This window comes from Rhincodon typus, chromosome 17, assembly GCF_021869965.1.
Source record: "Rhincodon typus isolate 14 chromosome 17, sRhiTyp1.1, whole genome shotgun sequence".
Taxonomy (NCBI): domain Eukaryota; kingdom Metazoa; phylum Chordata; class Chondrichthyes; order Orectolobiformes; family Rhincodontidae; genus Rhincodon; species Rhincodon typus.
Window position 1 is genome coordinate 43,103,879 of NC_063348.1, and position 125,000 is coordinate 43,228,878.

The 125,000-nt window shown below is 40.4% G+C and overlaps 1 protein-coding gene and 1 long non-coding RNA gene across 4 annotated transcripts; one reads left to right on the forward strand and one right to left on the reverse strand.

Moving 5' to 3' along the window:
• The first annotated feature begins 2,699 nt into the window (after positions 1 to 2,699).
• On the forward strand, positions 2,700 to 48,456 carry LOC109936200. 3 transcript variants are annotated; one of them, XR_007263953.1, is made up of 4 exons: positions 2,700 to 3,010; positions 28,817 to 29,238; positions 32,102 to 33,562; positions 34,964 to 36,384. It is a non-coding gene; the product is annotated as an uncharacterized LOC109936200 (long non-coding RNA). The 3 variants fall into 3 exon arrangements; XR_007263955.1 differs by lacking the exons at positions 2,700 to 3,010; positions 34,964 to 36,384 and adding exons at positions 8,151 to 9,188; positions 47,866 to 48,456; XR_007263954.1 differs by lacking the exon at positions 2,700 to 3,010 and adding an exon at positions 8,151 to 9,188.
• On the reverse strand, positions 10,185 to 113,055 carry caprin1b (cell cycle associated protein 1b). The gene is made up of 18 exons (XM_048606923.1): positions 112,637 to 113,055; positions 101,367 to 101,429; positions 95,325 to 95,411; positions 93,338 to 93,576; positions 87,892 to 87,974; positions 74,426 to 74,560; positions 71,038 to 71,090; positions 70,338 to 70,424; positions 68,318 to 68,482; positions 64,803 to 64,911; positions 63,623 to 63,684; positions 55,104 to 55,214; positions 54,336 to 54,485; positions 47,235 to 47,388; positions 38,201 to 38,404; positions 27,245 to 27,351; positions 22,263 to 22,326; positions 10,185 to 10,538 (listed from the first exon to the last, which is right to left on the reverse strand). Exons 1-18 carry the CDS (start codon positions 112,829 to 112,831, stop codon positions 10,456 to 10,458), a joined length of 2,151 nt encoding a protein of 716 aa, XP_048462880.1. The 5' UTR covers positions 112,832 to 113,055; the 3' UTR covers positions 10,185 to 10,455.
• Between the last annotated feature and the right edge of the window lie 11,945 nt (positions 113,056 to 125,000).

A 125,000-nucleotide genomic window follows, 5' to 3' on the forward strand; every position in this document is an offset into this window, starting at 1 on the left:
GCTTTATCCCCTTCCATCCCCACCTTAACAAATTGCGGGCACGGCATGATGCTGAACTCTTCTTCCGCCGTCTTCGCCTCCGTGCTCATTTCTTTGGACAAGAGTCCACTCCCTGTCCCACAGACCCCTTCGCCCAACTCCAACACTCTCCCTCCACCTGGACCACTCCCTCCAGCCTTTTACCTGCACTCGATCTTTTCATTGAGAACTGTCGATGTGACATTAGTCGCCTCAATTTCTCTGCTCCTCTCAACAAATCCAACCTATCTCGTTCCGAACTGACTGCACTCCATGCACTCAGATCTAACCCTGATTTTGTCATCAAGCCTGCTGATAAGGGTGGTGCTGTTGTAGTCTGGCATACTGACCTCTACCTTGCAGAGGCTGAGTGCCAGCTCTTGCATATCTCCTCCTACCTTCCCCAGACGAGGACCCCACCGTGGCACATCAGGCCATTGTATCCACTACGGTTACGGATCTCATTTCATCCGGTGATCTCCCCCACCTCCGCTTCCAAGCTAATAGTTCCCCAACCCCGCACAGCTCGTTTCTACCTCCTGCCAAAAATCCACAAACAGGACTGTCCAGGCAGACCCATTGTTTCAGCCTGCTCCTGCCCCACAGAACTCATCTCTTCCTACCTTGACTCAGTCTTCTCCCCCTGGTCCAATCCCTACCCAGATACATCCATGATTCATCTGACGACTTACACCAGTTTCAAAACTTCCAGTTTACCGGCTCCAGCCACCTCCTCTTTACCATGGATGTGCAATCCCTTTACACATCCATTCCCCACCAGGAGGGTCTTAGGGCTCTCCGCTTCTTCCTAGAGCAAAGACCTGAACCATCCCCATCCACCACCACCCTCCTCCGCTTGGCCGAGCTTGTCCTCACCCTCAACAACTACCTTTTCAACTCCTTTCATTTTCTTCAGGTAAGAGGGGTTGCCATGGGTACCTGCATGGGCCCTAGTTATGCCTGTCTCTTCGTGGGGTATGTGGAACATTCCTTGTTCCAGTCCTACTCCGGCCCCCACCCACAACTCTTTCTCCGATACATCGATGATATCGTCGGTGTTGCTTTCCTCTCTCATCTGGAATTGGAAAACTTCATCAATTTTGTCTCCAATTTCCACCCTGTCGTCACTTTCACCTGGTCTATCTCTGACTCCTCCCTTCCCTTCCTCGACATTTCTGTTTCCATTTCTGGGGATAGACTGACCACTAATATCCATTACAAACCCACTGACTCCCACAGCTATCTGGGCTATACATCCTCACACCCCACTTCCTGTAAAGACTCCGTCCCATTCTCTCAGTTCCTCCGTCTCCGTCGCATACGTTCAGATGAGGCCAACTTCGAAAGGGAGCCTCCGAAATATCCACCTTCTTCCTCAACCAAGGTTTCCCCAGCTCCGCTGTCGACAGGGCCCTCAACCAGGTCCAACCAATCTCCCGCACTTCCGCCCTCACCCCTTCTCTTCCCTCCTGCAACAGCGATAGGGTTCCCCTTATCCTTACCTACCATCCCACCAGCATCCACATGCAGAAGATCATCAGACGCCATTTCCGCCACCTCCAGCAAGATGCCACCACCAGACACAAACTCCCCTCCCCTCCCTTGTCTGCCTTCCACAGGGGCCATTCCCTCCAGGACACCCTGGTCCACAATTCCTTCACCCCCAACACCTCCCCACAGCCCTACGGCACCTTCCCCCGTAACCGGCGAAGGTGCAACACCTGCCCATTTACCTCCTCCCTCCCCAGTATCCAAGGGCCCAAACATACCTTCCAGGTGAAGCAACACTTCACCTGCACTTCCCAGAATCGAGTCTACTGCATTCGCTGCTCACAATGTGGTCTCCTCTACATTGGGGAAACGAAGCGTAGACTTGGCGACCCTTTGCAGAACATCTACGTTCTACTTGCAAAAAAGACCCTGAACGACCCGTTGCCTGCCACTTCAATGCACCACCCTGCTCCCTGGCCAACATCTCTGTCTCTGGCTTGCTACAGTGTTCCAGTGAAGCCCAACGCTAGCTGGAGGAACAACACTTCAATTTCCGCTTGGGGACCCTTCAGCCCTCCAGACTCAATATTGAGTTCAATAATTTTAGGGCCTAAACTCTCCCATGTCCCACACCCCCAGCCCACACACCAGGCCTTGTTACAGGCTGTTGTTAGTCACTAACAGTCCCCATTAACAACTATTCACCCTCCCAGCCTGATCGTTATTAACTTTTTGTTTGTCCTACTGTCTTTCTCTCTCTTTGGGCTCTGTCCTATCATTTACTCCCTACCCCACCTCCCTATTTTCTGCATATAAACTGACGTTTTCCCAGCCACTATCAGTTCTGAGGAAGGGTCACCGGACCCGAAACGTTAACTCTGTTTTCTCCTTCACAGATGCTGCCAGACCTGCTGAGCTTTTCCAGCAACTTTGTTTTTGTTCCTGATTTACAGCATCCGCAGTTCTTTTGCTTTTTACTCTCTATAATGGAGATGGTTTAAACACACTCTGCAGAGTTTGTGTTAACTGAGGACTTTCTCTCGGTTTACTCGCACCACGTGGGTATTTCACTGGGACAGCCGCCCGCCCGGCAATGTACGGCTCTGTCTGATTTTATTTTGTTGACTTTATGCTCTCACCTTTGGCCGGAATTATTTTTTTTTTCCCCCCTTTTCCCTTTCTCTGTGCGCGCTCCCACGCCGGGAAAACGAGGGCTGGCTGGAGCCGGAACCGGAAATCCTGCACCAGCTCACCTCCGGCCACTGCTGATGACGTTGGGAGGTTAAGCCTGGATGTCGCTGAGAAGCTGTTTCCCTTTCGTGGAAGGTGTGGATAAAAACGTGATTTCTGAAGCCAAGGGGAAACAAAAGGCAAGGGTCTAGGTCCTAAACGTCAGCCTTTTTACTCCAATGATGCTGCTTGGCCTGCTGTGTTCATCCAGCTGTGCACCTTGTTGTCTCAGGCAGACAATTATGTCTGGCTCCATGACTGTTGTTTAAAGGTAGGTTGACAGCCAAAAATGTAGGGTTAATTCTAAGTCTTCTGTTGAAAGTTTCTGCACGCCTGTTGTTTGTACTTTTCCACCAATAAACAGAACTGAAGACCACTTCGATATAAATTTCATTTACTTTATTAATCAAAACACTTAAGACAAAGCCACTGTGTCGCTGAGCCTCTAGGTGTTGATGCTGCACTACCTGAGCTCACCAGGCTCAGGAAAATTACTCTTCAGCAGCTGCACCAATGTCTGTCTCTGCTGGACCAAGGGGACACTTTCCAACAGTATGGATCCTGCTAAAATTGAGTGTAGGATAAAGAAAAATGTAGCGACCATAGAGGTATTTCTCGAAGCAAAGTATGAAAAGCTTTTGAGCCTCATCAGACTGCAGATTCTAAACACATCCACTCTGAATCCTGTATCACAAGATTATAGTATACAAATTGACAGGAGGGTCCCGACCCCAAACGCCAACTTTACTGTCCCTCTGATGCTGCCTGGCCTTCTGTACTCCCCCAGCTCCACAGTGTTATCACTCTGAATCCTGCGTGCTTACAGAACTGGGCCAATTACATTCAAAATCACCTCAACCCAGCAGCTGCAAAAAAAAAAAGTGACGTACAAAGAAGACCACCATAGAGTGTCTTTTATCACTTTTCCCCTCAGCATTTGATCACGTGAGCAGCGGCAGTCTATTGAAGCTTCTAAATAGACTGTGAATCTACCTTATAAGATCTCCTTCCAGTGACATAATGGGTAAGGTCAGCAACATCAGAAAGCTTTCAGATGAAAAAAGTTAAAAAACATGATTGTATTCTGGCATTGAAACGCTTTAGCACAGTTTTTCCTTTCTATTGTCATGTCCTTTCAGATCATCCATAGAAGATGGTGAGTTGCAATCCAGAACTGACGGCTGTTCAGCCTTCTCCACCCGAGATTTAAAAACAAAAATCCCCAAATTGACTTCATGTTTATCAAAGCTCTTTTAATACCATATTCAGCTGTTGCTGCCTTGATATTCAAGAAGCCACGATCTCCCTGTAGCTAGAATTCAACTTGAATAAATGTTTGAACCAAAACTGTTAAGAGGAAGGGTCACCGGATCTAAAACGTTAACTCTAATTTCTTTTTCTTCACAGATGCTGCCAGACCTGCTGAGCTTTTCCAGCGACTTCTGTTTTTGTTACTGATAATACAGCATACACAGTTCTTTTGGTTTTTATTATAAGGTCAGGAACCTCAGTCTGGGGGGCAAAATCTAAACTGAACATACATCAGTAATTTATTGCAAAGTAACACTTGAAATCACTGTTAATGACACCTTCCATCTTTTTAGTAATGATTGATAATAGACTAACAGTGATAATTGGATGTTTTGCTTTGGACAAAAGTTTATATCTGGGTCTGTCTTGAAACTTGAAACGTTGTTGGAACTTGGCAGATGCTACTGCTAGTTCAGGAACACATCAGCACTGCAGCCAGGATATTGCTGGTCCCTGTGGCCTCTGATGTATCCAGTACACTTACCAACGTCTTCCTGCCCTACAGCATTAAGTGAATTGACTGGAAAACAGCTTATGATGGTAGGGAACTCAGGAGGAACCCAAGATCAATTGCCAACCTAGCATTTTTGCATGACGATTGCAAACATTTGAACCTTGACTTATACATAGAATCATACAGCATGGAAACAGACCCTTTGCTTCAACTTGTCCTTGCCAAGTTTCCGAAACTAAACTAGTTCTGCTTGCCTGTATTTGACCCATACCTGTCTAAATCTTTCAGAAACATGTCTAAATGTTTTTATTAAATGTAACTGTACCTGCATCTACCACTTCCTTTGACAGTTCATCCCACATACAAACCACCCTCTGAAAAAGATCCTCGGGTCCCTTTTAAATCTTTCCCCTCTCTCCTTAAAAATGTGCAGCCTAGTTTTGAACTCGCACACACTCTAGGGGAAAAAAACTTTGCTATTCCCCTCATGATTTTATAAGTGCCTATAAGGTCACCCCTCAACCTCCAACACTCCAGTGAAACAAATCCCAGCCTATCCAGCCTCTCCCTGTAACTCAAACCCTCCATTCCAGGCAACATACTGATAAATCTTTCTGAACCAATTTAATAATATCCTTCCTATAGCAAGCCAACCAGAAGACAATACTGTTGCAAGCAGAGGAGATTTTAGGAACACAAGTACAAAGTTAAGTGAGGGCTGACTATATGGCTGGTGCTGCTCCTTCACGCTGCTGATTGAACCAGAGCTACTTCCTTAACTTGATAGTAATAACATGGAGGAATATGACAGGCCTTGGCAGTGGCAATAAACTGATTATGATGGGCCACGATGCCTCATATTCCAATTCATAGTAGTTATACCACACAACACAACCGATTGAGTCTTCCTTTGGACATAATCTCCAAAGCCTGTAAGGTGATCACTCCCATTACACTGATTTGGTTTATTATTGTCACAGGTACTGAGATGTAATGTAAGGTATTGTTTTGCATGTTAACCAGGCAAATCAGACCTTACATGAATACATCAGGGACATAAGTACTTTAATATATAGTACACTGCTGTGGATATGCAATGACAGTTGGATTGGTGAGGATCATGTAGGTTTTTCCCTCATGTTGGTTCTCACCATCTTCCTCAAGCTCAGCCCATCAACAATGTCCTTTCCAACTCAGCGTCAGTACTGATGCGACAAAAGCCCTCTGATGATGGGTAATGATGTGTGCCACCCAGAGTAGATTCTGGCCTCATACCTTAGTGAACCCCATCCACCAAGTAAAATTCAACACGGTGGTTTACCAACTGAGGAGTAAAAGATGGAAAATAGCAGGAAATATCCTTGCTCATGTCTGTTCTGATGCCATGGAACCAATACTGAGGATTCAGAGGGTACTCTATGCTGACACAATTGGACCTGCCTGATAACAGCTGAGGTTATGGAAGGTTCTGGAATATGGGTTGATTCTTTCCTAACGATTACTGCTTACTGTTCTGTGGAACAGCCATCTCAGATGTTTTATCGGGATCAAGTGGGATGGGTGTGACAGTGAATTTTTTGAATCTAATGCTTAAGTCAATGAGAATGTTTTGGTTTCTTATTTTAGAAAAATGTTCCTTAACTTGACATGGGTGTTTTGGCCAAATCAGCATTTGTTGCCCATCACTAATTGCTCGGGAATGTGATGCTGTTCAATTTTATAGCTTTTAATAGAAACTGAAACAGCTGAGTGAATTCTAACTGATCTTAAAAATAGGTAAGTGCCAGGCCATCACCATCGCCAACAAGAGAAGAATCTAACCATCTGCCCTAAACACTAAGTGGTATTATCATGGCCAGAATCCCTCAGTGTCAACATGTGAGGGAGCTTAATCATCGATCAGAAATTGAAGTGGACTAGCCATATAAGTATTGTGGCTCCAACAGCAAGTCAGAGGCTAGGAGTTTAGAGTTGAGTAACTGACTTCATGACTGTGCAAAGCCTGTCCAAACATAGAAGACACAGATCCTGATAATAACAGAAAACTCTCCATTTAGTTGGATTAGTGGAGTTCCACAAACATGCAAAAAGCTTGGCACTATTTAGGACAAAACAGACCACCTAATTTGATGGTGGATGGGGTATTTATGTGCACAGTGGCAGAGTGTACCATCTACAAGGTACACAGAAGCAACTCAGCAACTCTTTGACTGCACCTTCCAGATCTTACCATGTGCAAGACAAGTACATAGGGGAGCACCATCAGCTACAAGCTATTCTCTTCAACCCTCTTATCATTGTCACTGCTTCAAAATCCTGGAACGCATCCTAACAGTCTGGGTGTACCCATCTCACATGGACTGCAGCATTTGACCGAGACACCTACCACATCCTTCTCCAGGGCAATTAGAGATGGGCAATAAATGCAATGAAGGGCAAAAAGTAAAGAGAAAGTTGTCAACCATACAGTCATATGTCTAAACTCTCACAAAAGGAGGATGATTGATTTCCTTTTCTAAAGGACTTTGGGTACTTAATTGTTCATTACATCAGTTTCAATTCTCTTCCAATGTCTCTTTAGATTTCTCTTGTACATGGCAGATCTACTGAACAGCAGTCTGTACATACTTAAATTTCCAGCACTATCTCCATCATCCCTTTGTTATTCAACTTCAGGAATCTATCAACTTCATCTTAAACAATGACTGAGCTTCGCCAACCTTCTGGGGTGCAGAATTTGTAAGATTCATAACGCTGATTCAAGAAATTCCTTATCTCAGTCTTAAATGGCTCGCCCCTTATCGTGAGATCATGCCCACCAGGCAGAGGGAATATCTTATCTGTATCACCCTCTCATACTACAAACTTTACATGATTCAATTAAGTCATCCCTCATTCTACGAAACTCAGAACATCGACCCAGTCTCAAGGCAATTCTGAAGGAGTCGTCATATTGGACTTGGGACGTTGTTTCTCTATGCACAGACGCTGCTAGACTGAGCAAATTTCCCCAATACTTTTTTTTAATCTTTCTCGAGTCTGCAGTTTTTGCTTTCAATTCCTCAAAAGACAATAGTGCCATCTCGAGGACTAACCTGTTGTATGCCTCTCATAGCAAGTATGTCATTTCTTAGATAAAGGGGATTAAAACCGTACACAATACTCTGAGATTTCAGCAAGGCCCTAACCAACTATAGAAAGACCTTAACAATGATGGTCAACATTCAGTTTGCTTTTCCATCAGTAGTACTGAAGAAAGCCCATGTTATCTCATTTTGAGTTATGTACCATGATACAATATCCCGATTATAAGTTTTAATTCACTACAATAAAGTAAATTAACAGAAAGGGAAGATTACTTTGCAGAGAGTGTATTAACACACATTATCTCAAATTTACAACTTCTTGATGCCTTTTAAACAACAATGCTCTATTTGACAGTATAGTGAAATCATTTACAATATATAAAAATGGGAGTAACACGCTGTAAGAAATCAAATATGTTTATTGTGTTTTAATAGCACTACCTTTCAAGATTGTATTTGAAATCAAGACTACCCATTTGTAATAAATGATTTCTACATTTTCCCGAATAACTGAAGATCATGATCAAAAGCTGTTTCATGAAAGAAGACAGCTGACAGAAGTATTAATTTTGCTGCAATAGTTAGTCAAAATACCTTCTTTGGTATCAATGAGAAATATGAAGCTTGATTCCCAGTCAGGACTAGCCCTGTTAATTACATTACTTGATAATGACTAACCGCCAGGCTGGAATCTTAAAAGCTAAGGTCTCTGTTCTCATACATCTGTTGTATGGATGTGTAGGTGCTAAATGAAGGATCAGGTTTGATTATGGATATAGTCAAGTAGTGTACATTAGTAAAACTTATTGAATTAAAAAGTAACTGATGTTTTTGTGCAGCTCATGGTAGGTTGAGGGGATTGGTGGTTGCAGAGGAAGACTTAATAGAACAGTTGTATTTGGTACTCTCCTAACAATAAACTTGTTGCTGCAGAGTTGACCCTCGATAAATCAGAATGACACTCCCTTCGGTCCTTGATTGATTGACACATTGGTTGCTTGCTGTTCGACTACTTTAACAGAATTAAGAGAAGGAAATAGATTATGGTTCTTACCGATAATCATGAGCTTATTAGAGGTCTGCACCTGTGGAAATCAAGTCTAAAGAATCTTAGCTGTCCACAGTCCTGGACTGTCAACACTAAGAATATTAAGGACAATCCATTTGGTCTGTGCTTGCAGAATTTTACCATAACAAGCATCAATGCCTTCAAGAGGCAACAAAAAAATGTGGAAATTAAAAAAAGATCAGAATTAGAAGAAAATTACACTTTATCTTCCTCCCTAATTTTTTCAATAGGCCAGATGAGTTTGCAGTACCTATATCCATCACCAGAGGGTAAAAATTTGTTTACATTTTTGGTATTGGTAGAAACCTGTTGCCTCACGCTGCAAGACAGGGTCAGCATAGCGAGTAACCACAATCTATTTCAAGTAGAGAAATCCACTAAGCAAGCTCAGAGACACCAAAGGGAATATCTTCCAGCTTACGGAGAAATTGCTGAAGAAACTCAGCAGATCTGGCTGTGTCTGTGAAGAGAAAGCAGAGTCAAGATTTCAGAACCAGTAACCCTTGGAGAAGGGTAGGCAGAGGGAAAGGTAGGACATTTTTTCCCTTGTTTATCTGATGAACTTGGATCAAGATTTCTATACACTTAGTATAACTAGCAAATATTTCAACTGCTTGGATGTTGTTCAAATGGCAAATATGAAGTCAAACACCAACTTGAAAACATGTAAACGTAATCACACCTTAAATCCTACACAAATGAAATTACTCAAAGAGCCTCCTTATAGTTTTGGTTCCAGCAGAAGGCTCTACGTCACTAATTTAAGATATAACAGAGGGTTTACGAACAAAAACAAATTTAGAACCCATTGTTAGAAAACAACACAAATATATTGTTCTCAAACTTGACAGCTCAGATACTTAGTTCATGATATGGATATGAACTGTGATATTAATCTTTGCCAACTAAGAATGCAATGTCCTGTATTCAAACTATGATCTGTTCAAAGCTAACCAGTCTTTACCTGGAATTAACTGACAAAGATACAGATCCTGTTTTTGATGTCTGAATTTCTGTGGAACATATACATTAGGTTCAGTTAGGAAGACCAATTTCACACAAGACAAATAAACAATGGTGTCAACATTTATGGAACTGAATGAAAAGGGAAGTAGGACCCCTTCCTGACAAACTCGCCCTCAACTCCAAAGGAAGCTCAAGTTAAAAATGTCAAAATTGGAATTCAAACTGCAGCCACAGATGTAAAATTAACACCCTTGCTGTGAAGTAATGAATACTCTTTTTTGTAGAAGAAGTGTCCTGTAAATTATGATGTTTTCTGAAGATAACAAATATTTCCCATCATACAAAGTGATGTTTAGTTTTAGTTCAACTTGAATTTTTTTTAAATTAGGACTCAATCACAAATTAGTATTCTGGAGGAATGTTACAGACTTTGCTTGATTTATGTGAATCTGTGTGCCATTTCAAAACTTTTTTTGGAAGAGCAGGGAGGAGAAATTAAATGACTTGAGTAAAGGCCAAACACAAACCAAGGAAAAAAAAAACACTGAAAATCATGATACAATTTTTGTAAAAAGTTTTATTTTGCTTTTCTTGTTACAGTGTGTGCTTATTTTAGGGTATTTTTAGTCTTTTTTTAAAAAATCACAAGGTGCAATCATTGCCACAAAGGAGGCATTCGATTCCACTGTCCAGGACGAGTTGGATGTTACAAGTCAGGTTGTAGAGGGTACAATAATCCATGAATTCTTGTGGTATTTATGATTGCTGTTTGAAATATTTCACAGTTGCACAAAAACCCCGTCATCAGGCATGGGGAGGGAGGGTCCAGTTTAAATCACTTCCTGAGCTGTCATCTGAGTCGCAGTTACAATCTTTTTATTCATACCTCTGGGCCTTATCAATCCTCCCCGGCCTGCAAAATAAGACCAAAAATAAGTATAAATTACCTCATGGCTACCTCCCATTAAGTACTGAATAAGAAAGCGTAAAAGCTTCTGAGTGGGGTATAACTCACCCAATAAAAGTAGTAAAACAAAATTTGGAAAATATGTAATCTACCAGAGGTTGGTGCAAGGACTGCTCTGTTATTACCCTACAACCCACCTAGGGTTTACGAAGTTTAGACTTCATTTAAGATTTTTTCTTAAAAATAACTATCAGCTTGCACACTCCACATTCCAGACTCTGAACCACATTATGCTTCACTTATCCAAAAATCAATTTCTTCGATGGTGCCATTGACTACTGGCTCCAACTTCTAGACTGTGCGCATTTCCTGTAAGTTTGTGAAGCACCTGGTGTCATTTTACCACATTTCACGAACAAGTATTTAAGATTATTCTACAAAATAAACCACAAAATCAAGTGTAACAATAAAATGTTCTTGACAGTGATGAGAGAATCCCAAAGACAGTGGTTCCTGCCAAGCTGTGACTTAAATCCTGCTCACTAAAAACCTGCTGTTAAGTCTTGAGATCACCCATGAGCCATCCTGACTAACAGAAACAACAATTAAGTCAAAACCTGCAGATTATAACTCATCTTTGAACCAACATTCATGTACTATATTTTATGAATGAAAAGCTAAATCAAATCCAATTGAAAGTACCTCAAGTGCGGGGTTAAGCAGAATTTTCAGTTGGCAGTATAACCAACAATGCAACAAGATGGAAATATACTGCATCATTCCCTCAATTAAGTCACCAAATAAAATATTTTACTTTATTAGATGCTCAAAACAAGATCAAAACTGAATGCAACGTCTTCATGCTGCAACTGTATTTTCCGAATACTTTTGACAATTAATGGTTGAGGTGCTTCTGTTTAAGTTCTGTTAAAACAAATCTTCAACTTGCAGCAAACGAGTAGCTACAGTAAGAGAGACCAATTCAATCCAGGTATATGTTCAAATCAGTAAAATCCATGATTGTATAAATATTCCAATCCATGTTCTCAGTTTTCAATTAGGTGATCCATTGATCTTATTCAAAGTCAGGGAGAAAACAGGTTAAAACAATGCTTTCAATGTCCCTCTCTGCATTTCAATAAACTGTGCAAGCAAACTCACTCATTAATAGCATCAATATTAATTGCTTTTTCTAAAGAATAGCCGTTGTCTTGAAGGGGCTTAAACATTGATATTCTTGCCTTTTAAAGATGGAATAATGGAAGTTCTAAAGTTAACAGTCCTAGAACAATAAACTCTACCCTGTATCCAGAGAACTGTCTAAAAGAAAACCAGCTTGGCATGAACCAGCTACAAAAAAAAGGGTACAGATGCACAATCCTATATGCTTAATCAAACCGAGTGGATTACTAGCCCATTTCAGAGGGCATTTGAGTCAATCATCGAGTCAGGAATTAGATGCAAGTTATATTAGATCAGATTAGATGTAGACCAGGTAAGGACAGTAGATATCCTTCCCTAAAGGATCAGTGAACTAAATGGGTTTTTATGACAATCGATTGTGGTTACGTGATCACCATTATATTAGCTTTTTTATTCTAGATTTTTACTGAATTTCATGTATTTCACCATTTACCTTGGTGTGATTTGAACTCATATCCACAGAACATTACCCTGGGTTCTGGACTACTGAACCAGTCCCAGTAATATGCCAGAATCTTCTCATGAGATACAAGTTGATGCATGGATTGCATAATATTAAGCCAACGGGACCCAACAAAGTCTGCTGCTTTGCAGCGAAGGCACATTCTTCACAGGAGCTAAAGGCATATCAAATAGGGTTACTACCCTTTGGGACAAACATGCCGTGTCTTCAGTAATATTTTCAACTCCAAACAAAAGCAGCTCATTTACGTCATACAACATGTGGAAAGAAAGGATGCCCAAATTACATTAAAAGCCAAGGAGATATATGGCATCAATGTGATTTAAGGAAAACAAAGGTTGAAAACAATCATGCAGACATTGTATACAAGGATGTGATTACTAAGGCTCTTGTGGTGCAATGGTAGTGTCCTGACCTCAGGGCCAGGAGTTCTGGGTTCAAGCCCCTCCTGCTCCAGGGGTGTGTAACATCTCTTAAAGGTTGATTAGAAAACATCTGTAAGAATGTGATTATTACAGATGGAAAATATGTGTGTTGGTTCTCTGTGGAAATGTATGCACAAGGACATTTACAAAATTAACTGTTCCAGTCCTTTAAGTACAGGGGCACATACAAGTGCATTCACATCTTGCTTCTAATAGCAAAGCACAATGGTGGAACTGGAGATCGAGAACAAATGTAGATGTCTCAGATTTAAATAATTCCTTTAGATTATTTACTGCCATAGGCAGTAAGTGATTCTGAATGGCAAACTGGTGCAGGCAACAAAATCTTCAGATACATCCATTGATATTTACTTCCAGAAGAGGCACACACTTCATATTGAAACATTACAAAATATTTAAAGTTGAATTTCCAACTTGGATATATAGAAATTGGAAATTTGAAGCTTGAATCAACCAGTCACGTGTTAAGGCAACAATGTAATTTTCGACCATCATTTGTTTTTGTTCCTGATTCACAGCATCCTCAGTTCTTTTGGTTTTTATAATTATGTTAACTAGTGCTCACAAAAGTAATCTGGGTTTGAATAAGCACTGTGTTAATGCATCTCAGTGTTACATATCACAATTGTTAGAATCCAATTGTTCTACTCACATTTAAAATAGCATAATTTCTCCCTTATTGGCGTAACATGCATCTCGAGGCTTTCCCAATCATTGAATGTTCCCAAATTCAATTCAGTTTGAAAGATTTTCCTCAATCACAATAGCAATTAATTTTAATTAAGACAGCTTTTATGATTATGAGCTTGAACTTCTTTTAAAAACTATTTCTATACAAAAACATGAACTTATGTATACAAAACACAAACTAGACCTTACATATGGTATAGTAAGGCAAGGGAACTGTGCAGTCCAGGGTCACAGGAATATGTAAAGTACAGGACAACTTAATCAGGCAACATAAATGCCTGTGATAGCTGACAATCCAACAGTTTTTCTTTCAAGAACAAATGACTAAAGTAGTTACACCATTATTACATTATTGAGGAACAACTCTCAATTCTCTGCTCCAAGTTATTTCAGCAAAGCAGTTATTCACATCAAGTCAGTTTAAATAACCAAAGACTTGTGCATTTCATAAAACATCAATTGTGGCAGGCAAGTCATTCAATACCCATGGTGATCAACTTGTTGCAAGACCTGGAGGGCAGTTTTGGAAAGGGGAGAAGATCAAAAAAAAGTCTTTGTTCTCTCATAACAAAACAAAAAGTACTGCATTATAAGTTTTAATACAGGTGTGGACCCGGATTTATTCTTCTCTGCTGAGACTGACTTCATGCTGTAGTAAAAGAAAAAACTTGGAACTACATGCATTAAAAGCTGACGTGAACGATAACCTAACCTTTTGCTTTACTGTTCGCTATTCAATATGTCTATTCAGACACAAGTGACTTCCATGCAGAAAAATAAGAATCATGCTTTTGTATTAGGTTTACATTGATGTAACAATTAAACTGCGCAATGACAGATGTATTTCACCCTATCCCCTCATTGCTGCCCTCCTAAAATTCTGAATGACACCGAGGGATGGTTTCACATGCTAGAAACATTCCAACAACTTGTCCAAATACTGAACTTTGACCTGAGATGTTTTGAGCCAAGCGGCACTTTTAAAGTTGATATAGGGGCTGTATTCCATACCATCCTGAATGTGACTATGCATTATACCACCAAAGACATTTAGCATTTTCTCTTTCTTGAGCCAAATTGGTGTGTGGGATTTTAATTTAGAAAATATTCTAACATTTTAGTTACCTAAACGACAAGTCACAGTATTGCAAATCACATCACCATCAAATAAGATATGTTAAAACAGAAAACTCAAACCCTGGACAGTTAGCATCGACAAAGTTAATGATGGCACACACACGAGCATCTCACCACAATAAACGCTGAAATCAAGATCAATAAATCTGGATATCATGAGGTGAAAAAAGGCAATGGAAGTTTTTCAGAAATCCAAAATGCAAATGGTGCACAAACGTGCAGGATACATAAACCCGCCATGCTTACAAACAACTCATACGTGACACACTATAGTAGACACTGTGTCACTTGAGAGACATCTCTTCAGTGCAACTGTATGCTATGATTCTGTCACCAGCAGAGCATAATGATCTTTAGACAGATGATCAAAATATGAAATTTAACTGCTGGGAAGTGCAGTACACACTAAACAGGTCAACAAATAATTTCACCTGCCTTTCAAAAATACAGTACACCCAAATAGCCATGTTCATTTACACAACTTTTGATCAGGTAATGATATTACTGCTTTGAAAATCAGAAGTTTAGGTAACAGATTTTTGAGAAAATGGAGATAATTAGCAGTGTTTCAGAGATAGTAGGAACTGCAGATGCTGGAGAATCTGAGATAACAAGGTGTAGAGCTGGATGAACACAGCAGGCCAAGCAGCATCCTGCTCCTCGGATGCTGCTTGGCCTGTTTGTTCATCCAGCTCTACACCTTGTCATCTCAGATAATTAGCAGTCTTGTGTCGAGATCCACTAAAGCTCTGATCCTTGAAACATTTGCTATGAGCTTTCCAATTAAAAACTGCTGAATGAAATTGATAGGTCAGGGAAGAGAAACTTTCCTTTGTATTCTTGGCAGATGATGCAAGATCACATTACTGCATTTTAGACAATCGTCGTTAACTGTCAAAACAACTTTACCCATTTGCACATTAAAGGTTTTCAATATAAACTCCTAATACACGTTCAGAAAATATTTCCTAATTGCAAACTTTCTAATGCTCCATACTTTTCAAGAATAAGTGGAACTGATCAGTCCCTTTCCTTTCGTTTGGTTCATGAGATTAATCATTAATCAAGTCTTGCAAAGCATGTTTGAAACAGCAGGTCATTGCAGAGCATTATACATCAACATCCTAAAGACACTTAAAGCTGAAGGACATTTCCATAGAAGATGGCTGTGTATGTAAGAACCTTCTGTATCGCAAAGAAGCTGCAGCCAGATGAACAATGGTGTTGCATAATGCTCCGATTCAAAGATATGACACGAAGTCCCTAAACTTTGATGCTCACACCAGAGTCGCTAGCTGGCAAAAGATGGAAATGATACACCTTTTTTAAGGGTTGCTGTGCACTACCATTATGATCAATAGCTACAGCAGCTTTGCAACAGGCATCAATGGAGAAAACCGCAACTGGTAATGTTACTTGTCAGTTTCAAGTGTAAAGCTTTCAAGGATTAGCCTTTGCATGCATCAGCAAAGGAGCACCAAGTGAAAGCACCCCACTAAAATGGACTCTCTGCTCACTGTCCATCATCTCTCTAAGATGGAAGGATATCAATACACATACATTTCATACCCAATGACCTGCATGAATAAATCTGACACAATCACGTGTCACCATTTGAAAAAGATTACCAGATTTTTTTTTACTCCTTTTGGCACTTGCACAGAAGATATAATTTATATTCAGAAAAAAAAAAGAAAATTCAAACTGAGGATATGTCTCCAAGACATTATCTGACTGAAATGTTAGGTCCTTGAGCCAGTTAGCTTGCAAGTTATTTTTCATTGGATAATGCATGGTTTCATTTGTTGCCTACTCCTAATGGTCCATTTCTAGGCCATATCAGAGCACAGCTAATAGTTAATAACATTGCTCTGGATCTGGAGTACAAGTAGGCCATACAAAGTAAAGATGTCTCTCCTCCAACTACTGTGTTTAGTTTATATACAACTGTCAGGTATAATTAATCTTCACTTTTCATATCTTTCCGAGCAACCTCTAAGATCTTAAGACACTGGACAACTTCTGCTCCTTTCAGCTCAAGTCTGCTCCACCATTCAATGAGATCATAGCTGATATGATGATCCTCAACTTCACTTTTCTGCATGTCCCCATAACCCTTGATTCCCTCTGATTAAAAATCTCGATGTTTCAGTTTTGAATATACTTAATGACACAGCCTTAACAGCCCTCTCTGGGAAAGAATTTCACAGGTTCACTACACTCCAGAGAACAAATTCCTTCTTATCTCTGTCTTAAATGTACAACCCTTTATTCTGAGATTATACCTTCTGGTCCAAAACTCTCCTACAGGATAAAACAACTTTTCCCATTATCGACCCAGTCAAATGCCCTAAGAAATCTTTTATTTCAATAAGGTTGCCTTTCATTTTCTGTATTCCAATGAGAACAGGTCCAATCTATTCAACATCACCTCATATGGCAGTCTCTCCATACCTGGTTATCAACCTGAAGAACCTTCTCTGGAATGCTTCCAATATCAGTATGTCTTTCAATAGATAAAGAGCCCAAAATGGTCGACAGTATTCCAGCTGTGGTCTGATTTGTGCCTTTTCCAGTTTTTGAAAAACCTCCCCATTTTTATACTCCATTTCCTTTTAAATAAAGGACAACTTTCCATTTGCCTTCTTGATTACCTGCTGCACTTGGATTCTAGCTTTTTGAGGTTCATGGGCATGGGCTCCCAAATCCCTGTTCTACAGCTTTCTGCAGACTTTCTTCATTTAATATTCAGCTCTTCTATTCTTCCTGCCAAAGTGCCAAGCCTCACATTTCCCCACATTATATTCCATATGCTAAGTTTTTTGCCCACTTGCTTAATCCGTTTATATCTCTCTGCAGACTCTTTGTACAACCTTGGATACCAATTAAGATTATTTAGGCATCAAGTACCCAACAATTCAATCTAAACAAAATAAACATCACTTGAGAGTCCCATGACCTTGTAATTCTAACAGCACAAAAATTCACATGTATTTTAGCTGCACCAGTTGGTCTGACTGAAAAATATTCAGAAGCTGCCGAGATTCTATGCAGAACAGACTAGTCTTTTCACCCACTGTTCGTACCAAGGCGATAACTAAAAACACTAAATATTACAGGTTTGATGGTGTCAAAAAACTCCTGTTCGCGAATTTACTTTTGCATACTTATGAACAAAGATTCATGCCTAGTAGTGATAGACTAAAAATATACATGTTCGGTGGATAAAATAACAAAATTCTATAATTGCTAATACAATTTGCTCAACACTAACAGATCAAAATGGTATTTAAAATATGTTTGTGTCTCCATTAAGAACAGTTGATTGAGAAAAAAATGAATTCACACCTTTAACTCATCAGGCAGTGAAATCATTATTACCCAGAAGAAAAAAAAATTCTCTGATCTCACAGTCTTTATTTGGTGAATGATCAAGGGATAAATATTGTAGGTAAACCACCTTGTCATTTTAGATGCCTACATACCTCCCACTATGATGATCTTAAGTTACGTGGAAGATACGAGAACAGAATACAATGCCCAAACCTCAAAGATTGAAGAAGCAGGTTTGTACTTCCATCAGAACCCTGGCTAAAATTCATCTCAAGCGTATGATGCTAACAAAACATAAATAGTTTTTTTAAAAATGACGACAATCCTCTCAATTATCAGTAAGAATTTAACACGTTGACTGTGTTTGGACTGACAGAGAAGAGCTTTCTTTAATCAATGTTTAACTTAGCAAAATTATCTTGGAAATTTAAACCAAATCAAATGGCACAGTAAGAACATGAGATTATAATGACAGAAAAACTCTCTTATGCAGAATCCCATCTCTGCTAGTATGAAGACTGTAGTTCATGTGGTTAACTGTTCCAAAGAACATTCAAATGAAGACATATTTGGGAACATTTAGATGGAGCACTAAAATACATCATATCCAGATAGGAGTTACATTATTCTTTGTATCAACTCAGGTCAGTCATTCAAACCACAAAAGTGCAGTTAATAGCTATTCCCACAACAACACTTGTACTATTTTCTCATTATTCATTAGAAACCTCACATAAATCTAGTTCCTGTATACAGCTAACCGACCTCAAGGCTTTGAATAACACAATCAATATACCAGGACAAAAAGAAAATGACACACCTTGTTCCTAACAACACAACATAAACACTGAAGCAGCTCTCTTTAGTGCAAATATGCCAGCATGTAGGGAAATTGAATTATCACATTTTTTTTGTCACAGCAGCATTAGGAGGTCCACTGTCCCCTCAAGTTCAAGACGGCTGTTTCTTTCAACGAATGTTAGTTTAATACTGGCTGCTAATCCACACAAAAGCTGAAAGATAAGTAATATTGGATATTTACTACATTGCACAAAATAGTTTGACAATACGTCGCACAACACACTTTCTTGAATAGTTAACCCAAACTCCATGCATAATTATCGATAAATCTTTATCACAGCAGCTCCAAACAGCTTGCACGAGAATCTTAGTTTCTTTGTGTTCCATTTCAGGATGACTTACCTAAGAAATTGCAGGGTAAACGGTTTCAAATGTCTGAGATATTTGAAGTGTTTCATCACCATTTCATGTACATTGAAAACAAGCATAAAAATCCCACAAGTATTACTGGGGCATTATTCTCAGCGCAAGTGTGAACAGTTACAACTTAGTGAATCAGGGAGGATGAGTATTTTTGAATTCATTTCAAAACGTCATTCAGATATGCATATTATTAAATATTGCCATCATGTCTAAATGGAGTATTAATTACTCCTGTAGAAAAGAAAGCAACCTTGTACACAAGATGTACAGTTGCCATGTTCATTTAAGTGCCCTCAAGACAAAGGACATTCATAAAAGAGTTCTAAATCATTGCCATTGGCTTACTCCCTAAGTTGATGTGCGTTGCAAGAATGCAAGCTTGGTTTGATTGATGCAGTTTCCTTCAAAACTCCCAGTCCAAGTTAGCTAGTAAGTGCTTGCACCCTTTAAACCAAGTGACAGCTGGGGCAAGATTGGCAATTCACAAGACACAGATCTATCATGAACTGGTCTAATATTCAGCATTTGCAAAATGCAACTTCTGTTTTATAGTGTTGTCCAAAATCAGCAATATCAAATTATTTCATAAATGTGTGGTTCAAAAATTACATTTGCATGAATTCATAGCACATTAAGCACTCAAATCTTAAGTATTCAGAAGCATTATCTCAAGTTCATTGAAACAGTTCAACATTTAGCGAGGAAGGCTCGAGAAAGAGGAACAGACTTAACTGCGCAATTCTGATCTGGCTGTAAACCATTTTCAATTGGAGTTGAAAAAGTACAACACTGAAAACAAACTTCATTGAAATTGCTTACATTTGTTAAGTAAGACAAAAGCAAAGTTCAGAGGAGGCAATCAGCTCAGCTTCAAGTAGACTTAATGATCCCACTAGTGTTATTAACCATTAGCAATTTAGAAACCTCAGAAGTAACCAACTCATTTAGGTGGATTTCAGTTAATACAACTTCTCAATTTTGTGATATTGACAGATCAATTATTTGATTTGTGGCAATTCTACAAACTCTTATGAGCATAATTAGATATTGCATGTTTTATTTCGCTATTCCTCAACATGAATTCTGGTGATCAAATTCATTTATGCTGGGTTCCATTGGCAAGGTGTAAACTGAAACAATTTAGAAGAGGAACAACATAACCCAAACAAAAAGTTACCAATTTTAAGTTAAATAGAATTCCGCTGCAAGTGAGCATTAGTAAATAAGACAAGTTTGGCAATGCTGTACAAAGAAAATAGGACAGGTCAAGCATATACAACTGTGTTGTGAATTCCTTGTCACTGTAATTTTCAGTTAGTCATCAGGACAGAATAAGCAGCAGTAAGTTCCAAATGCTGGGACGTAAATGCAAAATGTAATCCTGTCAGATCTCAACAAAATTAGCTGCATTTCCTGCAACAGTCATCACTAAAATTTCATGTGTCATTCAAGAAAAATAAATTCCTGAATTTTCAGAATTTTATCCTAAATCTAAAACTTAAGAAATTCTACTGGTTTCCATACTCAAGTGTAAAGAACCAAATCAACAGGTCCGTGCAAAAAATGCAATACACTGTATGCTGTTGTAACTTCATAAAGCAAGGTGCAGACTACAAAAAGTCACTAACTAACTGACCTCAAACAGTGGAGACGTTTTTAGAACAATACCAAATTGGACAGTATACATTTGTATTGGCTGACTGCACGAAGGCAAGTCCTGGTAAAACATGGAATTCAGTTTAAGATTGAACTTCCACGTACTTGCCAACTGACGCTGGCTTAGAATAATTTTAAGAATTGGTCATTCGTGAATATAACTGCACAATAACAACTGAAACATTAAAACATCATGTGATATTTTCTTATCAGGCAGGCTTCAAAAAACATGCAATCTGTTAATTAATAATCCAAATCAATTTCTTATATGATAGGGTTTTGCCCTTGGATTGTTCCAATAATCAAGAAAATATTGTTGTGTATCCCATCTGAAACATATACAATTTAAGTCATTATCTGCAGTTAAGCAAGATGTACATCACACACTTCAGATGACACAAGGCTGGTTTTCAAATACTCTCTCAAAATGAGTTAACTACTTATCAGTTATAGTTGATTCCTAACCGATATCCTATGAAAGCACTATGAAAACAACCATCAGATCAAAGCCACTTGCAAGTTCACCAGATTTGTTACAAAAGTTGCCCTTGTCTCCAGAAACAACCATTGAGGAATGCACTTCAGATAAACAAATATCCTGCTATTTAAATGCTTAATTTGACTGAGATGTATCCTGATTTTTGACCACTCAAATCTTTTGAGTATCATGCTTGCAGCTGAAAAAAGCTGCGTAAAAATTTCGAATCATTTCAGAAATCAAGAATTCCACAGAGGTTCCTATCCATAAATCAGTAAGTAAATTAGTAAAAAGTTGACATGTTACTCAGCTGGACAGTGATTTCTCCCAATTATACTCCTTGATATTTTAAAACTTGCAAAAACAAACTGTTCCTTATTGCTCGAAATGCAGCTAATTTCCCCAGAAAGCTAGAGTGAGAACATGGAAACAGACAGAGGAAAAGGCAGACTCCACAAGACAAAAAGAAATCAGCAACAAGCTGCAAGTGTGCAACACATCTTTATTGAAACTTTCTCTGATGCAGCAACATCAATTTACAAACTCAGACTTCTCGGGAGCTCTGAAAGGCAGAGAAGAAAAAGAAATACAGCCTCAAGTTTAAAAACCAGTGAATCAAACATCCGCAAATGAACTTTATCAAAATATTCCCACATAGGGACGAGTGGCGGTAGCATAAAGATGGTAGTAAGAAACTTTTTTTTACAAAAAAATAAATTAAGGAATTTTCAAGTTTTCAGGAACAAAACTGACATACCATTTGCTCTCTTAACACAGGCGTCTCTCTCTCTTTCGCGCTCTATGTAGGTGCAAACTACCAGAAACAGTTTCTGCTCAAGAATTGAAGGTGGTTATTTATAAAGCTGGGTTATTTTTGTTCGAAGCTGACAGAGTGAAAACAAAGATTAAAGCTTCAACAAATATGTTCTGGATGGGACACTTGAATAAGAGTTTGTGTGGCCTACTCATACAAATAAATTTTTACTTCGTCAACTCCCACTAGAATGGAGCAGCATTGTAGCTGTCAAAGACAAATTAAACAGTGCCCAATATTTCACTTTCTCCAGTCCTTCATTAGGAGCGCATCACTTGAGCATTACCTCGAGGAGTGCCCCGAGGTCCACCAGGTCCAGAGCCACGCTTGAAGTTTTGTTGGTATCCATCCTATAAAACAACATACGCTCTTAAGTTCCATTTTTCAAATTAGGCAAACAAACACTTAAGTACTAGAGGAAGTCAGCAGGTCTGGCATGATCTGTGGAGACAGAAACAAAGTTAAGCTTTAAAGTCCAATAAAAGGTCTTGTTTGGACCTCTGTTAATAACTTCACAGATACTGCCAGAAGAACTTAATAAAAATTAGAACACAAACCATCGAGAAATGCAAACATGGTCAGCTTGATCAGCACTCAGTTGATTGGGTTGTTAAAAGACCTTGGAACCTTGAACATGTATAGTCATAGCAATTCATTTTGAACAAACATGCACTTTCTTTCAAGCTGGAATGGTTACAAATTCCAACATTCCTGTCACTCTTCTTCAGGCAAACATTAGCTAATGTGGGAATGTTTTAAATTTAAAACATCTTCAAATTCTTGAAGTTTACCAAAAAAAATTGAACAGCTCCCATTCTGCCAGGAAACATCATCATAGAAGCTCATTCACAATTGGAACAATAAAAATGGACATTCCAACCAATGTGAAACCTACAAGCCTATCAAAAAATGCTGGTTAGAACTTCAGCAAAAACATAGGTCTGACTTAGAATTTATGTTGACATAGTGCACTGTAAAGCAATCACCCACTGGCAAAAATAACTAGGTCTAAACATGCAGTATTAAAATTTATTTAAAGTGAATTGACTACTGGATCTTGGAGAAAATTTATACCTAGTTAAATGGATCTTTATTTGGTTGCACATCTTGCATTTTTCTACCTTCATCAAACCTACCCTAGAAGCAATTGACAGTTGTTAATTACAACTGGGGGAGGGTTTTTGAAAGAAAGGGATCGAGCATCTTCAAAAGTGATACATGTTATAACATAAGCTATTAAAATATTAGATTGAGAGAGTGAGTATCAGGTTTAATAAATTACAAGCCAACTAAAAACTAAGCAGGTGCCTAGACAGCTTCAATCATCCAAAAAAAAAAAATCAGGCCGTGAGATTTTCAATTTAACATACCAATTACTCATTTTGCAGCTCTGCAAATGTTATTAACTTTTGTCTCAGGTGTTGATGAATTTTGTAAATTCCTCCTGTAAAATATTACATTTCTAGTCTTAATCCTAGCTTTTTTTTTTACTTCATAGCAAATATTTCAAAAACCAATGACCATAATGGATGTCAATATCTTGTTCAAATTCTAATAGTGTGTTGTTTCTGTGAAAGCATATGGTATGATAAAACATCTAGATGTGCTTCAGGCCTACATATTTTGTTTCAAGTCTACTGCCCTTAATTCAGTCCTTCTACCACTAGGCTGGGTCTTGGTCCGGTTTTTTCCCATAATACCAATGCTAAAACAGACAGGTGCTATTGAGTTATATGCTTCAACAAATGCCATTAAACTGATAAGCATGGGGTCAAACAGACCAAAACGATCTGCCTCCTCACAGACTAGGAAAGTCAAGTATCTGTTATGATAATTTATTCTATATGGATTAATACTGACTGCCATAAACATATGCACTAATGGTGATTACATTTTAAAATATTCATGGATAGGGATAACAGCAGTCCTCGGGTGAAGGTGTTAAAATGTGGAAAGGTGAACTACAACAATATTAGGCAGGAACTGGAGAATTTTTATTGGAGGTGGCTGTTTAAGGGTAAATCTGTATCAGACCTGTGGGAGTATTTCAAAAGGCAGTTGAAACAGTTCAGGAGCAGCACATTCCTGCAAAAAAATGAACAATATGTATGGCAAGTGACGTGAAGCATACGTAAGGTCTAGAAGGATTGGAACTGATGAAGCCCTTGAAGTATACAAGGAAAGTAGGAAAGACTTAAACAAGGAATTAGAGGGGCTAAAAAGGTCACGAAAAGTCATTAACAAAACAGGGTTAAGGAGAATCCCAAGGCTTTTTATACGTATATAAAAAGCAAAAGGGAAACCAGGGAAAGGGTTGGCCCATTCAAGGACAAAGCAGGGAATGTGTGTGGAGCCAGAAGAGGTAGGTGAGGTCCTAAATGAATATTTTGTCTTGGTACTCACCAAAGAGAAGGAATTGGTGGAGGATGATCTCAGGGAAGGGAGTGTCGAGTTTCTAAGCCAACTTGCTATGAAAAAGGAAGAGGTGTTGTGCATCTTAAAAAGCATTAAGATAGATCAGTCCCCAGGTCCGGATGAGATCTATACCAGAATACTGAGGAAGGCAAGAGAACAAATTGCTGGAGCATTGACACACATCTTTGTATCCTCTTCGGCCACAGATGAAGCCCCAGAGGACTGGAGAACAGCCAATGCTGTCCCACTGTTTAAGAAGAGTATCAGGAATAATCCTGGTAAATTACAGGCCTGTGAGTCTCACATTGGTGGCAAGGAAATTATTGGAAAAGATTCTTAGGGACAAGATGTGTAGCTTTTAGAAACAAATGGACTTATTTCCGATAGACAGCACGGTTCTGTGTGGGGGAGGTCGTGCCTCACTAACTTGATTGAGATTTTTGACTTGGTGATGAAGATGATTGATGTTGTCTACATGGTCTTCAGTAAAGCCTCTGACAAGGTCCCTCATGGCAGTCTGGTACAAAAGGTGAAGGCACATGGTATCAGAGCGAGCTGGCAAGTTGGATACAGAAACTGACTTACTCACAGGAGACAGACTGTATCTGTCGAGGCCCGAAACGTCAGCCTTCCTGCTCCTATGATGCTGCTTGGCTGCTGTGTTCATCCAGCTCTACATCTTGTTATCTCTGTATCTGTGGAAGGATGCTTTTCAGAATGGAAGGCTGTGACTAGTGGTGCTCCACCGGGATCAGTGCTGGGACCTTTGCTGTTTGTGATCGACGTGAATGATTTGAATGAAAACGTAGCTGATCTAATTAGCAAGTTTACGGACAATACAAAGATTGGAGGAGTTGCGGACAGTGAGGAGGATTGTCATAGGATGCAGCAGGATATAGACCAGTTGGAGGCATGGGCAGATAAAATGGCAGATGAAGTTTAATCCAGACAAATGTGAGGTGATGAATTTTGGAAGGCCAAGTACAGGTAGAAAATATACAGTGAATGGCAGAACCCTTCAAAGTATTAATGTGCAGAGGGATCTGGGTGTGCAGGTCCAGAGATCACTGAAGGTGGCAGCACAGGTACATAAAGTAGTAAAAAAGGCTTATGGCATACTTGCCTTCATTGGAAGAGGCATTAAGTATATGGATCGACAAGTTATGATGCAGCTTTATAGAACTTTCGTTTGGCCATACTTGGAATATTGCGTACAGTTCTAGTCACCACACTACAAGAAGGATGTGGGTGCTTTGGATAGGGTACAGGAAAGGTTTACCAGGATGTTGCCTGGTATGGGGAATTTTAGTTATGAAGAAAGATTGGATAGATTGGGGTTGTTTTCACTGGAACGCAGGAGCTTGATTGGCGACCTAATAGAAGTTTATAAGGTTTTGAATGGCAAGGATAGAGTGGAAAGTGTGAGGCTTTTTCCCCAGGGTCAAAGGGTCAATTACTATTGGACACAGGTTCAAGGTGCAGGGGAGGAAGTTTAAAAGAAATATGTGAGACAAGTTTTTCACACAAAGGGTGATGAGTGCCTGGAACGCGTTACCAGAGGTGATGATGGAAGCAGACACAATAGGAGCATTCAAGAAGCACCAATAGCAAGGGAACAGAGGGATATGGATCCTGCAGGTCAAGACAGTTTTACTATGGAAGGGCAAAACATGTTGGTGCAGGCTTGGAAGATCAAAGGGCCTGTTCCTGTGCTGATTTTTCTTTGTTCTATATGGAATTGTGGGCAGAAGAGCTTAACATTTCAAAGGACTGAGACCTAATATCTCGCTCTCCTCAATCTATAGGAATAGATTATGTGAATATAGGAGGTATGGCTAGTAAGTTTGCAGACAATACTAAAACGAATGGTGCAGTGGACAGTGAAGAAGGTTACCTCAGAGTAAAACGGGACCTTGATCAGATGCGCTAACAGTGGCAGATGGAGTTTAATTTAGATAAATGTAAGGTGTTGCATTTTGGAAAGGCAAATCAGGGCAGGACTTATACAGCTAATGGTAGGTGCCCTGGGGAGTGTTGCCTAACAAAGGGGCCTAGGGGTACAGGTGTAGAGTTCCTACAAAGTGGAGTCGCTGGGTGGCAAAAGTGGTGTTTGGCACCCTTGCCTTTATTGGTCAGTGCATTGAGTATAGGAGTTGGAAGGTCATGTTGCAGCTGTACAGGACATTGGTTAGGCCACTTTTGGAATACTGCATTCAATTCAGGTCTTCCTGCGATAGGAAACAGGTTGTGCAACTTGAAAGGGTTAAGAAAAGATTTACAAGGGCGTTGCCAGAATTGGAGGGTTTCAGTTGTAGGAAGAGGCTGAATAGGTTGGGGTTATTTTCCCTAGAGCATCAGAGGCTGAGTGGTTTGCAAAATGATGAGGGCATCGATAGGGTGAATATCCTGGTAAAAAGACATTGGCTAAAGGAGTCCAAAACTAGAGGGCATAGGTTTAAGGTGAAAGGGTAAAGATTTAAAAGGGACCTGAGGGGCAGCTCTTTCCACACAGAGGTGGTGTGTATGGAACGAGCTGCCAAACAAAGTGGAGGAGACAGGTACAATTACAACTGCACGAATAGGAAGGGTTTAGAGGGATATGGGCCAAATGTTGGAAAATGGGATTAGATTAATTCACCTTATGAAGGAGCAGCACCTGGAACACTTGTGATTTCAAATAAAGTTGTTGGACTATAACCTGGTGTCGAGTGACTTATGACTTTGAACAATTAGAGACGCAACAACCTTTTCATGAGTAATATCTCATACAGCAGACTAACTTCGGGTATTCTCTAACACAAAAGACTACATTTTGCTTGCACATGGTGAAGACTAACTAAAAAAAACACTTACACGTTGGTAGCCAGAGTTGGAGTAGTCACGGGGGGCAGAAAATGGAGATTGTCCGTAACCACTGTTTGGAGTGTTCGAAAATGCAGGGCGGTAGCCTTCGTACGCACCTGAAAGAGAATTAAGAATGCAATGTCAAGCACTATGATTATGACATAAATGAGACACTTCCAGCAAGACTATTTGATGCAAACTTGTGTTAATTATGAACTTTTTAAAGATGAACTTTAACTTAAAGGCACTTCACAGCTACAAAAAAGGATTATGTAAGAATTAACTTTTGAACTGTATTCAAATTTTATTTATTCACACACAGTGTGAGCATTAATAGCAAGGCCTGCCTTTGTTTCCTGGTACGAAAGAAGGTGGCTAAAACCTTGGTGAAAGAGGTCGGTTTTCAGGATTGTTTTGAGGAAAGACAAAGGTGAAATTGGAGATTAGTTAGCTAATTCCAGGGTTTAGGGCCTAAGTAGCTGAAGACAGGCCCACAAATGGCCATTAAAATTGGGATGGCCAGAAGCTAGAATTAGGTAAGAGTTATTGTAGTAAAATTGACAGCTACACTCCAATATGTATTGTCAGGAATGAAGAACACGGAATCATACTGTGATTGTGATAAACAAATGGAGGACTTAAGAAAGAGGTTGGAAATGGTACGGTGAGCAAGAAATGATTTTGAAAGTATCTTACAAATTGAAGGAAGCTGGTAGAGGCCATTTATTAAAAGATCATTCAATAAAATTAATAGTCATATTTATTGCACGCAAGTTATTAATTAAATAACTTAAGTCCAAGTAGCTTTCGCCAATTTACGACAGATTAATTTTGCCTCAACCTTCATGCAACTTGTTATGTGTGACTTTTTATTTTACACAAAACTAAAATTACATTTGTCTTGCCCTTTTGTCCCAAACACTTCAGGTAGAACAGCTTCTGTTGCCAAAATGGCTGATTAATCAAAGAATGCTTATAACACAGAAGGGGGCCCTTAGTTCTCGCAAGGAGTAATTCCTCAGGTGTCAGACCCAAGCCTTCCTCAACTACCAGCCTCCAACTCACTTAAGCAGTGCTTGGGGAGCTGGTGGCCTTGTGGTATTCTTGCTAGTTAACTAATCCAGAGACCCAGGTAATGTTATGGGGATCCGGATTCAAATCCCTGCAATGCCAGAGAGTGGTACTGGAATCGAATAATCACAAAGTCTAGAATTAAGAGTCCAATAATGACCATTAAACAGTTGTTGAACCTGTTTAACCTAGTGACGCTGGTTCACTAATGTCCTTCAGACAATGAAATCTGCCAACCTAACCTGGTCTTGCCGAAGTGTGACACCAGACTTACAGCAACGTCATTAACTCTTAACTGCCCTCTAGCCAATAAGAGATGGGCAATAAATGCTGGCTTTACCAGTGATCCACATCCTGTAAATAAATTTTAAAAATGCTACTCATTGTCTCTTTTGCCAAAGTATGTGACCTTAACCTTTACACCAATTTTTAAAGACAGTTTTTAACAGTTGCTCCCTTTCTGACAAGATCCAGCATAGTTTTGAAAATTTACTTCATATCTCTCCTCAGCCGTCTCCACTCTCGGAAAAGGGTCCCAGCTTCCATCTTCGATATTGAAGTTATTCATCCCTGGAGTCATTACAGGCAATAAGTTCTACACACACTCAAATGTCATAACCACAGATCATCCCCACTCTGGTCACCAAGGACATAATCAAATCTTTGATTTCAACATAAGACATGGAGCAGAAGTCAGCCATTTAGCTCATCAAGTTCACTCCACCATTCAATCATGTGTTTTTTCAAAAAAGGACAACTGATAGAGCGGAGATGATGACGGATGCAAAAATCAATGGCTGTCTTGATTGGAATTCTGAAATGTCACATCCATACAGAGTCTGGGAAACTTCAAACAGAAAGATAAAGAAGAATGGGATAATGAGGATGAATACCCAACCCCATCTCAGCAAGCAGCCATCTCCTGCAGACAGGTTTGTGTTTTACTCTCCCAAGGATTTTCTAAAAATAGGGATAAAGTGGGCTTCAACTCTGATCTAAGAGATACTGGACTGACATCTTAGTGTGTGGACTCGTGTGCTGTGCAGGTCACAGCTTTGAGAACAGCCACAAAGCACCACTGCACAGCAGATAGAGCAAGGGAAAAGACAACACATTGAGTCCATGTTGCTAGCTACTCAGTCGAAAGGAGCCAGGACACAAGAATTTTAATCAGCCTACAAAGCCAAAATCTTAAAAGATACTATTCAACTCTGAACATCAACATTATTGGTAACATCATACTATCAATTCTACATTAATGAGTCGTAGACTAATATGCATTTTCCTTGATAATTTTTTTGTTTCTTGCGGATGCGGGGGTGGTGGTGCAGAGGGCTCACTTCTTATTCCTGAACCGTATTTGTGTGGCTTATATTATTATTTCTCGCAGCTACTAACTGATGAACTCAATCTTTTGACAACTTGATTAAAATGGCTGATAAAACCACTGTGAGCAATTTTGCGCCCGATACCTCTGGAAGGATGTACTGGCCCTGGAGCAGGCCCAGAGGAGGTCCACGAGAATGATCCCAGGAATGAAGGTTTCACACGTAAGGGCCGTAGGTCTATACTCGATGCAAGTTAGAAGGAGTGTGTGCGCGCGCCTGGACAAAGTGGACATTGGCAAGATGTTTCCATTAGCAAGAGAGACGAGGACCCAAGGGCACATCCTTAGAGTTAAAGGGAAGACCCTTTAGAACAGACAGTCGGAGAAACTTCTTTAGCCAGAGAATGGTGAATCTATGAAATTTGTGGAGACGAGGTCATTGAGTATATTTTAAGACAGAGATCAATAGGTTCTTGACCTGTTCAGGGGATCAAAGGTTACAGGGAGAAGGTGGAGAATAGGATTGGGAGGCTTATCGGCCATGACTGAATGATGGAACAGACTCGATGGGCCGAATCGCCTAATTTCTGCTCCTCTGTCTTAAGATATAACTTTTTTTAGTGCAGGAGAAAGGTATCCACAATGGAAGGGAACCTTTTTAAAATTGACCTGTTGCAATAAACCGAGGGGCAGAAAAAAGGGAAGCCAGTTCATCCTTCCTCATTGGGAGCTTATCGATGTAAGGTATCTCGTCTGGAAATAAAACAAATTTGGGGAACCAAAGTCAGAGTCCGCTTGTATCAGTGGACACAATACTCCAGGTCAGGCCAAACCAAGGTATTAAACAAGTTTAAAATGACTTTCTTGTTTTTGTATTCTATGTTGCTTTAAATAAAGTGCACGTTGGTATGCTTTATTAACCACTGCCTCAATTAGCGATCTTCAATCACTTATGCATGCATACATCAAGGTCCCTCTGCCCTTTAGAATTGTTCTCTATTTTCTGCTATCTCTCAGCGTTCTTTGTATTAAACGTCTTGTCATTATTACTCATTTCATCAAGCTGTCATTTTGAAAGTATACAATATTTTCATGGTTCAGAGTACTTGTCAAGTTAAATACTGTCAGCAAATTCTGAAATTGCTCACTGTACACAAGTCCACATTATTCACACATACTGCCAAGATATGTGGTCCAAACCTGATCCGTGGGTAACTCCACTATAAATCTTCCTTCAGACACAAAGCTTTCCATGAATCAGTCAATTTCATATTAACGACACTGCTGTCATTTTCATTTAATTGGTTCGTGGTTTTAGTCAAGTATCGCATGACAAATTTATTTCAGTTCTTAAACAACAGATCAACATAATTTCTCACATCCAGGGTCCAGTTACTGAAGCAAAAACTGAGCTTTGATTCTTTGATATAAATCTTGGGTTTTATTACTCCGGAGCTCATTTCATGTTAAAATATATTGGTGCTGGCTCCATGAAGCAATAGCTAGTGGAAAATAATATAACATGTCTTAACGTTTTAAGCTACCCTAGATAAAAATGTTGCAAAAGAATTGTATTGTGTAATTTGTCACGTATTGTATGCAATCACCATAAATATTTTTGTACAGTTAATGGTAAGTCTCTGAGGAGTACTGCCGAACAAAGAGATCCAGGAGTGCAGCTGCATAGTTCCTTGAAACTGGAGCTGCAGGTAGACAGGGTGGTGAAACATTTCACATGCTTGCCTTTATTGGTCAGTGCATTGTGTATAGGAGTTCAGATGTCATGTTGCAGCTGTACAGGACACTGGTGAGGCTATTTTTAGCATACTGCGTCCAATTCTGGTCACCATTCTATTGGAGGGATTTTGTTAAACTCGAGAGGGTACAGAAAAGGTTTACAAGGATGTTGCCACAACTGCAGAGTTTGAGTTATATGAAGAGTTTGAATAGGCTGGGCCTACCTTCCCTGGAGCGTCAGAGGCTAAGAGGTGACCTTATAGAGATTTATGAAATCATGAGGGGCATGGATAGCGTAAATAGCAAGGATCTTTTTCCCAGGATAAGGGAGTCCAAAACTGGAGGGCATTGGTTTACGGTGAGAAAGGAAAGATTTAAAAGGGTTCTAAGCGGCAACTTTTTCATTCAGAGGACAGTGTGTGTATGAAACGAGCTTACTAGAGGAAGTGGTGGAGAAGACTACAATCATAACATTTAAAAGGCATCTGGATGGGTATGTAAAAATGAAGGGTTGAGGGGGATTTGGACCAAATGTTGGCAAACAGCACAGTCAGATTGAAATGTTTGGTTGGCAAGGACAAGTTGGACCGAAGGGTCTGTTTCCGAGCTGTATGACTCTATGACTTAAGAAATTTAGTTATACAAGATGTTCTATTAATAAATCTGTACTGGAATTCCTTACAGGTCAAGTGACTTAATTGTCTCTTGAATTTTTTTTAATGTCTTCACAGAATGTGGACATCACTGGCATGGTCAACGTTTACTGCCTATCCCTACCACCCTGGAGAATCTGACACCAAGTTGCTCTCTGGAACCAATGCAATCTACTGATAATTGATATACTTACAGCACTGCTAAGAATGGCCATGAGAAATAGCAATATAATTCCAAATCAGGATGGATGTGGCTCAGAGTCTCTTTCAGACGGTGTTCCCATGTATCTGCTGGCCTGGTCCTTCTAGGTTGCAGTACTCATGGATTCGGAAGGTGTTTAAAGAGCTTTATATAGAGTTACTGAAGGTTAGATTTTTGCAAGATGAACTGCTACCATTGTGAACCAATGGTAGAAACGAAAGCTTCACTTGATAGATTCGGTGCCAAGCTGGTACTATTGTGATAGGGATTGATGGTAATACTTTAAAGGTGGATGCCAGAGTGAAATCTGGCTTATAGATCACACATCTAATTTTTGAGAAGAAAGCAGAGTTAACGTGGAGTCCGGCGACTCTCCATAAAGTTCACAAGTAGAAGAGACCATTTTTAGGCAGATTACAGAAATCTGCAAGACAAGTGGAGCTCTGATAGTTGGTGATTTCAATTACCTTAGGGTGCTGAATCTGGTCTTAGAAAATGAGGCAGGCTCAGTGGAGAACGTCAGAATGGGGGAGCATTTAAAAAATAGCGATCATGACATGATAAGTTTCAATATTAATTTGGAAAAGGATTTATTTTTAAAAAAAAAAAATCAGTCCATGGTCAAGATTCCAGACTGAAAAAGGGCAGATTTTAGAGGTCTAAAAGTTCAAATGGAGCACGCTGATTGGAAGTGCTTTTTAATGGATAAAACAGCAGATGGAAAAATGGGAGAATTTCAAAAGGGAGATGAATAGGGTGGAAGTTAGGTACATATCCATGAGAAATAAATACGGGTTATCCAAATCTAGAGTACCCTGGATGATGAGGAAATAAGGAAGTAAAAGGAGGCCATGAATTGCATACCAGAATAATAGCCATAGAATCTGGAAGAGTATCTCCAATGCAGGAGTGAGGCTAAGATTGGAATAAGGAAGGCGAAGAGGAAGCATGAGAAAAGAATGGCAGGCTGCACGAAAACAAATAGTAAAATGTTCTTCAAAAATACATTAAATGTGAAAGATAAGTGAAGTACAGAGTGGTGATATAGTGATAGATTTTTTAAGAAGTGCTAAAATGGCTGGTGGCATTCCAGATAGACAAGTCATCAGGCCCACATGGAATGCATCCTAGATTGCTAAAACAGTTAAAGGAGTAAATCGGGGAGCCATCAATAGAAATTTTCCAGGCCTGTCTGAACAAAAGATTAGTGGAGACTGGATGATCGCAAATATGAACCATTGTTTAAGAAAAGGACAAAGGATAATCTAGGAAACTACAGACCTGTCAGCTGGACATCAAAAGTGCGAAAGCTGGTGGAGGCCACATCACAGGATCAGGTAAATGTACTCTTCGAGAAAAATAAGTTAATACCAGACTACCAACATGGCTTTGTCAAGTGGACTCACGTCTGACAAATTTAATCATGTTCTTCGACATAGTGACATAGGTAGTGGAAGTGGGTAGTGCTGTGGATATCTCATTGTATATTGTTATATATTTGGACTTTCAGAAAACATTTGATATGGTGCCACATAGCAGGTAGGTTAGCAAATTAGAAACGTTTGGGATTGATGGGTCCTTAGCAGCATAGATTAGAAGTTGGCTAAGCATCAGAGGAGCAGGAAGGCTGACGTTTCGGGCCTAGACCCTTCTTCAGAAATGGGGGAGGGGAAGAGGGTTCTGAAATAAATAGGGAGAGAGGGGGAGGCAGATAGAAGATGGATAGAGGAGAAGATAGGTGAAGAGGAGACAGACAGGTCAAAGAGGTGGGGATGGAGCCAGTAAAGGTGAGTGTAGGTGGGGGGGTAGGGAGCAGATAGGTCAGTCCAGGGAGGACGGACAGGTCAAGGGGGCGGGACGAGGTTAGTAGGTAGGAGATGGGGGTGGGGCTTGAGGTGGGAGGAGGGGATAGGTGGGAGAAAGAACAGGTTAGGGAGGTGGGGACGAGCTGCGCTGGTTTTGGGATGCGGTAGGAGGGGGGCAGATTTTGAAGCTTGTGAAGTCCACATTGATACCATTGGGCTGCAAGGTTCCCAAGCGGAATATGAGTTGCTGTTCCTGATACTAGGATTGAGGAACTTTAGATACAAGGAAAGATGAGAGAGATGGGCCTTCTTCTCCTTGAAGCAGAGAAGGTTAAGGGCTTATCTTATTGATGTGGAGGTGCTGGTGTTGGACTGGGACGGATAAGGTTAGAAATCACACGACACCAGGTTATAGTCCAACAGGTTTATTTGAAAACACAAGCTTTTGGAGCTTCAGTCCTTCTGAAGTGTTCCTGTTGGGACTATAATCTGGTGTTGTGTTGGATATATAACCTATTGGACTACAACCTGGTATTGTGTGATTTCTGACCTTAGCTTATTGACGTTTTCAACATTATGAACAATTTGGACAGGGTGAGAAGGATTTGTTTCCATTTGTCAGTATGTCAGTAACTAGGGATCACAATTTCAAGATTTTCAGCAAGAGAGCGAGGAGTAAGATGAAGAGAAACTTCTTTACTCAGGGAGTTCTTAAGATTTGGAATGCGCTGCCCGGGAGAGTGGTGGAGACAGATTCCATAGGAGGTTTCAAAAGAGAGCTGGATATATTTGGAAGCGATTAAGTTAGAGGGCTATGGAGTTAGGGCTGGAGTCAGACCTGCTGGATTGCTCTTTCAGGAGCCAGTACAGACATGATGGGTCAAATTGCCTCTTCCTGTCCTGTAAAATTACATGATTCTATCTTCACAACAGCTGCAAATGTTCTTCAGCAACACAACACAAGTTTATGACACAAAGAAAACAAAAAGAGCGAGAAGACGGGGACAGAGGAAAAACAGGGAGACCGGCTAAAGATCTTAAACACAGACAGCAAAACATCTCAGCCGTTTCTCATCACTATATTAAAAGACACAATCCCAGAGCAATTTCACTGTCACAGCTTTCTAAATTTTGGCATTGTAGTTTTCCTGTTGTTTTCCTTTGGATTGTTGAGGTTGTTTATTTTTGTTGATTCATTTCCAAGTCCATTGACACAATTCTTTCAATTCTGAGAGCCTGAACTTTCTCCGTTCTATCAATTTGAAGATTTCTATCCAAACTCTCCTGGCTCAGAAGCTCAACAACAAACACTTCAGCTCAGGCAAGTGACTACCCTGAAATGACTTGATTTTCTGCTTGGAGAAACTGTTCTACCATCTGAACTGAATTCTAGTTTGAGTTTAGAACAGAAAGTCTCCAAATTAACTGCCCTAATAGGTTTACCGTGCTGGTCATAAACTGCAATATACACATTGTATTAATTAACACCACAGGGGTTCGCTCAGGCAGTCACATGATTTCTTAGAACTCATTTAAGTCACTGCTCCAAATGAACTTTAACCTTTTGGGGAAAAAACCTTCACAAAACATAACCACATCCATCCGTACTTTGAAATCTGAAGCCAACAATAATAATATCCCCTCCAAGTTGTGTGCAAGTACAGCCACTCCAAGGCTCTGTGCATGGCAATTAGCATCATCAGCTGATCGCGGCACTCATTTCTAGTTCTGAAAGCCACTGCTGCGCAAACACCTTGGAGGTTCACACAGCCAAAAAGAAAATTAGAGAGAACACTAACCATACACGTTTTCAACAATGTATCAAGCTTTGAGTATTACTGCAGCTGCGCTCACCAGATAAATGGAGAATTTTCCATCACAGACTTTGTGTTTTGTAGATGCTGGATAAGCACTGAGAAGTCAAGAAGCGAGTTTTCACTGCAGGATTCCTAGCTTCTGCCATGTTCTTGCAGCCACAGTATTTACATGACTGGGCATGTTCTAATTCTGGCAAAAGGTAACCTTCAGAATGTTGATACTGCGGGAGTGAGCCATGTTAATGCCACTCAGTGTCATGGGGAGATGGTTAAAATTTTATTACCGTGGATGGACATTCACAGCACAGAAGTGCACAGCAATGTTATTTGCAACTTGTCAGCCACACACAAATGTTGTCCAGATCTTTGAGCACATGGACTTTACTAAAGCCTTTGACAAGGTTCTGCATGGTAGACTTCAGTAAAGCTAGATCATATGGAATTTAAGGAGAACTTGTCAACTGGATCCAAAATTGGCTCGATTGTACGAGACAGAGGGTGGTGGCGGAGGGTTGTTTTTCAGACTGGAGGCAGGTGACCAGTGCTGGGTCCATTGTTGTTAGTCATTTACGTAAATGATTTGGATGTGAATTTAAAAGAAATGGTTAGTAAGTTTGCCATGACATCAATGGCCTATAGAAGGCTTCTAGGTTTCTTTCCAGGTTAGCTACCAGTCTCTTCTTAAATGGACTCTTTCTACTGTGTTATTTGCTTTATCTACTCTGCTTGGAACCTTCAACAATCAGCCTGATTCTAGTTTTTCCTCATCCAACTGACATCTGCCATAAACACACTTTTGCTCTTAAACAATCAAGGAGTAATATTGGATTTGAAGCGTTAACTGTTTTTCTCTGCCCACAGATGATGCCAGAACTGTTGAGTTTTTCTAGCACTCCGTTTTTAATTCTTGCCCCTCCCTTTTCTTCTACCTGACAATTCCATCTGAGATTTAGATAAAATTCCCTTCATTGCAACTACTTCACATTCTTGCATCTTCTTCCGAAAATATAGCCAAATAGATTCCATCCAAGGCTCCTTTGGGGTACACAACTCTGTCCAACATCACAACATTCTCCTTAATCAATGCTATCATTCTACCCTATTCCCAGCCTTCCTGACTACAGTATATGCACGGTCCTGCCCTGGTCTCCATCACAGACACAACATTACATTACATTACTGTATGGCTATCTGCACCTGCATCTCATTAATCTTACTTACTGCTTGATGCGCATTGAGAAACACGCTCAGTAATTTAGTCTGTATACTCCCCACCTTACACATAACCAAACTCAACTTTAATGCTATCCGTTTTTCCCAGTATTTTGTGCACCTTGGTTTTCCTCTCTCATGTTACCTCCTTCTTCCCAACATATCTGCCACATTAGCTTAAATCCTGTCCAACAACAGGAGCAAACCAACAACAAAGTTAATCCTGATTCATTTTGGTGCAATCCGTTGGACTTGTACAGATTCCAACTCGCCCAGAACTGATCCCAGTGTCCCAGAAATCTAAATCTCTCTCCTACATGATCAATCCAGCCATGCATTCATCTGCTTAAATCTCTGATTTAATACTCATTTATCTTGTTTCCCCAAATTGTGGTTCTGGTCCTTTAATGAAAATAACACAGCAACCTCAGGCAAAGAACAGTCCTGTAGTTAAATGCAAATATCTTTAAGACGCTGAGCTGCACCACTCCATTCTTAGTTTGGTGAAAAATGATATTTCTGTTTCACTACTGACAAGTACTGAATACCATGGCTGTATTTGCTCAGCAGATACAAACTAAACATATCACAGATATTCAAAGTACTGATCAGTCATCAATAGTGTCTTTTAATATAATGTTAATCATTGACAATCAACCTTGCTGGCACTGTAAGTTAACATTATGTTTAGGTTTGAACTTTTCAGGCTTTTACAAAGGTCGATTTTATTTTTAAAGAAGAAGAAAACTGATTTGTATTTATGCCATTTTTCCTCCAGTCTTGTTTTTCTTTTCTATCCATGCTTCGTTATCTGACTTGTTATTGGGTTCAACCCTTTTCACAATCCTTGAACCTCATTAAGGATATAACCTATCCGGTGCCCTGTTCACTCATGTTTCAATGAACCTTCTTCCGTCACTGGACCAAGACCGGGTTGCATTTTCAGCACCTTCTTGCACATATTTATGAACTGAAGGGTGCAAAGATAGTTTTAATTAACAGATCCTCTTAGATGACCTGCTACAGCAAATTCCGGACCAATATTTGTATATTATACATTAATATGCTTTTTCAAAAAAAAATCAGAATGCTTTTTTTCTATTTTGTCTAATTCAGAAGACTCAAAGCTGTTATTTCCTACCTCTGAATCCATTAGCAGGTCCACGATACCCATTCATTCCTCCTCGCGCGTTGCGTGGGCCACCACGTGACACACCCCTGCTGTTGTAGAAAGCCTGTCCTGTACGTGCAAAGCCTGTATTCTGTTGAGGCTGTTGAGATAGTTGCTGATGCGTTGCTCCAGCAGGGTGTGTTTGGTCTTGAGATGCATGGTAAGGGCTAACCACTATGCAGGGAAGAAATAAACAGCAGCTCGGTACCATGTAATTTAAAATAAAATCTACAAGTCTCTAAAACAGAACTAAAAAGGAACTATGTAACTAATTTCATTCATTGTGTAAAACATGAATGGCTTTAATAAAATATATTTAAAATTGGTTTAAATCAATTTAAAGATTGGATCAGGCAGATAAAGCAGAATTAATTCCTTGGCGGGAGAGTTAAGCCTTTCAGAGATGGCGTTAGAAATTACCTCCTCCATAAATGCTAGCGTAAATTTATAACTTTCCGTAAGATCATAAGACCATAAGAAATAGGAACAACAGCAGACCATTGGCCTCTCAAGCCTGTTCTACCATTCAGTAGGATTATCTGACATACCTCAAGTCCACTTTCCTCCTTTTTCCCCACAACCCTTGATTCCCCGAGTACCGATCAAGGATCTATTTCAGCATAAAAAAAACACAAGGACTTTGCCCCCACAGCTCTCTGTGCCAAGGAGTTCCAAAGTCTCTCAACCCTCTGAAGAAATTCCTCCTCATCTCAGTGTTAAATTGGCACCTGTTTATACTGAGACCAGGCCCTCTGGTCCTAAACTTGTCCATGAACAAAACAAAAACATAATTAGCATTATGGTTTTCCACATCATTGTTAATTAAGAAACATCAAAATAAGTGAATTAAGGGTATGCAGTAAAATTTCTTTCCCTTCCCCCAAATCAGTGATTCAATTGCACAGATTTCTCAATGTTGGTGTTAACTTTTCCATGGCTGAAATAATGATCTTGCCCAACAAAATATATGCTTAGCTCTCTTCCCACTTAGCCCAAATACTGAATCATAGAATGGTTACTGCACACAGGATGTCGTTATGGCTGCACTGGCTCACTGAAGGAGCAATTCACCAAGTGCCACTTTGCTGGGTTTTCTCCCCCCCAGCAGATTTGCACATTTCAACTCCTCAGATGATCAGTTACCTTTGAAAGCCTCAACTGATCAGGTCTCCACCACCAAGTCATGCAATGGATTCCAATTCCTAACCAGTCTCGAGTCTTCCCTTATGCTGCCATTGCTTCTTTTGACCTTAAATCTGCTTCTGCTTGAGTCTAGATCAATTGTAAATGCTACACTGGGGTTCATATACTTATCATAGGGAAGGGTATTACAGGGGAGAACCACAGTTAAGATACACAGCACCACGATGTAACTGAATAACATAAAGGCTTGAGGGATTCAATGCGCTCCTATTCCAAGGATTCTCTCAGTGACAGAATACCCAATTCATTTTAAAATTTTAAGAAAGCGAAACATATGACCAAAGGTCAGAATGTTTTTGCTTTGGCTCACAGGATGAAATCACACAACTGCATGGGCTCAACGTTTTAACATTAAATCCTACTACAACCATTTTCATCAGTCGGGTGATATCATCCAGTTCTGTGACTAGAAACTACACAGTTCAACTCAATTCAGTGGCCAAGAGTATCACTGATCTTAGCCATCAAGTTGGCACATCGACAGTAACCAATGAGATGTTTGTGCAGTGTCTTAGGGAAGGTAACTTCCAATACCACACGATTGTTTCAAAACTTCACTCCATCAAAAAAGTTTTGAAACCATAATGTTAGATACATTTTTCTTCCAACTCCATCACTCCCCCACTTCTATTTTTGGTATGAAGTTCTCAGTTTGGAAATCTTTCAGCACTCTCTCAGATCTCCCATGTCTCAGCCTGGACTGAAATTGGTGGGTGACGACCATGAGGAGACATCCCAAAATTCAGCCACAAACAGTTCTAGCATTTAATGGCCAATGATCACAGCAGGTATACTGGTCAATTTATCTCATGCCTAAAGCAGGCAGAAAAATACTCAGAACATAACAGAAGTGTCAGGACTGTTGATGTAGAAGACTAAATAACTTAGAGCAAACTTAAGAGCTTGAAACTCACCAACTGGAAATACTGAAACTGAACACAACTGTTTAAGACAAAAACAAAGATCACAAAAAATGAAAATTCGTGGGAAACAAAATTAAGATCTCAAGGCATTAAGAATTGAACAGGACATGATCTTGCACACCCTTTACCAGATGGCAGGCCAGAATTTTCTATCAAGTAGTCTAAGATTATGAGTGAATAAACTACCCATACTCTAAGACTCAAAAAAACGAGGAGGAGAATGAGATATTCTGGACAATCTTCAGCCAGAAACCATTTGCCTCTTAATAATCCATGATTGCACTGAAACTATTTTTTTTAGTACAATACATGTTCCCAGTGGTCGCAGTGTTCCAACTTGAATATTTCTCACACTTATCCAAACAGCATGGTGCCTTTAAGAACCTGAGTGCCAACTACAACTTTAGTGGAATCTTTTTTGGACAGTATCTTTCAGATCAATATCACCCAGGATCTCAAATATTGAGGGCTTTTGGGCAGCTGCGGTAGGAAACACATTATTGCCCCTGTTCCTCATCAAACAAGCCAGTCGATATGCCTCCATTTTTGATCAGCTACTTTACATACCATGACTCTCATATATACACTCCATCTGTTGATAACAGATTGTAGAGGTCACTTATTATCAACAATCAGAACGAAGATGTTTCAAACTTGTGAAGTATTCTGCTCATTGGAGAATCAAGAGTCTGCCTGGAGAGAACACGTAGACTCAAGAGCAAAGCAATGCAATAGTATGCACTAGGGTAACACAGTGTGAAGCTGGAGGAACACAGCAAACTAGGTAGCATTAGAGGAGCAGGAAAACTGACGTTTCGAGTCAGGACCCTTCTTCAGAAATGGGGGAGGGGAAGGGGGCTCTGAAATCTCAGAGAGGGGCGATTTATTTCAGAGCACCCTTCCCCTCCCCCATTTCTGAAGAAGGGTCCCGACCCGAAATGTCAGCTTTCCTGCTCCTCTGATGCTGCCTGGCCTGCTGTGTTCCTCCAGCTCCACACCACTGTGTTATCTCAGGCTCCAGCATCAGCAGTTCCCCTTACTAGCTCTGAGCATGTACTCGGGGCCTCTTTCTCTAAGAATAATCCACCATTCCTGTTACTATTCCAGTGAATCATTGCTGTAAGCATTGCATTCTCCAGTTTCTCTACGACTGTACAAAAGAGTTTACAAACTTAAAGCATGGCCTAAAGCAGGACTTGCATATCTATTGCTTCTCACACCACTGATAGCCATGTCTTCAGTTATCAAGACTTCCTGAACACTCCTAACGCCTAATTCCAGAACTCCTTCCTTGCAACTTTTGCCTCTCCTCCTTAATTGCAAAAAAGAAGCTATTTTCATTTGTTTTAAAAGCACACTCTGCTTTGTCTGACTAGTTCTGATAGCTTTCTTTGTCCAACCATGCTCATGAAGTATTTTCGGAAATTTTACATTCAAGGCACAACAGGTGAAATTCATACAGAATCAAACTTCACATCAGTCCTGAGCTTTTACGTTTGTTGCTACTCCACATGAAAATGCAACTATCAATTTATCCATGGCTTATTCTACCTGTACTCTTAACATACAGGCTTGATTTTGATGACATCAGCACTATATTGAATGGGATATTTTCAAAACAAATATAGCAGTTCAAAAGTCTTGTGGGCCATGAACCAAACAATTTTCAACCATGATCTTTAACAGCATGGTCCAGCATATGTTTTATTCCATCCATGGCACCAAGACAGGTTAACATAGCTGGCTCAAAGACAAGAACAGGAGTGCACATCAGGAGGAGCAAGCATATAAAAAAGGTTCCAACATTGTGAAGCTACAAAGAGGACAACATGCAGGCCAAGCAGAGTATCTATCAAGCAATGGGTCAAGATGATTGATATCACAACTAGCGATCAGACCAAAGCACAATTGTCCTACAACATCCATGCTCCATAAATATCCACATCCTGAACTAGGAACAGCCAGCACATAGGAGCAAAAGACAAAGCTGAAACACTGGTAACAAATAGCATGTCCAGTGGATGATACACCTCTGAACCACCTCCACACGTTGCCAACGTTACACATGTTCATCTCCAGCCAATTTAATTCACTCCTGATAATGTCAGCAAATAGTTCCAGCAGGACCAACTAAAGCCCCCTGGCAATATCCTGGCAGCACTTTAAGTCTGTGCTCCAAAACAGTGTCCTTAGTCAAACTTTCTCAGTATGGTTGTAACATCAGCATCTATGCACAATCTAATCCACAAATGTACTGTCTACAAGAAACTGGACAAATCCAATCCAGCTGTTACCTCATCAGTCTAAACTCAATCATCAGTCAAATAATAAAAGTTGTCTTCACGCTTGTCTACAAGTTCAGTTTCCGAGCGACTGACTTCACTGGAAACGCTTCAGCGTTAAAGCATAGTGCAAACTTTGATGTCTTATCTGACACCAAGATATACTTCAAACCACATATCACACCACCACGATTTCAAATTTTACACCATCACCCGCACTGGCCTCAGCTCATTTGCTTTTAAAGTCCCCATCCCTTCCTTGGTGATCTACAGAGTTGGAATATTCACTCAATGAACTCATAGCCAGGATCCTAAATTCAATCTGCCATAAACACGAGATGATCCAAACCTCAGCTGCCTGTGTACTTATCTGCACCATTCCCATTCACCTATCAACTCAAGTCACTGATAAGGAATTCCTCTCATTTAAAATTCTCATCCTTGCTTTCAAACCAAATGGCCTCATTCCTCCCTATCACTATAATTTCTGCTCGCCTTAAAAATCAGAGGTCCCTCTATTGGATTAATTCTCAACTTGACCGTTCCTGATTTTAATTGCGCCATCATTTGAGATTGTGTCTTCAACTATCTTGGCCCCAAACTCTGAAGTTCCCTCTCCATACTCTTTAATCCTTCAAAGAACTTCTTGAAAACTACGTCCTTGAACAAGCTTTTGTTCCAACATCTTGTGCAATGTCAAAAGTTATTCATAAATCTGTGAAGTGCCAAGTAGACATTTTATGATGCTAAATGTACTTTAGAAACACATTTTGCTGTTGTTTAATATGGAACCAATTTGAAGAGTTTCAGATTAGAAGAAAGGAGAGAAGGCAAAGAAACCTTAGCTTATAGTGGTAAAACTCTGCAAAGGAAAGAAAACAGCCACATCCAAAGCACAGATTCAAGCTTTCTTCCTCTTTCACTCCTGAGGAAAGTTGCAACTGGAATATTAAACTATTTTTTCCTCTTTACAGCCTGAGCCTCGGTGTGCTTTTGTTTCAGATTTCTGGCATCTCCAACATTTTTTTTACTTTTCCTTTCATTCACTGCAGTACAAAGTACAACAAATATCGAGGTGGAATGAAAAATGATACATTTAGACACCAGTTTAATGTAGCACCAATAAAAATGTCATGGAAACAGAAAACATGTGCACGGGTGAGGCCACCATCGCATTGTGCCCATGCCATCTGAAGAATAGTTCCTGGTGCTACTCTATAATTTTGATGGCTTGAGCACTTCAAGTGCATTTAGTAGTATTTTGGAATGAAATGTGGCTGTCTCTATAAGCGTTTAAAAAAGGTAGTCAGGTCAAGTGCCTTCCAAATGAAAAGATCACAACTCCCCACTGGTTCTACCAATTGCTCAAGAGTATGCACCCTCTGCTAACAGCAATACGTTCTTACTATCAACACTTGTCTGAACTCTTCAATCCTATCTAACTCCATAAAATCTCCCCTCAGACTTCTGAATTCCATAGAAAACGTCAGAGATTTCCCATTTCTGGCTACATCCTCATAAATCTGTTCTGTGTCTGTCCCTTCCAATCATCTTTCCTGTAATGCGGCACGCAAGCTGCTGTCTAACTAATGCTTTAATCTCCGACAATCAGTTATGACTAAAGTTATACATGATACAAACAGCCTGCCTGACAAATGCCCAGAGCTCTCCATACATTAAGCCAAAAAACAGAATGCACGAGCTGTATTTTCTTTGACATGCGCAGATATGTTTTGACAAGTCCATTAATCAACTTAATTTCAGTTCCCAAAGTAGAACTGTGGCACTTGTATTAAGTTAATTCTAAACAATTCTAAATTCTTGAGCATATTTACTGATATCTCCTTGCAACCAAAATAGTGAAAGTTGAAACTAAAACTTGAATATTTCTGACAATAAGTTATTCAGCATCAAAACTTGAATTTGGACAGCAAGTTTCCATATGTAGACAATCAGAAATAGCAGCACAAGAATCTTTGCAGATCGCAAACCCTGACCCAGCAGTTCCTTAAAGATGGAGCTGTCATCATGTCACACAATACTTCCATTCAGCATTGACGGACTTGACAGCATAGCCTTTCCTCGGGGCAATATATGACTGATTAAACCACGACTGAAAATGGAATGACTGGCAAATGAACCTGCTGATATTAAAATGTACTCAACTTAGCCAAAATGCACAGAACTTATATTGTCAAAAATTCAGAAGTGCTTTTCAAGAGCATTTTAAAAAATGACAGTAGCACATTAAAATATTTGGGCAGGTGACAAAAGCTTGCATGAAAATGTAGGTTTAAGAAACATCCTAGGAGGTAAGTGAGGTACAAGTATGAAGTCTTATGGAGAGGGAATTCCAGAGTTTACAGTCTAAGGAAATGAAGGCACAGCCATCACTATTGCAGCAATTAAAATTTGGAAAAGCTCAAAAAGACCACAATTAGGTGGATGCAGCTGTCAGATTACATAGGAATGGATGAGGATATGGAGGATTTTGAAAATGAGGACGGAAGTTGTAAAATCACAACATCACCTGACTGGCAGCCAACATATGTCATCTGCAGAGGTAATATGGGAATGGACCTTATCACTCAACAAAAATGCCACTTCAAAGCTTACTACAGAAAATAGAAGCTCTTGATGTAGAAACAGGATATTAGCATGGATGGTGTATTTGTAGATAACAGGAGGCACTTTAGGGGGAAACTGGTCACTCTAAAGTTGCCAAGATGCACTATTAGTGCCACAAAGAACAGTGCTGGGGCCTGAATTGTTTACAAACTTAACTAACAATATGGTATATCAGCTTGCTGCTGACGCAGAACTAGGTATGAAACTAAGGCGGCAGGTGTCTACAAACTGATACAGATGGTTACGTGACGGTTAATGTGGCACAGCAGCACAGTGATTAGTGCCAAGGACCCAGGTTCGATTCCAGCGTTGGACAACTATCTGTGTAGAGCTTGCACATTCCCCCTGTGTGTGTGAATTTCCTCTGGATGTTCCAGTTTCTGCCCAGTCCAAACATGTTAGGTAGATCAGCTAAGTTAAATTGCCCCACAGTGTGCAGGGCTAGGTGGGTTAACTATAATAAATGTGGCATTACAGAAAGGGCAAGTACAGACTCAACGGGGCAAATGGCTTCTTTCTACACTGTAGGGATTGTGATTCTATTAAGTGATGGGGCAAAAATTTGGCAGAGTACATATTTCTCTTTTTGCATTCATGCCATGTGGGAGTCACTGGGTGGACCAGCATTTATTGCCCATCCCTATTTGAGCTGCCATCTTCAGCTAGTGCAGTTCACTTGATGCAGGTATAGCCACAATTAGGGAAGGAATTCCAGAATTCAACCCAGCAACAGTGAAAGGACAGCATATATTTCCAAGTTAGGATGATGAGCTGCTTCTTAGGGCACTTGGTTGATAGTGCTCCCATGTATCTGCTGCCCTTCTTCCAATATAGTCATAATCGAGGGGTGAAAGGTGCCATCTCAGGAATGTGGTGAATTTCCACAGTGCACCTTGCATATGGAATACACTGTTGCTTCAGAATGTCAGTGGTGGAGGAAATGAATACTTCTGGATGTGGTACCAAACAGATACTTTGTCTTGGATGAAGTCCAGCTCCGCGTGTACTGTTGGAGCTCCACTCATCCAAGCTAGCAGGTAGTGTTCCATCATGCTCCTGTCTTGTGCCTTACAGATGATGCTCAGGCTTTGGAGAATTAGGAAGCAAATTATTCACTGCAGGATTCCTAGCCTGAGACCTACTTTTGTAGTCATAGCATTTATATGATTAGTTCAGTTCAGTTTCTGTTTCAAGTGTTGCTGTGGAGGACCTTCATTAGAATGCATCTGGAGCACTGTTGACAGTTTTCATCTTCTTAATTAAGGAAGGATGTAACTGCCTTACAGTTGATAAAATGTTCACCCAAAAGGGAAGATTGACCAGGCTGGCCTGATACCAATGAAAGTTTAGAAGAACAACAGCTGATCTCATTGATACATTTAAGATCTACGACAGGTCTTGACAAAACGTATAATGAGTGGACGATTCTCTTTTGGGCATCTAGAATTAGGGGACTGTTTAAAAATTAGAAGCCTTCAACTTAAGATTGAAATGGAAGGGATCCCCCCCATTCAGCAAGTTGTTGTCTGTGCAAGTTTTGGAGGCTGGTCAGTGAACATATTTTCAGGTGAGTTGGATGGATCTTTGATTGACAAGGAGTCGAGTGTTAAATGGGAGCAGACTGCTAAGTGAAGTCAAACCCACAATCAAATCAACCTTGATCTTATCAAATTAATGGATCAAATGGCTTAGTCCATTCCCTAATTCTTGTGATGTTATGACTGGTAATAATTTAAGACGATGGTGGCAGAAGTTTGAATGACATCAGGTTTACAGAAGTTGGAACATGGGTGACAGAATATAAAATAAACAGCCAAACTTTGAGTCAAGCGCGGCATGAATATTTATACTTTGTCCAATTCAGACAAATTACCTAAATTTAACACATTTTCATACTCTTAAAATTACAACCTTTACAACATTCAAAACAAATGAAAGTCGTCGCCATTATCTGGAAGGTTATCTTACCAGTTGTAAGTGTTTCCTGCTGCAATTCAGGTTGCTCTACTTGATGCTGAGGCTGGCTGCTAAAACCTTGGCTGTAGCTGGGCTGATATGGACTCTGTTGCTTGAGGGTGTCAGGGTCACTGGCAGGAGGCACTGGCGCATTCATATTAAACACCTTTAAATAGAATGTTGGAGGTGATAAAAAGGGAACAAGTGTCAGAAGCGAGAACTAGCTCTACTGGATCCAAAAAACCGCACTTTCATACAATCACTTTGGGTAGTACTCAAATCATTTTTTTTCTATACACGTATTGCATTAGTCCAACCAAAAAATAGTTAACTTGCAGAAATCTATTTGGAAGTAGAAATAGGTCAGAAAAAGTCGTCATCACAAATATTTTAAAATTAAATTTGTATTTTCAAACAAAACTTGATTTAGTCAACAACTCGATTTAAAAATATATTCAAAGATATAATTTCTGCAGGCTTTAAAATTGACACCCAAGATAAGCCAATTAAAAGATCATAAAAATCTAGATCAAAGGTTGGCAGGCAAAGGAAGGGAAAAAGAGACAGAATCATCTTCTCGTCCCATATGGTGGGCTGGCCAAAACAGTATTATAACATTCACCCCTCTCTCTCTCTCCATCAGGTTAGTTGGCTTGAAGATTTTTCTGAAAGCTGGCAGACAGAGGATGATTAGAAAGACAGTCCAAACTGGTTTAGTACTAATCCAAAACCAGGAACAACTCTATCTGATCAAAAAGATATACCCTTCAGGAACTTGTACTTCTGTTGCAGAGAGGTGGTGGGTGGAAGGGCTGTCATTCAACAACTGCTACAAGATACAGGCTCTAAAAACAAGTGGTTATGTTCCAGCCACTGCCAATCATTGTGATTTACGTGTCCATCCACAAATGACGCAGAGTAAGATGAGCGAAACTGCTGATGCGTCCAAAGTCTATCCAACATTCATTCGAGAAGAGATTGGGAATGGTGGCTTACAATCGATAAACTCTTGATACCATGTTTTCATACAATAACACAAAGCTGACTTTTATAATAATAACTGTGATTGTAACAATGGCTGAAAGCTCAGATTGGGTCAAATATGACGAAACAGACATTGTGCAGAGTCTGGTTCGTCCTCAGGTGGCTGGGAGAAGATTAAATTGGTCATGAGGGGGCAGAGTTTATGGTAGGTTCAATGGCCAGTCTTCCCAGCCCTCAAATGAAGGAAATCTCTGCGCATCCACTAAATGCCAAATAAGCACCATGATAATTCAGAATCAGTGGGTGAGGTAAAAACTGGGCGTTGTCAGAGCATATGTGGAAATCAACAATGTTTTCAGATGATTGCAAGCTGCAGAACCTAAGAAAAAAATAGGAGGGATTGTAAGATAGATCTTCATGGCAACATGACACTTAATTGAAAGGTCATGGGAAGTGATGATGGTTATTCTTCGAATTAAATTACTAAGAATAGAAATAGTAGCGTGGAGACCCACGGACTGCATCATCATGGAAATGCAACAGAGAAAGCTGTAATGATCATCCATGTCAAAGGGTGGAGAGAGACTGAGAAGAAGAAGGAGGGATAAGTTTGCTTGTCAGTCACTTGGGATCCATTTGAAATTAAATAATAAGAGTTGTTTCATTACTCCTGAAGGATCAAAAAATTTATTTCCTTTAAAACATTAATGGGACATGGGCTCAGCCAGGATTAATTGCCCATCCCTGATTGCCCTTGAGAAGGTGATAGTGAGCTACATTCTTGAACTGCTGCAGACCGTTTGGTGTAGATTACACACATCGCCGTGTAAGGAGTTACAGGATGTTTCACCAAGCAACAGTGAAGGAACAACTATGTAATCCACTCAACAGACTGACTTGGAGGGGAACTTTATGGTGGCTATGTCTCCGTGAATTTGCAGACCTTGTCCTTTTAGATGGTAGTGGTCCTTGATTTAGAAAATACTGTTCCAGGAGCTTTGGTCAAATTCAGCCATGCATCATGTAGATTAGACACACTGCTGCTCTTAAGCATTGGTGATGGAGAGATTCAGTTTTTGCAGATGTGAGGCAAATTCAACAGGCTGCTTTCTTCTGGACATTGTCAAGCTTCTTGACTGTTGGTGGTGGTGCAGTCCTCATCCAGACAAGTTGGGTATATACCATCACATTCATAGGATATAGAGTTCACAGAATCCCTACAGTGTGGAAACAGGCCCTTTGGCCCAACAAGTCCACACTGACCCTCAGAGCATCCCACCCAGACCCATCCCGCTATAACCCACAGAACCTACACATCCCTGAACAGTATGGGCAATTTAGCATGGCCAATCCACCTAGGCTGCACACCTCTGGACAGTGGAAGGAAACTGGAGCACCTGGAGGAAACCCACGCAGACATGGGGAGAATGTGCAAACTCCATAGAGACAGTGACCCGAGGGTGGACTCGAACCCAGGTCCCTGGTACTATGAGGCAGCAGTGCTAACCACTGAGCCACCATGCCGCCCCATTCTTGACTTGTGCCTTGTAGATGAGGGACAAATTTTGAGAGTCAGATGGTAAGTTATTCGCTGAAGGATTCTTAGCCTTTGACCTGCTTTTTCAGTCACTGGAGTTATTTCGCTATTCAACTTCAGTTTATAGTAAGTGGTAACTCAAAGGATGGGCAATTCAGTGATGGTAATGCCATTGAACATCAAGGGGCAATGGTTAAATGCTTTCTTGTTGAAGATTGTCTTTGCTTGACACTTTTGTCACGAGAATGCTTCTTGCCAATTCAGCCCAAGCATTGGACATGGTCTAATCCAGTATCTGAGGAATCAGCAAGGGTGATGAACATTGCACAGTGAACATTTCCACTTCTGACCTTATGATGGAGGAAAAGTCACTGATTTGCAAATACTTTTTTTGTTAATCTTTGTATTTTGGATTGTGGACTGAAATGTGACAAGAACTGTTTTAAAAACTAAGGATTGCTTCACTTTTTAAAAGCATGTAACCTGACACTCATTGTAAGTACTATTTATCCAACTGCTTTTCATGTAGTGGTGAAAGCCCAGTCTGTAGCCAAGCTCAAGCCAAGTGGTGTTACCACATGAATCATTAGCTAGCACGAAACTGATCGGTTTGTGTAATAAGTTATCAGTGACAAAGGCCTTTTGCCTGTCAAATGATTGGCTCTCGGGTAGCTGAACAGCTCAGGGGTATGACTGTTTAGGCAGAAATCATCAGATCTCTGGAGTAGGAGGAGCTGTTTCTGCTCTGCAATAAAATGCATCACAAGCCTTAAAATAGCCATTTTTGTTTTCCCCTCAGCATTTGCTGCAAGCATAGCTCTTAACAAGTAAGCCAGAAGTTTCATAAATTTTAACTGACCACTGTGTGCTTTCTACAAGCAAGGTTCAGTATCTGGAGAAGGAAAACGATGGAGCAGCACATCCCGACAAGCGAAAAGGATCATTTCAGCAGACCCTGTGAACAGGGACCATTGAACAGTTTTCCCAGTCTTTCTCCCCAGTTCTTATTACATTTCTCCCTTGTCCGCCTGTTTTGTGTGCTTGTTTGTGAAGGGGTTGTAAGTGGGTCCAAGTTTTAACAAGTACACTTACGGACTGACAGTTCATAATTATTTATCTGTAGCTAGAATCTATTTATCTATTTATAAATAGCAATTCTTGCTTAGTACAGAAATCTGGTCCATGCTTTCTGTCAATCTGGCTCTAAACAACTGGTAAATTGAGGAGAGATAGTAGGAACTGCCGATGCTGGAGAATCTGAGATAACAAGGTGTAGAGCTGGATGAACACAGCAGGCCAGGCAGCATCAGAGGAGCAGGAAAACTGACGTTTCGGGTCGAGACCCTTCTTCAGAAATGGGGGAGGGGAAGGGGATTCTGAAATAACTGGGGTGGGGTGAGGGTGGTGGGGGGAGGCGGACAGAAGATGGATAAAGATGATAGGTGGAGAGGAGACAGACAGGTCAAAGAGGTGGGGATGGAGCCAGTAAAGGTGATGTAGGTGGGGAGTTAGGGAGGGGATAGGTCTGTCCAGGGAGGATGGACAGGTCAAAGAGGCGGGATGAGGCTAGTGGGTAGGAGATGAGGGTGGGGCTTGAGGTGGGAGGAATGGTTAGGCAGGCGGGGCTGGTTTTGGGATGCAGTCGGGGGAGGGGAGATTTTGAAGCTTGTGAAGTCCACATTGATATCCTTGGGCTGCAGGGTTCCCAAGCCTTCGGGTGGCATCATTGTGGCAATGCAGGAGACTCAGGATGGACATGTCGTCCAAGGAGTGGGAGGGGGAGTTGAAACGGTTTGCGACTGGGAGGTGCAGTTGTTTGTTGCGAACCGAGCGTAGGTGTTCCACAAAGCGGTCCCCAAGCCTCCGTTTGGTTTCCCCGATGTAGGAGGCGGCCACAACGGGAACAGCAGATACAGTATACCACATTAGCAGATGTGCAGGTGAACATCTGCTTGATGTGGAAAGTCTTTTTAGGGCCGAGGATGGGGGTGAGGGGGGAGGTGTAGGGGCAGGTGTAGCACTTACTGCGGTTGCAGGGAAAAGTGCCGGGGGTGGTGGAACTGATGGGGAGTATGGAGCAGACAAGGGAGTCACGGAGAGAGTGATCCCTCCGGAAAGCAGATAAGGATGGGGAGGGAAAAATGTCTTTGGTGGTGGGGTCAGATTGCAGATGGCGGAAGTGTTGGAGAATGATGTGTTAGATCCGGAGGTTGGTGGGGTGGTACGTGAGGACGAGGGGGATTCTGTTTTGGTTGTTATTGCGAGTAGGGGGTGTAAGGGATGAGTTGCAGGAAATGCGAGAGACACGGTCGAGGGCGTTTTTGACCACTGTGGAGGGGAAGTTGCGGTCCTTGAAAAACAAGGATGTCTGGGAGTGGAATGCCTCATCTCGGGAGCAGATGCGGCGGAGGCAAAGGAATTGGGAATAGGGGATGGCATTTTTGCAAGAAGGTGGGTGAGAGGTGGTGTATTCTAGGTAGCTGTGGGAGTCGGTAGGCTTGAAATGGATATCGGTTTCCAGGTGGATGCCAGAGATAGAGACAGAGGGGTCCAGGAAGGAGAAAGAGGTATCAGAGATGGTCCATGTGAACTTAAGATTGGGGTGGTAGGTGTTGCTGAATTGGATGAACTGTTCGAGCTCCTCGTGGGAGCACGAGGCGGTGCCGATACAGTCATCGATGTAACAGAGGAAGAGGTGGGGGATAGGGCCAGTGTAGCTACGGAAGAGGGATTGTTCCACGTATCCTACAAAGAGGCAGGCATAGCTTGGGCCCATGCGGGTACCCATGGCCACTCCCTTTGTCTGTAGGAAGTGGGAGGAATTGAAGGAGAAGTTGTTAAGGGCAAGGACAAGTTCGGCTAAGCGGATGAGGGTATCAGTGGAGGGGGACTGGTCAGGCCTGCAGGACAGGAAGGAGCGGAGGGCCTTTCGGCCATTGCATGGGGAATGCAAGTGTATAGGGACTGGACGTCCATAGTAAAGATGAGGTGCTGGGGACCAGAGAATTGGAAGTTTTGGAGGAGGTGGAGGGCGTGGGTGGTGTCACAGACGTAGGTAGGGAGTTCCTGGACCAAGGGGGAGAAAATGGAGTTGAGATAAGTGGAGATGAGTTCGGTGGGGCAGGAGCAGGTGGAGACAATGGGTCGACCAGGGCAGTCAGGTTTGTGGATTTTGGGAAGGAGACAGAAGCGGGCGGTGCAGGGTTGGGGAACGATGAGGTTGGAGGCTGTGGGTGGGACGTCACCTGAAGTGATGAGGTTGTGGATGGTCTGGGAGATGATGTTTTGGTGGTCGGGGGTGGGGTCATGATCAAGAAGGCGGTAGGAGGAGGTGTCAGAGAGCTGGCGTCTGGCCTCGGCGATATAAAGGTCAGTTCGCCAAACTAGAGGTTAATTTTGAGGTTAATTCTGCTTTGCTGCAGTTGGTCCAGTGTTTCATGGATCCCATTCAAGCTGATTGACCTGCTTGAACTATGTCCCACTTTGCATAATGACTGTGGCATAACATGATGGAAGGTATTCTCAAGAGTGAAGACGGAACTTTGCATCCATAAGGACCAAGTCAGTTGACACTGCGCCTGTGTGCTTCCCTCACTCCACTTGACAAAGGAGCAGCGCTTCAAAAGCTTGTGATTTCAAATAAACCTATTGGACTATAACCTGGTGTCGTCTGACTTCTGACTTTGTTCGCCCCAGTCCAACACCTGTACCTCCACTCCACTCTTACCAATACTATCATGGACAGGTACATCTGCAGCAGGCAGACTGGTGAGAATGAGGTCAACTGTGTTCTTTCCTTATAGGATCCCTTACCACCTGCCAGATACCCAGACAAGCAGCTGTCTTTTAGGACTTAACCAACTCAGTCAGTGATGGTGCTGTCAAACCATTCTTGGTAATGGACACTGAAGTCTTCCCTCTCAAGTACTCCGGGCGACATTTTCACGTTCATTGTTGCCTTGAGTTGGTATTCATGTTGAGCACCAGTTGATCAGCCAAGATAGGTTGGACCAGAGAAGTTTCCTGCCACTGCACTGACACAGCAAATCAATGACATATCCATCTGCAACCTGTGCTTTGAACAGGAAGTACGAGCCGACATGGCACATGTGCTAGTGACGCCCAACAACCATTCTGCACACTCAATCTACTGGCGTTGCACTCCCCAACCCCTCTTAAGACTCCCTCACACTCGCTGCTATCCTCCCTCACTCCTGGGGATGGGGAAGTGCAAGAGACAGATGGGGTGCGGAAGTGGGAAAGAGTTGACAGGCAAGAAGCAAATTGCATCCTCAGGACTTAAATACATTTAAAATGGTGAAAAAACACTCAGCCAATTTGGTTGTGGCAGCAGCAAACAATTCAAACTAAAACTAGTCCAAATTTACATGGAAGGTATAAAGAATTGCTTTATCTCATAGACAGTAGGATAATTTCTTAAGACGGGTCTAGGCCCGAAATGTCAGCTTTCCCGCTGCTCTGATGCTGCTTGGCCTGCTGTGTTCATTCAGCTCTACACCTTGCTTTATCTCATAATATTTTTGACAAATGTTTGATTTGGCTAATACCTGTCAAAATAAAAGCCATCTTACCGTTTGCATTGACTGGAATGGAGCAGCATTAACATTTATGCCACTGCTGTGGAGGGGTTTATTCGGAGGAGCCTTGAAAGCCTGTGACTGGGAGACAACAGGAAGTGCTGTTGATGCTGGTGGCTGTTCAGAAGTCAGTGACATTGCAGTCTATGGAGATACAGAAGTTTGAAGACAAAATGCAGGGAAAAATTAATAAAGCTACTAAATCAAAAACATGCAACTATCAAATGCTTCAAAAGAATATTCAACCCTAAAATTATATTCAGCTGACAATTAGATGCTGCCATAATAAACAAAAAGATATTGTCGGCAATTTGCTGTATTATTCCCAGAACAGTTGTAAAATAATTCTGAAGACGAGTATAATCGTGTGTTCAAAAGCCACACTGGTTTCTGATTTTGAGAGTTGAAAGGTGCAGAAGGTTACATGCACGGGTCAAAACGTGAAGATGCTCGGATAACAGAACTGAAACAAGACAAACATTACCAAATTAATTCCATAAAAAGTGGATGAATTCTTGTGAATGATGGATTATATGTAGTAGAGAACTAGTAGTTCTGAAACAAGTTTATGCATTTTGCAAGGGTAATTAAAATAGTACTTTTTTGGGAGTCATCATGCTCACTGCTCAAAGGAGATGGAGCTGCAAGTTCTAATTTCGCTACTTAATTATAATTTAAAATATTGGGTATTCTCGTAAAATTTATGAATACGAGGACATCTAGCTTTTCTACACAATTTTTGTATACTCATATTGCAGTTACCTGAATAGACTCCATAGATTCTTTCTGGGTTCGCTGCTCTGACACATGGGAAGGCTGGTACATAGGCTGAGATGGTGTGTATGGTTCATTTGTGGAAGATACCAGAGGTACCTTAAATGATGAAAGGAAATAAAAAGGGGGAAAACATAAGTGTCTATGGATTGCACTACAACAAAGAATGGGAAAATACAAAGGCTTGGCTATCTTTTTTCCAACTTGCGGAAACAAGTTTCCAACCCTGCACAGAAGATTGTCCTGCCAATTCAAAATCCTTGATTTATACCTTTAATCTTAATTATACTTAGCCTAGTAGTATTCAAAACAAGGCAGCATTTGTTTGATCTTTTAATGTTCAATTATTCCTCCTTAAACATGTTGTGTGAAGAACTAGAACCTTGAATTATTTTTGTTGGACCCAAATTCACATGCTTATGCGTGGAAATACAACACAATTAACGTAAAGATGTGTGTAGTACAACTACACATTATGAATCCCTGCAGTATATGCAGGTAGATTAAATCTTTCTAATGGTGCATTTGGTTTTGCTTCACTCAGTTAGAATCACCAAAATCAAAAATGTCCTTGCAATAGAGTTGGGTCAAATAAAATGCATTACATTATATGGAAAATTCACAAACATGGAGATTGGCCACTTTATTAAAGGCCGTGCGAGCGAAACAAAACAAAATGTTACAAAAAATGTACTTTACAGCCTTTTTCTGTGAAACATTCCTGAAGACAAGAAAGCTTGGTGTATGATACCGAACAGGTTTGAACGATTACAGCCAAGCGAGCAAAAAAATAACAGGTAAAGCAGTTTAAAAACAAAGGAGTACAGGGCAAAGTTGTCCTGGAAGAGGGGGTAATGTTGAAGGGGGTTGGAAGTAGATAGCAGGTAGTAGTCGGTAGCTTAGAGGCTCAAACCCTTCACATTGTTAGATTGATGAAGCTCAAGCAAATCAGAGGGATTTCACTGCCAGTGAATCAATGCGACTGGAACATCATATTGAGCTCCAAGAGTGTAACATGGTAGAACATGAGCAGCAGTAACTTGTGTTGCCAGCTTTATTAACATTGATATTAATTCTGCAAAAATAATGATTCTTATAAATCAAGTGTCTACATTAACTATACTGCCTGAAATCAAATACAAGCGAAGGACACTGCTTGGACAACTACTTGATAATATACGAAGAGAGTCCTGCTGACGCAGGTCTGGAACAGAGTCAAGAAATATACCTGTTGTGTTTCATTCGGAATAAATCTATCCCAAGTAAAGACTCGCTTTGATTTCTTCCTCCACCAAGTGGCTCTCAGGAATATGGCAATGCATGGTACATGACTCTAAGGAAACTCATGTATCTCAACCAAAATCTTTAAATCAGTGCCTTCTTCTTTCCATACTAGCACAATACTTCCAATTCCTGTACAGGTATTTTTACAACAAGTAAGCATAACCATCAAAGACAAGAATATGTTGGACAAACTCAGCAGGTCTGGCAGCACCTGTGGAAGGGAAACAGAGTTAATGGTTCCAGTCTGATACGACTTCCTCAGAACTCTGTATAACACAGTAAAATACTACTCTATTTGTTTGTTTCATTTCACAGGCAAACTGAATTTAAATCATTCAAAATTTATTTCGTAAAAACAGTCATGGTCTAAGAACCAGGGCCATTCAGGAGAGATTTTAGAAAGCACTTCTACGTGCAGAGTAGTACAGATTTGGAACTCTCTTCCACAAATGGCGGTTGATACTAACTCAATTGTTAAATTTAAATCTGAGGTAGTTACATTTTTATGAAGCAAGGGTATCAAGGGATATTGGTCCAAGGCAGGCACATGGATTTAGGACACAGATCAGCCATGATCTTATTGAATGGCAAAGCAGGTCAAGGGGCTGAATGGCCTACTCCCGTTCCTATGCTCCTATATTTTCCTACTGACAAAGAAAATTGCTAATTCTTGGCTTTGGGTGGAGTTCAATCAGAAAAGCCAAAACACAATGGCTTAGCTCAGCTTGTTAAGCATTACTTCATTTTAGAGCCGCAAAGCAGGCTATACCTGGCAATGGCAACATGCAATTAAACAGGATTGAAGTCGTAAAGGTGGCCTGACATGGCATCAATCATTGCATGTTGGAATTTCACGTCTGTCGAAAAAGAAGAGTCAATAAATACAAGGACTGTAAGTCAAATAAGATCAATTATGAGAGTACGAAGATTGAGCTGGCTAAAATGAACAGGAAAACTGGATTAAGGGATAGGTTGGTGCCAATACAAGAGCAGATATTGAAGAATATACTGTTGAAAAACAACTCCCAAGGACATAACCATACGTCGATAACTGAGGAGGTTAAATAGTCTTAAGATGAAAGAAGCGTTTAATTTCGCCAAGGTAAGTAACATGTCAGAAGACTGGACTAAATCTAAATGAGCAAGAATAGCTAGAAGAGGGAAATTAAGAGTTTGAGAGAAAGCTCACAAGCTACATAAAAACTAGACTCTAGGAGTTCCACAGAGATCTAACAAGACAGAAATAAAATCAATGTTGGTCCTGCAGACTGTGTGCCTGGGTAATTAATAACGGTAAGCAGCAAAATGGCAGATGAATTAAACAGATATGCTGCATGTCTTCACTGTAGAGTATACAGATAAGTCCCAGAAATAATTGTGAACCAGAATGTGAAAGGGAATACGGAACTTAAAATAATGACAATTATCAGGGTAAAGGAAAATCAACCAAGGTAAAATTCAACAAATCAGTGTCCATAATGGACTTAATCATAGGGTGTTATTAGCACTGGCTGTTGAGATAGTACATGCATTGGTGTTATTTTTCTAAACTGCTCTAGATTCTGGGTAGGGCCCATTGAATGACACTCCTCAATTCAAGGAAGAAGAGTGACACAAGTAGGAAACTACAGTAACTACAGTACAGGGTACCTACCATTGTTGAAAACGCTGGAGCAAATCATCAAATTTATAGCAAAGCACTTGGAAAATCTTCAAGGAATCAGGCAGTCACCACAATCACATGAAAGGAGATTGTGTTTTACTCGCTTATGAGAGCTCTTTGAGGAACTAACAAGCAACACAAACCACAAATGGATATCCAGCACTCAAATTTCCTCAAGGCACTTGACAAGATTCCACAAAGATTACTACATAAAACAGAAGCTCATGGCCTGGGGTTAACGTATTAGCATGGACAGAGGATTGGGGCTCACAGGAAGCACGAAGTAGGCATAAATGGGTTAGCTTCCGATTGCAAGATGTTACGAGTGGCAGGTCACAGCAAGAAGCACTGATGCTTCAGTTATTTACAGTCCACACCCTGATTTGGATTGGAGAGACCAAATACGTGGTTACTAAATGTGCTGGTGACACAAAGACAGGTGAGAAACTAAGCTGTGGAGGTGATGCAAGTGTTCACTGTAACATAACTAGTTCGGTTGAGTTTAGAAGAACAATAGATAATCTTGAGGCATATAAATTCCCAGACACTTGACAGGGCAGATGCTGAAAGCTAGATAAGATGTCAAGTGACAAGGATTTTAATGGTCATCGGGAGTAGGCAGGAATATAGAGGTGAAGTCACAATCAGTTCTACTATTATCTTTTGGAAAGGCAGAGCAGACTAGAAGTGCCAATGGCCTACTCTCACTCTAAATTCACATGTTCATACATTTTGCAGCACTTTGGAGCAAAAAGTGATAGATAGGAAACAGAGGACAACACAAGTAAATGAATACAGACAGTGCAAACTAAGCAAATGTAGCTCCTATTTTGTTTTACAGAATTAAGTACTTATGACTTACTTTACAGCTTCCTTTCATTTGAAAAATACAAGCGATAATATAATCTTTGAATACTATCACAAATATTTTGTGTTGTTGCAATATATTAAGTTCTTGCTAATGAATTATGTCTTGCCTCCACAATCACTTGCAGTACCTGCATGTTAACCATCAGTGACTCATGGAAAAGGACACCCAAGTCCCTTGAAAATTCAATTCTTCCAGTCGCTCATTTTTGAAGAATATCAAGCAAAAATGACCATCGTCTCAATAACTGGATAAGGCCCTGGGCTTTTCAAAATTTGTAAAGGTAAAGAGAACAGCTAGGCTGCGGTGTGGGGAAAACACGGACATGGCTGTCTGGAACTACTGGTCAGCCTGAAATCCCAATTTATACCTCCTCTCTAAAATGACAATCAACCAAACTTAACAGACTCTAGCCTAATTGGAGACAAAAAAAAAAATCTGCAGATGCTGGAATCCAAGGTAGACAAACAGGAGGCTGGAAGAATACAACAGGCCAGGCAGCATCTGGAGGAAAGGAGCAGTCAACGTTTCGGCTATTACGTTTCTTGTCCTGAAGAAGGGTAATAACCGAAACATTGACTGCTCCTTTCCTCCAGGTGTTGCCTGGCCTGCTGTGCTCTTCCAGCCTCTAACCCAGACATTTTTTACACCTCGGGCTACCCAGCACAGTCAGTAAGGGGCCTACAGAGATACCAGGCATTCAACATCAACTGAAATCCATTCACACATACTCTAACCATCAGAAGGCCAATTAACTTCAGAAAAGAACATTAAGAGCTTAAAGAAAACTACAGACTTCAGGGGAGATAATGGGTTCCACAGTCAGTGTAACTGGTAGCCCTGATCTCACCAGAGGAGAGAACCTTTTCTGACAACAAGCTTCTGCACAAACAGCTTCCCCACACAGGATTCCAACCCCAACAAAAAACTTCGGAACGAAGACCAACAGAGGAGCTTAATCGGGAAGCCAAACCAAGAGCATCATGAAAACAAAGGTCATCTGTGAGGGGAAGCCAACCAAGTGCTATCTGAACAAGAGCTTCCAGACACAGGCCTGTTCTGAACCGAAAGAACCAACAGCAAAGGCCTCAGCAACCGGGCGCACTTTAAAACTGCATTTTCCTCAGTGGTGAGCCAAAACTCCCGAGACCCTAAAGTTCCAACCTAGCTAGCAGCGAGAGGAAGGCAGGTGGTGACAGTGCATTGGGACCCAAGGGTTGGAAGTCTGATTAAAGTTTCTGGAATTAAAACTGCTGTCATTAGGTTCTACTGTGTTTAATCTAATTAATGGTGTATTTTAATAGTATTACTATCCTCCGTCTAGATTGATTGTGTCAATTTCCCTGTTCGTTGCATTTAACTATATTTCTTCAGTCATACTCACTTTATGTATTGTAAATACATGCAGAGATTCTTTTGCCCTGTCTGCTGCCTTCTTCATTTCACATTCCCTAACTAAGTCCAGTGTCTGGAACCAGGGGTCTGGGGGTGATTTCAACCACTTAAAAATCAGAAAATTACTGATTGTAAACCAGAACCCTATACTTTATTTTCTGTCTTTCCTACCAAAGTAGATAACTTCCTATTTTTCCACACTGTATTCTATTTACCAATTTTATTTTTGTTCATTGAGCAGACTTGAAATTCTCTTGAACAACCTATGCATTTTTCTGACAACTCATATTTTAACTCAGTGTTTTGTAATTTATTTAAATTCATTCATGAGTTGTGGGCATCACTGGCTGGGCCAGCATTTATCTACAAACTTGCAAATGTTTAATCTCAACATCAAACTTCTTGACAAAAATTGTGAATAATTGGTGCCCAAGCATTAATCCTTGCTATTAAAAACATAGAAACATTAGAAATAGGATCGAGAGTCGGCAGGCAGTCTGGCCCGTTGAGCCTGCTCCACCGTTCAATAACATCATGGCTCATCTTTTCACAGACTCATCACAGCTTGCCAATCACAAAATGACAAATTTATTTAAATTCCCTGTGTTCTGCTCATTAACCAGTTCTCAATTCCATGCCAATTTCCATCCCCCAATCCCACATCCTTCAATTTTGATTACTTAGCTTTTAAATGGGACTTGGATCAGAAGTTATGATTTTCTAAACATACTATACTGGCCCCCCTCATCTATTCTGTTCATGTGTCACTGATAAACTCAGTTCTTAAGTTTGTACATCAAAGTCCACTCTGCCCAATCCTATCACTTCTTGTGAAAGTGTACTCTTATCACATCCTTGATTATATGCTCTAGCATTTCCCTACGACTGCTGTTCGGTGAAATGTCTGTAATTCCTGTTTTTCTTTCCCTTCCTTTCGCAAAGGGAAAATTACATTCTTAAAACTTTCAATCTACTGGAACTATTTCAGAGTCCATAGATTGCTGAATGCAAGTCCTATCACTGCAGCTATCTGTTTCACCACTCTTAAATGTAGATCATCAGGCCCAGTGAATTTACCTACTTCAATTCACATTATTTTTTCTTGCATCCATTTTCATAATAGAAACTTATAAAAGCTTTTACAATCCACTTTATGTTTCTCATTAGTTGTCTCTCATATTCTATTTTCTCTTGCTTAATCTTTTTGTGGGTCCTGCTTTGCAAATTTCTAAGATGCTCCAAATCCTCAGGCTCACCATTTGTTTTGGCTATTTATGTGCATCTTCCTCAGAACTAAAACAAATGTTAATTTCTTACCTCGCCACTGTTGAAACACTTATCCCGAACGTTTCAATGTGCATTTTTGTTGTAAATTATGGGTTGTTTATGAAATTTAGCCATTGGATGACATACTGTCATACCTTTTACAAAAAAGTGTCTTAAACCACATTAACCAATTTACAACTCATACCCTCAATAACTTCCTTTCTTCAGATTTAAGACTCTAGTTGCTGATTGAAGGATTTTCAAGCATTAATTCCTAATTTTATCAGATTACTGTCACTTTTCTGCAGGCTTATTTACAAGATTATTTATTAGCTCTTCATCTTTAGCACTGCATCTAAACTAGCAAGTTCCCTAATTGGTTTCTCAAAGTACTGCTCAAGAAAAACATCTTGAATATAATTTCAATATTCCATCTTCCACAGCATTAGTACTAATGTGGTTCATCCAGTTTACATGGCTTTTCAAATGCCCGATGTTTACTATAGTACTTGTTACATACACCTCTAATTTCTTGATCTGTTACTGTCATGTGTACCAAGGTACAGCGAAAATTGTTGTCTTACGTACTTTGCAGGCAGACTGTACTGTACAAGTGCACCAGGATAACAGAACAAAGTGCAGGATACAATGCTACAGCTGCCGAGAAGGAGCAGAGAGAAATCAACATTAACATCTCGAAAGAGGTCCATTCAAAAGTCTGATTTATACTGTGATTTACACGAACACTCCTGTTTGGTCGCCTATAAAATAAACTCTAGCAGTTTTATTTTCCATGCTGTTTCTTGGTTCCAGCCAAACCAATTTAATGTCTTGAAGTTTAGAACCAAGTTTACCTCTCACTACTGTCACATTGTTGTATTTAATTATGAGTTACCACACTACCTTTTCCCAGTTTGCTGCCTTGCCTGGATGTTGCATACTTTTGGATAGTCAGATCCCAACTTTGATTTCCTTGAGGTTGCATCCCTTGAATGGCTATCAGGTCATACGTGTGTATTTCTATTTAAACTGACAATTTTTTGTTGTGAATGCTAGGGGAATTAGAACACAGAGCCTTCAATTCAGTTTTTTTTTGTAAACTCTGGCCTTACCTACTGTCATATGCGAGTTTGCTATCACTACTTCTTCCTACTAAAACTTGATAAGCATTACCTTTATTGTAGCCTGGATGTGTTGTCTCATTTCCCTATAATTTACTCAATCTTCCTCTCTATATGCCCTCCATCCTTCTATTTATTTTAAAGTCCTCTCTCCCTCCTTAGATTTTGATTCACATGGACAGTGCCACAGCACAGTTCAAGTCAAATCAGTCCCAAGGGTATAGTCCCCATTTTCTCAAGTACTGCTACTAACATCCCACAAACCGGAACCAACTTTCCCTATCAGCTTTTGGGCCATGTTTTCATCTCTCTTTTACCCTATCCCAATTTGCACAATGGATCAGGTAATAAGTGAATGAAAAAGTCTCCAAGTTCCTGCTTGTTAATTTATTGCCTAGCTCCTCATACCCCACCTTATGAAAAATCTTTTTCCTAGTCTTACCTATTTTCTTGGTACGTGCATGGACCATAACAACAATGATCTTCTGCTTCCTTGTGCAAGTTGCCTTCCAGACTTGAACAGATATCCTGAACTTGGATACAAAGAAGGCAACATAATCTTCTGAATTCTTGCTACTGGCTGCAGACAACAGTAACTATGCCCTACCAACACTAACCCATGCGACTACAACATTGCTTTTTAACTAGCTCCACCTTCAGGGCTTCTGAACCATAGTTAGTGTGCTCATCAACACTACAGCCTTCAGTCTACTCCACACAAGTTGCAAGAACATCAAACTTGTTGCTCAACTACAAAGGCTTAGGCTCCTCCACTTTTACTTTCTCAATCCCCTTAACTTTAGATGTTATCTTTGTTTATTTTTAAGCTTCTTTTCTTGTTCACGAAGTATGTTAATATTTTCTGAAGTGTTAGAATTCAAGAGTCAGCCTATTAGAAAGGTTAAATTACCGGTGTAGCTTCAGACTGAACAGGAACAGCATTCGGTTGACCATGTCTGGATTCACTGTGCACTAGAGAGGAAAACATGGAGAAATACAATAAAAATATTACAAGACCATCAGAAAAAGATTAGCATGAGAACCATAGTCTCTTAATTTAATCAATTAAAGCAGAAGGCAAATCGTATTATTGAATGAGTGAACTTGTTGCCATGATAACTACGTTTTCTCAACATACTTGGGATGACAAAACAGTGGAAATTTCTATTCGAATTCCTTGTAAAACTCTCCAAGTGCGTCACAGGGGCATTATATAACAAAATTGAGACTGGGCCACAGGAAGAGATATTAGACATTATGGCCAACGATTTTGTCAAGAAGTGGGGTTTTAAGAAGGGTTTTTAAAAGGAAAAAGGTTCAGGTGACTATTCTGTAAATTGACCAGTTCAAAGCACACCATCAATGGGGACATTCAAGATATCAGAATAGAAAAGGTACAGACATCTGACAGCATTTTCAATTTGTAGTGATTAGAGAGTTCTGGAGGGGGTGCGACTATGAGGAATTTGCAGTCAAGAATGAGAATTTCAAGCTGACATAAGGTTATACATCATAAGCTAGTCAGAAGTACGTTTAAAAGTCAAAAGGCTGAGGTAACAAAGGAATGAATAAAGGTTTAAGCAAAAGGTGAAAGGAAGCAGGACTCAGATATGCTACGCTAAAGATAGAAATAGGCATTTTTAGGGATGATATGAATATGTAGTCAGTAGCTCAACATGGACCAAGTAGGTCAAAGATCACAAACAATCTGCTGTTGCCAAGGAGAATCTCGAGGGTCATCAGGGAGAGTGATGGATTGAGAACCAACATTGATACTTAATTGGAGAAGCTTTCTGCTCATGTACAAGTAGTCTGACAATTTTGTGACAACGAAAGAGTTAAAAGCTGTGATGACAAGTGAGTTTGAATTGGTTAGTGTATCTGAGAAAACTGACTATATTTTGGAATATTTTACACAGGTCAAAGCACACAAAATACAAGACCAACCAACTGACAGAAAAGTTTATATAAATGCAATTACACATCTAATTGACAGTTTTGCAAAAGGTTCTCAAGTGAAGTTCTCTTTAAAAAGGAAAAAAGCAATTTCTGGTTTACTGTTCAAACACATACCCTGTACAATCAATTACCTTGTGTACACATCATCTGGGGCATCTCCATGGATTGTGCTGTATTCATTGGCTGTGCTGAAACAATAGCAGGGTCAATTGTTTGACTCTCAAACTCAATCATGGATTCCTATTGGAAAAAAACAAGCATGTGAAATACAAAGTACAGCTCCAAACCATGCAATTCAACTGGCATATTCAGCAAAGCTTAAAGAAACAACTCAACATAAAACAGGATGTCTTTCCCACACAATATAACACAGACCTTGGGATCTGCTCAATTCCAGCAGAATTGGATAAATACACAAAAGAAACTAAACTTTGCAATATGGGGGAAAAAATATGTGGGGTCAAGTGCATCTCTTTTGTACAGAGCCAGCAGAGATGACAAGGACCCAAATGGTCTCCCTGTACGCTGTTCTATCCTTGCTATGATTCCTAGCAATTTTTAGATCTGCCTGACATCTTCTGACCTCATATCCAAGTTTCGAACTCAACTAGATACACTTGATTTACCAGATGAAACAGACCACTTGGGGTAACTACAAACTAATTTTCCTTCCATATCTAGATAGAGTAGAATGGGCCAACATACTTTCCAGCTCAAAAATATTAGACCCCATTGAAACAATTCGTATTGCTACAAAAAGTTCTTTTTTCGGTTACAATATTAAGAAGTTCACAGTTTTTGCTGCAAATTGTAAAACAAAACAAATATTCAACATGGCCTTGAAACAAATCAACATTTTTCTTGCCCTGAAGGCAGTACCCAATGCTGAAGTATACTTTTGTGGTTTATACAAGTTAATAATGCTCAAAATATGAGTGGAAACTTCAATCATGTGACTTCCTTCCAAAGTCTCTGAACAGTCTTATCTTCATGTACGTGTCTTTATACTGAAAATCAGATTGTAACTTTGAAACTATAACAGCTGAATCTAATCTTGCCTCAATGACTACTTTTAAGCATCAACCAGACTGATTTTCTCCTTCTTCATTTTAAGAGCAATTCTTAAAATGTGGTAACCTACCTGCTATTCTATCCAATTTCAGTTGAACCTTGGCTAAGGATTAAACCTGCAACCTTCCTATTCTGTACACCTCAGCCTCCCACTAAACTACTAGAGCAACAGTCAGGTAATGCAACTCATGTTGTGCACAGACATTCAAAGTGCATCTGACATACAATAGACTGCCAAGTGAAATTCATACAAACAAGATTAAAAAGGTACAGGTAAAAGGTACATTAAATTTACAAACTGAAACAAAGTTAAAAGCATTAGTGAACTTTTTATTTTAAAGATCAGACAATAATTATTTTTCCATTTGATGGGACTGTTCGAACTTCAGGAATTTTTGCAAGTAAGCACCTAGCATCAAACTCTTCAGGACCTGAGGATAAGTCACTTCTCAAATGTAATAATCCTCTTGGTACTCATTCCTCGATTAATTTAACTGTCTTACTTTCCTTCTTCTCCTGCACAATTACATATAGGATCCTTTTTCAACTTTTAGTCAAAACAGATAAAATATCCATTTAGTACATCTGCTCTCCCCCCATTTTTGACTATTGATTCACCTGCTTCTCTCTCTCAAGGACCAAAACACATTTAGTCTTTATCTTTTTTAATTTCTGCAGAGACTATGATAATCTGCTTTCCTGTTCCCACCTAGCTTTCTCTAGTACTCCGGTTTCTCCGTTCATTCAACTTTTTGTCATTCCTTGCTCTTCTTCAGATTCTGTCCCACTCATTTTTGAACAATGACGCGCCTTTTCTTGCTGTCTGATAAACTATGTAGATTGTTTAATTATCCAAGGATGATGCATCCTTCCCTTTTGAGTTGTTCTTTCTCAATTAAATGTACCACTTGTGTATATTCTGAAACAGCTCCTCAAAGTTCTGCCACTGCATATCCATTCACATATCCCATACCTTAATATGCCAGCTCACTTTAAACCTCTGTTTTATGCATCTAACTAAGTTAGTCCTTACAAAACCATGTCACAACATTAGGTGCCATCGTGCAACATCTGCTAAGTAATCCTAAGCCTGCAAAGAATTACACTGACCAATTTAGCATCGTCTGTTCTGTGCAGACGGTCAGAACACATACAACCTGTACCTGTTTCAACTCAACCAAATAGATGATAGTCATTCTCTTGTTCAATTCTCAATGCATGAATCAGTGAGAAGCTTGGTTAAAATTTAAACAAAGCTATCATTCGTCATCAACTGATGTCTTCTCCAGAACAACACCTCTATCAGAATCTGCCTGCAATCCAAGTCGTACTCTTCTTTCATCCAGTACAACTTTTGGTTTCGCTTCACTTCGGTATTTCTTGCAAATTGTTCTGACGAGTGCAAAGTGAACAGCTTCGACAAAATGTATTTATTTTTACCAATGTTCAAGTTTGATATGACTATATACAAGGTTAAAACACCAGTTTGAGAACCATTCTCCTCTCCATCAAATGTATAACGATACTCAATCAAATAATGACCACTGTTACGGAGGAGCATCTCCAATGTGGTCATGAAATAATCTTATCTCATTGCATATGAGCAGATCTAGTATTTGCCTCTCTGGTTGGCTCTAGAAAACTCAAAAAAAAAACCACCATGCCATCCCAATTCAAACAAACAAAATCTATATGTTGATTAAAAATCACCCTTGATTTTCGCTGCACACTTGCCAAGTTCTAACCATTTCTTCCTGAATACTCCCAGGCTACATTACAGTTGCTGTTCGGAAACCACAACATTGATCTTACCAACCCAGTGTTAACTTTCTTACATCTCAGACTGTAATCCAGAAATTACAATCTTTATTGCTTTCCAACTAATTGCTCACACACACCCAGCAAATCTATCTTTCTCTTAGCGTTACCCAAGTCATTGGGAACCTACGTACAGCAGAGATCACAAATGGATCCATTGCCCCTCACTCCAAATTTGTTTTATAGCTTTGAGAAGTCCTAAGACATTACCTCTGGGAGACATTACCTCTCTTTGCTGTAGAGTTAAAAAAAAGTCCGAATCCACCACCACCCCCCAAGTGTACTGGCCTGAACCACTGCAACAGGCCTTTTCATTCACACTATTTTAATGACACCTAGCAGCACAATACTGTGTTCAGTTTACTCATCTGCCCTGGACTCCTTGATGTCACCAACCAGGCTACAAGTTCCTCATAACCATGCTACATGCTGTATCCACAAATCCGACCCACACATAGTTGCACCCCCTTCCTTCAAGGAGCAAATATCAAATATTTAACCCAAGATTGTGACAGAGTATGCATCAAGGAACTAAATTTCCAGCTAACTTTTTCTTCATGGTACACCATGGCATCCAAAGCTTGGACTCCAGCTCACGAACTATGAATCCAAGTTCTTCATAATGCATAAACCTTAATAATGCTTGCTGTGTATCACACTGCTATCTGCTGACGTTTACATCCTAAGAAACACAGAAAACTTTCAACATTGCTTTTAAGCACTTTGTTGATATAAATCACAATAGAATGTTGTTTACCTGTATGAAGTTGAAAGTTCCCTGCATTTGTGCCATAAGGTCTTGTACCCTCTGCCTTCTCACCAAAGGGTCTGAGGGAGGAACAGTGTTCAGTGCATGGTTTTCAGTTACTGTAGGTGGCTGTACCTGTTGCTGTTGTGGCTGCTGTTGCAGTGAATTTACAACCTACATAACAGAAGGTGAATAACAAAGAATTTATGCCATTCTACTTTCAGCTGTAGCAACTAATCCCAGAACGAAACCCACAAGAACAAAAGGTAATTTTACAATGTCCTAGAAAAAAACCTGACTTATTATTCAAAGTCAAAATGAGAATCTATATTTTTCAACATATTTCTTTGGTGATCATTTGCAAGATGTAGCCACTTTAATATTTTAGCACAAGTTTCCCATACTTCAAACCCTAGATGCAGCATATTTGAATTATGCATGAGTATCCAGCTACCTTTACAGCAAAGATTTCCTAGATGTCAAATTGGCAGTCATCCCAAACGGCCTCAAGCAAAGTCTTGGTACAGCAGTTACTGAAAAGATGCATAGATCTACAAATTTAAACACAGTTTGTGCCATCAGCTGGTCTCAGCAGCTATTGTACAATTTGCAATGTAAATATACCTGTGATACAGAAGGCCTAAAAATCCACAGATGCTATTTCAGACTGCTATTCAGTCATAACAAAGATGAAACACAAGAAAGAATGTTCCACAGATGATAATGCATTCAACTGAAAAACAACCAGCCACTCACCATCCACTTTCACGTTTTTATAAAGTCATACAGCACAGAAACCAACCCTTCAGTCCAACGCATCCTTGCCGAACAGGTATCCTGAACTGAACTTGTCGCATTTGCCTATGTTTGGCCCATATCCCTCTAAACCTTTTCTATTCATGTACTTATCCAAATACTTTTCAAATGTTCTAATTGTACCCTCTACCACTTCCTCTATCAGCTCATTTCACACACTGAACACCCCTCTGAGAAGAAGTTGGTCCTCAGGGTCCTTTTAAATCTGCACCTCCCTCCCTCCCAACCCCTAAACCAACCAACTCACATTAAACCTATACCCTCTAGGTTTGGGCTCTCCTACCCTGGGGAACAGACTTTGTCTATATAGCTTATCAAGGCCCCTTATGATTTTATAAACCTCTATCAATGTCATCCCTCAGCAACCTAAAGGCTCAAAGTCCTTCTGGAACTGTAGCCCCACTGGCCCAGCCAAAGTAGAAGCAGTCTCAAAGAAAACACTGGTAAGTTAAAACTTTTGTCTTGTTCTCATCACAACAGATGCAAGAACAGCAAATTGATAACCAATATAATAAAAGATAGAAAGAAAACATTTGCAACATCATGCTGTCTGCATACAGAAAGAACATGCCCAAGAATTGCATCTAAAAGCTTGGGGTATAGTTAATCCTGGCGTATTCCTGATGACAACATCTCCATGAACTGACTTAACCCACTTGGCAAACAATCAACCACCTCTTTGTATATAAAGTAAAATACTGTGGATGCTGGATATCTAAAACAAACACAATGTTCCAGAAACTCAGCAGGCCTGACAGCATTTGTGGAGAGAATCATTCAGACATGAAACATTAACACTGCCAAAGCAGAGTTTCACCAGCGTTATCCGTGTTGCTACCACCTATTTCTGTCCTACACAGTATCAATCCTTCTTCCATTTAACATTTTATATTCTTGCCTTTGTCCTGATGGAGTGTAAAACGAAAATCTTCAACAGCATGCAATTTTTTTTTAAAAGAAAAAAAGCAAATACTAACTTAAGGCCTTTTTAAAACTCCATAAACACACCTGAACAAAAAGTTATTATGAAATCTGCAGTCAAACTAAGAATCTAATATAAACCTGCACTACATCCACGTTATACAATAAAAGAAAACTTGCATATTGCTGCAGTCAGATTCAGCCTTGTAAAAGAAATTGAATGGACTAGAATCCAACAATTTCTCATCTTTTTCTCCAAAGCAGCCTATCATTTAATTGCAAAATTAGTTACCTCAACAGTTTCCGTGTTCCATTCATCAGCTTGCTCTTTCTGACTACTGCTGAACTGCGTTTCTGCAATAAACTGCCTGTTCACGAACTGGAAAACAAATTGAATTGTTTAAAAAAGATAGCATCAACCAAACTATTAGGGACAATACTTACCAGCACCACATTATTTAGCATAAACAGAAAAATTTTACACCCAAGGAAAACAAAACACAAGTTCATTGTACCATAAATTTGCTTATAGCATGGGGTCTTAAGGCTACCAAAAGGAGAAAATCTTACTTCTAAATTTTCTTTTGTTAAAGGAGGAAACAGGAGTTTCCTTCTCCGAACATGGAGAACTCTATGCAGCAACTCTCAAAAGTTCATGTTAAAGCTCCACATTCAATTCAACTTTGTTTCAATGAATCAGCACTTTTTTAACACTTTAACAGTTCTCTTGGTAATGAAATAACATTCTTTTTTAAACACATCCATTGTCATTTGTTTCAGTGGGGAACTACATGTCACAAATGTGATCTAAACTAAAACTAGCACCAAATCAGAAGAAAAATCAGAACTAGAAATTTTGTATGTGGAGGCACTCCTGTCTTTACACAGCTGTATTAACGTACTAATTTTTTGTGGCTCGCACACCCAGACACCTAGACATTCTGTACCAAAGTCTGCAGTTGCTCTTCACTTAGACAGTAATTATCACTCACCTCTCTTGCTTCAACATCAGTTTGCTCCACATATTCTTCAACTGTTTCAGGTTCTGCAAAAGAATCATTAAAATAATGCATATTTTAAAGTTTAGAAAAAGTCACACTGAAAAAGAACAAAATCACTGAACTGCACACAATGAATCAATGCAACCTAAAACTGCATGTTACAAAAGCAGAGTTTATACTATTGTCTTGTCTTTGGACTCTCATAAAAGGTGAAACAGTGGAATGAACCGGGTACGTAACCTGCAAAGAATTCTGTCAACGAAAGCTGGGAGACTTGTGGCAATCAGGATTCCTAAGTTCTGAGGCTCACTGTAACATGCATGGTGCTCACAACTCTCAATACTGGCACTTGCTTCCATATTGACTATGGGTAGATTGTTAGTCTCCAAGATTCACATGGAGGCATGAATGATGTCATGTCTCATAATCAGTTGTAGTTTAAACTGTAGATTTAATTCCAAGATTGATTGCAATTAGTCTTCTAGATAGTAGTTAAGTATCATTTCTACCTGGATGTAAGGTCCATCTGATTCTGATTAACAAGGAGAGGGGCTTTTGAGAGGGGAAGAGACTCACAGCATACAGAATTACCTAAAATATCACTGATACCCATCGAAGTCAGCAACAATGTGACAGACTGCGAGTCCTGCACTCAGAGCAGAAACAACTTCGAATGCTATGGTTCACCATCCAGCTCATACTCAGAATGAAGAGACGAAGTTCATGAGAATTTCAAGCAGGCTCAGAGATTATCCCTAGCTTCAGCTAAAGAGGAAGAACCTCGTGTGTAACGTTCATAGTCAAAGTCAGGCTGGCATTGAGAAAATTATCCAGCTAGGAATGAGAAACTGATGCAAGTTACATCAAGTCAGGAATAGTTTTAGAATGGTTCTGGAAAAATTAAGCATTCACTTAAAGGGCAAAGGTTTGTATAACTGTGATATGGGAACTTTAGACATTTAAAGGGAAATTTTTTTGTAGTTGATTGTAAGTTGGCAAGAAATACTGCACAGTCAATGTCACTTTTCGGCTTGTTTGATATGGTAAAAGTCAAGGTTACAAAGAGCAGAAAACAAAACCTCGGTGTACGGGCTAACATATTAGCACAGATAGAAGATTGTCTGACTGGTAGAAAGCAGACAGTATGCACAAAAGGGTCATCAGATTGGCAGATGTGAGGAATGGAGTCCTGCAGGGGTCTATGCAGGGGCTTCAACTTTTCCAGTTTATATCAATCACTTTAATGAGGGGAATAAATGCATGGGAGCTAAATTGTGTAGATAACAAAAGTTGGAGAGTATGCTGTGAATAAAACTGAAGAGTTTGTACACAGATTAAGTCGGTAGGCCAAAATCTGGGAGATGAACGATAATGTGGGAAGTTAAGTTCCTCACTTCAACAAGAATAATAAAAAGTTGATTGCTATTTCAAATGGGACATAACTGAAATTCTGAGGTGTAGAGGCAGGATCCTAATGCTTGAGTCACAAAAGGTTAGCATGCAGGTACAAAACTCAATCAAGACAGTTGACAAGATGCTATCCTTTATCACATGAAGAACTGAACATAAAACAATACAACTAAACCAGAAGAACTGCAGATGCCAGAAACCTAAAACAAAACCATAAGTAACTGAACAGCTCAGCAGATCTGGCAGCACCTGTGGAGAAAAGTCAGAGGTAATGTTTCAGGTCCAATGACCATTCTTCAGAACTGACGGCGGCTAGGAGATGGATGGTCTTTATACAGGAGATGAGAGCGCGAAAGAGCGAGTGTGCGTGCGTGCTTGTCTCTGCGTTGGTGGTGGTGGTTAGGGGAGGTGCACAATAGGTGGAGATGGAGTCCAAAAGAGAGAGAAAAACATTGACAGACAAAGGAGGTTAAAGCCAAGTCCGGGGGAAATGAACAACTGCTAATTGGCTGACAAAGCGTACTGTGTGGTAGCAGTCCATGTGATGACAGGGAATGGTATGTTGGGGTGGGGGAAAGCATGGAGAAAGAACAAAATTGTTGAATTCAATATTAAGTCCAGAAGGCTGCAGGGGTTTTCGAGAGGAAGATGAGGTGCTGTTCTTCCAGCTTGCACTGAGCTTCACTGAAGCACTGCAGCAAGCCTGAGGCAGAGATGTTGGCTGGAGAACATGGTGGTGTGAAGTGACAAGCAACTGAAAGCTCAGGGTCTTTTTTGTGGACAGACATAGGTGTTCTGCAAAGCAGTCACCCAGCTGTGCTTGATTTCCCCAATGTAGAGGAGACCACATTGTGAAAATACTAGATTGAGTGAAGTGCAGATATTAAGCATAGTTCATCTGGAAGTGGTGTTTCAGGCCTGGGATAGTGAGGTCAGACAAAGTAAATAGGCAGGTGTTACACCTTCTGCAATTGCACAGGAAGGTGACATACTTCAGTTATATAGGGCACTGGTGAGACCTCATTGTGAAACCTGTGAGCAGTCTTATGTCTTATTTAAGGCAGGGTAAACATGCTAGAGGTGTTTCACAGCAAATTCACCAGATTAAAGCCTGAAATGAGCAGGTTGCCATCTGAGGATAGGTTGGACAAATTGGGTTCATTTCCACTGGATTTTACAAGAGAAGGATAACCTGACTTTAGTGTAAAAGATTCCAAATGGTCCTGACTCTACAGACGTAGAAAAGAAGTGTCCCCTTATGCATCAGACCAGCGGGATATTGTTTTAAAACTGGAGACTGTCCTTTTCAGGTAGCGATGAAGAAAATCATTTCTCTCAGAGAACTGCATGAATTTGGAAATCTCTGTTGCAGAAGGTGATGGAGGCAAGGTCATTCAAGATCCTGTAGACAGAAGAGGATTGATTCCCATGCCCAACAAGAAACTAAGTTTATTGGAGGGTGGATAGGAACGTGCTATTTGAAATGCAAACAGATTAACAATGATCTTATGGAACAATGGAAGTCAAAAGAGGGTCTGAATGGACTACTTCTGCTCTAATTTTGTATGTTCACATGCTCTCAGAGATTAAAATGTTGTCATTTGATCCTTTCCATCAATTAGTGCAGGTGCAGCATTTTTATGACCTGTTGGCTGTGATGATTTAAATAGGGTGGGGAGGGAGAAAAGGAGGTGTGACCTCCTCCAGGATTTGAATCCATAGGCTTAAATAAGTACATATATTAAAATAACTGTACAAGACTAAATTATTAGAAACGATAGATTAAATAAGTTTTTGAAGGAAGAAAATCAATCAGCCGTGGCACTAGGTTAGTGAGCAACTTTGGAAAATATTTTGTACTCAGCTTGATGAACAGATACTGCAACACAAAGTTCAATGTAACATTCAAACTCGCACATTAAAACTTAAGTACCCTACTTAACAAGAAATGATCATACTTGTTTTATACCTGGTTCTGGAGGCTGCTCTTCAACTGGTACAGGGGATGGTTCTTCTTCTTCACAAACACCATTCTGATGATTATGAATGCTGTCAAAGTAGCCACTCTGTAGGAGTCTATTGACAATTGCCTTCAAGCTCTTGTCTGAAAAATACAGAAATTGCCTCAGTTTTTCACCGTTCCGCAACAAACCCCATCTTGACACAATTTATCCAACACATCTTTAGGTAACAGACTTCATCCTACCACAACTAGTTGTTAGTCTGTGTTATTATGTGCTGTGAAAACTAATAAAAAACTATCAGGTCAAATAATAACCTGCTGTGGCCTTTTACATTCAAGTTACAGTCTCAGTTTCAAAGAAAAAAGCCTGATCTACACCTTTCTCCATGAGAGAAAAGGTTCCAACAATTCTAAATTAAAGCTCAATTCTGGAAATGTTAGCCAAACACTCCATTGGAAAAATGTATTGGAGACAGCAAGATACACACATCGAAGTGTTACTTTAAAGTTTAACTAAGCTCATTACAGGGTCAGAGCTCCAGCAATTGGTATCAACCCATTATGCGGAACAATTTATTCCAGACAGTAACGCATTCTCATGGGCTAGAATTACAGAAATGAAATCAACTGAAAGAAGTGTGACTTGAATGCAATGAGCACTGTGCAAGAAAAACTTAGAAAGATATACAATATCCAAGTTAAAATCGAAGTACTGCAGGTGCAGGAGAACTGAAATAAAAATGCAAAGTGCTGAAGAAATTCAGTTGAATCCGGCAGCATCAATGGACAAAGAAAAAAGTTAACATCAACGAGTCAACATTACTCTTTGAAACCAAGGTTAAGTTTCACATTGTTGGTTAGATAAAACACTTTGATTTGTATTCTGGAAGTTTGTAGTAATTGTAATGAGGTCAGCCAGGTTGACCTCCGAAACAAGCTCCCTGCTAATCTGGTCCAATCAGCAAGCCCTAACTGACAGGCTCTGACACTCAAGAATTGGCTCTGAGGGAGGTAGACTGGTGCCAAGGACCTTCCTAAATAAAAGGTGACTTGATGACGGGATACCAGCCTCTGTGGAATTATTTCAATGACCACAAGAGCAAAGCATGTTTCTGAAGAAACTTGCTCGCAACAGTCGTCTCTGAGTTGGGGTAAGCATTTCTATCATCATGCCATCATTGGGAAGCTTGATTCGACCCTGCCAAAGACTGGGCCCAGTATCTGGAGAGAATGCATTTTTCTCTCCCAAGAGAAAAGTGATGCTGGGACAAATGAAAAGCAATGAGTAATTCTTCTGACAGCTTGTGGACCCCACAGCTTTTTGGGTTATTAGGAACCTAACTTTCCCCAAGGCACCAGATACTAAAACCTTTCCAGAGTTGACGGACTCAGTTAAGCAATGTTACGACCGCAGACCTCCTCACATTCTGAGATGCAACCAGTTTTACTTGGCAATTTGAGAAACGGGCAATCTGTATCGGGATTTTTGACTACGTTCAGACGACTGGCAAAAGGATGTGACTTTGGTCCAACCCTTAATGTATTGCTGAGACACCAGTTGCCGCATGGGATTAATGATGTAACCATGCAAAAATACCTACTCACTGAAGCCCAACTCAACTTAAGCAGGCACTACAACTGGCTTTATCATTTGAAAATACAGCATGTGGAACAGTGTATTCCAATGGAAGTGGATGCCAGTTTGACTTGAGCTTGGGGGAACACCACTTGAAATGAAGGCAATTACATACCAACATTCAGCACATTATCGTGAACAGAGGGATTCTAGGTCAGCCCACAGCAAAACCCCAAAACAAAGCCAAGCCTCTGCCAAACGTTTAAAATTTTCTTCAGGATCCGGGCCGGCAAGCCACTGTGCCAGTATGCAGATTCAAGACAACAAAAGAGTCCCACGACACCTCCACTGAGTAACTCACAGTCCATGTCCAGGACAATGCACACCCTAAAATGTCCACCTCCATCTCGTTCGGAACCATTAAATTTCTTCGCAACATCCAAATCAGTACCAAAATAAACGTCTGGCTAAATGGTCACCCAGTTTTAATGGAGGTCGATACTAGCATGGCTCTTTCAGTGATTACAGAACCAGTCTTTAACAAAATTCATTCTGGACTCCAACCAGTAAGTTTGTGCAAGACCTCTGCTAGATTGAGAACCTATACTGAGGAAGATTTACAGATTAAGGGCACAACTTCAGTTCCAGTCTCTTATGAGAAGCAGCTGGTTCAGTTACCAATGATTGAAATTGAAGGCTCATGCCCAAGTTTGATGGGGCGAAATGGTTTAAGATTCACGTAGACTGACTCAATATTTAACGATTATAAAATGGCTGCCCAAGTGAAGTCCTAATTTAATACCCGGAAGTCTTTCAGGAAGGTCCAGGGACTATCAAAGCAGCCAAGGCCACCTCGCACGTGGGACCAGGAAGTAATTCACAATTCTGCAAGGCCAACCCACTGCCACTTGTCTTCGGGCAAAAGTAGAGGCAGAAATCAGAAGGGTGGAAGGCAAAGGAATCATCAAACAAGTCCAGTTTGTGAATGGCAGCACCAGTCATACCAGGGGACAACCATAACTTCAGGCTATATTCATCAATGGACTTTGGACACAAATATCCAGTCCTGGCAAAAAAAAAAACTTAAACAGCTGGTAGTGATGGGGGAAACCAAAGGGGTGTCACAGCCAGAACTGAATCCTTTTTGGACCCAGAGAGAGCAGATCACAACAGAGAACAGCATAGTGTTACGGGGAGCAACAGTGACTGTCCCAAGCAAAGGTCAGTATCAGATACTGGCTGATATCTTCCAGGGTCATCCAAGGGTCTACAAAATAAAGACGTTGGCAAGAGTTATGTCTGTTGGCCAGGACTGGACGCAGACATAGTGGCGTAGGTGAGGCAGTGCCCAAAGTGCCAACATGGACAAGAATTACTGGCAGCAGCTGCCCCACATTCATGGGAATGGCCAGGTAAACCCTGGGCTCCGCTACATGTTGACTATGCAGCTCCTTTCATGATTTTAATGTTCTTAGTCATTGTGGACACCCACTCAAAGTGGTTGGACATGCATACAATTCATTCGTCAAACACAGGGCACCAGTGCTGGATGGCAGACTCTGCCAAGCAAGACAGAGAGCTTACGACAGGGGCGAAGTTTGGCGTAGCAATCACAGAAATGGCCCTGCATGCATAAAAGGCTGAGTCAACGCAAGGTCAGGACCAATGACATCTAAAGTTCAGGTAGGAGCAACAGTCCTGAACAAACATGTGGACCATGTGTGTGTGTGGTGCGAGAGCAAAACGTGCCCTGGTCCTCGGAACAGTCAGAAGTGTGGGTTCACCCTCTCCATCAAGCATTGAAGAGACCTCTGAATCTGAGATGGGCACAGCGGATCTCACCGCATCAATGCCTTTGCTGCCAGGAGGAGTGTGTGAATTACTCCCAAGATGCTACAGGGATAGTGGCAAGCTCCTGTGCATTACACGCCGCCTCTGACTCAGAGGGTGGGATATAAAGACTGTAATGAGGTCAGCCAGCTGGATCTCATAGAATGAGTTCCCTGATTGGAACTGTTAATCTGGTCCAATCAGGGAGCCCTGGCTGACAGACAAAAAGAGAAATGCCAGACTTCTTCACTCAGAGCTGGCTCTGATGGAGCTGGACCAATGTCAAGGACTTTCCACATGCAAATAAATGGTGACATGGTGACGGGATACTAGCAAGAGATGACCTCAAGGAGGTGTTCCAAAACTACGAATAATTTTGAAAGGGTAAAGATACATATTCTATTTCCACTTGTTGGTATGTCAGCAGCTAGTGGTCACAATTTCAACACTGCAAGCAAGAGAGCTCAGAGATGAAAAAATACCTCCTTATCCACCCTCTGTCTTTCAGTCTTATCCAGTTCTATCAAGTCCTATTTAAACCTTTGTTGCACCAAAGAAAACAACCCAGCCAATCCAATGTCTTCATATTTCAGATCTTCCAGACCAATCAGCATCTGGTAAATCTCTCTACACCCACCATGGTGCAATCACATCCTTCCTATACTGTGACGACCAGCACTGGACATAATACTCCAGTTGCGAATTAAACTGTGTTTTATCCCGTTTCAGCACAACCTCCTTGCTCTTACAGTCTATGCCTCAGCTAATAAAGACAAATATCCTACATACCTTTTCAACCACCAACTACCTTCCCTGCTACTTTGAGGAATCTGGGGATTTGCTACACTAAGGTCTTCTTGATCTTCAAGAATTTCCAGGTATGACTGTTTGCAGTGTAATCCCTTGCCTTATTAGCCTCGCCAAATGCATTACCTCTCATTTTTCTCATCTGAATTCCATTTGCACATGAATATCACTGACATCCTTCTGTAATTTAGCATCCTACCAATTCCCATGCCACCTACAAATATTTGATCATATCCCTAAATTTAAGTTCAAAATTGTTCATATACATCACAAACAATGAGGGCCCCAGCCATGTGAAATTCAATTAGAAACAGACAAAACCATTCCTCCATCATCACCCTCTGCTTCCTGTCTTTCAGCCAATTTTGGATCCAATGTGCTACTTTGCCTTGATTCCATTATCTCAGTCTGCTGTATCAAAAGCCTTGCTAAAATCCACGTAGACCGCATCAAATGTGTTATCCTCACCATCACTCCTGGTCATCTTAAAATTCGATCAAATCTTTCAAACATAGCAAATCCATGCCAATTATCCCAGATTAATCCTGGTCTTTCCGAGTGCAAATATATTTAGCCCCTCAGTTCTTTCTAATAACTTCCCACCAGCAAAGTTAAAAAGACAGGTCTATAAATTTCCTCATCTATCCCTTCAACACACTCCTTCAATAAATGGGAGAACCTTTAGCAGTCCTCTAGTCCTTTAGCATCTGACGTGTGGCCAAAGATGATTTCAAAATTACTGTCAGGGCCCCTTCTATCTCCTCTTTTCCCTCCCCCCAAAACGTGAATACATCTCATCCAGGCTCACACGTATACCCACTTAAGATTGCTAAAGCGTCTGGTACTTCTCCTCTGTTAATTTCTAATATTTTGCCATCCTCCAAACTGATGTCTACACATGTGCTGTCCCTGTCCATTATGAACATCAATGCCAAGTATTCATTGAGGAGCGCCCAAATTTTGCATGTTCACGCACAGACCAGTTCTACAAACCCTGATGGGCCCTACTATTCCCCTCGTTACTCTCTTGGTCTTTGTGTTTTAAAAACCCCATAGTATTTCCTTTATTCTACCCACTGATGCTTTCACATGCTCTCTCTTTGCTTTCCAAAATTATTTTCTAAGATACCCTCTGCACATCTTTTCCTCCTCTAATGACACTGCTGTATTGAGTTCTCATTACGTGTCACAATTTTTTCTCTTCTGCTCATCCTTATGTCCCTTGATATCTAGGGGTCTCCTATCTTGGTACCACTTCTTTGTCTTTACAGGAACATAATTTTCCCAGTACTCTTGCTATTTCCTGCTTGATTGCCTCCTACTGCTCTGACAGAGTTTATGTCCAAAAAACTGTTTCCCCAGTCCACGTGGGCCATATTATATCTTATTTTTGTAAAATTATCCTTTCACCAGTTTCAAACTTCTTTTTTGGAAAACCTGGTCCATCCTTATTCATTTCCAGAATGATCATAACTTAGATTTACATAATCATCTCCAAAATGCTCCCCATCCTGACACACCTTCCCCTGTCCAGGCTCAGAACTGCGCCCCCACCGCCGTCCCCCTGGTGGGTTATGTGCTGAGGATGCAATCTAAAAATTTCATTCCCTCTCTACCTTGCACACTAAAAAAATTATCCAAGTTAATATTTGAGCACTTGAAATCCTGTACTATTACTGCATTGTTCATTCACTTCTCTGACTGTTTGGGGCCCATCATAAACACCCAATGGTGTTTGCTTCTTTCATGTACTTAGCCTCATTTGAAGGTCCTTCCAAGGCATCATCCCCCTCTACTATAATTGATTCCTGCTCCACACTGTGACACACTCTCCTCTTCTATGGTCTTTTCTATATCATCTGAAAATCTATAATGAGGAACATGGAGCTGTCAATCCTGCCCATCTTTCAGCCACGTCACAGCTACAACTTTGATATATCGTTCCACCCACTTATCTATAGGTGTCCTCAGTTCATCTACTGTATTCAGCAGGTTCCTTGCATTAAAATAGATTCCATTTAGCCTGACTAAAGTCACTCCTTTCTTATCGAGCCTTTGCTCCCTCTGCCACCAACACTTGTGTTTTAACTTCAAATTTCATTTAAGCACCGCCCTCCCCAAACTACCTTGTGGGAGGCCCATTTCCTTGCCATCTAGTTTAAATCCACCTCAGAAGAATTTAACAGACCTCATGCAAGGACAGTGGTCCTATTCCTATTGAAATCTCCAGCCACATATTCATCTGCTCTATGCTTCTATGTCTATTCTCACTACCGTGCAGCAGTAGATTTGGGGATTACTAATGAAGTCCTGCTTTCAATTTCCTACCAACATCCATATAGTCTGCTTGCAGGGTCTCATTTGTTTCTTATTGTGTCATTGGTCCCAACATAAACATGCATGTCTTTGGCAGAGGTCAAGAGGGGGAATTCTCCATTGGTTGGAGTAATATCTGACACAAAGGAACATGGCTGTGGCTGTTAAAGTCATCTCAGCTCCAGGACATCTCCATAGGAGTTTCTCATGGTAGTATCCTTGGCACAACCATCTCCAACTACTTCAATGACCTTCCCTCAGCTATAAGATAGGGATGACTGCACAAAGTTCAGCACCATTCACAAGTTCTGAAACACTGAAGCAGTTCAGGTCCAGAGACGTGAAAATCTGGTTGCCGTTTTAGATTATTCAATTGAGTGTCAAGTAACATTCTTGCCATCCATGTCAGGCAATAACCCTCTCCAAACATTTCATTTGTCACTCAATAGCATTACCATCGCTAAATCTCACACGATGAACATCCTGTAGATTACCAGTGACCAGAAACTGAACTGGACCAGCCATCTAAGTACTGTAGCTACCACAGAAGTCAAAGACTAGGAAATGCACCTTCTGACTCTTCGGTGCCTATCCACCATCTACAATGCAGCTCCAAAATAAGAAGCTTGACATCATCCATGACAAAGCAATCTATCCATCATCACAATGGTGGCAAGAGTATACATCAAAAACAAGGTGCACTGCAGCAACTCAATGAAGCTCCTTGTCAGTACCTTCCAAACCATGACCTCCACCACCCAGGAGGACAAAGGCAGCAGTTACACAGAAACAAACACCATCCTGATTTGCTGGAATAGTACTGTTCTTTCACTGTTCTCTGGGTCAGAATCCTTGAAGTCCCACACAAACAGCACAGTCTATGTAGCTTTGCCACAAGCATGACAGTGGTTCAATAAGGCAATTCATTACTGACTTGAGTGTAACTCAGGACAGGCGGCAAACTCTGGCCTAGCAAGAAATACCCCACATCCATGAATGAGTAAACAATTCCAAACCTTGGAATTCCAATTCCTTAACACAAAATTTGCACATGAATAAACCGATAGAGTAAATTGAGAGCATGATTGCGTACAATTTCAGAAGGTCACACAAGGTGCTGCAATGGACACAGAGGCAGCATATGAAGTGCAACAATGAGAAACGAGGTGATTCTTTTTGATAGTGAGAACATAGACAGACAACACAAAATAAACAGCACATCTCTAAACGGGTGGGGAACTGAGGGACACAAGTAAATATATGCATAAGTCATTGACAGTACGACAGGCTGAGAAAGCAGTTAATAAAGCATACAGTGTAGTTAGTGGAATGTCCCTTCTTTATAAAATAACAACTCTTTTGGGTCACTGAAAACAACACTAGCCAAAATGAATGACACACTGGGAAGAAAACCAAGATAGCAAGCGAGGAAACTTGCAGATTTCACTGTCAAATTGGATCAGGCCAAATAGATATGCAAGCCATTACCTTGAATGGCGATACTGAATATGTGTTGATGAGACAACACTGCAGGGTTTCAACGAGGAGGGAAATTACAATATCCAACATTTTCTAACACGTTTTCCAGGACATAAACTCATACATACGAAGTAACTGAATTATGCTAATTCCATTGCTGTGTCAATCTGCTGAAACTACACAGCAGCAATCTGGTTGTCAGTTACCACGCCAACAGTGGACAACAGTAAGTCTTCGTACTTGGGGATGACCCTGAGAACTGTATATGGATCAAAAGGGCTGACACTCGAGGTACAACATCAGCACAAGGAGCAGGAACATTGGGAGTGAGAAGAACAGCCTCTACCTCAATTCGGCCAGTTATAACTGGGGTAGTATAAATTTCTTTACCATCTAGCAACCCCAAAGTAGATTTTAAACCAGTGAGAGAACATAGTAATTTACGAACTGTAAGGTTACTCCGGAAATTAGAGGGAAAGACAGGTTTATATACAGATATATATATTTTGAGTTTCAACGATAATAAAACAGGTTTCATGGTAAACCATGCCTCATCATTTGTGTAAAACAAGTCCCAGTAAGTAAGTAAATCAAGCACACATGAAAATGATGCTTACAACCACTCAAGGGCAAGGAAGTTACATTAAACCAGTGCAAGATGCAAGCTTGGTCTCAACTGGAATGCTGCATCCAGTTCTGGGATCTGCATTTTAGGAATGGTGTTGCTATGACAAGCAAACAGACAGCTCACCTCTGTATTTGCAACACAGTGGAATAAGACTCTCAAAATTGACCCCAGTGGTCTGAGTGACCAATCCCTGACTTTTATGAATAATCAATTCTAGACACCAGGTTGACAGCTTGAACAAAAGACTTCGCAGTTTATCAGCAATACAGTAACTTTAAGCACAGCAAAAAATTAAACAAAATAATTGAAATCACGTCTACAATTTAAGCCCAATAATTTTCGTTTTTACCCTATTCACAAAGGGCAAACAGACCAACAAACACAATTAACTAAAAAATAATTTTTTTTTCATAAAGTGAGATTACATCAGCAGTTTTCACTACATGTTGTCCCACAGATATACATGATTGCTTGGAACATAGAACATAGAACAGTACAGCACAGTACAGGCCCTTCAGCCCATAGTTGATTTTGTGCAAACATTAAACAGCACCACCTTTTCAATTCATTATGACGGTGTTCCAGTCATACTTAAAGCTTAGTTACTGTGCTCTGAACTTCCAATAGCTGATTGTGAGGGGTTAGGCAGTGAGATTCAAATCTTCATGCTCTAACATCAACAGCCAAACTCCTCTCAGAAAAAATCCAAAACCAATTCAAACCCTGTTATTCTCTCTGGTGGACCACGATGGTCCCTTCCACTTATTAGCACCAATTCCGAGATACTGACCTCGCTCATGGACAAACGTCTACTTGCTGGTTAAGCATATTGCTTTCTGCTGGTATCGAAAAGACTATGGAATCCTTTGATCAAGGGCCAACCTGCAATTAAATGCCAGGCCTGACCTCACAAACAACAGCTTGTTTGTTCCTTTTCTTAAAAGGCACAAGCTGTTGCACACAATTCAAAGGTCACATTCAGCTCACAGTTCACAGCTCCGAACCAAAACTAACAGAAGTGTTAAATAAAAATAATGAAAAATCAGCAAAGGTTCAAACAGTCTGAAGGAATTGGCAAAAATGCAGAAAAGATTCATCAGAATGGTTCCATAGATGAGGAACTTCAGGTACCAAGGCTTAAGAAATTGGAACGATCTTCACTGGAGGAGAAGGTGGACAAGAGAGTTGATCAAAGTATTCAAAGTCATGAGATGTCCAGAAAGAGCAGACAGGGAGAAAATATTATCGTTGTGGAATGATCAAGAATTAGGAGGGACAAGTAACTTGTAAAAGCAGCAGTGACATGAGCAAAAACATTTTCCTCCTTGCAATGAGTGACTGAAGTCTCGAATGCACTGTTTCAGTGTGAGAAGGAGGTAGGTTCAAATGAAGATATTCAAAAGGGCTTGGATTACTATCTGGAAAAGAATGTGCAAGCTTATGAGAAGACCACAGGGAAATGGCTAAATGGCTTGGGGAGTCAGTGCAGAAGCAATAAACCAATTAGTTTCCTTCTATACTGTAACAATTCCACGATCCGCTTCAATCACTGGTGGCAAATATTTAGAACTACTAAGGTTTTGGAGTAGATCTGTAGCTCAGGTTGTGGGGGTTGAGGTTGGTTGGCTCGCCGAGCTGTTTTTTTGTTTCGCAGACATTTTGTTACCGTGCTTGGTAACAGCCTCAGTGCAACCTCCGATGAAGCCTCGGTGTGTTTTCCTGCCTGGTTTTTAAACTCTGGGGTCCGTTGAGATGAATTGCCTCACTTCCGGTTTTCCTTCATAGTGGAACGTATATGGGGTCGGGTTCGATGTGTTTATTAATAGCATGCTTCGTGGAGTGCCATGCTTCCAGGAATTCTCGTGCTTGTCTCTGCCTAGCCTGTCCCAGGATCTTGGTGTTGTCCCAGTCGAAGTCGTGGTTCTCCTTGTCCGTGTGGATTGAGATGAGTGAGTATTGGTCGTGTCTTTTTGTAGCCAGTTGGTGTTCATGTACTCTTGTTGTTAGTTTCCTTCTTGTTTGTCCGATGTAGTGTTTTCTCTCAGTCTCTGCAGGGGATCTTGTAGATGACATTGGTCCTGTCCATGGCGGGGAGTGGGTCTTTAGTTCGGGTGAGCAGTTGTCATAGGGTTGACGTGGGCTTGTGTGCCACTCTGATGCCCAGCGGTCGTAGGAGTCTTGCGGTGAGTTTGACGTGTTCCTGATGTAGGATAGTGTGATGAGTGTGTCAGGGCGTGTAGAATCTTTCTGATGCTGTCCGTGCAGGCATCTTCTGACCCAGTTCTTTGGATATCCGTTATCCTTGAACACTTGGAAGAGGTATTCTTCTTCCTCTTCGCGTAGTTCCATGTTGCTGCAGTGTGTTGTTGCCCTTTTAAATAGTGTTCACACGCAGCTTTGTTTCTGTGTGCTGGGATGGTTACTATTGAAGTTCAGTACCTGGTCTGTGTGTGGCTTTTCGGTGTACTTTCGTCTGCAATTCCCCATTTGTCTTGTGCTCTACCATGACGTCCAAGAATGGGAGCCGTTTGTACTTCTCCTCCTCTCTGGTGAATCTTATTCTGATGAGGGTGTTGTTTATAAGTTTGTGTCTCTCTTCTAATTTGGTCCGTTTAATGATGACAAAGGTGTCGTCTACGTAGCATATCCACAGTTTAGGTTAGATTTGCAGAAGGGCAGTCCTTTCCAGTATTTGCATCACTGCTTCTGCTAGGAGTCCGGAGATAGGTGATCCCACGGGTGTCCCGTTGATTTGCTCGTATGTTTGGTCATTGAAGGTGAAGTGGGTGGTCAGGTACAAGTCCAATAGTTTGAGCATGTTGTCCTTGGAGATGGTTTCACTGTTCTTGTTCAAGTAGTGTTGTCATTGTTTCCCTTGCCAGTGGTATGTCTATTGATGTGAATAGAGCAGTGACATCAAACAATATCATGGTCTCTTCGTCCTCTATCTTTATGTCTTTGATGGAGTTGAGGAATTCTTGGGCTGAGTGGATAGAGTGGGTTGACTTGTTGACTAGGTGCCTGAGTCTTCTTTGTAGTTCTTTGGCTAATCTGTGCGATGGAGTACCTGGTAGGGAGACTATGGATCTGAGGGGGACTTCCGGCTTGCGTACTTTAGGGAGGCCGTAGAATCGGGGTGTGTTGGTTTCTTCGGGTTTTGTTCTTAAGAAGTCTGTTTTGTTGATCTGTCCTGTTTAAGTCTTTGAGCGTGTAGAGGATTTTGTTGCCGAGTTGCGGTGTCGGGTCAGTTTGTACTGGCTGGTATGTGTTCTCGTCGGCAAGCAGTGCTCGTGCCTTGCAGATGTAGTCCCTTTTATTCATTATCACTGTCATGCGCCCTTTGTCTTCAGGTAGTACTGTGATGTTCTTGTCCTTCTTTAATCCGTCCAGGGCTTGTCTTTCCCGTGTGTTGAGGGTGTTGAGTTCACTCCTTCTGGTTAGTGTCGGGACTACTGTCTGTCTTCGAGTTTGTTGTGTTTCTTCGTTGATATTGGTGGTCTTGAGTGTGGCTTCCAGAGTAGCTAGGAATTCCGTTTTGTTGGCGTCCCTGTAGTTGTACTTCAGTCCTCGGGTGGGAACGGCTTTTTCCATGTCTGTCAGTTTCCTGTCAGAGAGGTTTCTTATCCATGTGTCTGTTCTGTTGTCGTTTTTGTGGTAAGTGTGGCTGGCTTGTCTTGCAGGGTCGATTTTTTCTTGGCTCTTGTGGTCTGTTGGCTGATGTTAATTGCTCGTTCCATGTCAGTTGTCCAGTCTTGATTGGTAGCTTCCGGGAATAACGTTTTTTGGTGCGTAATTTCTCTGTTGTATTAGTGGAGCCGGTTGTGTGCGTCATTTATCATTACCCTTACCATCTTGCGGCCGTTTTGTTCTGCTGTTTTCCAGGCTTGTGGGTTGTTGGTGGGTGGTTTGTACTTCACACTGTGTGGTAATACCTGGTTCCTGAGGCATCTAAGCAGCAAGTAGAGTTGTTCGCGGGTTGCGCTCTCTCATTTGGCGTAGTTTTTCCATATTTTCCCCGACACACTCATTACACTACCCTACATCAGGAACACGTCGGAACTCACCACAAGACTCCTACGACCGCTGGGCATCAGAGTAGCATATAAGCCCACATTAACCCTACGACAACTGCTCACCCGAACTAAAGACCCACTCCCCGCCATGGACAGGACCAATGTCATCTACAAGATCCCCTGCAGAGACTGACAGAAAACACTACATCGGACAAACAAGAAGGAAACTAACAACAAGAGTACATGAACACCAACTGGCTACAAAAAGACACGACCAATACTCACTCATCTCAATCCACACGGACAAGGAGAACCACGACTTCGACTGGGACAACACCAAGATCCTGGGACAGGCTAGGCAGAGACAAGCACGAGAATTCCTGGAAGCATGGCACTCCACGAAGCATGCTATTAATAAACACATCGAACCCGACCCCATATACGTTCCACTACGAAGGAAAACCGGAAGTGAGGCAATTCATCTCAACGGACCCCAGAGTTTAAAAACCAGGCAGGAAAACACATCGACGCTTCATCGGAGGTTGCACTGAGGATGTTACCAAGCACGGTAACAAAACGTCTGCGAAACAACAAAGCAGCTCAGCGAGCCAACCAACCTCAACATTTAGAGCTAGTTTTACAGTGGCAGTGACAGTGACATAACTGCACAACAGAAATTAACCAGATCAAGACTTTCTCATATTGCAAAAACAAAGTTAGCTAGACAATCATATCAATTCCTTGTAACAGGACTTAATCTTCTAACCAAGCTTTAGTTTGCAATCCTGACAAAATAAAAACAAGTTTTGATTCAGCTACTCACAAGTTGTGGCCCCAACTTTTTTGTCTTTCCCTTCCAGCAGGTCCCATAAGTGCACTGATGCTTGTTCAAATTGTTCACACAATCTATAAAACAGAAAATAATGTAAGCACAAGCCTGTAAAGTGAGCATTTAATGATATGATTATCCCCACGTTACATCTTTACCCCATGACAGTAAGTCTGGAGGGCAAAAGATAGAGGGGAACCTAGAGAGTACAACAAGAACAAAATTAAGTATTTCCAATTGCACGTACCTTCCACAGTTCAGAATATGCTAAGGCGTTTTGTAGTTCATAAACCTTTCTCAAACTGCTTCTATTGAATTAATCAAATTCCAAAAGAAGACTTACGATCTACGCCAAGTGCCATTTTGTCCTTTCATACGAACAAAGTCATCAGTTGAGGCCTCGGGTTAACAATGCAGCCGAAAGACATGCCAATTAACAAAAGTCTTCAACAAGACTATACCTTGCAGGCAACGCCAAAAAAAGGGTTCATCGGTTTCAAGTAGCTTATGACTTGAATATAAACCATAAAGTAATCCACAAAAATAAAAGACAAAAGCTAAATGCTGCAAGTCAAATTAAAAACTGCATAGTGCCAGCAGATCAGGCAACAATTGAGAAAGGAGACATTTGGAACAATGACCTTTCAAACTTATATCAGTTTTGTTATAATGTGATGAGCTTTAGGAAAGAGTTGGACGGACGAGGTGGTAAAAGAGAAGGTCTATGTCAAGTGGGCGACAAGAGAAATTATAACAAAGAGTTGGTAGTGAACAGCTCAAGTGGTCGGAAAGCAAAACTTGTGATCAGAAGAGGTGTGAATGGCAGAACGACAAACAGCTGCCACCTGTAAGCAAAAGTAAGACTGAAACAAAAACCAAGTAAACAAGGGCAGAGACTGCAGATTTAAGTTGTCAAATTTGACGTCAAGAGCAAAGGCGGTCACATGCCTAAGCACAAGCTAAGTGCTGTCCCTTGAACTTGCATTCAGTTTCTCTGCCATACACGGGGTTCTGTTATAACGCAAATGTTGCATTCCAGCATAACATCACATTATAGAAAATTGCACAATTTAAATGGGGCCTATGGGAAAAGTGGGGCTAGAGACACAAAGAACACACGTTAATATTTTCCAAAATTGTTCCTCACTTGTGTAACTTCACTCTTATAGCTGCAGTTATAATGACAGCTTATCAAACAGGTGATGCTGCAAAGAAGCAATACAAATCTGGTCTTGTATGTGCAATGAAGTGACAGCTGGGCTTTAAATAGAGTTCTGTCACTGAAAATCCCAGCAATGGTCAGTACTGCATGGTAGTACGAGCGTCATCCAAAAAAAGGTGAGCAGTGCAAACTTGTGAGAGATAGAGCTCACAGCCAACAACCATCCATGAAACTCCTCCAACACTGACATGTCAACAACTTTCAATAAAATTCACTCATCCATTTAAATGCTGATCTGACCTGACATTTCATCGGTATAGACTTCGAGAAAGATTTTCAGATAGGTTAAGCAAAGGAATCTGACCTTACTTTCCTATGTAGCCCATCTGAATTGAAGTTAACTGTAAGAATAAAATGCATTGTAAACCAGAGGAACATTGTATTCAGAATAGTGCTGGAAAACAGCAGGTTTTAACAGGGACAACTTTTGGTACAAATGATTTACATGAGCAAGTTCAAAAATTCTATATATTAAATGTGTAACAAAATGTAGGCAAAGGTGCATGTTTTAACAATACTATTTTAAACTGTAGTTCATTTGTTACTAATACCATCAATATAGCATTGAGTCCATTCTTCTATTTAAATGAGCTGCAATTTTACAATAATGCTGAATTGCATTACAGTCAACACAAGTTTGTGTATTAGAAACAGCGATCCTCTATTCATCAATCGCATTATAACCAAATTGCATTATAGGAGAACCCCCTACTGTACTTCAGGGTACCGAAGACAGACATCAGCACAACAGCAAATGAGATTAAAATGACAGGCAATTGGAAACCTGGAGTCAGCTTGTGGACTGAATTGAGATGCTCACATTAAACTGGTTTTTCACCTGGAAGCACCTAGGACCTTGGACAGTTTGGTGGCAAGAGGTTAAAAAGGCATTTTTTGCACTAGCATGCTAAGGTGACAGGAAGAGGAGATGTGACCAAGGAGAAATGAACTGGGTTGTCAAGAAGAGAATGGCCCCTTGGAGACCCCAAAGGTAGCAAATGGATGAGTGTGAGCCATTTCAATTATCCAACAGGCTAGAGGTTCTTGCTGCTTGGGCTGTCAACAGCAGGGATTGCGAAAGAGTAGGGTGCCATTCAAGCGTGGAATAAAAAGAACACAGTTTTATTGCTGCAAAGTATGGTTAGATTGTTGAATACTGTTCTTTGCAGGTAGTGTTCACTGTCTGGTTCTGGGCTTAAGGAAAGCGAGTTGAATGGAAAAAGGATCCAGTCGTTATACACGTGACATAAGTGAGAATAAGAGAGGTTTCAGTGAGGAGGTAAACAGCTCAGAGCTCAACGAGAAAGCCAAACAGCTAAATTCATAATCCCTGGATGAATACCAGAGTCAGAAAATCGGTGATACTTAGACCAAACCACCCATACTTGTTCAACGTTCAACAAAATACTCAACTTTTGTTTTATTCATTCACCAGATGAGGGCGTTGCTGGCTAGGCAGCATTTATTGCCCATCCCTAATTGCCCAGAGGGCAGTTCACTGTCAACCACATTGCTGTGGATCTGGAGTCACAAGTAGGCCAGACCAGGTAAGGATGGCAGTTTCCTTCCCTAAAGGACATTAGTGAACGAGATGGGTTTTTCCAACAATCGGCAATGAATTCACGGTCATCATTAGATTCTTAATTCCAGATACTTACGGAATTCAAATTCCACCATCTGCTGTGGTGGGATTCGAACCCAGATCACCAGAACATTATCTGGGTCTCTGGATTAACAGTCCAGCGATGATGCCACTAGGCCATTGCCTCCCCCTAGTTTGATATCAACATATTCTGGTTGCAATGCTCAACATAATTCCAGGTGGATTAAGTTATAACATAACTACGATGTAAATGCCAATAAGGTAGCTTTTCTCAGCTAAATTTGAACTATCAATATACAAATGTTATCTTAAATTAACTGACAAATGCTTTAGCTGCAAATCAGATACAACCTTAAAATGGCACTGAAGTTAGTGGAGAGCTTAATTTCCTATTTATAGTCTTGTACGTGTACAAGAGCAAGGTTAACCAAATTTGTAAGACACTTAACCCCATTCATTCCACCTCCTCCTTCCCCACCCCAAGCTGTCTCAAAGAGTTACAGTAAATTCAGAATTGTCCAAAATGAATCTGCAGCATTAGTTAATAAATTAATTAGCCTGACACCATCCCTTTGTTATGTCACTTTGCACCAGAAAAAGTGAAGAATTTTAATGCAAATGATGAAACACAGACCAAAATATATAAAAAAAAACTGTGATTATGTTGGTTGCTCACAATGCCATAGTATATTGTTAAAATGGTAAATTTTTTTAACCTCATTTGTTCCAGCCACTATGCTTATGCTGTTTTTTGTTGAACTGTGTCTGTAAACATTATCTCTCAAAAACTAACGGACAGGTTGCAAGGAAGCTTCGTACACAGATAGGATATGACCAGGAAAAGAACTTGATTCTAACCTGCATATTATATTAGATCAAATTTTTCAAGAATCCACGGAGAGTACAGAAAACTTGTGGGTAGCTAATTTAGAATTTTGGGAATTGCCTAACCTACTGTGGTGCAATGTGTCACAGTTGCCAACTCACGAGCACAGATTTCAAAGCAGGCTTTTGTACAGATTAGATCAAGCCTCCTATCAGATAGATGCTCCTCATAAAATCTTTTCTGCAGCTGTTGTAGCAGCATTCAGACAAGGAAAAGCTGAAGGGACATCTTTATCAATGTAATAAAACGGATATGACATGGCATGGTGGAAGTATGCACACTACTCAATGGCCCCCTCACTTGTCTTAAGCTGTCATTACTTGGTCACTGCACAGACTTGCCTTTGGCATTTTTTTTAACCAAACTGTAATATTACATCAAGAAGTTAGCCCTAAAATCAGACACAAACCTCATTACTTCAAACAGCAACTTATCTTGCTAGATACAACAGGAATTAGTGCTCATCCACAATGGCAACTCATACCATCTTCAACTTTTAATTTTACTTTGCTTGCTAATAAACAGACCATACTTTCTTTTGATGTTTTACAACCCAAGATTCCAATGCTGCTATGGCACTGTCTTTGTCGTCAGTGTCATTATCCTGATAATGAATATATATAATGCAAGACTACAAAAGGTAGACATAAAATTGACTCAGAAATGAACGTATTGGATTTACAAGATACAGCCAGGAAGGGGATTAAAGGCTTATTGTTTACGGACTCTCAATCACCTCCTAGCCCCAGATCTCTCTGCATCACAGCTTCCTGATCACATTATTCAGCTGCTTTCTCTCATAAATTGACAGACCCGGGAATGACAGGATTATATTATGAACAAGGTTTGAACATGTTGGCCCTTCACCCACTGAGTTAAGAAAAAGCTGAAGTAACGTGACTGAAACATACACGATCTTGAGGGGATTTTACAAGGTGGATACAATGAAGATCTTGCCTCGAATGGAAAACTGGAACAGATGATACAGTTTATGAAGAAGTGTCTTTAAAGATAAGAGTGAGGTGGGATGAGCAAAAACGAGCATGAGGATTGCTCGTAATTGGAATTTTCTTGCCAAGAAAGTAGGGAGGCCGGTCCTGGAATTTACTGAAGGCAGAATTCAAAAGATTTTAGACAAGGAAGTCGAGAATTATGAGGGCCAGATAGCTAAGTGGCATTTAGACCTCAACCAGATCAATGACGATCTTACTGAAAGATCCTTTGAGCCTGGCCACCAAACAAATCGCTTACACCTGAGCCCTACATTCCAAGTGTCTGTGGCAGTGGGAAATGCTGGTCTAGTGCTAAGGTCACCAGACTACTAATCCAGAATTCCAAACTAATGCCCTGGGAATATGGATTCAAATTATATGGTGGCAGCTTGTAGAATTTAAATTCTGTTGATAAATCTGAAATTCAAAGATTAATCTAAAGGTAACTACAAAACCATAATCCACTGTTCTAAACAACCCATCTGTCTGTACCTGTTCTGGTACATCAGTTACTCCAAACCCACTAATGCGGGAGACGTCAGCCTCTGAAATGGCAAAGTAAGCCACTCAGTTTTATCAATTGGTTACAAACAGTTTTTAAAAAAATGAAATCAATGAACACCCAACAATGACCAAACCAACAGCAATAAAATCAGTTTACTCAGGCTATACCTCTATTTTTAAGAAGCAACAGATGCTTCCATAAGGAAGAACCAGGAATTATAGCAACTTAGTACCTAAGGTTCATGTCTCTTTCAGGTTGTACCAGCTTGTAGAATTCATCCAACATTCCCAGTTCTTCTTCAGTAAGCACAGGAGACCCATTCCAACCTTGCTTTAAGTCAGTGCATGTATCATCATCACCTAATTTGTCCAAAACATACTGTAGCTCAAGAACAGTTTTTAATCGCTTCTGTTCTGCTTCCTCTCGCATTAGTTGTTCCCGTCGAGCTGCTTTCTTCAGGGATTTCTGGATCTGCAAAGATAACAGCAAATTAATTTGGTCAGTTTGCAAAATTCAAGCTTAAATATGCATGGCAACAAACCTACTCAGAAATAAATACTGGGGCAAAGTGATGAACAGCTTTCTTTAGGTTATTGACATACATTAATTCCTTGCCGAATATGGCTGTTTCACTCCTGAAATATGCAATTTGAAGTAAAATGTCAAGCAAATCAGATTTTCTCATAGCAACCAGTGGAAAAGCTTGAGTCAAGTTCCAGAGAATGTCTTTCGTGAAAAAGAATGCACTAAAACACTAATTTTTTTATAGATTGGTATGGAGGAAATCAAGGGCAAAACATCACTGAACTTCTGGCATCATCTTCCAATTTTGGAAACAAGGATGGTGCTGAAAGACTGGAAAATTGCAAGTGTTACATCTCTGCTCAAAGGACAAGGTAAAATCAATAACTCCTGGCTGATTATTTTGACCTCAGTGCTGGCAAAGAAATATTTCAGAAACATTCACATAGGATAATTCTAAGAGTCAATTAGACAAGCTTGGATTCAAGAATGCCTGCACTGAATTAAGGCAAAATTGTGTTTTACAACAATACTCTTGTGAAAATCTGGTTGAAATTAATCTAACTGGTTTGATGTTCAGGCCACTTCCAAAAGGCATTTGAAAAAGTGCCACACTAAAGGTCTGTCAATAAAGCTGAAGTCCATGGAATAAAATGAACAGTCTCAACAAGGATGTGAGTTGGCATCCATGTGACACAGAACTTGGAAACATTGTGAACTCAGAGGTGGTCTTCAAGAAGGCACAGACAGGTCGGCAGAATGGGCAGAGAAACAGCATGTGAAATTTAATGCAGAGATGCATTAAGAGATTCTTTTTTTTTCTTTATTCATTCACGGGATGTGGGCGTCGCTGGCCAGGCAGTGTCGATTGCCCATATCTAATTGCCCAAAAGGCAGTTAAGAGTCAACCACATTGCTGTGGGTCTGGAGTCACATGTAGGCCAGATCAGGTAAGGGTGGCAGTTTCCTTCCCTAAAGGACATTAGTGAACCAGATGGGTTTTTCCGACAATCGACAGTGGATTCATGGTCATCATTAGATTCTGAATTCCAGATATTTATTGAATTCAAATTCCACCATCTACCATGGCAGGATTTGAACCCGTGTCCCCAGAATATTATCTGGGTCTCTGCATTAACAGTCCAGCGATAATACCACTAGGCCATCACCTCCCCACCTCTTTGATTAGAATACATACAATATGCAAGGGTGCACAGACACAGATTATTGAAAAGATGTTGGGTAGATTTAGAAGGTATACGAAATCCTCCATTTTAAAAAGCAGCATTCAGTATAAAAGCAAGGAAGCTATACTGGACATATACAACTTCGCTGGCTCAGCAATACCTTGTGCAGTAGGAAATCCGCCCTCCTTCCCTGATCTGAAAATGTGACTGGCTCTCAACTGCCTTCTGTAATAGCTCAGCAGGCTACAAATTTGTGGCAGTTCAGGATGAGCAGCAAGTGCTGACCTTGCCAGTGATGCTCACTGACCAAAGGATATACAACAAGTCAACAAAAGAGTGAAACAAGGAACGAGCATATCTGCAGCAAGGGTCTAAGAAAATAATGCATCAATCTAGTATCATTCATGACTATGTATGGATAGACAGTTGGTGACACTCAACTTCAATAGATAACAGCAGTTATTATCCTAGTAACTGGCTCCCCACCCTAACCATCTCCTGCATACTTACATCTTGTCCTAATGAAATGAAGCTCCTCTGCAATTCACGAGCAAACTCCAGGTTATTTGCAACTTCCTGCAACTTTCCAACAGCTTCCTACAAGAAAATTAGTAAGTACTTTACTCATCTTTGACACCCATCAACAAAACTGATCATATCACACAAGGTTTTCTTACAATAATTTTAGGAATCGGTTTGGTCTACATTGGTGAATCCAACAAGTGAGAAACCGTCAAACTGACATATTCCCAGCAGAATTAACTAAGAATAGTTGAAACGCATGGTGTAATTCATGCGGCTAAAATTTCAAATGCCCACGTAGAACATAAAAATAAATACAGATGAGCTTTTCTGGTAAATGGTTAAATATAAACAACACTTTTGTTTAAAAAAATCGACTACCTCGAGTCTTTGGATTTATCAGTCAGGAAGCAGCATCTCAAAATCAAAAAAGAACTCTGCAATGTCAGTTCTGTAAACACTTAACATGCATTTTTCAAACTTGTTAAATCTTCCACAAAAGATAATTGTGGAATACATGCTGCCTTGATGCAATCAGTAGAAGATACTTGGTAAATGCGACTCATCAAAATTTTCTTTATAAAGCTTACAAGTTTATCAACATGGAAGATACTAGTTTCATGACTACATTCCTTCAAGAAACCAGTTTTAAAAATCTCTATCCAACTTTAATCTTTTCCCCCCCACAATAAAACAAAATACAACACTGTTAGTATATTTACGACATTAAAGTTCTGAGAGGCAGTTCTCAAGAAGTCATACAGACTTGAAATGCTAAATGTTTCTCACTGTGATGCTACCAGATCTTCTACATTCTTCCAACATTCTGTTTGTCTCTACTACATTTACACGTGGGGTGGCAAAGAAAATAATCTACCCCAAGGCATCAAAATAAATTTTCTTTTGTTTCATATCTTCACATACTTTTTTCCCCTCCTTGGAGAACAGCGGCAGTATTGAAAGGATAAGAACACTACTTATCAACTACCAAGTGCAAATAACTAGTACGTTAGTCAAAAGCATGGGACTGATTGCTCAAGTGAACAACAGCGAGATTCAGTCACCCTGACTGAACCAAATGAATTATTAGAAAACAATACATATTAATTTAATTTTACAACCATTTTACTCCCAGAACACACAAGTGACAAGGCAAAAGTCAGTAATGTGGTGAGATCATCCGTTTGCCTATATAAATGTGGATCCAACAATAGTGAACATAATGAAATAAAACTTGCTGCATCTGATCGACACCCCAACCACCACATCAAACATTCATTCCCTTTACAACTGATTGAGTTTGCACATTAACAAGACCACCGGTTCCTTCAGTGTACAATCATATTAAATTAGAAGCAGTAGGTCACAAGGCCCCTCGAACATTCACCATTTTGCAATAAGACATGATGATCTGGATACCCCACTTTCCCATCTTCCTCTGAAAATAGGTCACCCTCTCACTCCTCAAGAGCAACTTTGCCTGAACGTTCAAAGTTTCAGCTTTAACCTTTTTAGGATGAGGATTTAAAAGCCTCACCACCAAGTAAAAATGTTCTCACCTGTCTGAAATGGAGAAGGCTTTATTTTTCAAGTAATACCTGGTTTTATTGTTATTCCTTGCTGTGGTCACGCACTGGCAATCAAGCCCCGCTACTCCCTCACAAAAGTTAAGATTTAATGATTATGCAGAATTCCACAATTTTCCTGTCTTTTAGATCAAACTCAGAACATGTGGACCAAGTCTCTCCACTTAACAAGAACTACTATTCATTATAAATAAATGACTTGAACTACAAATAAACAATTACGAACCTTCACTATACAACTCTACTAGTTAAAACGAACGCCTTATTGACATCCCCCACCCCACCAGACTCTCTCTCAGAGCTATAGACAAGAAAAAACAACCACTGAGATGGCCCGTGCTGCTCCTTGATTCTCTATTTCTCCAGGTACTGTCACTTGTTTGGAGAAGGTACTGGGTGGTTCGTTCAAATTTATGAAGTCTCTAGCTTACTGGTTAACAGTCACAGCTGTCAGCAATTGCTGACAGAAAAATAAACTAGCTCTCTAGAGGCTTACTGTAGAAGGAGAAGATAGACAGGTAATGCCCTTGTGGAGATCTAATAGCTTTGACCAGACATCCACACCACCAAGGTGTTCAGCGACACAAGAACCAGATAGTTGCTGGTAGGAAAAAAAAAATCCTTCATCGTCGATAACTGGTCACTCGTCCCAAGACCAGCTGCTGGTTGTCTGCCAAAGCTTCATTCGTACACTGCCGGCTAACTCCGATTCATCCGTCGCTTGACTTTCACTAGTACTTTAACAAGTAGCTGAGTAAACAGCACTGCCAATGAGTGACTGCTAACTTCCTATTAAAAAGATCAGTGATCCTCCACTTTTCAAAACCATACATTGCCTATTTCAGAACACAAACGGGGCAGCACGCTGGCTCAGTGGTTAGCACTGCAGCCTCACAGCACAGGTCTAAAAGACAGGTAAACTGTGGAATTCTGCATAATTATTAAATCTTAAATTTTGTGAGGGAGTAACGGGGCTTCATTGCCAGTGCATAACCCGGGTTCGATTCCACCCTCGGTGACTGTCTGTGTGGAGTTTACACATTCTCCTTGTGTCTGCTTGGGTTTCCTCCGGGTGCTCTGGTTTCCTCCCACAGTCCAAAAGGTGCACAGGCTAGATGGATTGGCCATGCTAAATTGCCCATACTGTTCAGGGATATGTAAATTAGGTGGGTTATGGGGGATGGGTCTGGATGGGGTGCTGAGGGTCGGCGCGGACTTGTGGAAACAGGCCCTTCGGCCCAACATCGTAGGGTTTCTATGATGATGAATCAGAAAAACAGAAAAAAAAACCATCTTTACTCGAAAATCTCCCAAAATGGGAAACCTCCTTTCCACAGACACCATCAAGAATCTTACATGTTTCAATCAAGTCATACCTTGCTCTTGTAAACTCCACAGAAGACCACCTTAGCTATTCTAACACTTCCTCCTACGACCTGTGCATTCCAGGTTTTAGACTGATCAGCTTTCTCTGAACTGCTTTCAAAGTATGTATATCCTTCCTTCAATAAGGTGATCAATACAGCAATGCACATAACACTCTAAGTACGGTCTGTAGAAATAACCATGATCTCTCTACTTTTGTACTCAAACCACTTGTAACAAAACAGTAACATTCTATTAGCTTTCCTAATTCCTTGCTGGGCTTATAAACTAATGTTTACTGATTCATGCACGACACCCAAATCCTGAGATCACAGGTCCACTTGATTCTGAGATAAGGGCCCAGGTTCTAAATTAAGGAAACTACAATGGTATTAGGTATAGGCCAATTATGATCAACTGCAGAATGTAACAGAAAGGGTTGACTGTGGATAGGCTATGCCAAATATTTAAAGAGTGCATGGAGGAACTACAACAATTGTTTATTCCTGCCTGGCACAGAAGTAAAATGGGAAAGGTGGCCCAACCATGTCTAGCAAGGAAAATCAGGGGTAGGATTAGATCCAAGGAAGGGACAAATTGATCACAAAACACGAGGATTGGGAGCAGTTTAGTTTCGGCACAAGAGGATGATGGCTTTGATTAAGAAGGGGGAAAGAAAGTATTAGGATCAGCCTGCAGGAAACACAGGTGATAGTAAAAGTTTCTTTTGATCAGTGAAGAGAAAAAGTGCAGACAAATGTAGGTTCCTGACAGTCAGAAACAAGGGTAGTTATAATGGGGAACAAAGAGATACAGACAAGTAAACACTAATTTTGGTTGTCTTGGCAAAGGAGGTCACAAATAACATCTCAAAAGGGCTGAAAACCACAGGGTCTCATTAGAGGGATGAATTGAAGAAAATCAGTATTAGGAGGGAAACGGTGTTGGGGAAATTAATGGGATTAAAGGCTGATAAATCCCCAAGACCAATAATCAACACCACAGAATACTTCATGAAGCAACCCTAGAAATAGCAGGATGCAGTAGTGGTCATCTTTCAAGATTCTAGAAGCTGTGGAACAGCTCCAATGAATTGGAGCATAGGAAGGTAATTTAATCTCAGGATTTAAAATAAGAGACAGAGAGAGAGAAAAAAAAACAGAATTTTACACTGGTTAACCTAACATCAGGTGTGGGAAAAATGCTGCAGTCCATTATAAAAGATTTAATAGCAGAGCACTTGGCAAATAGTGACAGGACTGGACAAAGTGAACATAGATCTATGAAAAGCGAAGTCATGCTTGATGAATCTTCCAGACTTTTTGAAGGACAATTAATAGGATCGATACAGGGAAGCCAGTATATGTAGTTTACTTCAACTTTCAGAAGGCTTTCAATAAAAGGTTCACACAAGACATTGGCATGTAAAATTAAAGTACAAGCAATTAGAGGCGGTGTAGTGATACGGATAGAGAATTGATTCACAGACACGAGACAAAGGGTAGGAATAAACAGGTCTTTTTCAAGTGGCATCAGTGATTAGTGGGATAGCACAGGGACTAGTCTTGGACCCCAGCTATTCACAGTAAATATTTAATGATTTATACAAAGGTAACTAAATGTAATATTTCCAAGTTTGCAGATGACACAAAGCTGGGTGAGAGAGAAAGCTATAAGGAGCACCAAAAAAATGCTTCACACTAATTCGTACAAGTTTTGATTAAGGGCAGATGCATTGCAGATGAAGTACCGTGTGGATGAATGTGAAGATATCCATATTGACAACTAAAACAGATAGGCAGATTATATCAACTGCGACAAGGAGGTACAATGAGACCTGGGTGCTCCAGTTGCTAAAACTAAGCACTCAGATGCAGCAGGGGGTGAAGTAGTAAATGGTATATCAGCTTTCATAGCAAAATGATTTGAGCACAGGACTAGAAGTGTCTTGCTGCAATTATATATGGCCAGGCAAAGACCACAAAGAGAGTACTGTGTGCACTTCTGGTTTCCTTATCTCACAAAGGGTGGTCTGGAATGGGAGTGCAACAAAGGTTCAACAAAATGATTACTGGGATGACAGAAGTGACGTATGAAGAAACATTGATTAGTTAGGGTTATATTCACTGGACTTGACAACACTGGGGCGATGGTGAAGGTAGGGCTCGTTGAAACATGTAAAATTCTAACAGGACGAGACAGGGTAAATGCAGAAAGGCTGCTCCTAACGATCTGTGAGTTTACAAACAGTAGTCACAGACTAATAACAATACGGATAGACCATTTAGGACCGAGATGAGGAGAAATTTCTTCGTGCGAAGAGTGGCAAGCCTGTGGAATTCTACGTCAAAGAAAGCAGTTGAGGAGTTAGACTTAATTCTTGGAGCTAAAGGGATCGAAGGATATGGGGATAAAGCAGGAACACAGTAGTGAGATGGTTGATCACACTGAATGGCGAAACAGGCTCAAATGGCCGATTTCTGTTCCTATTTTTGATGTTTCAAGCCCTCTGCCTTTCAGTACTCTGCAATCTCTCCCTGTTTCAATCATATTTCTTTTTTATTTGTCCTGCCAAAATGAATTTCGCATGTTCCTGCATAATCGTCAATTGCCAGATCATTGCCCACTGACTCCATTTATCTGTTTGTAGCTTTCTGATGTCCTCTTCATAGCTTACTTTTTGATCTATCTTTGCATCAACATTAAATTTAGCAACCGCCATTCCTCAAACCATTCACTCATGTCATTTTTTTTTTTATATTGTAGGAAGTTGAGGCTCCAGCACTTATCCCCATGGCAGTATCTTCCAAACTGGTAACATCAACGACTAAGAGCAGACATCATCACTGCAAGCTCCCCTTCCAATTCACATGCCATCTTCAATTAGAATTGCATTTCTGATCCTCAATTTTACAATAGGGTGAGGGGGGATCCATTACTTCAAGCACAATTGTATGAGTATTTGACTGGTACATACACAATGATCTATCCAATAAAAAGCCTCCATCTCAGGCAAGAGGGCGTGCAGTTCCCATGACTGATTTTTTTTTTAAACGTTAAAAATCCAGAAATCACTTACCAACTGGTCTTGGTTAAGGACTTCACCTCTGTCAAGCCTTTCTTGGTAGTCATCCAACTTACCCTTTAATAAAAGAAATTTCAGATTAAAAATTGTTGAAAATAACAGGTAGCAAATGCACAGAATTTTCAAACTCCAAAATCTAACGACAAGACAACACAAGACTCAAAATCATCCCCTCAGCGCTTATAGTCCCTTTCCATTTTACCTCCCATGCTTCTTGGTTTCAAAGATGCAAAGTACAGATTCCACATAACTTGCCTATACATATCATTTCCATTGGGTTTTATGCTCAAACTTGACCATGGCAAAATACAACTACATTAATATTATCCACAAACACAGCACGGTACCACATTTATAAAAACCAAAGAATGAAAAAGTCAAAAATGGAAACCACTCCAGCAACTGTGGAAAATAAGTGACACCATCTGCTCTGTATAATTGCAATGCTTTCATTCATCCGCTGCAAAAACTTTTAATAGTTAACACGTTACTTTTTTCAAACTTAACCAAATGCTCTGTATTATCTGTGTATCTGAAATGACGCAAATGTTTTCGGATTAACAATTACCACAAATACATCAGTTTATATCATATTATGCCCTATTTCAATTAAACTAATTACCCACAGTGTCTTGGAATCTTTACATTGCACATTTCGTACAAGGTGGGGAAGAAAAGCCTACAAACAAATCTGAAATGAAATACAAAACATGTGGAACAAGATAAGGTGAAAGAAACATAACTGTCCTTTGGCTGATGAGACATACTCCATTTAGTACATTTAAGCAGATTCGACATTTCTTCCTCACGTATGGTTTAGACTTAAAAACTTGTGGTGATCAAATCTTTATACCAAGACAAGTCCACACTTTTAACAGTACATACAAGTACATACTTCAAATTAAAATGAAACTGCCTAACTCCATTACATTATGCTGGTAATTCTCATGCTGAATTTCTTGTCCTGGTGAAAGCATTATCACCCACCCCCGAGTGGAATGCAGCCTGGACACGCAATGAAGCTCCATTGTAGACCCATCTGAAATTACATCCACCACGGGCAATGATCCTCCACTCATTACCAGTTTCATGTACAGCATATTTATTTGGTGAAAGCAAACATATGATAAAAGCTAAGCAACAGCAGTTTCTTTAGAAGCATTGAGGCCATGCTCAGAAGGTACCTTCACTACACCCCCAGAAGCAAAAGCTGCTGCAAAAATAAAAGATTTCCATAAATCGCACTTGCCTCAGGTCTGCAATCAAAACAAGAAAATCACACTAGCATTTAGCAATGTATGGTCATAATTCTTCCAAGTGCTCCCCAAACTTTCTAATAATGCAAATTTTGTACGCAGCACAAAATATTGTATTAGCCTTCAAAGAATGATAGAAATCTCCCAGAATTAGTGACCAAAGGATAGGAAGAATAAAGCATTGAAGAAAATTAATATAAGGAGGATGGTTGGGTTGGAGAAATTTATGGGATTGAAGGGTGATCAGTCCCCAACATTCAAAGTGTTGGAGAAAATGACTACTGAAATACAGGATGCATAGACGGTCACCTTTCAAAATTCTATAACTCTGGAGCACCCCTGCATATTAGAAAGTTGCAAATGTCACACCTCTACTTAAGAGGTGAAGGAGAATGAAAGCAGGGAATTTATACGTGGGCTGGGGTGGTGTTGCTAGAATCTGTAATTAGGAACATAACAAGTGGACACTGTAATTGATGGGGCATAGTCAGCATGGGCTTGTGAACAAGAAATCATTTTCGATGAACCTGTTTAAAGTTCTGAGAGGATATCTCTGGGGACTTTGGTGGGCATAGTATTCTTGAATTTTCACAAGGTTTTGGATGAAGTCCCCAAAAGGAAGTTGGCAAGCAAAAATTAAAGCTCATGAACTGGACAGCAGAAGATCAGTCATTAACCATCTTAAAGAAGAGAGTGACAGATTTCTCAAAGCCAATAACAGATAAGGGGCTAGTGTGAGGTGTAAAAATGCTTTAAAGCAAATGCTCACCCACGATTGCACTGAATGGCAGACGAGGCTCGATGGGCTGAATTGCCTACTCCTGCTTGTGTTCTGAATACAGTAAGCCTTATATAGGCATCTCATGGATACAGGCAGCTAAATTAAAACTAACTGATATTCTGCTCAAAGTTTGGTAACAATTGCTGACAAGAATCAAGACTGGATTGTACAGCAAGGCAGCATCATTGCTGAGCAAACTCAGGCAGCAGGCCTGCATGAGAAGGGCACTGGTGGCTGAAGATACAAACTAGCAGCAGAGAACAACTTCAACCTTTTTCTCTACCTGTCAGAGCCAAAGTGTGACAGAAGAAAACAGCTAAGTGACCTGTCGGTATTTCTTCCACAGCTTACTGGATTGACCAAGTGGCTTAAATCAAATGACATTATTACAGTTGAAGAATACAGTTACGAAATTCACTTAAAATATTTAGCAGCACAATTAGTTAAAACAAGATAGAAATGGCTGGACAGGCATTAGGTTGCAGTTAAAGTATTTGGTTCGTGGTCATGGTTTGGAGTATGTGAATGTAAGTGAGGCAGCCAAAATGATGGTTCAATCGTGACAAAGATTTTGCTCCCAGTGTGGTCGAGGGCACATTGCTTGCTGGCTGCTGGAGCTTAAAACTCGAGTCACCTGCTGCTACGGTGGAGTCTTAGACAGACAGGCTTCCTCTTTCCAAACAAAAAAGGCAGATTGTTTCTTTTAGTTTTCTTTCTATTGGATTGGAAAGTGAAGGGTGTTTTGAGTAAAGCTCAGTTGCAGACAAATCAAATCATATCTTGAACACAATATCTTACCACTTGGGCCATAACATTACAGATAAGGCTGCAGTGTGACCAGAACTGGAAATTCAACATATAACAAAAAACCATAAAGAAGTGGGGTAACTTTGTGAAGGAAGGAAAGTTTCAGTGCAATGCTGAGTAGGAATAGAGGTGCAATTTTTTGTTTCCTCTTGTGGGAGAGTCTAGGACCAGAGGGCATAATCTCCCAATAAGGAGTCATCCAGTTAAGACAGAGATGAGGAAGACACTTTTATCCCCTCTAACAGGGTGGTGAACCTGCTGTAAAGAATTCCACAGAGGGGTGTCTCGACTGGAACATTAAGTATACGCAAGGCTGCAATAGGTTTCTAAATCAGTCAGAGGGATAAATCAGGGAAGTGGAGTCAAGGAATATCAATTCTGTTACCATCTCACTGAATGGCAAAGCAAACTCAATAGGCCAAATAGCCTACTTCTGTTCCTATGTTTTGTGGTCGAATTTATGGTTATGATGTGGAATCAGTTTGGGTGAAAACAAGGGTAAGCAACACAAGAAAGTCACAGTAGAAGCAGTCTTCCTGCCCCCTCACTATAAAACAGCAATCAGTAAATAATGGAGGCAAGCAAAAATAAACAAGGAAAATTGTCATGGTGATTTTAATCTGCATATTGACAGGACAAATCAGACGTACAAAGATAACAGTGAAGATGAAGTTGTAGACTGCTTCAAGGATTGTTTCTTAGAGCGTTAAGTTGCAGAACCTACCCGAGAACAGGCTACTTTAGATCTGGCAATGTGTAATATGTAATGTGTAAGGGGGTAGGATTAATAACAGGTCTTATAGTTAAGGATCCTCGCAAAGGAGCAATCATAACATGGCAAAATTTCAAATTCTGTTCAAGAGAGGGCAACTCAGCTCTCAAACAGGTATCTATCAGTGAAATGAATTAAAGAGGTTTGAAGACTGCCTGAAGTGGCTGGGACAAATAGATCAAGGCAAAAGTCAGTACATATGCAGTTGTGGACACTTGACCAGCCATTTCAAAACATTCCGCCAAAAAGTCTCCAATGAGAAGGATGAGCCAGCAGTGGTTGGCCAAAGGTGAGCATGAAGACCAGCCAATCAAAAAGGCAGCATACAAAGTGGCAAAAAGCCAGTGGCAGGCCAGACGATTGGGAATTTTTTGTTTGTCTTCTGCAGAGAGAAATAATGTAAGCAGGAATGCTGGTGAAAGTCTTAAATTCTCTTCCCCCAAGAGTTGTGGAGGCTATTTCATATTTCAAAGAACAGACAGATTTTAAAAATATCAGGGCGTTGAGGGCTGTGATGGATTGACACGGAAGACTTAAGGCCTGAAGAGACCAGCCATGACCTTCTGGAATGATACGGCAAGCTCAAGGGATTGAATGACCTACTCCCACACCTATTTTTGATCTTCTTTTGTCAGCACAAAAGGTAATTCACACCATTTAGAATGAGCACAAAAATTTACAGTCTGTTGATCTTCAGTGCTTAAGAAAATAAGCATTAAGCTACAGTAACAGTAAAATTTGTTTCTAATGAAGATCAACACTATGTTTTAATTATGGATAGTATTCTCTGAACATAGCTCACGCGTAACAATGAGACTTGCCAAACAATTTCAGCTCAAATCCAATGAAGCTGCGAATCAAAGTTATGGGAAAAGCCAGGGTCAAAGCTAGGTTGAAGGAGATGTGGCACTGTGACATCCACAGCATGGATTTGAATAAGCTAGGAAAAGATAACAATCACTTTTCTGAGCAAGTGAAAAATAAAACTGCCAAGTTGATCCATTGGAAACCAAACATGTGCTGCATCTTATTAGTCAAGTTCTGGGACTATACAATATGCAAAAAAAAAACTCACGCTCTTGATCCTTCCAAGTTCCAAAGCAGTACATCTCGTGCTGAAGATAGTAACTCTCAAACAGCAAACTCAAAGTGCGATCACTAAATCAGCACTCTCAATTAGAAAGTCTCCTCTTTTTGTAAAATGCAAGAGAAAACAAAGACAAGTCACAAAAAGTTTTACAGAAGTATCCTTTTACACATATCCATGAAAATTATTAGCAGTCTTCATCCAAGAGGTCCTGACAGCAGATGAAACAGACAAGAGATAAAACTTGAAACAAGAAGTGCCACTACCTGCTGCTATGGGAAAATGACTTGCAATTCAATACCAGAAAAGGGTTTGGAGTATAAAAAGTAGAGCAACTGCACAGAACATTTGCAAAGCCCCACACAGTAATCTGAGCACACCTGGTCTCCTGATGTAAGGAAATCTGTTCTAACAATCCATCTGACTCATTAACACCCCTTAGGAAAGCAATCTGCCTTTTTTAATTGGAGACAGTAAGGACGGCAGATGCTGGAAGCTAGAGTCAATAAATGTGGAGCTGGAAAAGCAGAGCAGACCTGACAAAGGATTTCGGCCCAAAATGCTGTCTTTGCTGCTCCTTGGATGCTGTCCTACCTGCTGTGCTTTTCCAGCTCCACATTTATTGACTCTGCCTTCTTTACTGGTTTGGTCTGCATGTGGCTTCCGACTCTAAGCAACGTGATTGACTCTTAACTGCCCTCAAAAGACCTTTCAAGACATTCACTTCAAGGGCAATTAGGGATGAGGTACAATTGTTGACTTCGCAAGCAACAACTGCATTCCATGAGAAAAGTAATGAAGTATACAAAAAAATTGAATTAGTGTTTCAACTCATTACGTAACCTAGAAGGATTTAACAGAAAAAAGCTTGACAGAAACAGAAGTGCTCAGTGCCTTGACGAAGACAGATGATTCACAATTCACTTACTATACATTGGTTAATCCTGGTTTCAATTTATTGCCTATGCTTTTCTTTTAATCTGGGTGGTCAGGAGTCAGGAGCAAAGTGCACAGTTCAGTGACTTCTAAGTCCAGTATTCATTCAGTGTTGTTTGAACAATTTATTAAGTCTTGCCTCAATTTTGATTTGCTCAGCTGGCAATGAAACAACCATAAACATGAGCCAAAATTTGTCACATAAGTAACTAGACTAATTGTGCTCACTGTTACTCACAGTGATACTAACTTAAGTGAGCAACAGATGCACACTTGAATACAAATACCCAAAGGCTGCTGTCTGAGTTGCACTACTCCACTGCTGCCATCCCAAAGTCAGCAATGTGATGTCCATCTCAATACTGATATGCATTGAATGTCATGGTGATTCTACATTTGTTGAGTAAATCCAAACTGAACCTCCTACAGACATGGACAGGTAATTATTTAAGTACACTTTTAATGTGATTTATGACACAACTGCTCTGGTACTGAAAATGAATTACAAGTGTGGAACCTCATTCCTTCAGGAATTGTTGTCTAATCCCATGCTTGTTCACCAACAGTGGCAGTCTGTGGGGTTTTGGGTTGCACTGCAGTTTTGCAAACTGTCCCATCAGTGTGACTGACACGTAAACAGTGCTATCAGTATGCTGACTGGCTCACTTATGACCAGTAACCAATATCAGTTTCTTTGAAGCTTTTCCAGTTCAACCACAACCGAGATTAATTGACTCAAACCAGATGATTTTGCAACGTTTCAATCCATGTTAACCGAAGACAGAGACCTTTCTCTTGCTGCTGACTTACCAGCATACACCAAGAGTACTTGTTGAAAAGAAACAAAAGAACATATCCATTAAAATACTGTTGGTAGCATTGTTTCCACTGCTTTACATTCATTCTTCATTATCTGCTGACTCACAGCCTGAAGATCCACGTGTTCAGGTCGTCAGCACCAGACCTAACTTTTTTTCTTCTCACTGGCCCACATGCTACATACAAGAGTTGCAGTGGAATGGTACCCGTATCTTTTGTAAGCTGCAGGATGTCCATACCCCCATTCCCCATGGATAATAAGGATTTGGTGAGGTGAGCATACCGGTATTCATATAACTTGTAAAGCAACAGAATTTCAGACACCTACAGAAGAATACTCTTAAAAGTTACTAAAGTAAACATAAGTACACTAAAGCAAACAGTTCAAAAAAGATGTGAGGACTGAATCAAATCATTTACAAAAGTGTTGGCACTGACATTAACCTTACTGCATTTCCCTCAATATATTTTTAAATTTAGTTCAATTTGCTGTGCTTCTGAAACAGTTGCAGCAAACCTGGAATTGCTGATTTTAGACAGCTCACAATCATCGGCATTAATGGACTCAACATTCCTTCTGCAGCACCAATGGGCTTCAAACTCATGACTTGAGTGAATTGGTAAATTTCAACGAACATCACAATTAACCCTCCAACTCCATTCTGACCATATCATGCAACAAAGCCAAAGAGGAGCGAACAAAAGATAATCAGGTTCAGACATTGCCATATTGGACTTGAAATGGTCGCTAATGCTCTCTCCACAGGCGCTACCAGACCTGCTGAATTCCTCCAGCACTTACGTTTTTATTTCAGATTGCCAACATCCACCATTCCGTGCATTTATTTCAGCTAATTCATTCTTTGGACATGCAATTTTAAAAAGATAAACAGATAAAAGTAGCAGATAAAATAGGGCAGTTGCACTTCTAATGTTGTGCAAAGTGCTTTCTGATTAGTCCTAGGTAGTCAGCATACTCTGTACATTAAATACTGTCATTGTGATCGACTTTAGTGACGATGGAAAGTTACCTGCATGGACAGTTGCATAATTTAAACGCGGATGGTATAAATAACTGGCCTTAATTGATTATGTACTTCAGAATGCTTAATCTTTCAAGACAAACAGAAAATATATAATTATGAAATATACTGGTGCCTCACCATAGTGCTTTGCTGCATGGCTGTGGGTAGAGTTGAGGTGGGGCAGTTGGGGTTAGGGTAAGTGAGAAAATTAAAACATGAAAAAGAGAGGCCGAACAAAATAATGCATCTTTTCTCTTCTTGGATGGAATATTAATGTCACTAGCAAGACCAGCACTTATTATCCATGAACTAAGTGGCTCACTCAGGTGGTTTCGTAGGGCTGTTTATGGTCTGGAGTACTTACAATCTACCGTCTTTACTTTCATATTTTGAGGTTATTAATGAACCAATTTTGTTTTAAAAACAATACATGATAGCTTCATGATCACCAACAAATGTGTAATTATATTGGCAGGTCAAAAATTACAAAAACTTCAAACAAGTGCTTTAAATACAATTTAAAAATCTTGAATTGATATTCCACCAGCTACCATGGTGAAATTTGAATTCACATGCCCTGGCCATTAGATTCCTAGCCCACTGACATGACCACAACACTGCCGTTTCTCCTCAAATATATAAGACTTCCACCTCAACATAATTGTTTGTTCTGTACATGTCCAGTTCTTCCCACAGAAATTCAAAGGCTCCATTCCAACTGCAAAGTGACTCGTGGAGAAAATATTTTCTCTGACTGACATATTTTAACTCATTAAGTAACTGTCCTATTCAAAATCAGAACTACATTTGTCAAATGGTACCTTAAAAACAAAAGTTTGTACTGAGAAGCAATTTAAAGGAAGAAGTCCCTCAGAACTCTAGTTATGATTTCCAATTTACTATGTAACATTTAATGTTATAGACATATGGTTCTACACTGTGCTAAGATCGCTGATCCAAGTAAAACCGCAGGTTATGTATCAATTTCTGAAGTGGTCCTGAGCTAGTGAGGTGAAATAAAGAAAGATTGAGCCAGGATTTAGACCTCCTGTGTGTCAGTACTCACCATAAGGTAAATTGTGTGTAATAAATGAGAACTAATTGTGCTAGACTCAGATAGTCACCAATAATGAGCAAGCTCACATAGCAACAGCCACTTCACTAAGTTTAGACAAGAACATATATTAGACCATTGTAGCTAGCATCTAAATGTGTTTAGGGAGAAGACTGGAAAAACAACACTTGATAAATTTTACACTTGCCTCAAGTTTTAGCTATTTTTGACCTGCCAATATAACACCTTTCCCATTGCACTATCTTGAAGTCAGCTCTAAAATTTAATTACTAACCAAAAAGAAGACACAATACGTGGAGGATATTCCAACACTCAGCTATGCAGATATTAACCCAAACTAAACACAAAATAACTCTTCCTCATATTCTCAATCATGGACCAAAACAAGAAGTGAACGTTTGCAATTTGGATGACCTTGGAAATTTGGAAGCTTCAGTTCTAACTGAAGCACAGGGCTCAGCAGGTAACTGGGTCAAAAATAAACATCTTTTGGATACACATCTCACATTTGTTCAGTCAATTTCTTCACAACAAAGATAGGCAGAGCCTTCACAGAGAAGTTACAAGTTGAACAATTAAGTGAAATTTTGACTTTCTGCCATACGAAGCAAGTTTAGTAAGTGGGGATTTGAACAGCAGGAGATTCATTGATTCAGGCTGTCCCATCTGAGAGGTCTCAGGTACAACACTGTCTCCATAAAGTACCTTAGGAACTCACCTTTGAGGATCATTTACTGATTCACCATCTGGCCAAGGTAATTTCCGTTACATTAAATGGAGCTAAGTTGGTACAATGAGCTGAAACATATCAGGCTCACTGGCCATACTTTAGATGTGATGAAATAAGTAATGGCGCTTGCCATCTAACAGAAGTTCTGAACACTGGCTACTGTGCCTGCAGTAAAGATTGACTTTACTCTCCGGAAGCAAAAGCAGACTTTATTTAATGATCATGATTTCATAATCATGCTGTGGCTGGGAGCTTGTGAAACTGAGGAGGCTGCCTTCAATCCTCTTCTCCAAACAAAAAACTCAAATTCTTTCCAACTGAAGCAAGCACTCGTATGTTTTATTGCTAATATACACATTAGAGATTTATCATATTCTTTGATAACAATTTAAAGTATTCAAGTATTTTAATAAGCAGCTCTTGCCCTCAAGTGATTTAAACTTGCTGTGATCCTTATACCCACACTTGGTTATTTAAGACAATTTTTGTTGAAATGTATCCACACATGTGGCTGTGTTATTGAGAACTCAACTTCAGTTCAGAACTTGGAACAGCTGGCACCTCAAGGTTATTCCACCATTCTTGGCTGACCATAACACCATCTTTTTCATTTATTCACACGTGGATTGTGGACAGTGATAGCTGCATGCCCATCCTTGACTGCCCTGCTTAAGGTGGTGGTCAAGCTATGCTCCTAAACTGCTGAAATCCATTTGGTGTACCAACACCCACAATGCCATTAAGCAAGGGAGCTCCAGAATTTTAATCCAGCGCCACTGAAAGAATGGTGACATAATTCCAAGTCAGTATATGAATAATTTGGAGGGGAATTTGCAGGAGGTGGCACTCCTATTTACTGGCTGCCCATGTTAATGTTTGGAAGGTGCTGTCTTAAGAGACTTCAGTTTTCACATCTTGTAGATAATACACACTGACTGATGGAGGAGGCAGCTAAGAATGTTTGTGACTGTTATGCCAATCAAGTGGGCTGCTTTGTGCTGGATGTTGTCAAGCTTCTTGGGTGTCATTGGAACTGCACTCATGCAAGCAACAAAGAGAGTATTTCATCATATTCCTAACTTGTGCCTTATCAATGATGGCAATGAAAAGTCAGAAGGTATGCGACTAGCTGCAGGATTCCTGGCCTCTGACCTGCTCCTGTAGCCACAATATTTATATGGCTACATCAGTTCAGTTCATGGTCAATGGCAAACTTCAGAATGTTGATAGCGGGGGAATTCAGTGATGGGAATGCTAATCAATGTCAAGGGTCAATTGGTTAGATTCTGCCTTGGTGGAGATGGCCATTGGCTGACACTTTTGAGGTGCATGTCTACCTATCTTCAATCTAAACATTCTTGGTGAGTAAGTGCATAACAATTTTCACTTTTATTTACTTAGGTCAGCCTAACCTCAACACATTTTGGTACTAAAGTTATAAATCTCCATTCGCCATTATACAAAATGATCCTGGCTATGTTTCTTGAATGGAATAGCATTTAGTTACTTGTCTTGTTCCAGGTCATTTTAAAAAAAAAATAGAAAATCATTCAAAATTGCCCATTAAGAATTGGAAAAAGTTTCAGTCTTTCTTCACCATACTTTTAGCACAAAAAATCTACAAACTGCTATAAGCTTTAACAAAGCACGACTTGAAAAAAAAAACGATCATCCGTTGTTGACTTCACATTTAAGTTCAGATATTTTAGTTAATTTAAAAACATGTTTAAAAAAGTTTATATCAGGGATTGCTGCTAAAATACAGGGCCTCTTTCTTGTCAAATATTTACACAGACCAAACGAACTAAACTGGGGAGGAGGGCGGAGGGAAGGCTATTAAAAACCTTCCAGATAACCGACTAGGAGATGGAAATGGGGAAATTGTCGTTCCCTGGGTTGAGGCTCTTGGATTCGTTTTCTTTTTGTGTGAAGGCTGAAGCCTCCTGTACTGCAGCAGGGCCTCCGCTGACTCCTACCTTCTTCTTCTCCATGTTCCGCACTTTCTTGTCGATGACATTGAGGACCTGTCTGAGTGCTTCATTCTGCGGCTGAGTCGCCTGTCCCTGGCCGGCCTGGACACTCATCGCCGCAGTAGCGGCGGCGGCGGCCTCAGCTCCGGCGGCAGAAGACGATCGCGATTCGGCCGCTTTTGTGGCGGTGGCTGCGGGCATTTTCTCTCCTTCTCCTGGGGAGCGGCTGAGCTTCGTTTAAAGATGTGGTTGGGTGGGGGAGGGGGGGAATCCAGCGACAAGAAGCGAGATGCAGAGCGGGAGGGGGGAATTAAAGTTGAGAGTTTGATTGAAAAGGAAAAGGCGAAGAGACGCGGCCGCTTCTCTGTCCGCGCGACACCAGCAGCACCACCGAGACTAAGGGCGGGGGCGCGCCGCGAGAGCGTGCTTTGCGCCCCCGACACAGGACCCCGGCGGCTGACCGCGCCGCGCCTAACCAGCCGCAGCACTCACACCTTCCGTAACACGCACATTCATGACATTTACGCCATTTGTCTGCTTTAAATTGACTATTAATTCCCAGTGACGGATGAGATTCCATAAAGTCTTTCCAATGTTATTTCGGAGGTTGGAAAAAAGACTGGTAGCAGCAGGAAACTTGGAGCTCAGAATCTCTGTCCTCGCCCTCTGCCGCCCAACAAAGGCTGGGCTCCCAAAACAATATCGAACACTTTACTGCATGTCTAAAAATGATAACTAGCAGAATAAAACAACATCAAAAGGTGGGAGAATTACTCATTTAAAAAGGGCTGGAAAGTTTTTCTTGGGGGGGGGGACGTGAAGTGCCAACGATCTAGGAAATACATTCTTTATTCAAAAGGTGCATCATGGATACATTTAAGTAAAAATGCTTTCAATTAAAATTATTGAAACTTGTACATTAGTTACGTACCCATTTTGCTTTGGACAATACTATTCAATCACATTCCAAGGAGTGCCAATCATTACTCTCCCTCCTAAATGGGAGATCTGAAGACCTCAACCAGGCCCAAAAACCAGTTACTTCTGCTTTAGTTTTCTATAGAATCTGCTGCTTTACCAAGTTGATAATCTCAAATTCTGTTTCAAGGCTTCACACATTTTTTTGTCTGAATAAACATATCTATTTTGGAGGTAGCCTACTACATAAAAACTAGGTTCCAAAGCCAAACGCACCCCAAATTACAAAATATAAAATTGCCTGTACTTCAGAGGTAAAGTAGCCAGCGTACCAGCAGACCATAAGGCTGCTCTCTCATTAGAGAGACAACTGGTAGTGAGTTTAACCTGGGAACCATCCTAACTCAAGTGAGGGGCGAGGTCATGAAGGCTGAACGCTGAGAAGACTACGAATACAATTAACACAAAGATCTTATTTTGCCCTAACTGAATTTAAAGGGTGTTGGTTGTATCTTATCTATTCAGGTTTCTTCCCCTGCCTGAAACGACCCCTGACAGACCTGTTCAGGGTTCCGAAGGAGATTACAGCAGTTCAGATATTTTTATCCATCGACCACTTGGGAAAGGCAAAAGATCCCATTGACCACCAATAAGATCAGCAGTAAAAGTTCAAGCTAATACTCTGCAGTCACGAGTTCCAATGCCACCACAACACTTGCAAGTGTTTTAAGTTAAATTAATAAAGCTGGCACTTTTTAAACAAAATACGCCACTGAAAGTGACCAAAACCTTTATCCACTGTTGATTAACTAATGCCTTTGATCAAAGAAAATCTACTGCCCTTACCTAGTCAGGCCAATATGTGACTCCACACTCACAGCAATGTGATTAACTCATGACTAACCTCTAATGGCTGAGCAAGCCTTTCAGCTGTATCAAACAGCTATGAAATCTGAAAGCAATAAAACTGTACAGACCACCCAACATTGACCTCAGCACTAGAAACAAAAACTGGCACACAAAAGTCCTCATGATAAATATATGGTTGTACTTGTGACAAAATGTTAAGAGCTGTCCCATAGACTAAGGAAAATCTTGAAAGTCTAACTCATCAAATCATATCTACAACATCCCAAACATTATTTCTTCATATTGCCTGTCCCATCAGTAGGACAGCTCCTCCAGAGGAGGCAACGCAGTAGTTTACAAACAGCAGAGAGTTGCCCTGAGAACAATGACTCCAAGTCACATAACAATTCATGGCTTCAGGACAAACACAGGGAAGGAAATTTCATGATTACCAACTGCACCCACCCTCAATTTGTGCATCAGTACTTGGAAGAAGCACAGATGGTGGCAAAAGCACAATGCACTCTGGGTGGAGAGCTCAGTAGCTCCACTGATAACCCAGTTGGCAGAGTCCTAAGGGGACACAGCTGCTAGACTAGGTCTGTGGCAGGTTGCTTGCATTGTCACAAGACGGAAAAACCTACTTGACCTCAGCCCCAGCAATTTGCCTGACAGATACATCAGTTTGTCATAATACCAGCAAAAGTGACCACCGCAGGGTATTTGTGGAGACACAAGTATAGCCTCTTTTCAGTCCGGCCTATGTCACTGGCAGTGGCACGAACCACAACGACTGGATTCTTCCTCTCCCACTCTGAGCAGATCTCCTAAAACTAGCACAGAGCACACTCGAAAGCCCTCTGGACTCACTCTGGGGTGTGTGACAAAGCTGTCACTTGAAAAAGGTTATTTTGTCCTTGGTTTTGTCTTTGGAAGAAAGGTTGTAAAGGCAGATGTACTGAAGAGTCTAGGGAGTAGCAGCTTGATAACAGAAGAGGAGTTATCAGTTCTCCCAGTTAAGTTTTTTTTTAAAGTTTTTTTTTAAAAGCTGTAGCAGTCACAAGATGTTTTGAGTACCAGAGGGTTGCAAGCTTCAATAAATGATTCCTAATTGACTTTCTCTGAAACCTCTCTGGATGTTGTTCCCTCCTGCCTATAGGAATCTGCTTGAATTTACCTTTTTGCCAAGGAGTGTGTTTATGGATGTTACTTTATTGGAACAGTTATTTGTTGAGTTACTATATTAAGTATTCAATTAAGTTTTCTAATTGTCACATTATTCTAAACTCTGTTGTCTCGTTTGTGTTTTAACTGTACTGTTTAAATAAATTGTGTTTTGCTTAAAGGCAAGTGGTTTGACCAGTTGCATCACACCTGGAACACCCACTTCACATCTACCTTTCAACTAAGAAAATGTTAGGGTCTGGGCTACCTTAAAATATTTTGAAGTGGTCTGGCCTGGTCCATAATAGATTGGGGGCTCGTTCAGGATAATTCTATAATTCCAATTTGGGTTTAGAGTTGTTGGACTCAAAGGCGGCAATTGGTAGGTGTTCTTACCATCTCTTAATTGGTAGGTGATAATGTCTTTTGTTTCGGCTGTTGGATTCAGTTAGTTTAAATAGTGCTTTGTGTAGTAATGGCTCTTTCAGTCATCACGAGTTTTCTGGGGCAAAAACAAAGTTGCTGGAAAAGCTCAGGTCTGGCAGCATCTGTGAAGGAAAAAACAGAGTTAACGTTTAGAGTCCGGTGACCCTTTCTCAGAACCTGAAACGTTAACACTTTTTTTCCTTCACAGATGCTGCCAGGCCTGCTGAGCTTTTCCAGCAACTTTGTTTTTGTTCCTGATTTACAGCATCCACGGTTCCTTCTGTTTTTAAGAGTTTTCTGGGGGTGGAGGAAGTGACTTTGGGAGTTTTATTAAAAAAAAAGTGAGCGAGGCAAAGCTGTTGAAATTGGCAGACAAGCTAGAGTTGGAGGTGTCTTTGTCTGAGAAGAGGAGAGGTATTTGCAGCAATGTCTCAACATTTAATTTTGCTGGAAATGCCATCAGAATCTTTGGAGTGGCTAGAATACAACTGCAGATGAAGCAGCTTGAACATGAAAAGGAAGTGACAGTTTAAATTACAGGTAAAAGCAGAGGAAGAGAAAAGAAAAGAATCACGCTGGCAGAACAGAAAAGGAAAGACTAGCCCTAGCAGAACAAAAAGGAAAGAGGGACAGATTACTCCTGGCAGAATAAAACGAAAAGGAAAGGAAACCCTGAGCCGAAGAAAGCAAGAGAAAAGCAGAAAGAGAGAATCTGAACTTCAGAAGTTGGCAATTAGACAGGGAAGTCAACTTAAAACGATGGAGGTGAAGGTAGAAGGTAGGCTTAATGAGGAGGACAGTTAGGTGGATTATGAGGATAAGCAAACCCATCATAGCCAAAGACCTGGTGGGCATCTGTTTAAATATATCCAAGCATTACCTAAATTTGATGAGAAGGATGTAGACATCTTTTTTCATCTCATTTGAGAAAGTGGCTCGTGACCATGAGGGTTTTGTTGATCCAAACAAAGTTGGTAGGTAGAGTTAGTGAGGTATTTGCATCACTGTCAGAGGAGGTATCTAGCGAGTATGAGATTTAAAAAAAAAGCCATCTTAAGTGCATATGTGTTTGTACCAGAAGCCTACGGACATTTCAGGAATCGAGGGAGGGACCCAGGTCAAACATACATTGAAAAGATCAAACCAAGTAATTTTGATGGTTCAATAAGGGCATTAAAAATAGATCAAACATATGATGCTTTTAGAGAGAGAGTTATTTTGGAGGAGTTCAAAAATTCACTTCCAGAGGTAGTGAGAACTCAAGTGGAAGAGCAGAGAGTTAAACTGGCAAGATTAGCAGCTGAAATGTCTGATGATTATGAGTTGGTTCATAAATCAAAGTTTGGCTTCTAACATCAATTTCAATCCAGGAGGGATAGAAACTGGGGAAAAGAGAAATTCTCAGGTGATAAGGGAAAAGCAAATCTCAGTGAAGATAAAGATAGCTTACCACAAGGTAAAATGGAAACCCATGAAGGGGAAAGAGGAGTTAAAAAGCTCAGGTGTTTTCACCACAATAAAGTAGGTCACATGAAATCACAGCTTCTGTGGTTTAGAAAAAACACTGGGAAGATGGACGTAGGAAAACAGGATAACCGGTAAATGTCGTTTAAGTGGTAAAGGAAAGCACGGTGGAGTTAAATGGCTGCACCAGAATGTACAACCCAATCAGAAGTTGGTTGAGAATAAAGTGCCGGATCTTCTTCAACCATTTACTTACGAAGGTAAGGTTTACTCGTACTGGCTAGGAGCAGTAGGTAAAGAAGTTAGAGTATTAAAAGATACGGGATCATGTCAATCTTTGATGTTCAGAGGTGAGGAGATATCTAATTCAGAAGGACGATGGCCAGAAAAAGTGCTAGTATGTGGAATTCGTGGTAAGACAAGAAGTGCTCTGTTGTGTATACAGAGGATGGAGCGTCCATTGAAAAGTGGAGAAGTGGTGGTAAGAGTAGTGGAGAAACTTTTGGCTCCAGGAATACAAATGTGTCTTTGGTAACAATATAGTTGGATCACAGATAGGAGTGCTGCCTATTATGGTTGAAAAGCCAGTGAAAAAAAATCAGGCAACTGAGGTATTACAGGAAGTACATGCTGAGATTTTTTTCTGACTGTATGATAACAAAGTCGCAAAGCCACTGGTTGAAACAGGATGAGAAATCAAAGAATACAGATAACAAAATTGAAGTAGACTTCATCAGAGACCATGTTTGATCAAACAGTTGAGACGAAACAAGAACAGGTGGGGGACAAAGTGGATACTTTTAGCTCAGAGAAATTAACTAAGTTACAAAGAAAAATGAAAAACTGAAGTAATTGTATCAAACATTGTACACAGAAGAATCTGAATGCATTCCCAAATGCTACTGTCTTTTGATGAGATCATCACATATTCGGGCAGAAGTTGATCAAGTTGTGTTATCAGTGGGTTATAGAAAGGTGTTGTTGCAGGTAGTACATGAATTACCAGTAGGTCATTTAGAGGTAAGAAAAACTCAAGCCAAAATACAAAAACACTTTTACTGGCCTGAACTGCATAAACAATGTAGTTGACTTTTGCCAGACATGTCATACGTGTCAGGTAAATGGAAAAGCTCAAGCAGTAGTAAAACCAGCACCTTTAGTACCGATTTCTGCATTTGAGGAACCCTTTACAAGGGTCTTGGATTGATTGCGCAGGACCCCTACCTAAAACAAAAAGTGGGATTCAGTATTTGTCAACAATAATGGACGTGTTCACTAGATTTCTAAACGCCATTCCTTTACACAATATCACAACTAAAAAGTTGTTGAAGAGTTACTCAAATTTTTCTGGATACCGACTACCCACAGAGATACAATCAGATTAGGGTCAAACTTTACATCAAAATTATTCAGGGAAGTTATGGATAGCTTAGGAATAAAACAATTCAAAACCACTGCGCACCATCCAGAATCACAGGGAGCGCTAGAAAGGTGGCATGAAACTTTAAAGACAATGTTAAGGGCTTATAGTCAAGACTATCCAGATGATTGGAATAAAGGAATTCGATTTGTACATTTTGCAATTAGGGACGCACCAAATGAATCGACCAAATTCAGTCCATTTGAATTAGTTTTTGGGCATAGGGTGAGAAGACTACTGAAAACAGTTAAGGAGAAATTGTAGAGTCAGAATACAGAGACCACATATTTGAACTGTGTGTCAAATTTTAGGGAATGATTAAATTGAGTGGGGGAGTTAGCTGGACAACATTTAAAAGTAGCACAGCATCTGAAGAAACAGGAAGCAGACAAGAAATCAAAATTTCACAATTTTGCTAGTGGAAATAAAGCTTTACTATTACTTCCAGTGACAGGTGAACCTTTCAAGCAGGGTTTAATGGACCATATCAAATTGAAAAGAGACTGAGTGAAGTGAATTATGTGATAAGGACTGTAGATAGAAATAAATCTGTGTGTCATGTAAATGTGCTCAAAAGATATTTTGCATGCAAGGAAAGCAAATGGAGAATATGTTACTGATTACAGAGTGAAGAACCAACTTCATAGGACTCTGAATTGGACATCCCTCAAATTAAATTGGACAATTCGGAAGTTCTCAAAAATTGGGATAAGTTAGGAGTTACTTTCCAGAGGAAAATCAAAATGAACTGAAAGAGTTTTTGCTATCACATGGGGCAATATGGGTGAATAAACTGGGAAGTACTAATTTAATTACGTAGATTTGGAAATGCTGTTCCAATTAAGCAACATTCTTATAGACTTAGCTCTCTAAAGTTAGCACAATTTCAAAAAGAGATTGTACACATATTCCAAAACAACATAATCAAAGTGAGCTGCAATGACTGGAGCTCACCCATAGTAATGGTGCTAAAACCAGATGGTACCCAATGATTATGTGCAGACTACCACAAAGTAAATTCAGCACAAAGTGTGATTTATATCCGATTTCATGTTTGGAAGACTGTTGAGAAGGTGCGACAAGCAACTTGCATCTTTAAGTTGGACTTACTCAGGATACTGGCAGGTACCTTTATCCAAAACAGCAAAGACAATTTCGGCTTTCTTAACACCAAATGGACTGTAGCAATTTAAAGTCGTGCTATTTGGTATGAAAAGTGTGCCAGCCACATTTCAAAGACTAACCAATAGTCACTTCTGGATTGCCCAATTGTGTGGTATACATCAACAGTCTGGTGATTTTTAGTCACACATGGAAGAAACATTTGCAGTTATCAGAATTCGTCAATCGACTTTGGGAGGCAAGCTTGGTGATAAACCTGGCTAAGAGTGATTTCATCAAAGCCCAAGTCACATTCCTGGGCCATGTTATCAGACATGGAGAGATGGCCCCATGAAATGTGAAAAAAGGTTATTACGGAGTTTCCCATACCATCAACGATGACAGCAGTACTACAATTCCTGAGATTGAGTGGGTTTAATCAGAAATTCATATCGAATTTTAGCAGTGTGGTTGCTCCACTAACTTATTGAAGAAGTGCAGAAAATTTCAGTGGATAGGCTGTCAGAAGGTATTTGACAGCCTGAAAGCTGTGTTAACCACTGCCCCAGCATTAGCCACACCTAATTATGCAAAGCCATTCAAGGTGGCCATCAATGCGAATGGTGCGTGTGTCAATACTGTACTCTTACAAAACCATGACAAGATAGAAAGACCTATCCGATATTTCTCCGGGAAGTTGAATATTCATCAACAGAAATATTCCACGATTGAGGAGACCTTGAGCTTGGTGTTGGCGTTACAACATTTATATTGCCAATGTGTCTGAGAATTGTTTATGCTGACCATTAACCATTAGAATTTTTGGAAACATTTAAGGACAAAAATTTCAGACTATTTAGATGGAGCCTATTACTGCAGGCATTCAATTTGAAAATTATTCACGTGGCAGGACAAGAAAACATAGTTGCTGACGCGTCACCGCGACTTGGAAGAAGACAGATGGAAGCGTTTGGTGGCGGGGGCAGACGGACTGAAATAGAATGTGGTAGTCGATGCTTGCATGCTTACTGTTAATGTAAGCTAACTGTATTGAAGTCTTCTAATAAATTAAGACTACGGGGATTTAAAATGAAGCCACCTTTGTACATTGACCATTCCATTTTTCTTTTAAAAAAAACTGGGGGGGGGGGGTGACGATGCTGTCACTTTAAAAAGATTTTATCCTTTTTTTTTGGAGAGGTTGTAAAAGCAGCGGCACCAAAGACTCTAGGGAGTAACAGTTTTAACAATAGGAGAGTTGCCACTTGTCCCAATTCAGGTTTTTTTTTAAAAACTTTTTTTTAAGCTGTAGCAGTCACAAGATGTTTTGAGTACCAGAGGGTTGCAAGCTTCAATAAATGATTCCTAACTGACTTTCTCTGAAACCTCTCTGGATGTTGTTCCCTCCTGCCTATAGGAATCCGCTTGAATTTACCTTTTTGCCAAGGGATCTGTTTATGGAATGCCACTATGTTGGAACAGTTATTTAGTTGAATTACTGTATCAAGTATTCAATTAAGTTTTGTTCGTGCTTTAATTGTGGTATTTAAATACATTACATTTTGCTGAAAGCCAAGTGGTTTAACCAGTTGCATCACACCTGGCACACCCACTTCACATCTACCTTTAAACTAAGAAAATGTTAGGGTCTAAACTACCTCCTCAAAATATTTTGAGGGGGTCTGGCCTGGCCTGGCCCATAACAGCTGCAGAAAACAGTCAAATCTCTTTATTAGTTCAACCTGGTGGGAATCACAAGAGAAATTAAATATTTATTGTAACACAGTTAACTTTTAGGAAATGGCAGAGAAAAGGATTCATAATCTACAACCATGCACTTAAACTAGATCTATTTAAAATCCACAAATATACACACATTCAATCTCCAATCAAGATAGACACAAAAAAGGCTTAACATGATGTGTGAAAAAAGAAAAAGATAGGCAAAGAAAATTCAGAAGATAAAAGTCCAGATCTCAAGGAGCAGTCAAATAATCTCTCAATTCCTTTTGATTTCAACAATGATGATGTACAATTATCTGTAAAGTGACGGTCATCTTTGAATATTGAACCAATGGACCTTGACCTCTCTCAGAACGCCTTCTTTTAAGCGTTCTTGACTCACAGAGAGAGATGCTTTCAGTTCACAGGCAATGGATTTGTCCGGTTTTCCTTGCCCCTACAGTCACAAATGAAAACTCAACCAGAGGTCTGTCATCAGGCTGTACCGAACTGTTGAACTCTCAATGACAATCTGCAAAAGAATATCGTCTTGTACAGTTAGAATTGCACACCACTTGATTTTTCGAAGTTGCAGACTCTTCAGGTATTTCAGCGAAATAGGCAGTCCAACTTCTTTCTCAGATTATAGTCCCAAATGTCTGGCCCTTAACTACTTATTCGCTCCTAAACCAAAAACAGCAGGTATTGATTGATTTTCTCCTTTCACTTACAGCAGTTGACCAAAGGAAATTCCCCAACTCTGTGTTCAGATTCCATTTTTGAAAAAGCCAGAAAATGACTGTACCTGTTAAAACTCGACAAAATTGTGACAATATTTATGCTCTTTCCATCAGGAAATAAGAGCCCTGTTTTAATACGTTGCTTCCAGTGCATTCAAGTGTACCACACTGCGAGCTCAACACATCTTAAATTGGTTGTAATTGGCATAATTCATGCACAGATCAATAGCTTGATCAGTCAACCTTCCAGATTTAAAGTTTAAACTAAGTTTGGCAGTTAATTGTCACTCAACATCAATGGGTGCATTCTCCTTTCCAATACCTCCACCAGAATCAACTTACCAGCCAATTGGCACTCTCCGCTCTCACATCATAATTACTGGCTCTCCACTCGATTTTGGTATTCTTGTGAATGGTTGTTTTTGAATGCAAGACAAAAAGCTTCCACAAATGCTGTGCTTTTTTCAGCACTCAGGTCCGATAACATTTTCAGAGCTCAGTCATGCCTAGTAATTTCATTCTTGCAGGCAACTGTATGCGTCTTTCAATTCAGCAACATGGAGACAGAGATGGAGCATCCAAACAGGCTGCCCACTGAAGCCTGAAGTCCTGCTTTCCCTGGAGTCCAAATCAGAATCCCAGAACAGTATACAACAACCAGTTCAGACTTCATCAGGTGACTAAGCAAGGCATATCAAGTGCTGATGGTCAATCCCACTGGACTAATTGGTATGGCACTAAATTAAAAAAAAATTTATCAGCCCCAGTGAAATTTTTGTTGGGACACGATGAGGTAACTGTTAAAGTGTTCGTGCTCATTTTAGCACAATGGATTTTGATGGTTCTCTTTTGTCCAGAGCTGCTTCAAGGCAGATTTCCCACTTCCAATTCAGCTTCAGCGAGAATGTCCAAACATAGCAGATCAGATGCTTCTGGAAATACAATAATCTAGCCATGACAATTTTAGAATCCAGCAAGTTTGTCCACTTTCATTTCAAAAATGAAGTTAAACATGAAAACATAGAAGTTTGTTTGGGATTTCTCTTCATGCCATCTGGCCATGACACAGTGGATGTAACTTATTCAATTCTGGGAGCGGGTCTTGACTAACTAACTATCAGCGGGATTCCATCTTCCATGGATTTGATCAGCTCCTACCAAATGCACCATGATCTTCAATGGTACTTGATATATGTTCTTAACTCCTCTGTCACATTCAAACAGCTTTTGCAGTTAAATTTTCTATTAACAGAAAATCCCAGTTGCCGTCACAACCAAATTAATTTGGGCCGACGTCAGAAATCAGAGGTCGTTCCACCGCACAATCTTAAGTCCCTAACGACTTGCATTTTACATTGCAGGTTCTGTTAAATTCGGATTTTATTCTCGGCACAGAAGAGCTTCTGAAACACTCGGTTAAGAGCCAAACCCATAAAAAATGCAAGAGCATTTTGATTCATAAAGTGAATATTTTGGGCTATTTGGTGATAATTGTGTGGGCTACAAATATTTTGAAAATCCAGCAACTCAAACCAATCTCTCTCACTTTTCTTCATTTTCACTTTGAGTCCACTATATCAAACTGAGGCCATTTGTTTTCAAGTCCCAATTAGCAGTCTCTAAGTTTAAAATTCATTTTCCCTTTTGCAAATTGTGTTAGGAATAAAATCTCCAAATCCTGACTTTACAAGGTTTCTAGCCCAAGGTCAATCAAGGACAGGATTTACATGTATTTGGAACGGCAACCACTGATTAGGGATAGTCAACATGGCTTTGTGCATGCGAAATCGTGTCTCAATAACTTGATTGACTTTTTTGAAGGAGTAACAAAAAGGATTGATGAGGGCAGAGCGGTGGATGTGATCTATATGGACTTCAGTGAGGCTTTCAACAAGGCTCCTCAAGGCAGACATGTTAGCAAGGTTATATCACACAGAATACAGAGAGAACTAGCTATTTGGATTCAGAACTGGCTCAAAAGGTAGAAGACATAAGTGATGGAGGGGTGCTTTTCAGACTGGAGGCCTGTCACCAGCAGTTGCCACTAGCAGCAGTAATGGGTCCACTGCTTTTCATCATTTACATAAATGATTTGGATGTGAACGTAGAAGGTATGGTTAGTAAGTTTGCAGATGACACTAAAATTGGAGATGTAGTGGATAGCGAAGGAGTTTACTTCGGAGTCCAACAGGATCTTGATCAGATGGGCCAATGGGCCGAAGACTGGCAGATGGAGTTTAATTTAGACAAGTGTGAAGTGCTGCATTTTGGAAAGACAAATCAGGGTCGGACTTATACACTTAATGGTAAGGTCCTGGCGAGGTACACTGAACAAAGAGACCTTAGAGTGCAGGTTCATAGTTCCTTGAAAGTGCAGTCGCAGGTAGATAGGACAGTAAAGGAAGCGTTTGGTATGCTTGCCTTTATTGGTCAGTGCATTGAGTATGGGGGTTGGGAGGTCATGTTGCGGCTGCACACTACATTGGTTAGGCCACTTTTGGAGTATTGCATGCAATTCGGATCTCCCTGCTACAGGACAGATGTTGTGAAACCAGAAAAGGTTCAG

Excerpts from the sequence above, each read along its gene's own strand:
- caprin1b (XM_048606923.1), bottom strand. The coding sequence starts at position 112,831 with ATGCCCGCAGCCACCGCCACAAAAGCGGCCGAATCGCGATCGTCTTCT. Across the intron at positions 64,912-68,317 it reads GAACTTTCAACTTCATACAG|GAATCCATGATTGAGTTTGA; the intron begins GTAAACAACATT and ends TTTTTCCAATAG. Across the intron at positions 10,539-22,262 it reads ACCTCGGGGCACTCCTCGAG|GCCGGGGAGGATTGATAAGG; the intron begins GTAATGCTCAAG and ends CTTATTTTGCAG.